Source organism: Heterodontus francisci, chromosome 5 (assembly GCF_036365525.1).
Source record: "Heterodontus francisci isolate sHetFra1 chromosome 5, sHetFra1.hap1, whole genome shotgun sequence".
In the NCBI taxonomy this organism is placed as follows: Eukaryota; Metazoa; Chordata; class Chondrichthyes; order Heterodontiformes; family Heterodontidae; genus Heterodontus; species Heterodontus francisci.
Window position 1 is genome coordinate 58,311,658 of NC_090375.1, and position 133,152 is coordinate 58,444,809.

The 133,152-nt window shown below is 44.9% G+C and overlaps 1 protein-coding gene across 1 annotated transcript; it reads right to left on the reverse strand.

The window, feature by feature from the left end:
* Positions 1–9,259: 9,259 nt before the first annotated feature.
* LOC137369863 (uncharacterized) lies at positions 9,260–98,228 on the reverse strand. The gene is made up of 9 exons (XM_068031501.1): positions 98,115–98,228; positions 48,109–57,138; positions 30,534–30,818; positions 21,239–21,324; positions 17,136–17,219; positions 15,649–15,795; positions 14,107–14,235; positions 11,536–11,658; positions 9,260–9,387 (listed from the first exon to the last, which is right to left on the reverse strand). The coding sequence occupies exons 1-9, from the start codon at positions 98,182–98,184 to the stop codon at positions 9,373–9,375; spliced, it is 9,969 nt and encodes a 3,322-aa protein (XP_067887602.1). The 5' UTR covers positions 98,185–98,228; the 3' UTR covers positions 9,260–9,372.
* Positions 98,229–133,152: the final 34,924 nt, after the last annotated feature.

A 133,152-nucleotide genomic window follows, 5' to 3' on the forward strand; every position in this document is an offset into this window, starting at 1 on the left:
TAATCTCTTCTCTCCTGCTGACAATGGAAATCTAACAGATTGCTTGGGTGACTGCACCTCCTCTCCCAAGATAAAGTCAGATGTGAAGTAACTTTTTAAATATGAGTTTTGTTCTTGTGCCTAATCCACTCAGCCTTGAAACCTACCAATTTAAAAAAAAAATTGTCCTAGGGATTTAGGTGACACTGGAAAGACTGCATTTATTGTCCATCCCTTGTCACTTGGAAAGCATTAAAAGTCAACAACTAGAGGTGACAGGTTCCCTACCCAAAAGGACATCAGTGAAGCACATGGGCTTTTAGGACAATCGGGCACTACCCACACCCACCCTACCCTGTGGAAGGATTGTCCAAAGATTCTTGAGACTTAAGTAAAGCTCGATATAACTTTATATCCTATATTATTTGTCCTTCACCAGTTAGGTAGGCTAGTTATTCAGGTTATGGTAACTGACAGGCAATGCAGATAGCTGAGAGCTCAATTCTCACCATGCTGGGTTTTGAATGTGAATTCAATCAATCCAGGGGAATAAAAATTACCATGGCCATTACTGGATTATTGTAAAAACTCGACTGGTTCACTAATATCCATCAGGGAAGGAATCCTGTTACTCCCTACCTCACCTGGCTGATATGTGACTCCAGTCCCAAACCATATGATGCTCTGTTAATTTCCTCTATTCAATTACAAAAATCAGTTCATCTTGTTTACGTGACAGTGAATGTGGGACTATGTCTACTGTTTGACATTAGACCTGAAAAGAACTTCATACAGACAACTACAACCAACTGCTACACAAATAGAAGATGAAGGACAGCCCAAGGTGTGACTGTGGAGAGGCTATCCAAATCATGGAGCATCCTGTGAAGCTAAGATCCTTCTCTGTTAGAATAACTCGTATCGCCAGAGGCCATACTATGGATGACCGACTTGGAGGTCAATGTTTAATGTTGCTTTTCAAGCTGCATACAAAAGATCTGTGTAAACAAATTGCTATGGATCACAGTTAGAAGGCACATCACCATCTTCTCAATTGACAATAAATGTATCCTTGCCAACTTTAATAAAAAAAAGTCTTCACATTTGCAAAGTCATCGCAGCTCAATAGCTCTCATGATACATTTGGTCACCTCTATCTGTATTTATCCTAATCCTTACTCTCCCTACATTGTACCTTGAGCTGCAGAGTCACATTGGTGTAGGAGTCCCTTGTGCCTCAGTCAAGTAGTAAAAGCATGAGAAAATTTTCAGGCTGTTTGAGGAGGAACAGGACAGTCGAACCTGATCCTTTTCTTCATCCACCATGCTCACATCACTTTTTCACCAGGATTCAGTGAATGGTGCTAAGGTGTTAAAATGCTCCTTTAACCTGAGGCCAACTGTAGCAGCCTACTGCCTGTCCCCCGCCTCCCCAGCTGACAACAGTTAATTCCATTAAAAGTGTTTTCCGGTAGGCTATTCTACATCTCCTCAATTCCATTGACTCCATGACCCCAAATCATGTTTGAGTTGTGATATTTCTATACAGATTTCCAGTACTCCTTGAACTAAATTGCTGGTTCGCTGCAGCCGACTCCCAGCTCCAACTGACCGTTAGAGAGAGTATATAGGCATGAGGGTTGGGGGGCGGGGGGGGGGCAGGATCAGGTAGTTTGAACAATCCCCTAAATTGGCAACAGTTGCTTGTGCATCATTAAATTGAGGCTGAGCTGCAAACTTCCATGGTGGCACTATCACAACTTGCATTAGCAACTGGTATGTCATCAGTAAACTTAGGTAAAAAGTAATCTGTATCTTTGTAAAAACACAACAAAAAGACTGCAAACTCTAATATATTCAAACCTTATGACTACAAATGGGTTGATATGAATTTCCGTGCCAATTAAAAGCTGTAAAAAAAACATGCTGCATAGGACCCCCTTTGGCCTATTGGGTAGGAACAGAAGAACGAGTAAGCCATTCAGCCCCTCCAAGCTGCTCCAGTACAGTTAAGGTACAAATCAGCCATGATCTAATTGAAGAAGCAGGCTTGAGGGGCTGAAAGGAAAATTAGGAACAGGTATACAGGCCAAAGAATTTAGAAAGGTGTAAGAGGTTTCCCTAAGTGTAGTTAAGATGGTTTTCATTGTTTCTTGGGAAGCATAAGAGTGTTTTCCTGTGTACTACAACTGCATAAATGAATGTTTATTTCTATCACTATCCAGAACAGTAAGTAAAAATAAGGCTTGTTGCATCAATGTACAACCACTGTCTCAAACAGCCATCATGTGAGGAAGAGAAAAAATGTCCTCTGAAATACTTTTTATTTAATCGTTCAAGAAATCTAATTATTTTCTCATTGCTTTGCCTTTAGTTATATAACTTTTGTAGTTGAGTTACAGAATATTCTAGATATAGCTAGCAAATCAATTGTTCTCAAATTCTCTGTATAAACAAAAGAAAGTGCAGCTGTTAGAATCACTTCCTTTTTTTCTCTCCTGCCACCATTTCAAAAACAATAATTTTTTTATTCATTCATGGGATGTGGGCGTCATTGACGAGGCCAGCATTTATTGCCCACCCCTAACTGACCTTGACGTGAGTGGCTTGCTATGCCATTTCAGAGGGCATTTAAGAGTCAATCACATTGCTGTGGATCTGGAGTCACCTATAGGCCAGACCAGGTAAGGAAGTCTCGCCCCCTCTGCACAATGCCCCCGCGGTGGCTGTGGGGAAGAGACAGTTGCCCACTTCCTCCTGGAATGTGTCTTTGCAAAGCAGGCGTGGAAAGAGATGCAGTGGTTTTTGTCGAGGTTCATCCCAAGTAGCTCTGTAACACAGGAGTCTGTGCTGTACGGGCTGTTCCCAGGGACGCACACCGAGACAAACATCAACTGCTGCTGGAGGACTATCAATTCGGTGAAAGACGCCCTTTGGTCTGCCCGAAACTTGCTGGTCTTCCAGCGCAAAGAATAGTCCACCACCGAATGTTGCAGACTGGCACATTCCAAGGTCCAGGACTACGTGCTGAGGGACGCACTAAAGCTTGGGGCAGCCACAGCAAAGGCTCAATGGGGAAAGACCACAGTATGAGGTCCCCCACACCAAGCTGAACTGAGGGGCTGGATTCATGGGAAACCCCTCGAATTGTATCGGGAAAATTTTGTGTGCTGTAAATGTAGAAATGTCTATGGCATGACAATGAAATGGAAGGGTTGTGAGGCAACTCATAATTGTATAGAAGGAAACTGATCACCTTTGCACTGTTTGTATTTTTTGACTGGATGCTGTTTTAAACTGTTTGGGAATGTAATTTTTACAGATTTTTATGAATAAAGTATATTTTGGAAATAAAAAAAAAGGTAAGGACAGCGTATTTCCTTCCCTGAAGGGCATTAGTGAACCAGGTGGGTTTTTACAACAATCGACAATGTTTTCATGGCCACCATTCTAACAGGACTGGACAGACGAGATTCAGGAAGGATGTTCCCGATGCTGGAGGAGTCCAGGACCAGGGGTCACAATCTAAGGATAAGTGGGAAGCCATTTAGCCGGCTGTTAGTGCATTTAAATAGCTTAAAAAAGGGAAAGTTTTTTTTTAAAAAACCTCAAGTGTTAAGGTGAGTAGTACTAAAGGGCGTTTTTTTAATTTATTTTTTAAATTAGTGTAATTTATTAAGGACTTTAGATTGTACTGGGCAGTGTTTGGAGTAGAACAAGGCCCCTAGTGTAATTCGTATTTTTTTTTAAAGGGAGTAACTAATTAATTTAAAAGTAATTCATGGCAGGAGAGCTCGCACCTCGTGATATGCTCCTCCTGCGCTATGTGGGAAATCAGGGATGCTTCCAGTGTCCCCGACAACCATGTATGCAGGAAGTGTATCCATCTGCAGCTACTGACTACCCACATTACGGAGCTAGAGCTGCGGGTGGATTCACTGTGGAGCATCCGCGATGCTGAGGACGTTGTGGATAGCACGCTTAGAGAGGTGGTCACACCACAGGTAATGGCAGCACAGGCAGAAAAGGGATGGGTGACCACCAGGAGTAGTAGGCGCAGGCAGGTAGTGCAGGAGTTCCCTGTGGCCATCCCCCCCCCCCCCCTCAAACAGATATACCACTTTGGATACTGTTGGGGTGGGGGGGCGGGGGGGGGGGGTAGCCTCGCAGGGGAAAGCAGCAACAGCCAGGTCCATGGCAACAAGGATGGCTCTGCTACACAGCAGGGGGAAAAAGAAGTGGAAGAGCTATAGTGATAGGGTATTCTATCATAAGGGGTACAGATAGGCATTTCTGTGGCAGCAAATGTGCCTCCAGGATGGTATGTTGCCTCCCTGGCACTAGGATCAAGGATGTCACGGAGTGGCTGCAGGACATTCTGAAGGGGGAGGATGAGCAGTCAGAAATCATGGTACACATTGGTACCAACGACATAGGTAGAAAATGGGATGAGGTCCTGCAACAAGAATTTAGGGAGCTAGGTAGCAGATTAAAAAGCAGGACCTCTAAGGTCGCAATCTCTGGATTACTCCCGGTGCCATGTGCTAGTGAGTTTAGAAATAGGAGGATAGAGCAGATGAATGTGTGGCTGAGGAGATGGTGCAGGAGGGAGGGTTTTAGTTTGCTGGATCACTGGGTCTGTTTCTGGCAAAGGTGGGACTTGTACAAGTTGGATGGGTTACACCTGAACCCGAGTGGGACAAGCATCCTTGCTGGGAGATTTGCTAGTGCTGTTGGGGGGGTTTTAAACTAATTTGGCAGGGGGATGGGTTTCCGAGTGGAGGTACAGTAGGGGGTAATATAGAACAGAAACTGAGTCTGTCTGGAAGGCAGAGCAAATATAGACCTGGTAAGGCACAAGTGAAAAATGCAAGGCTGGATTGCATCTATTTCAATGCAAGGAGTTTTACTGGTAAGGCAGATGAATTGGGGCATTGATTAGCACATGGGATTATGATATTATTGCTATCACAGAGACATGGTAGAGGGAGGGACTGGACTGGCAGCTCAATATTCCAGGGTATAGAAACTTCAGGCGCAACAGGGGAGGGTATAAAAGAGGAGGTGGCATTGCACTGTTGATCAATCAGTCAATTACTGCAATAAGGAGGGATGATATCTTCGAAGGTTCCTCAAATTAGGCCATTTGGGTAGAACTTAAAAACAAAAAGGGGGCAATCACTTGGCTGGGTGTGTACTACAGGCCTCCAAACAGTCAGGAAGAGATAGAGGAGCAGATATGTAGGCAAATCTCAGAGAGGTGTAAAAATAATAGGGTAATAATAGTAGGGGATTTCAATTTTCCCAATATTAACTGGGATAGTCCTAGTGCAAAAGGCTTAAAGGGGGCAGAATTCTTAACATGCATACAGGAAAGCTTTTTGAGCCAGTACGTAGAAAGTCCTACAAGAGAAGGGGCAGTACTGGACCTAATCCTAGGGAATGAAGCTGGACAAGTGGTAGAAGTGTCAGTGGGGGAGCATTTCGGGGATAGTGACCATAACTCTAAGATTTAAGGTCGTTATGGAAAAGGACAAAGATGGACCAGAAATAGAGGTACTGAATTGGGGGAAGGCCGATTTCAATATGATAAAACAGAATCTGGCCAAAGTGGACTGGGAGCAGCTACTTCTAGGAAAGTCTACATCACATCAGTGGAAGTCATTCAAAGAGGAAATTGTGAGAGTTCAGAGCCAAAATGTACCCGTTAAGGTGAAGGGTAGGACCACCAGGACCAGGGACCCCTGGATGTCAAGCGATATAGAGGACTGGATCAGGAAAAAAAAGAGGCTTTTGGCAGATCCCAAGCGCTGAAAACAGCGGAGGCCCTAGAGGAGTATAGAAAGTGTAGGGTGGCACTTAAAAAAGTAATTAGGAGAGCGAAGAGGGGAAATGAAAAAACACTGGCGGGCAAGATAAAGGAAAATCCTAAGGCGTTTTATAAGTATATTAAGGGCAAGAGGATAGATAACCAGGGAAAGAGTAGGGCCCATTAGGGACCAACGTGGCAATCTTTGTGTGGAGCTGGAGGACATAGGTGAGGTTTTAAATGATTATTTTTCATCGGTGTTCACTATGGAGAAGGACGATGTAGGTGTAGAGATCAGGGAGGAGGATTGTGATATTCTTGAACATATTAGCATTGAAAGGGTGCAAGTATTAGCTGTTTTAGCAGGCTTCAAAATGGATAAATCCTCAGGCCCAGATGAGATGCATCACAGGCTGTTATGTGAGGCAAGGGAGGAGATAGCAGGGGCTTTGACACAAATTTTTAAATCCTCTCTGGCCACAGGAGAGTTACCAGAGGACTGGAGGACAGCAAATGCAGTACCATTATTCAAGAAAGGGAGCAGGGATAAACCAGGTAATTACAGGCCGGTGAATCTAACATCAGTGGTTGGGAAACTATTGGAAAAAATTCTGAGGGACAGGATTAATCTCCACTTGGAGAGGCAGGAATTAATCAGGGATAGTCAATATGGCTTTGTCAGAGGGAGATCGTGTCTAACTAACTTGATTGAATTTTTTGAGTCGGTGACTAGATGTGTAGATGAGGGTAAAGCAGTTGATGTAGTATACATGGATTTCAGTAAGGCTTTTGATAAGGTGCCGCATGGGAGATTGGTTAAGAAGGTAAGAGCCCATGGAATCCAGGGCAATTTGGCAAATTGGATCCAAAATTGGCTTAGTGGCAGGAGGCAGAGGGTAATGGTCGAGCGCTGTTTTCGCAATTGGAAGCCTGTGACCAGTGGTGTACCAAAGGGATCATTGCTGGGGCCCTTGCTTTTTCTAGTGTACATTAATGATTTAGACGTTAATATAGGAGGTATGATCAGTAAGTTCGGAGATGACACAAAAATTGGTGGTGTTGTAAATAGTGAGTAGGAAAGCCTTAGATTACAGGACGATATAGATGGGCTGGTAAGATGGGCGGAGCAGTGGCAAATGGAATTTAATCCTGAGAAGTGTGAGGTGATGAATTTTGGGAGGACTAACAAGCAAGGGAATATACAATGGATGGTAGAACCCTAGGAAGTACAGAGGGTCAGAGGGACCTTGGTGCGCTTGTCCATAGATCACGGAAGGCAGCAGCTCTGGTAGATAAGGTGGTTGGGAAGGCAAATGGGATACTTGCCTTAATTAGCCGAGGCATAGAATATAAGAGCAGGGAGGTTATGATGGAGCTGTATAAAATGCTAGTTAGGCCACAGCTGGAGTATTGTGTACAGTTCTGGTCACCACACTATAGGATGTGATTGCACTGGAGAGGGTGCAGAGGAGATTCACCAGGATGTTGCCTGGGCTGGAGCATTTCAGCTATGAAGAGAGACTGAAAAGGCTAGGTTTGTTTTCCTTGGAGCAGAGAAGGCTGAGGGGGACATGATTGAGGTGTACAAGATTATGAGGGGGCATTGATAGGTTAGATAGGAAAAAACTTTTTCTCTTAGCAGAGGGGTCAAGAACCAGGAGGCATAGATTTAGGGTGAGGGACAGGAGGTTTAGATTGGATTTGAGGAAAAATTTCTTCACCCAGCGTATGGTTGGAATCTGGAACACACTGCCTGAACAGGTGGTAGAGGCAGGGATCCTCACAACATTTAAGAAGTATTTAGATGAGCACTTGAAACGCCATAGCATACAAGGCTATGGGCCAAGTGCAGGAATATGGGATTAGAATAGTTGGGTGCTGGATGGCCGGCACAGACACGATGGGCCGAAGGGCCTGTTTCTGTGCTGTAAAACTCTATTCGACTAGATTTTTTTAAATTCCAGATTTATTGATTGAATTCAAATTTCACCGGATTACTAGTCCAGTGACGTTACCACCTGGCCACCGCCACCATTAAATAATAGAATTTCCACATCAAACCTATCAAAATGCATTTTTCAAAATGTTTTCAAATTATTCTGAAAATCAAAGAACCTCACAAATAGTGTTGCACAATGAAGAATGGCATTTATTGACCTCTGTACTGAGTAAAACAAATGCAGTTTTTATAAATAATCATTGCTTTCAAATTCTCAATATAAACAAAAGCACAAGAATTGTGACTATCCCCATTGTGTTTTCGTGTCTTTTTCTCTATTGATCAAAGCTCATTGATGCAAAAACTAAGCATGTAATAGCTTAAAAATAAAACATAACCTGTTTTATTAAAAAAAAATTCTGCAACCTATTTGAAAATCATTTCTAAATACAATGTTAGGATCCCTGTTAGAGCATACCCGTGTCCAGTTATAGGCAGAGACTTAAAGGATTCCATGCTGGAAAATATTTCACACTGCACTTCTCAAGATGTGACAGGTTAACAGGTGAGCATCAATCAGGTGGGAGGGTTAGCACAAGGACAAGGTACAAAACAATCAGCAAGGCAACATCACCAAAATATTGCTGACCTGGAAATGGCAGGCTCCATCCTCTGCACCACCATTGCTGGTCAACATCACCAGGATGTGCTTTTTCTCTATAGGGAATGTTCCACCTCACCCAGGTGGCCATTACTCATGGATGAACCCTGATAAGTGAATGTCTGCAGGCGATTCCACCATGGCGACAGAAAGAGGAGGAGCCTCAGAGCCTAGCTCAAACCTGCTCTAACTCAACACAAAGCAGGGTTCAAATCTGAGACCCACCTATATCTATGGCTTAACAACTCCTAGATGATCTCACAGAGCCATTGGGGGCAGCAAGTTTTGTGAGATTATTTAACTACGAAGGGCATCACAACTGAGTCTAATTCTCACTTTGGAAAGACATGCAGTATCCCTTGCAGGTCCGAGAATGAAATGGACATGGAAGGAAAAAAAGGAACCAACTTGCATTTATATAGCACCTCTCATGATCTCAGAACGTCCCAAAGTGCTTTACAGACAAAGAATTATTTCTGAAGTGTAGTAACTGTTATAATGTTAGAAATGCAGGAGCCAAATTACTCAAGACAAGGTCCTACAAATAGCAATGAGGTAATGACATGATAACCTGTTTAAGTGATGTTGGCAGGTGGATAAATATTGAACAGGATACCGGGAAGAATTCTCCTACTCTTCTTCCAATAGTGCTGTGGAATCTTTACATTCACCTGTGAGGGCAGATGGTTTAACATCTCATCCAAAAGACAATACCTCCCTCACTATTGCACCGAAGTCTCAGCCAGGATTATGTGCTCAAGTCTCTGGAGTGGGGCTTGACTCTGTGACAACCCTCATCTCTCCCCCCTTGTCTTCCCCTTGTTCTTTCAAACAAATAACAAACACACTCTGGTTTAGTTTCCATAGGCTGAGTTTATTAGTGGTATAACAGATGCAAACTTGTATGATTTACAGTTTGATTATAGTTTATAATGTTGATAATATCCAGTGATTATATATGGAAATAGATCTTCTTTTTGCAGTTTACATTGTTAATTCCTAGAGGGAATAAAAAGAGAATATTCAAACAGCTGTACTCATGATAAAGCCTGAGGCCTAACTCACCTTTACTGGTGGCCCTTGGCTGATTGTCTAATCCATGTGACTCCAGGGGGTTGATTTTGACCCTACCCACCTGGCAGCAACTGGGCAGGTAGGCAGATAAAAATCAACCGAGTGTTTTACCAGTTGATGGCTGGCCTGGATCCCTTTCTGTTCAATTTTAACCTGCTCTTCTGAGCAGGTGGCACAGACACTCAGTGGGATCATTCATTAAATATACAGATTAGTTTTAACTCTGGCCACAGTGAGGAAGCAGCTGTAAATTTCCTGCTGGTTGTGGGCCTGTCAGAAGAGGCCATTTAAGGTAAAATTTCTTACTTTCCTTTGTGGGGACAGGAGGAGGAAGACGGTCCCCCACAATGAAAGTTTAGGCCTTCCCCCTGCCCCAGACTCATTCTCGTGCACCCCACTCCCCAACACTAGTCCTACTCCATGGGCTTCTACACTTACCTGAGAGCCAGTGAGGAGCCCTTAGCTGCCTGAATTTCCACAGTTTCTTCTTGCACACTACTCACCTGGTCAGACGGGAGGCAGCTGGCATTCCAGAAGATGGTTAACATGCCTCTCAAGTTACTGTTCATTGCCCACTCACACCTGTGGAATGATAGTCCCGGGATATGAGCAACACCAGCAAGGCTTCATCTATTGCCAGACCCTAGAAAACTGAGTGGCCTGAAAGGGCATTAAGAGTCAGCCAAGTAGTGTGGCACTGGAGTCACATGTAGGCCCAGACTGGATCACGTAGCAGCTTTCTTCCTAGGGACTATTAAGTAAATCAGTTGAGTTTCGAACAACAATCCAACAGCCTTCAGCTGCTGAGCATTTCCAGCATTTCCTGTTTTTATTTCAGTTTTCCAGAATCTGCAGTATTTTTCTTTTTGTTCAGGAGATGGAATGAAATAGCCCCAGACACATCTCGCTCAAGACCCTTGCCACCAGCAGAGAAAGGAGACTTTCAACTCATCAGGATGAGTCAAACTCAATTCAGGGTCTGGAAACGAAGGGTCAGGCAAGTTTCCAAACCCACTGTACCATCCAATCAAATATCACAGAGTCAGTGTTAGGACCATTGCTTTTCTTGATATACAGTAATAGACTTGGGTATGCAGGGCAGAATTTCAAAATTTGTGGATGGCACAAAACTTGGAAGTATTGTGAATGGTGAGGAGGACAGTGGTAAACTACAAGAAGATATAGACAGGCTGGCGGAATGGGTGGACACAGGGCAGGTGAAAGTTAATGCAGAAAAATGTGACGTGATTCATTTTGGTAGAAGGAACGAGGAGAAGCAATATAAATTAAAGGATACATTTCTAAAAGGGGTGCAGGAGCAGAGGGACCTGGGGGCATATGTGTGCAAATCATTAAAGGTGGCAGGGCAGGTTGATAAAGTGTACGGGATCCTGGGATTTATAAATTGAGGCCTAGAGTAGAAAAGCAAGGAAGTTATGTATAAAACACTGCTCAGCCTCAACTGGAGTATTGTGTCCAGTTCTGGGCATCACATTTCAGGAAGGATGTGAAGGCATTAGAGACAGTGCAGAAAAAAAATCACGAGCATGGTTCCAGGAATGAGGAACTTCAATTACGTGGATAGATTGGAAAAACTGGGGCTGTACTCCTTGGAGAAGAGAAGATTAAGAGGAGATTTGATAGAGGTGTTCAAAATGATAAGCAGTCTGGACAGAGTAGATAGGGAGAAACTGTTCCCATTGGCAGCAGGATCCAGAACCAGAGGACATCGATTTAAGGTGATTGGATAAAAAAACAGCTACTTTTATGAAGAAATTTTTTTTTATGCAGCAAGAGATTAGGATCTGGAATGCACGGCCTGAGAGTGTGGTGAAGGCAGATTCAATCGAGGCCTTCAAAAGAGAATTGAATAATTATATGAAGAGGGTGAGTGGGACTAGGCGAGTTGCTCTTGCAGAGAGCCGGCACGGACATGACGGGTCGAATAGCGTGTTTCTGTACTGTAACCATTCTATGATTCTATAAACGTGTTGAGTCATTTTTTTCTGAAGACAGAGTAAATACAGAGGCAAATATAAAACAGAAATGGCAGAAAGCTGCGGAGCATCTCACCATTATAGCGTTGACAATATCATTCTTGTTGTGCCTGAGTGCTCGCACAGCTTTTCCTCTTGAGACATTTGCTTGGGCCATCACCAGCTCTATGTCTCTCGCTTCGAGTCCCGTTTCATCCAGCTGAAAAATAACAACCGCAGAACCGTTAAATGAGACAGTCCTCGTTACTCTTAGAATCTTCCTTTCTTAAGGAAGGACAAACTAAACTTGGAGGGAGTGCAACAAAGGTTCCTGGGATGAGGGGATTGTCCTAAGGGGAGACATTGAGTAGACTGGGCCTATATTCCCTGAAATTTAGAAGAATGGGGGGGTGATCTTATTGAAGAATATAAAACTTTGAAGGGACTTGATACAATAAATACTGGGATTATGTTTCCTCTGGCTTGGGAACTAGGGGTCACAGTCTCAGAATAAGAGGTTGGCCATTTAAGACACAGATGAGGAGAAATCTTTTCACTAGAAGCGTTGTAGATATTGGAAATTTTCTACCCCAGAGAGCTGTGAATGCTCAGTCAATGAAGATTATTCAAGACGGATATTGATAGATTTTTGGATACTGGGGATAATACGGGAAGGCGGAGTCGAGGTAGATGAGCAGCCAGTATTATACTGAATGGCAGAATAAGCTCAAAGGGCCGAATGGCCTACACCTGCTTATGTTGTTCATAACAAGGACACTGTTCCATATTGTGCCATCATGCATTAAGCACTAATGGTTATCTCCCAATTAGCCTGTTGGCTCAATTTGTGTCCCTTGCTCAGTAAATGTACTCGGGGTGCATGCCATCCATACTGGGCCAGTGGAGGCCCCTGTCCCTCTCTCTCACCCTCAGCACTGGGAACTCAACCAGCCCTGGAGTTCATGCCAGACAATATCGAGGAAACAGTGGAAAACTGTTGAACACTATATGGAGAAATATGAACTTTCTTTTTAAAAATTAATTCACGGGATATGGGTACCACTGCAAGCTCCTTCTTAGTTGCCCTGAGCAGATGGTGGGTGGACCTTTGAAGCCTAAACTACACAAATTAGGTTAAGAGAACTAAGTTTTCATTCACTCAAATGGGCATAATGTAAATGTTTCATAGGGAGACGCAAAAATTTATAGAAATGGTAAAGGTTGTTCAGCCCAACTATCTCTTCTCAATTAATTTCCTACTCACCTTCGCCCTGAATTCTACAAACATAGCTAATTGCGTTGACCCTACTTATACTGTCCATTTCAAAGTCCTTCCCTAGGTAACTTATCCTACAACTGTATTGCCGCTTTGGGTGAAAAGGTTCCCCCCACCCTACCCATCATAACCCTCCCCCAAAAGACTTTCCTTCTTACTCCTAGCTTCCTCATTGTTAACTTGTGTCGCTTGGAATTTGAACCGGTCTCCATGGTGACTACGTTAGAGATTAAGGTCAAGAGATAATAAAGGAATCCATTCTGTACAAAACAAATATTAGTATCCATTTTATATTAGCTCTATTGTTAAAAAAGTAAAATTTAAATGCTGAAAGTGTAGATAACAGGCCATATTTGTAGAATGTCAAGATATCTGTAAGGCTGTAGCTGTCATCATATAATTTAGCCTTGGATACTGCTAATCTTGGGGATACATCTATAAGCTTATTCTTTACTGTACACATAAATAAATAAGGTAGTTATGTTATGTCTTGAGATTGTGCTGTGGAGCTTTTTTTTTTGGAGCCTTTGGTATGTTGAGCTATTAATACCTAACCTAAAAGCTAGAATGAAGGAGGTGATGGAAAGGCCTTTTGGCGGAGCTTAAGAAGCAAGACCATTGTAATGTGAGATAAGGAGGAGAAACTGTTACGCTCAATTGGTTGTAACATACATTCTTCTGCATCAAATCATCTCTTGTAATCTCAGTGTTGACTGTGAGTATGTTTGTTCATTTAACCCTTAATAAACCTGCAAGTGTTTGACACCAAGTTTCAAACTCAATACTTGACACTCAGACACAGAACTAAAGCCTCAGTCTATATTCTTGCAAGAATACATTCCCTTCAACCACTCTAACTGGATCCTTGTTTTTAGACCTCTTTCTAATCTTGAGATTGGCTGTTAGTTTATCTCTAAATTCCATTTTCTCCCAAGGAAACATGTCCCTATCATCATTAACCTTTCTTCTCACCTTCAATTCCTGACACCCGATACTCATCTCCATACTCTCTCAAGGGCACCTCATTAATTTGTGTTGCCACTTCTTTCAGTTTTGTGCTGACTTTTTTTTACCATTTGCATCTGTGGGTTTTCAAGTTCTTTTCAGAAAGGAAAGTAAAACATGAAGCCCACTGAATGGCCATCTGTTTGTTTTCTGCCTATTTCCAACATGGTCACCTTGTGTGTCCCAGATCCCAAACTGGATGTTGAGTAGTGCCACCTCTCAAAACTATCACTGGAGCCATTCCATCCCTTTCAGTACTGGGCATAGTCAGGAAAGCGCATAGGGAAGATCAGTATACTACAAAGGAAATGCAGGATCTGGGAGCAGTGAAGGGGTCCCCAATCTCCTCTTCCCCCTTGTTCCTGAAATGCTGCAAAGGTGCTTTACCTCCTCTTCTTCACTCTCCTCCTTAATGGTGAGCGTCGGAGTCGTTTCAGGGACCAGTGTGGCGTGTTCAATGGGAACTTTGAACTTCTCAGCTGCTGCCTTGTGAGCCTGCTGGGACAGATCTTCAATCTGGAATGAAGGAACAAAGACTGCATTTCTATGGTGCCCATTACAATTGCAGGACATTCCAAAGAACTTTACTTGTGAAATGTAGTCATTGTTGTTTTGTAGGAAACACAGAAACCAATGAAGACACAGCAAGATCCCACCAACAGCAATAAAATAAATAAACAGAAGATCTGTTTTTGGTGATGTTGGTTGAGAGATAAATGTTAGCCAGGACACGAGGAGAACTCCCCAACTGTTCATCCAACAGTGCTGTGGGATACTTTGTGCCTGCCTGAGATAGCAAATGAGTCTCATCGGAAAGACAACACCTCAGACAGTGCAGCATTCCCTCAGTACTGCACTGGAGTGTCAGCCTAGATTGTGGGCTCAAGTCTCCAGTGTGGGGTTTGAACCCATAACCTCTGACTCAGAAGCAAGAGTGCTACCAACTGAACTGTGACTGGCACCTCTGAGGGGGAGCACATAGGGGGCAGAGGTTCACAGGCTGCAGCTACCCTCCCAGCACCTCAAACAGACAGCTGAGGCTTGCGTGTGGGATAGGATGAAGTGGCAGAGATTTTCTGTGCTAGCAAACTCCAAGGATGAAGCTGGCGGAGCAAGCTTTGCACCATCTTCCCCCACTGCCATACCCATTCCCTACCCAGGATTCCCAATGGCAAGCCTCAGTCAATTCTCCCTTTACAACTCTGTGTCAGGTCCTCATCCCTCACCCTGTCATTCAATTGAGCCATTTTCAATAGTTTAGCCTCAGGTAAAGACAATGAGGGACAGGTTATGCTTCAGTTGTATGGAGCGTTGGTCAGAACCCATCTGGTATATTGTGTTCAGTTTTGGACACCACCTCAGGAAGAATATATTGATTTTTTTGAGGGAACGCAGTGCAAATTCACCAGAATTAAAGCAGGGCTAAAAGGGTTCAATGACAAGGGTAGGCTGCATAAACTTGGTTTGTATTCCTTTGAGCATAGACAGTTGAGGGGTTATCTGACCACGGTGTTTAAAATGTTTAAAGAATTTGATCGAATAAATATAGAGATGCTATTTCCTCTCCCAGAACTCAGATGCAAATCTTAAAATTACAGCTGGATCAGCAAACAACTTTTCAACAGGGTATTAGAAATCTGGAATAAAAACAAAAAATGCTGGAAAAACTCAGCAGGTCTGGCAGCATCTGTGGAGAGAAGCAAAGTTAATGTCTCGGGTCAGTGAACTTTCATCAGAATTTTCGTTAGATACAGGGTAAAGCTCCCTCTACACTGCTGCAGCAAGCCCGAAATTAAGACCCACCCCCCCTCGCCCCCCACAATAAATCCAGTCCTCATGTTCTATTTAATCTTTAACAAGCTAATGTTCAGTAATGCTCAACAAGGCCCAGTCATTTATTGGTTAATATAGTTACTAAAAGACACTCACCTTTGCTTCTCCAAAGACGATGTAGATGTCAGACACCGGACTCTTGAAAACATCCGGCTTCGTTATAACAAACAGGATGTTTTTAGATTTTCTGATTGTTATCCTCGTCACACCATGTACCTGGCGCAGCCCCAACTTGGACATAGCCTGGGATGGGGGGAGGGGGGGTGGGGGGGAAGAGAGAGACAGAAAGACAATGAGAGAGAGATAGTGAGAGAGTGTGTGAGAGAAAGAGAGTGAGGGGGAGAGATAAACAGACAGCAAGAGGAGGAGATTGTAAGTGATAGTGGGAGACAGAGAGAGGAAGGAGAGAGTGTTGGATTGAGTTAGATGGAGATGTGATCGAGGGGAAGAGGAAGAGAGAGAAAGAAAGAAATGGAGTGAAAGGGAAGTGAGGTGGAGGGAAAGATGTAGTGATAGAGACAAGGGGCATGGAGAAAAGGGGGATAGAACAGGACAAAAAGGTGAGAAAGAAGGTGAGATAGAGAAGGAGAGATCAAAAGGGAGGGAACAGATAGAAACAGAGAGATATATAAAAGGAGTGAGCAAGAGAATGAGAGAAAGAGAGAGAAACAGTTTGAGAAAAACAGGGAGACAGAGAGCGATAGACAGAAAGATGGGGAGAGATAGACAGTGAGGGAGACAGGATCAGAGACAGAAGAAAGTGAGAGGGAAAGACAGAGAGTGAGAATATTTGTTACTACTCATTTTAAAATCCATGTGGAAGAATACTGGCTGTTGAGTTTGTCAAAGGTTGGATAACCTTCTCTCCTGAGACGCGAGGGTTTATATTAGGTGTGGAAAATGAATGGGCGGGTTCAGCAGTCACTGAATGTGGAAACCAACACAAAACGTGGCTCTCCCATTGAATCACAGAGCTCCCTGAATCACTTTGTGTCTCCAGAATCATTTATTCCCAGGAATAAACAGTCTTATTGACTGTTACCCAGTACATTGGATTTGGTTGGGGACTCGGTTGGTGTCTGTTTATCGTGATGTGTGATGTTCTTGGTGTGAAGGCAGGGGTGTGTACTTGTTGAACCACTGTTCACAGTTTCATACAACTGAGTAGCTTGCTAGACTACTTCAGAGGGCTGTTAAGAATTAATCATGTTGGTGGGGCATGGGAGTCGTATATAGGCTAGATCGTCAGGGCAGCTTTCCTTCCTTAAAGAATATTAGTGAACCGGTTGAGTGTACGCAACAATCTGACATCTTCATGGCCACTTTAAATGATAGCAGCTTTTTAATTTCTATGAATTTAAACTGCCTTTGGGAGGTATGAGCTCACATTCTCTGGATTTTTGGTCCAGTAATATAACTACGATACGACCGTATCCACATTGTGTTATTGCATTATTTCTGTCTGTATTTTTGACAATGTGTGTATGCATGTGTCTTGTAGATACATGTGAGCGCACATCGGTGTATTTCTGTGTGTGTACATGTCTATGTGCTCACGAGTCTACGTGTAAATTATGACTCACCTTTCGTGCCTTCTTTTCACTCCGGCTCTGCTTAGCTTTGCTGACAGACTCATCACCAATCCCAACTGCTTGAGCCAACTGTGACTGCAGTGATTTATTTTTTTTTTAAAAAGAGAAACTTGTAGTTAATATACATAAACATCCGAGTGAATTGTTGACCTCATTAATGAGACAAAAAATATTGCAGAATGGAAAACAATGTACTGTCCAAGTGTCAAGCATCAAACATTGTGTCAGGTACTGCATGAGATAGATCCAGAGGAAAGCTCCCTCTACATTCTCCATCAAGCACTTCCTGTTCAGGTACAGCAGGATTAGATAGAGTAAAACTTCCTTTACACTGTCTAATAAAACATTCCCAGGTCAGGTACAGTACTGAAATAAAAACAACAAGTGCTGGAAATACCCAGCAGGTCTGGCAGCATCTGTGGTGAGAGAAGCAGAGTGAACGTTTTCAGGTCAGTGACTTTTCATCAGAACAGTTCTGATGAAGGGTCACTGCCCTGAAACGTTAACTTTGCTTCTCTCTCCACAGATGCTGCCAGACCTGCTGGGTATTTCCAGCACTTGTTGTTTTTATTTCAGATTTCCAGATTCTGCAGTACTTTGCTTTTATTACAGGAAAGTACTGATTAGATACAGAGTACAACTCCCTCTACCGTGACCAGTGTACACTCACAGTTCAGATACAACATCTTACATTTATATAGCATCTTTAATGTAGTAAAACATCCCATAATGTACAACCGGATAAAAATTGATACCAAACCAAAGGAGGAGACATTAGAACAGGTGACAAAAGCTTAGTCAAAGAGTTAGGTTCTGAGGATCGTCTTAAAGGAAGAGAGAAATGTGGGGAGGAAATTCCAGAGGTCCAGATGACTGAAGGCCCAGCCACCAATGGTGGGGTGGAGAGAGTGGAGGACACATAAGAGGTCAGAGTTGAAGAAATTCAGAATTCTAGGAGTACTGTAGGTCTTCAGGAGATTAGAGAGATTTTTGGGGGGGGGGGGGGAGGGAGGGGATGAAGCTATGGAGGGATTTGAATACAAGGATAGGAATTTTAAAAATTGGTTGGCTATGAGCCAATATAAGACGTGCATAGTGGTGATGGGTAAGCAGAACTTGATTCAGGTTAAGATACGAGCAGCACAGTTTTGGATGAGCTCAAGTATATAGAGGGTGGAAAATGGGAGGCTGACTGGGAGTGCATTGAAATAGATAACTCTGGAGGTGACTAAAGCATGGATGAGGAGTTCAGCAGCAGATTAGCTAAGGGAGAAGCAAAGATGGCGATATTACATATGTGGAAGTAAGTGGTCCTTGTGATGGAGAGGATATGGGGTCGGAAGTCCAGCTCAGGATTAAATACGACACCAAGGCTGCTAACAGTCTGACTCAGTCTAAGACAGTGACTAGGAAGGAAAGTTTAGCAGCTGGCGAGGGAACAGATTTTGTGACAGGGATCAAAGACAGTGGCTTCGATCTTTCCAATATTGAATTGGAAGAAATTGCGGCTCAGCCAATTGTATGTCAGACATAGAGGCAGTGGAGTGTTTGAGAGAGGTGATGGACTCTACTACTTAAGAAAGATGAAAGGGGGAAAACAGGGAATTATAGACCAGTTGCCGGGATATTGCTCGAGCCTATCATTAAGGATAGAGTGATGAACACCTTGAAAAATTTCAACTGATCAGGGACAGCCAGCATGGAATTGTAAAGGGTAGGTTATGCCTGACGAACCTAACTAAAGAGGTAACTAAAGTAGTGGACAGGTAATAACTATGGATGTTACTTATATGGACTTTCAGGAGGCATTTGATAAAGTCCCTCATAACAGACTGTTAGCTAAAGTTGGAGCTCATGGAATTGAGGGCAAATTATTGATCTGGTTAGGACATTGGTTGAGCATAAGGAGACACAGAGTAGGGATAATGGGCAAGTACTTTAACTGGCAGGATGTGACTAGTGGTGTCCTGCAAGGATCTGTGTTGAGGCCTCAACTAATCACTGTATTCATTAACAACTAAGATAATGAGATAAAAAGCAACATATCCAAATTTGCCAATGACACAAAAATAGGCGGCATTATAGATGTAAGCTTAAAATTACAAAGAGATATTGATAGAGTGAATGGGCAAAATTGTGATAAATGGATTTCAATGTAGGCAAATGTGAGGCCATTCACTTTGGTCCTAAAAGGATAGAACAGGATGCTTCTTAAATGGTGAAAAGCTAGAAACATTGGAGGTCCAAAAGACGTGGGGGTTCCAGGAACACAGATCATTAAAATCTCACGAACTTGTACAGAAAATAATAAAATAAAAAGGCTAATGGAATGCTGGCCTTTATATCTAGAGGACTTGAATATAAAAGTGCAGAAGTCAAGGAGAAACTGGTTCCACTGGCAGGAGGGTCAGTAATTAGATACAGATTTAAGACAATTGGCAAAGGAACCAGTGGGGAGATGAATAGAAATTTTTTTATGCAGCTAGGTATGATGATCTGGAATAGACTGCCTGAAAAGGTGGTGGAAGCAGATTCAATATTAACTTTCAAGGGGAACTGGAGTAGAAAAGGAAACATTTGCAGGAATACTGGGGTGGGGGGGGGGGGGGGGAAAGAGATAAAACAGGCGAGTGGGACTGATTGGGTAGCTCTTTCCAAGAGCTGGCAGAGACATGGTTGGCTGAATGGCCTCCTTCTGTGCTATATGATTGGATGAATGCTCTCCGCCATGTTAACCTGTCTCAAGATACAAAATCTCCATGTCAGGTTTGGAACAATGCAAACCAAATTAATATTTATAGCACTCAATGGAAAAGAGTCACAACTAGCATTAAAAAGTTCAATACAAGCCCTTAATTGGTGTTTAACATTGATTGCCAAAGAACACCAGAACATTAGTTCAAATAAAATTGTTTTTTCACAGGACAGAAAATTCAGAATACTGGGAGAAGTTTCTTTGTGTTCTCCATCTGCTTCAATTGCTAACTTCCATAACTATCTGTGGAAAATATGCTGTAAGACTGTCAATTTAGTGCAATTATAAATGAGTTCTGGACATTATGCACTGTAAGCCCACTGGCAACTAGGTTGCGACTTCTAAAATCTAGGGTCCTTACAGCCAGCAGAGTGAGGGGATCAATTTGGGTTGGATTTGAATTCAAATCTCAAAGGTCAAACGACTGTATCTGATCATATCAGACAGTGTTTCCTTTTCAAAATGTACAGCAGTAGATTGTCAAGCTTACCTCAAAGGAGGTTGGTGCACAAAATGGCTGCTCCCAGGATGCTTCTATGCAGCAGCTCTAATGGCTGAGGGATAAAACTTATCAGGAGTGGAACCCAGTCTATGAATCAACATCCTTGGGGTTATCATTGACCAGAAACTGAACTGGAGTAGCCATATAAATACCGCGATGACAAGAGCAGGTCAGAGGCTAGGAATCCTGCGGCGAGTAACTCATCTCCTGACTCCCCAAAGCCTGAGCACCATCTACAAGGCACAAGTCAGGAATGTGATGGAATACTCTCCACTTGCCTCGATGGGTGCAGCAACAACACTGAAGAAGCTCGACACTATCCAGGACAAAGCAGCCCGCTTGATTGGCACCCCATCCACAAACGTTCACTCCCTCCACCACCGACGCACAGTGGCAGCAGCGTGTACCATCTACAAGATGCACTGCAGCAATGCACCAAGGCTCTTTAGATAGCACCTTCCAAACCCGCGACCTCTACCAACTAGAAGGACAAGGGCAGCAAATACATGGGAACACCACCACCTGCAAGTTCCCCTTCAAGTCACACACCATCCTGACTTGGAACTAGAGTGCCGTTCCTTCACTGTCGCTGGGTCAAAATCCTGGTATCCCTTCCTAACAGCACTGTGGGTGTACCTACCCCACATGGACTGCAGCGGTTCAAGAAGGCAGCTCATCACCACCTTCTCAAGGGCAATTAGGGATGGGCAATAAATGCTGGCCTGGCCAGCGACGCCCACATCCTATAAATGAATTTTTTAAAATTCCAATCATGTTCTGGTGTAGAACCCTCATACTGTCGACAGCTTGGGCCATTCAGAAAAAACTTTCACAAACCTGTTCCTGTCCAGCTATCGGACTCGAGACCTCAGGCTCCTCGAGTTCAGGTACCGAATCATCGCTGTCTGATTCATTGCAAGATCCTGGTAACACAAAGCAGCAGCATCAGTGAGACAGAGTCACTTAGGCAAATAGAAAATATACTTGAAAAAAAGGCAACTTTAAATGAGAAGTACAATCCACTGACTTGCCCCAGAATAGGATATATTTTGACATTTATCAGTGCTTCATTCAATCTGCGTTGCAGTGTTCTGCAGCCAAGAGCTAATGGTTAGAGTAAGACAGGGAGTGACCATTTTCTTTAGCACTGCTCCTGCTGTGACATCATAAAAGGTCTTCTCCAGTGACATCAAAGCTTTTCTCTTTATCTGCCTGAATCCCATTTCCCAGCTCTTTTTCTGTACTCTAATATATTACTGCTTCATGTGTTTAATTGATTCCCTCTTCAATATCCAGACAAGATGCATCTAATTAGCTCTTGAACCAGGCATTTCTAGAGGGAGAAGGGAAAACAGGAACAGCAGTATACCATTCAACCCTTTGAGACCATTATACCATTCAAACAGATCGTACCTCAACTCTACTTACCCACCTTTGCTCCATATCTCCAGATACTCTGAACCAGCAAACATCTATCGATCTCAGTCTCGAGGGATATGGAGAGTGTCTTAAAAGGAGGAAAGGTAGGTAGGGAGGTAGAGAAGTTTAGGAATGGAATTCCAGTGCAAAGGGCCTTGGAGGCTGAAGACAGAGCCACCAATGGCAGAGCAATTAAAATCGGGGATGATCAAGAGGCCAGAATTAGAGGAGTGCAGATATCTCAGAGGGTTGTCGGGCTGGTGGAGATTACAGAGATAGGAAGGCGCAAGGCCCCGGAGGAATTTGAAAACAAGGAGAATTTTAAAAGTGAGGTGTTGTTTAACCAGGAGCCAATGTAGGTCAGGGGTAATGGGTGAACGGCTTCTGTTAGGACACAGGTAGCAGAGTTTTGGATCATCTCCAGTTTAAAGAGGGTAGAATATGGGAGGCCAGCCAGGAATGCATTGGAATAATCAAATCAAGAGATAACAAACACATGGATGAGGGTTTCAGCAACAGATGAGCTTAGGTAGGGGCAGAGTCAGGCGATATTACGGAGATAGAAATAGGCGGTCTTAGTGATGCTGCAGATATGTGGTCAGAAGCTCATCTCAGAGTCAATTATGACAGTGGTTCTCAAACTGGGATCTACGGATACCTTGGGATCCGTAGAGACTTTGCAAGGGAACCACAAATTAATCTCTCAGGAGAGAGATAAACACAAGGGGTAAAATGGGAAAGAATAAAGGCAAACCGCCCATTTTGTACAAATAAGCAGTAGTTAGTGTTAATCCTGCATGAATGGCAAATAAGGTGTTCATCCCTGAAGTTTCTGACTGCTTGGCCTTTTTCACAGTGATGTGCACCTCTGTTACCATGGTTTTCAGCAGTAAGTCTTGAATTTGCTTTCAGCAAGAGGGAGGGGAGGTGTGAGGCCAGGTACTTCTGTGATACTCGGGTGCATTCAATTTCGACTCATGTATTGAGCAAGTGCTATTATAACACTGCCTGGCCTGTTGAGTACAAAGAACAAAGAACAGTACAGCACAGGAACAGGCCATTCGGCCCTCCAAGCCTGCGCCGATCTTGATGCCTGCCTAAACTAAAACCTTCTGCACTTCCGGGGACCGTATCCCTCTATTCCCATCCTATTCATGTATTTGTCAAGATGCCTCTTAAACATCACTATCGTACCTGCTTCCACCACCTCCCCCGGCAGCAAGTTCCAGGCACTCACCACCCTCTGTGTAAAGAACTGGCCTCGCACATCCCCTCTAAACTTTGCCCCTCTCACCTTAAACCTATGTCCCCTAGTAACTGACTCTTTCACCCTGGGGAAAAAGCTTCTGTCGATCCACTCTGTCCATGCCGCTCATAACTTTGTAAACCTCTATCATGTCGCCCCTCCACTTCCATCGTTCCAATGAAAACAATCCGAGTTTATCCAACCTCTCCTCATAGCTAATGCCCTCCAGGCAAGGCAACATCCTGGTAAACCTCTTCTGTACCCTCTCCAAAGCCTTCACGTCCTTCTGGTAGTGTGGCAACCAGAATTGCATGCAATAGTCTAAGTGTGGCCTAACTAAAGTTCTGTACAGCTGCAGCATGACTTGCCAATTTTTATACTCTATGCCCCGACCGATGAAGGCAAGCATGCCGTATGCCTTCTTGACTACCTTATCCACCTGCGTTGCCACTTTCAGTGACCTGTGGACCTGTACGTCCAGATCTCTCTGCCTGTTAATAATCCGAAGGGTTCTGCCATTTACTGTATACTTCCCACCTGCATTAGACCTTCCAAAATGCATTACCTCACATTTGTCCAGATTAAACTCCATCTGCCATTTCTCCGCCCAAGTCTCCAACCGATCTATATCCTGCTGTATCCTCTGACAATCCTCATCACTACCCGCAACTCCACCAACCTTTGTGTCGTCCGCAAACTTACAAATCAGACTAGCTACATTTTCCGCCAAATCATTTATATATACTACAAAGAGCAAAGGTCCCAGCACTGATCCCTGCGGAACACCACTAGTCACAACCCTCCATTCAGAAAAGCACCCTTCCACTGATACCCTCTGTCTTCTATGACTGAGCCAGTTCTGTATCCATCTTGCCAGCTCACCTCTGATCCCGTGTGACTTCACCTTTTGTACCAGTCTGCCATGAGGGACCTTGTCAAAGGCTTTACTGAAGTCCATATAGATAACATCCACTGCCCTTCCTTCATCAATCATCTTTGTCACTTCCTCAAAAAACTCAATCAAATTAGTGAGACACGACCTCCCAGTCACAAAACCATGCTGCCTCTCGCTAATAAGTTTGTTTGTTTCCAAACAGGAGTAAATCCTGTCCCGAAGAATCCTCTCTAATAATTTCCCTACCACTGATCTGAGGCTCACCGGCCTCTAATTTCCTGGATTATCCTTGCTACCCTTCTTAAACAAAGGCACAACATTGGCTTTTCTCCAGTCCTCTGGGACCTCACCTGTAGCCAATGAGGATGCAAAGATTTCTGTCAAGGCCCCAGCAATTTCTTCCCTTGCCTCGCTCAGTATTCTGGGGTAGATCCCATCAGGCCCTGGGGACTTATCTACTTTAATGCTTTGCAAGACACCCAACACCTCCTCCTTTTTGATAATGAGATGACTGAGACTATCTACACTCCCTTCCCTAGACTCATCATCAACCAAGTCCTTCTCCTTGGTGAATACTGATGTAAAGTACTCATTTAGTACCTCGCCCATTTCCTCTGGCTCCACACATAGATTCCCTTCTCTGTCCTTGAGTGGGCCAACCCTTTCCCTAGTTACCCTCTTGCTCTTTATATATGTATAAAAAGCCTTGAGATTTTCCTTAATCCTGTTTGTCACTGACTTTTCATGACCCCTTTTAGCCCTCCTGACTCCTTGCTTAAGTTCCTTCCTACTATCTTTATATTCAAGGGATTCGTCTGTTCCCAGAGTTCCAGCCCTTACGAATGCTTCCTTTTTCTTTTTGACTAGGCTCACAATATCCCGTGTTATCCAAGGTTCCCAAAACTTGCCAAACTTATCCTTCTTCCTCACAGGAACGTGCTGGTCCTGGATCTAATCAACTGCCATTTGAAAGACTCCCACATGTCAGATGTTGATTTACCCTCAAACAGCCGCCCCCAATCTAAATTCTTCAATTCCTGCCTAATATTGTTATAATTAGCCTTCCCCCAATTTAGCACCTTCACCCGAGGACTACTCTTATCCTTATCCACAAGTACCTTAAAACTTATGGAATTATGGTCACTGTTCCCGAAATGCTCCCCTACTGAAACTTCGACCACCTGGCCGGGCTCATTCCCCAATAACAGGTCCAGTACGGCCCCATCCCTAGTTGGACTATCGACATATTGTTTCAAGAAGCCCTTCCGGATGCTCCTCACAAATTCTGCCCCAACCAAGCCCCTAGCACTAAGTGAGTCCCAGTCAATATCGGGGAAGTTAAAATCATCCACCACTACAACCCTGTTACCTTTACATCTTTCCAAAATCTGTCTACATATCTGCTCCTCTACCTCCCACTGGCTGTTGGGAGGCCTGTAGAAAACCCCCAACATCGTGACTGCACTCTTCCTATTCCTGAGCTCCACCCATATTGCCTCGCTGCACGACCCCTCCAAGGTGTCCTCCCGCAGTACAGCTGTGATATTCTCCTTCACAAGTAATGCAACTCCCCCACCCTTTTTACATCCCCCTCTATTCCGCCTGAAGCTTCTAAATCCTGGAACATTTAGCTGCCAATCCTGTCCTGCCCTCAACCAAGTCTCTGTAATAGCAACAACATCATAGTTCCAAGTACTAATCCAAGCTCTAAGTTCATCTGCCTTGCATGTTACACTTCTTGCATTGAAACAAATGCACTTCAGACCACCAGTCCCGCTGTGCTCCGCAACATCTCCCTACCTGCTCTTCCTCTTAGTCTTACTGGCCTTATTTACTAGTTCCCCCTCATTTATTTCACTTGCTGTCCTACTGCTCTGGTTCCCACCCCCCTGCCACACTAGTTTAAACCCTCTCGAGTGAAGCTAGCAAACCTTGCAGCCAGGATATTTGTGCCCCTCCAGTTTAGATGCAACCCGTCCTTCTTGTACAGGTCCCATCTGTCCCTGAAGAGATCCCAATGGTCCAGATATCTGAAACCCTGCTGTTCAGCCACGTGTTTAGCTGCACTATCTTCCTATTTCTAGCCTCATTGGCACGTGGCACAGGGAGAAATCCCGAGATTACAACCCTAGAGGTCCTGTCTTTTAACTTTCTACCTAACTCCCTAAACTCCCCCTGCAGGACCTCGTCACTCTTCCTGTCTATGTCATTGGTACCGATGTGTACCACAACCTCTGGCTGTTCACCCTCCCCCTTCAGAATGCCCCCTGTACATTCAGAGACATCCTTGACCCTGGCACCAGGAAGGCAACATACCATCCTGGAGTCTCTTTCACGTCCACAGAAGCGCCTAGCTGTGCCCCTGACTATAGAGTCGCCTATAACTGTTGCTCTTCTGCGCTTTGTCCCTCCCTGCTGAACAGTGCCAGCCATGGTGCCACTGCTCTGGCTGCTGCTGTTTTCCCGATAGGCCATCCCCCCCCAACAGTATCCAAAACAGTATACTTGTTAGAGATGGAGATAGCCACAGGGGATTCCTGCACTGACTGCCTGCCCCTTCTAGCGTTCATCGATCTATCTGCCTGCACTTTGGGTGTAACCACTTCTCTAAAACTCCTGTCTATGACGCTTTCCGCCACCTGCATGCTCCTAAGTGCATCCAGTTGCCGCTCCAACCGATCCATGTGGTCTGTGAGGAGCTGCAACTCGGTACGCTTCCTGCAGATGTAGTCGCCCGGATCGCTGGAAGCATCACGGACCTCGCACATCTCACAGGTGAAGCACTTTACCCCTCTAACTGACATTTCTAGCACTAATTAATAAATTAATTTGAAATAAAATACTTATTAAGTTAAATTCAGTATGTCCAGCATTTTCTGTTTATATTAATTTCTTACAGGTTTGATTCTCGTCATCGAGGAAAAGCTGTCAGTTTGACTTACTTAAATTTTCCACCATTTCAGAGATACAGCACTGAAACAGGCCCTTCGGCCACCGAGCCTGTGCCGACCATCAACCACCCATTTATACTAATCCTACACTAATCCCATATCCCTACCACATCCCCACCTGTCCCTATATTTCCCTACCACCTACCGATACTAGGGGCAATTTATAATGGCCAATTTACCGACCAACCTGCAAGTCTTTTGGCTGTGGGAGGAAACCGGAGTACCCGGAGGAAACCCACGCAGACACAGGGAGAACTTGCAAACTCCACACAGGCAGTACCCAGAATTGAACCCGGGCCACTGGAGCTGTGAGGCTGCAGTGCTAACCACTGCACCACCCCTGTTGCAACCGTGTTGCAATAATTCTTCGCACGATTAAATAACACTGAGAAACTGGACTGGGTTGACCCAGGCCTATAAAATATCACAGAGAATTTCATGTTCAAGTGAGTACTCGGTAATAGAATTGGAGGGAAGCTCATCTGTTTATTGGAAGTTTTTTTTTCAAATTAAAATAACCTACTTTGAGCCTGTTAAACATCTAAACATGGTGCGACTGTTTACTGATTTGGCCAGTCGCTGTTGGTATTGGATGTGATCTGTGAACTGATTGCCAGTTAATGGCATACACACCCAATCTTTAACCACATTAAAAGCAGTTCAATTGGCATTCACTAGAACGTTAATGGAGTTACACTTACTATTTATCTTTGGTTTGTCTGGTCTGTCTCATCATTGTCTACATCAGTGAACCAGTCTTCAAATTGCTACTCCAAATAAATAACTGTTTTCTCAAAAGCATTATTAAAGCACTCTATACATTTTACGTAGTACTTTCATATTATGAGTACAATATAGTATTATAATTTAGGTCCATGATTTCTAATCTATTTGAAAAGGGGTCTTTGAACCAAAAAAGTTTTAGAATCACTGAAATATGACACCAAGGTTGTGAACAGTCTGAATCAGTCTCAGAGAATTGCCAGGGAGAGAGATGGAGTCGGTGACTACAGAACTAGGGAGTTTGTGGTGGGGATGCTAGTTAGGCCACAGCTGGAGTACTTGTGCACAGTTCTGGCCACCACACTATAGGAAGGATGTGATTGCACTGGAGAGGGTGCAGAGGAGATTCACCAGCATGTTGCCTGGGCTGGAGCATTTCAGCTATGAAAAGAGACTGGATAGGCTAGGGCTGTTTTCCTTAGAGCACAGGAGGCTGAGGGAGGACCTGATTGAGGCATACAAAATTATGAGGGGCATAGATAGGGTAGAGAGGAAGAAACTTTTTCCCCTGGCAGAGAGGTCAATAACCAGAGGGCATAGATTTAAGGTAAGAGGCAGGAGGTTTAGACAGGATTTGAGGAAAAAAAATTTCACCCAGCGGGTGGTTGGAATCTGGAACACACTACCTGAAGGGAAGGTAGAGGCAGGAACCCTCACAACATTTAAGAAGTATTCAGATGAACACTTGAAATGCCATAGCATACAAGGCTACGGGCCAAGTGCTGGAAAATGGGATTAGAATAGATAGGTGCTTGACGGGTGGCACGGACACGATGGGCCTGTTTCTGTGCTGTATAATTCTATGACTCTATGACTGAAGGCAAATGGCTTTAGCCTTCCCAATAATTAAGTGGAGGAAATTGCTGCTCATCCAATACTGGATGTCGTGCAATCAGTCTGAGGCAGTGGAGGGGTCGAGAGAGCTGGTGGTGAGGAAGAGCTGGATGTTGTTCGCATACATGTGAAAACCAATGTTATGTTTTGGGATGACATCGTCAAGGGGCACCATGTCAGTAAGAAGTAGGAGGTGTCCAAGGATAGATCCTTGGGGGACACCAGAGGTAACGGTGCCAGAGCAGGCAGAGAAGTCAGTGCAGGTGATTAGCTGGCTACGATTAGATAGATAAAAATGGAACTAGGCAAATGCAGTTCCATCCAGCTAGATAATGGTGGAGAGGCATTGGAGGAGGATGGTGTAGTCAACCATGTCAAAGGCTGCAGACAGGTTGAGAAGCATGAGGAGAAATAGTTTACTTTTGTCAGTCACATAGAATGTTGCTTGTGACTTTGGTAAGAGCCAGTTCGGTACTGTGGCAGGGGCGGAAACCTGTTTGGAAGGATTCAAACATTGTGTTCCAGGGAAGATGGGTATGGACTTGGAAAGTGACAGTAGGTTCTTTGGAGAGGAAAGGGTGGTTGGAGATGGGGTGGTAGTTTACAGCTGAAGCAGGAGAACCACCCCCTCCCACCCCATGTGAATTCACCCACTATGTTTCTTTAGGAAGACTGCAAAATAAATCCAGACAAGGAATGCCATTTGGCCCATCTTAGCTCATCCTATCGAAGGACCTTTCCAAATATTGGGTCATTCTGTGTGAAGCTTGTCCTGACATCTGGTCCGAACTGTTTTAGTCTGTGCTCCTTTGTTCTAGTGCCCTTGAAGAGGTGCTCAAAGGTGCCTTTTAAGATTTTACAGAAAGCACCCTATCAGTCACCTCCTTTCAAGGCCAGATAGCCCAAACCTCTCCAGCCATCCCTAGTCACTCAAACCTTTGAAATCAGGGATCAGCCTGTGTCTTGGTGATGACTGGACGAAGTATTGCAGGTGCAATCTCACACAGATTTTAGCATAACATCCTCAATTGATCTAGCAATATACCTCCTCTGTTGACTGATGCTCCACAGTGGTTTTACCTGTTAAATGCTGAATCTAGTTTTGCCCCCAGCTCCCTCTCTCAATCACACCATTAGCTTATAAAGAAGCTTTCTGAATATAAAACTCTTGGGTTTGAGTGCCGAGAGCAACAGTAAACTATACACTAGATTCACAATATTGCACAGATCCCAGCTAACAATGACATGGGCTTTTTCGATACGTCTGAATTGGAAAGTAGCACACACCTGCTCCTCTCCCTACTGAGTTTCAAGGGCAGTTTCCATCGAGGGTGATTATGCCTGTCCTTGGTGTATGGCAATTAGATGTAGTTGAGAAATACACAGCCTCTGCTGTATTCCCATGTGCCAACGCTGGATGTCAGGCCTGGCCTCCAGAGTGCAAAGGTCGGTGAGGGGCAGGGGGAGACTAGGGGTCATCAAAAGAAAGAGAGGCCAGTTCAAATGCTCTCAGAGTACAGACCCTATCAGCAAACAGAATTTTACTTTTTAAAGGGATGGCAAAAAAAGGAATGCACAGCAGCTCACTTTCTTCCAGTAGGCCCAGAGACTTGTCCAAGTAAAACTCTACCCCTGGTTTGGTACAACTCTCCATTGCTTGCATTTAAGTGACTCTGGAGCTGGTTACTTGACCAAGGTCAGGACAGAAGGCACACTAGGACAGTCCCTGGCAAAAAACTTTTCTTAATCAGAAAGCCTAGGCCATTGACCCATTACATATTTCAGAAAGGAACCTCCTCATTTTGTACTACAGATCAATTTTAAAAAAGAATTCTTGGAATGTGGGCATCGCTGGCAAGAGTTATTGCCCATTCCTAGTTACCTTGAGGGGATGGTGATCTGCTAGGCACTTCAAAGTGCAGACAGAGTCAACCACGTTGGTGTGGGAGTGGAGTCACATATAGGCCAGGATGGCAGTTTTCTTCCCTCAAGGACACGAATTACCTTTGCTGACAGTGGTGATCTCATGCATCCTTTGTCTCACTGAGATCTGGGCATCCCTGGATTCCGATTTAACGTGGTCCTCCTGGGGAGAGCTCCTGCTCCTGGTGTCTCTAAGTGGGATCGGGAATGGCAGCTCATTCTCACTGGAGGAACTTGAATCTGACGGACTAAAAGCATGATGTATCCGGCGGTTGGGCTCGATGTCAGAGGTCCTGGCTTCAGCTCGGACAGAGTGCGGGTGGTCAACTCTTTGGCACTGCTCCAACTGTGCAGAGATCTGCCGGGCTACAAAAATAGGTCTTTTAAAGATTTTGCTACCAGAATATTTGTATTACGAGTTAGATTTATTTACTTTTTACTATTAAGAAACCAAGGTGAAGTGACACAGGCCTTAGGACAGGGCACCACAAAGACTGAAAAGAGGTTAGACATCAGCAAGTGGTGATGCCAAGCTTTGGTTTTAAAAGTCAAACCTATGAGCCACTTGTGGCTTCCAAACCCTGGGAATCCAGCCCTTGAAAGTTCAGGGTCCTAATTGTGCGTATATTTCTTCATCATTGGGTTCTCCTGTTTGAATTTTGTGAGCCCGAAGGTTTGAAAAGGGCTATTCTTAGAGCTGTGGATAATTCCTAGCTCTGAACACCAAGATCTGAATCAGAACTCGAGATCAATGCAATTAATGAGAACATGGGTTTAAAGGTCAGCCCACACTTGCCTTGGAGTTGGAAGGTCAGGAGTTCAAGTCCCACTCCAGAGAATTGAGCACATGATCTAGGCTGGCACTCCAGTGTCGTACTGAGGGAATGTTGCACTGTCAGAGGTATCATCTGCCCTAAAGATGGATGAGAAAATTCGATGACACTACTTTAAAGAGCAGGTGATTTCTCCATAGTGACCTGGTCAATATTCTTCCCTCACCCAAAACAGATGAACTGGTCATTTATCCCATGTTATTTGTGGGACGTTGTCATATGCAGATTGGCTGTCATGTTTTCCTACATTACAACAACGACTAGACTTCAAAAATACTTCATTGACTGTAAGCCACTTTGAGATGTCCTGAATGATGCTATATAAATGTAAAAGCAAAATATCGCAGATGCTGAAAATCTGAAACTAAAACAGAAAATGCTGGAAATACTCAGCAGATCAGGCAACATCTGTGGAGAGAAAAACAGTAAACGTTTGAGCTTAAATGACCTTTCATCAGAACTGGAAAAAGTTAGAGATGTAACAGGTTTTTAAAAATGTCAAGAGGCAGGGGAAGGGAAGAAATAAGCTAAAGGGAAGTTCTGTATTTGGATGGAAGGCAGAAGACATTAAATGACAAAAGGGATAATCATGTAAGGCAAAAGGAGGTGGCAATGGGACAAGTAAAGGAGAAAAAGATGGTGTAAATGGGAATTTGCAGCATCATTATCAACAACTGCTGCCTGAAAAAATGGGAGCAGTGGTTTGATCTGAAATTGTTGAACTCAATGTTGAGTCCTGAAGGCCGTAAAGTGCCTAAACAAAAGATGAGGCGCTGTTCCTCGAGCTTCCACTGAACGTCATTGAAAAAGCATGAGTCAGAGGACAGAGGTGTCAGAGTAAGACACACGATTAAAACAACAGGTGACTGAAAACTCAGAAGCTTGCTTGCAGACTGAATGAAAACATTCCGCAAAGCAATCAGCCAATATGAGTTTGGTCTGACCAGTGTAGAAGAGACCAAATATAAATGTAAGCTCTTCCTTTCATTCTCTTGGCCCCATATTATGTGCCTAAAAAGCCCACAGACAGAAAACCAGGGCCATCCTGTAGTATATTGTAGGAATAAGGGAAGGTTGAAAGAGGTGAGCAGTTCCACGTAGTGTTGAGGTTACAGGAAATAGTCATGTAAAATACGAGATGGTGTGATAAGTTTTGATTTCAACACAGTGAGAATGCAAGAAGGACTGCAGGATGGTGTGGGAACTGGGAAGAGAAAAAAAGTACAGAAATGCTGTATTGATAAAATAGCCAAAAAATGTTCAAGAGAATGAGAGGATATCATGACTTGAGATGAGAGGACACAGACGGCAATGCCTTTTCTCCCTTGAATGATGCACAGAGGTAATGGTTCTCATTTATTATGACAGATGGAAGAGAGACACTTGCACCATAAATCACCATATCAAACTCATGCCTGTGGAATTAAAATGCTGATATTGCCCTGAATATGCCTCTCAGTTCAATGTCATTTACCCGCTAAAGCAATCTACCCTCAGAAGCAGCTTCCCACATTCACAGGTTTCCTGTAATCTTTTGATATTGGACAAAGGCTAGGGTATTAAACTTTGGTGAGGAATGGATAACTGCAAGTGGCTTATTTAACTTACCCTGTGTGCAGAAATAAAGGTTACATTTGTAAAACTAAAAAACTTCAAGGAAGACTCATGATTGAATAGAATTCCCTCCCACCTTCAGTGGCATGGAATGGCAAATAAGTGGCCAACACTGTTCAACATAGATACTAGCTGGGTTTTTACAGCAGCTCAATCTGATACTGCCAATTTATACCCCACCAAAGTTGAAAGTTCTGCATTATGATTCTATATGTGAATTCATATACAATATTGGGGGAAATTTATGGTCTTTTTCCCCAACCATATCAATTTTATATGTTGTCTATTTCAACTTCTATATTCTCTGCTCTCATGTAGGTAACGACTCTTGCTGTCTATGACTGCCTGTAGACATACAGTGCCTCACTCAGAGTAGCCATTCCTCATCGGTGAGTCAGAACTGTGGGTTCAGGTAGAATTTGGAGAGTATCAGTGCCAAATCTTCTCTCCAGCTAATATCTGAGCTTTCACATACATCTTCCAGGAAGGATTAGTGGTGAGGAGCATGGACCTGGGCTAATGTCCTTCTCCTTAATCATAGAGGGTGCGGAGGCCAGTCGTGGTGCTCTGGTTGCTGACTTGGCTGAGATCTGCCAACTCAGTAGAAAGTTGGGAATTGAAACTGGGGTCTTCTCATCGGAAAGTTCAGTACTATGAACCTGGAATTAGACAAGAGGTGAACATGTCATAGAATGATTACAGCACAGAAGGAGGCCATTCGGCCGGTCGAGCCCATGCCTGCTCTCTGCAAGAGCAATTTAGCTGGTCCCAATCCCCCACCCTTTCTCCATAGCCCTGTAATTATTTTCCCTTCAGGTGCTTATCCAATTCCCTTTTGAAGGCCATGATTGAATCTGACTCCACCACACCGTCAGGCAGTGCATTCCAGACCCTAACCGCTCGCTGCGTAAAAAAGTTTTGCCTCACGTTGCCTTTGGGATTTTTTTGCCAATTACTTTAAATCTGTGTTCTCTGGTTTTAGACCCTTCTGCCAATAGGAACAGTTTCTCTTTATCTACCCTGTCTAGACTCACATGATTTTGAACACCTCTATCAAATCTCATCTCAACTATCTCTTATCAAAGGAGAACAACCCTAACCTCTCCAATCTATCCACATAACTGAATCCCTCATCCTTGGAATCATTCTCATGAATCTTTTCTGTACCTTTGTTAAAGCCTTCAATGAGGTTTCCATCTGGAAAGATTGCAAAAGAACAAATTCTTCATCAAGAAAGAGACTTTATTTTTCACAAAATAGCAACAGACCATCACACCCAGGAACCTTTTTGAATAATTTCAACCAGACCTCGTCATGGGCCAGTAGTTAAACTACTTAATATAACTACAAATTAACACAGTTATATTTCTAAACTTGGAACCCTAATTAGTAAAACAAAATACAATAAAGATGGCAGGGCAGCCATAGCATGTGGGAGCGTCTGCAGCTTGAGGAACTTCGGCTCAGAATTGGTGAGCTGGAGTCTGAGCCATGAACACTGTGATGGATCAGGGAGGGAGCAAGTTACCTGGACGCTTTGTTCCAGGTGGCAGTCACACCCCTTAGATTAGGTACTTCAAATTTGGTCTGTGGTGAGGGAGAGGAGGGTGTGACTATAAAAGTGAGGCAGCTATGGGGATCCAGAAGGAACCACTGGAGGAGCCTCAGCCCCTGCACTTGATCCAACAGGTTCGAGGGGGAAGAGTTCAAGTGAGGGGAGAGTTAGAAAGTTAATGAGAAAGGACAAGGCGATAGGGCAGGGTAGTGATATGGCTAACAGTAACCAGAATGTGACAGGAAGGGACAGAGCGTACAAACATAAGAATGTCTACTATCATTATACCATTGTTTAAAAAGGGTGCGAGGAATATATCAAATAATGATAGGCCAGTCAGTCTGACCTCAGTGGTGGGTAAATTATTAGAATCAATTCTGAGAGATAGGATAAACTGTCACTTAGAAAGCCAAGGATTAATCAGGAATAGTCAGCATGGATTTGTTAAGGGAAGATCATGTCTTACTAACTTGATTGAGCTTTTTGAGGAAGTAACAAGGAGGACTGATGAGGGTAGTGCAGTGAATGTGGTCTACATGGATTTTAGTAAGGCAGTTGACAAGGTCCCGCATGGGATACAGGGGAGTGTGGCAGGTTGGATCCAAAATTGGCTCAATGACAGGAAACAAAGGATAGTTTGATAGATGTTTTTGTGAATGGAAAGCAGTTTCCAGTGACGTTCCACAGGGCTCAGTGATGGGACCCTTGCTGTTTGTGGTATATATTAATGATTTGGACTTAAATTGGGAGGTATGATTGGGAAATTTGCTGATGACACAAACATTGGCCAGGTAGTTGATAAAGAGGAGGATAGCTCTAGACTCCAGAATGATATCAATGGTTTGGTTGAGTGGGCGGAAAAGTGGCAAATGGAATTCAAATCGGGAGAAGTGTGAGGTAATGCATTTTGGGAGGGCAAACAATGCAAGAGAATACACAATAAACGGGAAGATACTGAGAGGGGAAGAAGAAGTGAAAGACTTTGGAGCGCATGTCCACAGGTCCCTGAAGGTGGCAGGACAGGTAGATAACGTGATGAAGAAGGCATATGGAATGCTTTCCTTCATTGGCCGAGGTATAGAATACAAAAGCAGGGATGTAATGCTGGAACTATATAAAATGTTGGTTAGGCCACAGCTGGAGTATTGTGTACAGTTCTGGTCACCACATTACAGAAAGGACATAATTGCTCTGGAGAGAGTACAGAGGAGATTTACAAAAATGTTGCCAGGGCTTGAAAGTTGCAGCTATGAGGAAAGATTGGATAGGCTAGGGTTGTTTTTCTTGGAACAGAGGAGGCTGAGGGGTGACTTAATTGAGGTGTACAAAATTATGAGGGGCCTACCCCTAGTGGAGAGGTCAATTACCAAGGGGCACAGATTTAAGGTGATTGGTAGAAGGATTAGAGGGGACATGAGGAAAAACATTTTCACCCAGAGGATGGTGAGTGTCTGGAATTCACTTCCAGGAAAGGTGATGGAGGCAGAGACCCTCAACTCATTTAAAAGGTACCCGGACATGCACCTGAAGTGCTGTAACCTGCAAGGCTACGGACCAGGTGTTGGAAGGTGGGATTAGATTGGGCGGCTAGATTTTTCAGCTGGTGCAGACAGGATGGGCTGAATGGCCTCCTTCTGTGCCGTAATTTTCCTTTGGTTCTATGGAATGCACCAGCAAATAGTGTCAAACTAGGTAAAAATGGTAAAAAGACAACATTAAAAGAATTAAAGAATCTTAATCTGAATGCATGCAACATTTGTAATAAACTGGATGAATTGACAGCACAAATAGAAATAAAAGGGTATGAAATGATAGCCATTACAGAAACAAGAACTGAATAGTCAAGGGTATTTGATATTTTGGAAGGATAGGAACAAAGGAAAAGGAGGTGGGGAAGCTCTGTTAATAAAGAATGAGATCAGTACAGTAGTGAGACATGATCTTGGCTCGGAAGATCAAGATGTAGAATCAGTTTGGGTAGAGATAAGGAACAGCCAGGGAAAGTCGTAACTGGTGGATATAGTTTATAGGCCCCCTAACATTAGCCACGCTTTAGAACAGAGTACAAATCAAGAAATAACGGGGGCTTGTAAGAAAGGTATTGCAATAATTGTAGGCGATTTTAATCTTCGTATTGATTGGAGAAATCAAATTGATGAAGGTGGCCTTGAGGCTGGTTCATAGAGTGTATTCGGGACAGTTTCTTATAACAATACATTCTGGAACCAACTAGGGAACAGGTTATTTTAGACATGGCAATGTGTAATGAGACAGAATTAGTTAATGATCTCAGTAAAGGATCCTCCAGAAAAGAATAATCAAAATTTGATAGAATTTCACTTTCAGTTTGAGGGTGAGAAACTTGAGTCTGAAATGTGTGTCTTAAAATTAAATGAAGGTAATTACAAGGGTATGAAAACAGAGTTGGCTACAGTGGACTGGAAAAATAGGTAGCACAGTAGATAAGCTGTGACAGACATTTAAGGAGATAATTTATAACTCTCAACAAAGATATATTCCATTGAGAAAGAAAGACTCTACGAGAAGGATGAACCATCCATGGCTAACTAAGGAAGTTAAGGATGGTATCAAATTGAAAGAAAAGGCGTACAATGCTGTAAAGATTAGTGAGAGGCCAGAAGATTGGGAAAATTTTAGAAACCAGCAAAGGATGACTAAAAAAAGAGAAATTAGAATATGACAGTAAACAGCAAGAAATATAAAAACAATCAATAACAGTTAATATACAAGGAAGAGAGTAGCTAAAGTAAATTAAAAGCAAAATACTGCGGATGCTGGAAATCTGAAATAAAAACAAGAAATGCTGGAACCACTCAGCAGGCCTGGCAGCATCTGTGGAAAGAGAAGCAGAGTTAACGTTTCGGGTCAGTGACCCTTCATCGGAACTGCTAAAGTAAACGTTGGTTCCCTTAGAGGATGAGACTGGGGAACTAATAATGGGAAACAAGGAAACAGCAGATACATTGAACAAGTATTTTGTATTTGTCTTCACAGAAGATGATGCAAAAAAATCCAAGAATAGCAGAAAATAAAGAGGTAAAAAGGAGAGAGGAACATTAAAAAAAAATCACTGGAGAAAAAGAACGAAGAAACTAATGGGACTAAAAGCTGACAAGTCCCCTGGACCTGATGGCCCGCATCCTAGGGTCTTAAAAGTGACTAGTGAAGAGATAGTGGATGCATTGGTTGTAATCTTCCAAAATTCCTAAGATTCTGGAAAGGTGCCAGCAGATTGGAAGCAGGGAGACATGAGGCAGGAAGCTATAGGCCAGTTAGCCTAATATCTATCATTGGGAAAATACTAGAATCCATTATTAAGGAAGTGATAGCAGGACATTTAGAAAATCATAATTCAATCAAGCAGAGTCAACATGATTTTGTGAAATGGAAATTGTGTTTGACAAATTTGTCAGAGTTGTTTGAGGATGTAACAAGCAGGGTAGATAAAGGGGAACCAGTAGATGCAGCATATTTGGATGTCCAAAAGGCATTCGATAAGGTGCCACATAAAAGGTTACGGCACAAGTTAAGATCACATGGTGTTGGGGGTGATACATTAGCATGGATAAAGGATCGGCGAACTAAGAGGAAACAGAGAAACAGGATAAATGGGACAATTTCAGGTTGGCAAACTGTAACTAGTGGAGTGCAACAGGGATCAGTGCTGGGGCTTCAACCTTTTACAATCTATACTAATGACTTGGATGAAGGGAAAGAGTGACCGGGATTTTATCTTGACAACAGGGGTCTCGACCACTGGCAAAAGAGCCGACAAGAGCTGCACGTTGCCTCCTCTGGGGAAGGCCTGCCGGATTAAGTGTCAATTAGGCACTTAAGTGGGCCTTCCCCAGGATCAAGGACCCCGGTGGCAGAAGTTCTACCTGCTAAGAGCTGCTGGCCAATCAGAGGCCGGCAGTTCTTTAACTGAGCAGCACCACTGCACAGGGAATGGTGGTTGTTGGTAGAGCACTCACCCGAGGCCCTGGAACCAGTCCACAGGTAGCCATCACGCTCTGGATGTCACAATCTATATCACGCTTCAAAATCTCACATTGTTACAAATTAAAGATGAATTTGACAAACAACAACGATGAAAAACAACGATGACTTGCATTTGTCTTTGCAAAATGCAAACATCTTTTTTTTGAAAAAAAGAAACCCAAACATTGACCGGCAGCCTGAAATTTTTAATGAGTTGCAATTCCGCTCTGCTTGATCTCATTAGTTCTTAAGTAGCTACAATAACCTGGATTTGCCCATTAGAGAGTTCCAACAGTGGTACAGGCCAGGATAGCAACTAAACATTGCAATCATGTTCTAGATTGCAGACAATGCCACGACTGGTATATTTTAAATGCAGTAAAAGGAGATAGAGTTGAACTTGCATTTATATAGCACTTATCATCAAGTCTCTCAGATGCAAGAAATTCAAGCAGAAAATAATTTTGAAATGCAGTCAATATTATTATGCAAGCAAACACAGAAGCCATTATGCACATAGCAAGATCCCACAGACAGCAATGGTCATGATGTTGGTTGAAGGGAGAATATAGGCCCGAACATCTGAGCGCACTCTTGAATGGTGTCATATGATCTTTAAAATCCATCTGAACTAGAGCTGGATTTAAACTTTGCAACCCCTGGCAGCACGTGGGAATCCCTCAAGTTTCAGCAGCGTGTTTGTCAGTGGCTTTTTAACACAGCCAGTGTATTTGCATCGAACGTCCAGGTTTCCCAGCCAATTAGTGCAACAGGCATGAGGAGGAACCGCATGAGTCGATTTCAGCTGAAACATTTAAAAGGACCCTTCTAGGGGTCTTGAAGGATTGTCCACGTCTTTCAACAGCGTTAGAAACTGAACAACACTGCAAGGCAGAACCACGCTTCACTGATGCCTACCTAGAGTTGATGCTGCGGGCTGTAAGGGCCTGCAGGGAGAGTCTCTTCCCTGCCCACTGAAGGAAGAAGCCTGCTAAAGGGATGGTGTGGTTGGAAATTGCTGAGGAGGTCAGCAGTAGCAGTATGGTGCCACATTCCTGGATACAGTGCTGGAAGAGGGTTAATGACCTGATCAGGTCTGGAAAGGTGAGTGGCATGGCACATTCAAGTAGATCCTGATGTGTGTCTTACCCCAATCTCCTTCACTCTGCCTTCTAAACATATTCCTGCACATCAGTCCTCATACCAGCTTACCTTGCAGGTGCACCCATCCCTCTGTTGAGGTACCTCCTCACATCCCCATCTGACCATCCACCACTGACGCTCATGCTCATCTTAATGCAATGTCACAACTATCCCTCTCAGTGCCCCTGAACAAATGTTGCACATCTGTCGATCCAACACACTCCATTACACCCACTCGTAAGTCTTTTCTTTCCCTCCTAGCAGGGGAAGAAAGCACAAAACACCAGGAGAGGCAGAGAACCGGAGGTGGCCCTCCAGCATCAACATACTGACAGCTGCAGAGGAGGAGGTGCTGAACATAAGGGAAGTCTTGGCATGCCTGGCCATCAGAGATGGAGAGATGGGTGTCTCCCAGCCACCTGGTTAACAGAATTAAATATCACATACCCTCACAGGTGAGGTGAACGTGAGTGCTCTTGGCATCAAGAAGTTCTAGCAAAACAGGAATCAAGAAGAAAACTCTCTGCTGGTTGGAGTCATACCTAGCACAAGGGAAGATGGTTGTGGATATTGGAGACCAAACATCTCAGCCCCTGGACATCAATGCAGGAGTTCCTCAGGGTAGTGTCCTAGGCCCAACCATCTTTAGCTGTTTCATCAGTGACCTTCCCTCCATCATAAGGTCAGAAGTGGGAATGTCTGCTGATGTTTGTACAGATCTTGGTACCATACGCAACTCCTCAGATACTGAAGCAGTCTGTGCTGCATGTAGCAAGCTGGACAACGTTCTGGCTTGGGATGGCAAGTAATATTTATGCCATACAAGTGCCAGGCAATGACCATCTCCAACAAGAGAGAATCTAACCATCTCCTCTTGATGTTCAATGGCATTACCATTGCTGAATTCCCACCATCAGCATCCAGGAGTTACCATTGACCAGAATCTGAACTGAACCAGGCACATAAATGCTGTGGCTACAAGAGCAGATCAGAGGATGGGAACTCTGCAGTGAGTAACTCACCTCCTAACTCCCCAAAGCCTGTCCACCATCTACAAGGTTCAAGTCAGGAGTATGATGGAATACTCTCCACTTGCCTGGATGGGTGCAGCTCCAACACATTCATGAAGCCCAACACCATCCAGGACAAAGCAGCCCACTTGATTGTTTGTGAATGGGGTGCCATTCACCCCTTCCATCACCGATGCACAGTGGCAGCAGTGTGTACCATCTACAAGATGCACTGCAGCAATGCACCAAGGCTCCTTCGACAGCACCTTCCAAACCCGCGACCTCTACCAACTAGAAGGACAAGGGCAGCAGATGCATAGGAACAATACCATCTGCAAGTTTCCCTCCAAGCCACACACCATCCTGACTTGGAACAATATCACCGTTCCTTCACTGTCGCAGGATCAAAATCCTGGAACTCCCTCCCTAACATCACTGTGGGGTGTACCTACATCAGTGGTTCAAGAAGGAGGCTCATCATGTTCTCAAGGGCAGCTAGGGATGGGCAATAAATGCTGGTCTTGTCAGCAACACCCACATCCCATAAACGAATAATAAAAAATGCATATAACACTTACTCATATAGACTTGAGGTCGGTAGACAGTAAAATAAGATCATGTGCATTATGATGACTTAATACCTCTTACCTTGACAGTTTCAAATCAACTCTTTCATCTTCCACAAGCCCATCAAGCATTCCTCAGGAGGTGGTGCAAGAGGAGAACAAGGACGCCTCAGAGGAAGTCACTCACTCTGAGGATGCACCATTACAGGTCTCATGCAGACGGGTTCACCAGTTCAGATACACAAACCCCGGTGGGAGCGGATAGACAAGTAGTTGGGTTTTCACATGGTGTCTCACACATCACAAGTAAGCAGGAGCAGGTGATGGAGAGAGGGACTGCAGTGGAGAGTCCCCATTAGAGGGCTCAGGATTCAATGAAGAGGACAATCCTGGAACAGTTGCAGAAAATATCAACATTTCCAGCCGCACTGCGCATGATTGGAGAGAGACTGGAGGAGTCCATCTCCAACCTGAGTGCCATGACATCATAGGGCTTCGTGATGATGTCTACATCCATAGAAAGGGTGGCCAACTGATTGAGTATCAGACGTGGCAATCAAACAAGTGCATGCTGGCCCTCACCAGTGGATTGCACACTCAGATTGCCGCCTTAAACAGGTTACGTTTCTGCTTAATTTTTCTCTGATTAAAATTGCTCCCTTTTCCAGTATTGCCCATTTTGCTGCCTGGCAGGGGAGCTTCTCACTTGCGATCAATGGTAAAACAAGAGTTAAAGCTGAGCAATGGGTGTCTGTGACAGGAATACTTTGTTGGTTGGAGGACTGCTTGGTGTTGAGTGATGCAGTGGGGGGGGGGGGGGGGGGGGGGGGGGGTCAAGTGGGTTCAGGATTTGGCTGTCCGATGCATTCATTGCTGCAGTCTAACTCTCCCACAGACTAGTCAATCAAAACCCTGAATAGTCATACTCACAGAATCATACCTTACAATGTCCCAGACGCTGCCATCACCATCCCCGGTTATGTCCTGTCTCATGGCAGGACAGACCCAGCAGAGGTGGTGGCACAGTGGTATACAGTCAGGAGGGAGTTGCCCTAGGAGTCTCATGGCATCAAGTCAAACATGGGCAAGGAAACCTGCTGCTGATTACCACCTACCACCCTCCCTCAGCTGATGAATCAGTACTCCTCCATGTTGAACACCAATTGGAAGAAGCTGAGGGTAGCAAGGGCACAAAATGTACTCTGGGTGGGGGACTTCAATGTCCATCACCAACAGTGGCTCGGGAGCACCATTACTGACTGAGCTGGCAGAGTCCTAAAGGACATAGCTGCTCGACTGGGTCTGTAGCAGGTGGAGAGAAAAAAAACATATTTGACCTCCTCTTCAGCAATCCGCCTGTCACAGATGCATCTGTCCATGACAGTACTGGTAGGAGTGACCATCGCACAGTCCTTGTGGAGACGAAGTCCTGTCTTCACATTGAGGATACCGTCCATCGTGTTGTGTGGCACTACCACCATGCCAAATGGGACATCCATGAGGTGCTGTGGGCCATCAGCAGCAGCAGAATTGTACTCAACCACAATCTGTAACCTCATGGCCCAGCATATCCTTCACGCTACCATTATCATCAAGCCAGGAGACCAACCCTGGTTCAATGAAGAGTGCAGGAGGGCATGCCAGGAGCAGCACCAGGCATACTTCAAAATGAGGTATCAACCTGGTGAAGCAGCAACCCAGGGCTACTTGCGTGCCAAACTGCGTAAACAGCACGCGATAGACAGAGCGAAGCGATCCCATAACCAATGGATCAGATTTAAGCTCTGCAGTCCTGAAACATCCAGTCATGAATGGTGGTGAACAATTAAACAACTAACTGGAGGAGGTGGCTCCACAAATATCCCCATCCTCAATGATGGGGGAGCCCAGCAAATCAGTGCAGAAGATAAGGCTGAAACATCTGCAACAATCTTCATCCAGAAGTGCCGAGTGGATGCTTCATCTCGGCTTTCTCCTGAAGTCCCCAGCATTAGAGATGCCAGACTTCAGCCAATTCGATTCACTCCGCGTGATATCAAAAAACGACTGAAGGTACTGGATACTACAAAGGGTATGGGCCCTGACAACATTCCGGCAATAGCACCGAAATCTTGTGCTCCAGAGCTTGATGCGGCCCTTGCCAAGCTGTTCCAGTACAGCTACAACACTGCCATCTACCCGGCAATGTGGAAAATTGCCCAGGTATGTCCTGTACATAAAAAAGCAGGACAAGTCCAACCAGGCCAATTACCGCCCCAGTCTACTCTCGATCATCAGTAAAGTGATGGAAGGCACCGTCTAGCGGCACTTGCTTAGCAATAACCTGCTTAGTGATGCTCAGTTTGGGTTCCGCCAGGGCCACTCAGCTTCTGACCTGGTTACAGCCTTGGTTCAGGCATGGACGAGAAAGCTGAACTCCAGAATGATGAGAGAGTGACTGCCCTTGACATCAAGCATTTGACCGATTATGGCATCACGGAGCCCTAGCAAAATTGGAGTCAATGAGAATCGGGGCAAAACTCTCCGCTGGTTGGAGTCATACCGAGCAAAAAGGAAGATGGTTGTTGTTGTTGGAGGTCAATCATCTCAGCTCCAGGACATAACTGCAGGAGTTCCTCAGGGTAGTGTCCTAGGCCCAACCATCTTCAGCTGCTTCATCAATGACCTTCCTTCAATCATAAGTTCAGAAGTGGGGATGTTCGCTGATGATTGCACAATGTTCAGCACCATTCACAACTCCTCAGATACTGAAGCAGTCCGTGTAGAAATGCAGCAAGACCTGGACAACATACAGGCTTGGGCTGGTAAGTGGCAAGTAACATTCACGCCACACAAGTGCCAGGCAATGACTATCTCAAACAAGAAAGAATCTAACCATCACCCCTTGACATTCAATGGCATTACCATCGCTGAATCCCCCACTATCAACATCCTAGGGGTTAGCATTGACCATAAACTGAACTGGAGTAGCCGTATAAATACCGTGGTACAAGAGCAGGTCAGAGACTAGGAATCCTGAGGCAAGTAACTCGCCTCCTGACTCCCCAAAGCCTGTCCACCATCTACAAGGCACAAGTCAGGAGTGTGATGGAATACTCTCCACTTGCCTGGATGGGTGCAGCTCCAACAACACTCAAGAAGCTTGACACCATCCAGGACAAAGCAGCCCGCTTGATTGGCACCCCATTCACAAACATTCACTCCAATCACCACGGATGCAAAGTGGCAGCAGTGTGTACCATCTACAAGATGCACTGCAGAAACCCACCAAGGCTCTTCGAAAGGATGCAACCAACAGGTCAGCACTCCCTCAGGACTGCACTCGAAGTGTCAGGCTGGATTAAAGCAGCAGAGTGGAACCATGACTTTTTGATCCAGATTTGACTGCTCTCAACTTAGGCAAGGTAGTACTCGGATTCTCCACATTGAGGCTCGTCGAGGGATTTGAACTGTTGAAGGGATGCCCTATGGTTTATATGGTGAAACTCTGCCCTCTGGTGGGGCGATCAAGAATGAGTGTATATAAATTAGTCAGGAGGGAAATCCAGACTAAGGATAGTGGAAGTCTGTAATTCCCTCCCATGAAAAGGTGTACATACTGGATCAATTTTCAAGGCAGAGTTTAATAGATTTTTGTTGGGTAAGAGTATACAGGAATGTGGAGCTAAAGCAGGTAAATGGAGTTGAGATACAGATCAGTCATAATCTAACTGAATAGCAGAACTGACTCAAGGGAGTGAATGCCTATTCCTACTTCTATATCTGTACCCTTATCAATGTCCCTCACTTACCCCTTATTACAGTATTTTATACATATGAACTGATGGCTGGAGAGAAGGGGTGGGCAGCAGTCATTTTGTGCAATGCTCTGTGACACAATAAACAAACATTTAGTCACAAGTAGCACCTTTCACAACAGGAGAACTTCCCTAAGCTGTTTACTGCCAATGAAATACTTTTGAAGTGAAGTCATTATTCTAATGTAAATGGCGTTGAGATACAGATCAGTCATGATCTAATTGAATGACAGAACAGGCTCAAGGCGCTGAATCGCCTACGCCTGTTCCTATATCTAGGCCCTTACCAGTGTCTCTCACTCACCCTTTATTGCAGCATTTATACATGTAGGACATGTAGGGAAACATGGCAGCCAACTTGCACACAGAAAGCTCCCACAAACAGCAAGAAGAAAGTAAAATAGATCATCTCTTTTTCAGGTGTTGATTGAGGAATAAATATTGACCAGGACACTGGGAAAACCTCCCTGCTCTTCTTCAATTAATATTGACGGAACATTTACATCCACCTGAGGGGGAAACACGGGTCTCGGTTTAACATCTCATCCTAATGGTGACACCTCCAACGGTGCAGCACTCCTCAGTACTGCGCTGAAGTGCCAGCCTAGATTATGCACTCAAGTCTCCAGAGTGGGGCTTAACCCACAACCACCTGACTCAAATGCTGACACCTGAACTCATGAAACCCCATGACGTACTGCTTCCCTTTCAGGATGTGTTTGGAGGTGAATTTTATGATGTCACAGATAGATATGTCTTTAAAAGATGACTGCTTGTAGAGTGTCTTTCATCAGCAGATCTAAAGCAAAAACAAAATAACAAGTTTCTTTTTCTATCCATTCATGGAATGTGGGCATCACTGGCAAGGCCAGCATTTATTGCCCATCCCTAATTGCCCCCGAGCAGATGGTGGTGAGCTGCCTTTTTGAACCGCTGTGGTCTGTGTGGCGTAGGTACACCCACAGTGCTGTTAGGAAGGGAGTTCCAGGGTTTTGACCCAACGACAATGAAGTAACAGCAATATAGTTCCAAGTCAGGATGGGGTGTGACTTGGAAGGGAACTTGCAAGTGGTGGTGTTCCCATTCATCTGCTGCCCTTGTTCTTCGAGATGGTAGCGATCGTGGGTTTGGAAGGTCCCAATACTATGCCAGTAAGTGTACAGACATTTCCTTATTTAACATTTCAGATTGTGAGCAAGCATAGAGACAGATGCATCACTCAACGTGGTGCTGAGCCATAGTTTTGGTTCGATCCTCAGCCTGCGCTGAGCTAACTGATCTTAGCTAAGACAGCAGTAAATGCCATTAGAAATGGCACTGAACACCCTTAGATCATGGACATTGGGTAGAGGAATCAGCCAGAGATCCCTTATCTTCATCACTATCCTGTCATCCTTCTGCATGTAGGCGTCAGTTGAGAACAGAATTGATCTTGGCTGTGGTCCACTGCTCCCAAGGCCGAGTTGCCTGTCGACAATTACCAAATGGACGCACAAATGAAAAGTGGCTGCTAAATCGAACAAGTATGCAGCTGCCAAGACAACAAAAAGCGAGGCAGAGGCGAAACAGGAATATTGGAGAAAATATGGGACAATTCAATGGATTGACAGGTGAAAGTTATTTTTGGTAATATCAATTGATGAAGGGTTTCAGTCTCAGGACAGGTGTTCGGCTATTTATTGATTAGATAAAGAGAAATTTCTTCACTCAGAGGGTTGGGAATCTTTGGAATTCTCTATCCCATAGGGCTATGGATGTGTAGTCAAAGAGTATATTCAGACTGAGATTGATGGATTTTTGGGCACTGAGGGATATGGGGATAGGGTGGGAGAGTGGAATTGAGGTAAAAGCTCAGCAATGATCTTACTGAATGGCGTATTACCCCATTTTTCCCCCAAATAGATTAATACCTTAAATTAAAACAGCAGACAAACAACAGAAAACTGTTATACAATTAGTTAAATGTTCGCCCGTATAATATCGGTAACTTTCATCTCTACAATTTTTGTTTAAATGCATTCACCGGAATTTTCCTTGAGGAAGTAGGGCCACCACTCTGAGGCACAAACTCCATTTACACATACCCATCCCTGATTTCTACTGAAGTTATGGGTGCTGAATATACAAGGAAATTCCTGAAAGATCGCGCCCCCACCATCCCCCCCGAATGCCCTAACCAACATCCACCCCACCTCAAACCACCATTTGGAGTCTATGCTGTGAATCAAGTTGCAAGTTTGCTGCCATTTTCTCACTTGAAGGATAGTGGAAATCTGGAACTCTCTTACCAAAAGGCAGTAGATGATGGGTCAATTGAAATCTTGAAGGCTAAACTTGATCAATTTTTTTTTTTTGTGGTAAGGGCATCAAGGGATATGGAGCAAAGATGGATAAATGGAGTTGAGGTACAGGTCAGCCATGATCTGATTAAATGGCTTGAGAGCTGAATGGCCTATTTCTGATCCCATGATAGGAAAATTCAGCTGGTGTAGTTGTCATGGATATCAAATGTCTTACCTCTGAGGAAGCAAAAAGAGACCTGTCACAAGTCTGGTTCCATAATAAGCATACATTTGATGCATTTAATAACTAGGTGATAGAGGTTGTGGAAGAGTATATTAAAAGAAAGCATTTATACAACACCTTATCGCATCGTTCAGAAATGTCTCAAAGCACTTCATATAAAATTAATAATTTTCAAGTCATTTTATGGAAGCACACACAGCAGCCATTTTGCATGAACAAACATTAGGGAGATGAATTGTTTTGGTTGAGAGAGAAATGCAAACCAAAGACAACTACCTGCTCTTCTTCAAACAATGCCATGAAATATTTATCAACTTGATGAAGTAGCCAGGGTCCGAGTTGTCTTATCTGAAGGACAGCAGTTCTAGTAATACAGCTCTCTCTCAGTACCGCCAGCCTAGACAATGAACCCAAGTCCTAGAGTAGCACTTGAACCCACAACCTTCTTACATAAAGACAAGACTCAAGTGAACCAAACTAATACACTGAGATAAAAGAAAGAACCATTATGTGGGGGGAAGGAGGGGGGGAATAATCCCACATTGCCTATATATATTTAACCAATAAAAATCCAGATAAATTTATTCTCATTCTCACGTAAACTCATTACCTGTTGGTTTCTCATCCAAGTCCGCTGCTTCAGACAGCTTAAACTCTTCATGACTTTTATCTCCCACTGGTGGTCTTTCAGCTGTAGTAACATGCGTTGAGGTTTCTTGATCCTGATGCCCTAAAGTCAGTTTACATGATGGGGAGGATGACACAGCAGAAAAGCAGTTGTTAGCCAGTTCAGGACAGGTTGTGGAGGGAGCTTTATCTAGGGAGGGAACTTCTAAAACGGAATGGATGGGCGTAGGAGTAAAACCAAACTCTGTCATTGAAAATGCAGAAGAAATGTTACTCAATGCAGCATGAGGACATGGATCTGAAGGACTGCAAGATGCATCGAGCAATGTGTTGAATACTGGTGTCTCTGCCAGTGAATGACCAATGGTGGAGACGTGCTCAGAATGATGTGAATTGCCCAATCTTTTATCCTGAGTGTTCTCACCATGCACATCAAATGAAGCGCAGTGATAAAAGTCAACCTTTTCTTCTTCATCGCTACCCACTAGGCAAAGAGGTTTTTGGTCTTGAGGAGGGGTCTCCAATGATGCATGATTGTCTTTTTTGTTAGAATATAATTGTTCAGTATTCTGTGTGACCACAAAAGCATCAGGGACAGTCTGGTTAACATCCGGGCTGGAATGAGAGTCTATTTCTAAACCAGGAATAGCTTGGTTACATGGCCAACTCAATCCTTCAGACTCATGGTGTTGATATGAATCCGACATATGATTGTGTGAACTTTTGCTTACTTTTTCTTTTAAATCTTCAGGCACCTTCATTGACAACTCACCCTGTATCACCTTATATTTTAAAGCAACCTCATCAGCCTTACAGTCCTGTTGTACTATTTGACAGCCAGAAGGGATGGACGAAGCAATGCAAACTGGCTCTGATGAAAGGACTGAGTGGTCATGGATCTCAACACCTTCTGACTTAGAACCACCTGATATTGAATTATTGGATTCATCAGTGGAAAGGTCAAGGCCAGCTTCTGGTGTGAATTCTGAAACTTTAGACATTATCTCATAAATCTCCTCTACTTCTGAATTTGGTTTCACAGCTAAAACATGGTTCCTTTCATCGTCTAGGCTTTCCACTTCAAAGTCTGACGCATTTTGCGTTACAGAAGTAGCATGTTGTTGAGTGACATCAGTGATCACTGTGTGATGAGTAGTTTTGTGTTCAAATATCTCTGCAACATCATCAGTCGAGCTTCTAGAAGCCTTCAGACACTCACCGGTTAATCCTTGCGCAGACTCTGACAATGTCGAGGTAGGAGGGTTCAATCCTGTTGCAGAAACTGAGATTTCCAAATTACAATAAAAAGATTTTGACGCAGTTTCACAAATTTCCTGTCGATGATCACTCGCAATTAGAATTGGGTTTGGGAGTTCAGTTTGATCATTGCCGTTTCTTTCTTCCAAGTTTAAATCCTCCACTTGTCCAGCACTGTGCCCTGGTGATATTCCAGAGAGTTCTGTACGACAGGAGTCAATATTTGGTACAGAGTCAAGATGATTTAGTCGATCGGCATTATTGGCTTGTGAGATATTTGAAATCTTGTCTTGCCCGCCTTCCACTTCTGATGCTAGGCTTATGATTTTCAATCGACAAGCATCATCTCTCAGCTGCGTATCAGCGAGTTCCATTTTTCCACAATCATTTGTTGCAGCTGTCTCTGCAACTTCTAATGTACTAACATCACCTGCTGATGCAAGGCTGGAGGAAACTATTTGACCATCATTATCTCTTGGACTCTTATCCAAGTTCACTACTGTGTTCATATTGTTTCCCAGTGTTGAATCAGAGATATTTAATGGCCCACAGTCAGTAGCTTGTGAATCATTTATAGCATTGCCTGATGCACTACCTCCTAACATTGAGTTGAACATCTCAAGTTTATAAGCATTACCTCCAGATGAGCTGTTACAGAACTCTACTTCACCGGTTAAATTATGTGGTATGATATGTGACACATTTAATATACCTGTATCACTATTTTGTGAGACGTCTGTGAGTTCATCTTCATCTTCATCCTCATTATCAACAAGATCATCATTATCTTCTTCTGACGTAATGTCTATGATCTCCAAATTATAAGAAGCATAACCCAAGAGATCAGAGACTTCTGTTTGATCCCTACCATCTGGTACTGTGTCCATGATCTCTGATTTACAAGCATCATCTCCTGATAATGCACCCGAGAACTTGCTTTGATCCACATCTGTTACCTCACTAGAATCATGTTGCAATAGGCTACCAGACTTCTCCATCTGGGAACTATGATCCCCTGAAATCTCTGAAGTCCAAGTAGATTCATTTAGAAGGGTTTCTGAGTATTCAGCAGCATCACTGATCTGTGAATCATCTAACAGTTTATCTTGACATATCACTGTACTATTAGCCTCTGATTTACAAGCATCATTACCTGTTAGAATGTCACTGACCTTCACGTGACTAGCCTCCACTTTTGGCAGAGTATCCATATCTTCAAACTTGCTAGTGTCATCTTCTAGTAGGATGTCAGTGACCATCACTTGACTAACTTCCTCTACTGGCAGAGCATCCATATCTTCAAACTTGTCAGCATTATCTCCTGGCAGGATGTGGTAGATTTCCACTCGTTCATCAAAATCTACAGCCATGTCTACAATTGCTGCTTTGTAATCATTATCTTCTGGTAAAATGACTTCAACCGCACCATCACCCATTACTGTGCCAACAATTTCTAACTTGTCGATGTTTGAGAGTCCTTCCTGTTCACCAACATTCCCTTTTGTCATGTCAGTGGCCTCTGACTTATAAGCATTCTCATCTGGTAAAGTACCTGATATTTCTACTTGACTGCCATCATCTCCCAATATTGTTTTGGCAATCCCGAATTGGTCAGCATTATCTCCTGTTTGGCCGTCGGAGAGCTTCAATTGATCATCATAATTCCCTTGCAGTCTGTCTAAGGCCATGAATGTAGGAACTGTACACCCTGTGTTGATACCTGAAATGTCTAATTTGTCAGCCTCATCGCCTTCTGGAGCATCTTCCGCTGTTGTATTTATGACCTTTGATTGAAAAGAATCATCTTCTGTTACAACATTGGAGACTTTCACTTGTTCGCCCATATATACTACTGCCAAGTCTATGACAGTAGATTTACAAACATCATTTTCTGGTAAGCTGGTAGAAACTTCTGCTTGACTATTATCATTTCCTGTCACTTTGTCTGCACTTCCTAATTTAGCAGCATCATTCCCTGGTTGGATATTGGTTAGTTCCAACTGTCCACCAAAATCTTCAACCACCATATCTAGGATCTCTGTTTTAAAATCATGATCTTCTGGTAATGCATTAGACACCTCCAATTTCTTACTGTCATCTGTGAATATTGTGTCTACGGCCCTCGACTTAACAGCATAACTTTCGGATTTACTTCTAGAGAGCTCTAATTGATAACCATCATCTTTTGGCATCTGGTTTAATAATGTATCAGCAGTATTCCCTGGTAATTGTTCTAAAAGACCAAAGTGGTTGGTGTCCTTATTTGGCAAGCCATCTAAGGGCTCTGTATGATCATTACTCCCTTTCCGTATTGTATCTAAATCCTCTAACTTACCAACATCATCGTCTTGCACCATATCAGAGGATTCCACTTTCCCATCTGTATCTTCAATTAGTGTACTGGGTAGTCCAATCTGATTATCACCCTCTTCCAGTACAGCTTCGGAGTGTGTTAATGATTGAGTGCCAGCTTCCAAAATGGAGCCCAACAACTTTAATTGGCTAGTAGCATTTCCAGTCTGAGTGTCCGGAAGCTCCTTAGGATCAAAGCATTCTTGTGACAAGGAGACAGAGCACTGCACTTGATCATTTCTCGATAAAGAGTCTGAACTTAACTCAGGACCTGCGAAGTTAGATTGATCAATGCCAACTTTTGGTTCAGCATCAATACATTCTTGGCTGACAATGGTATAATCTATACTGTCTCGTGTTCCATCTTCAACCTGTTGACTTTCAAATTTTTGATTTGGTTTATCCAGTTCTGAGTAACGAGACGCAGTCCTGCTGACCATCTGCTGAGATGAACCTGAAGACCTGTCACTTATTATACCTTCCGATAAGGCCATGTCGTCTTGAGCACTCACTTGTACAGGAGGACTAGTTTCACCAATAAGATTATAAATCTCAAAGGCATTTGTAGATTCAGGACCTTTAACTGAGGGCATGTGTTCAGACAAGTCAGGTTCACTGCTCATGTCATAATCTTCTGTTTCCGATGATGATGAACCCCTCAATGATATGGGTTTTGGGTTACTTGTAAAGACCTCTGACTCTTCACATGTCAACACCTCCTTCATTGAGGTATCTGCCGGAACTATGTTCATCATCTCCTGTCCAATGTTGAGAAGCTCAGTATGTTGCTCCTCCAGATTATTTTCTTCAGAGTTTCTTTTTAGTGCTCCAACTGTTTGTTCAGTACTTGTTAAATCTGAAAGGTTATTGAGCCCGATACTTGTTTCGGACTGGTGTATACCAGGCAAGGAGTGAGATTCTTTGTTTGGCGCAATGTTTTCATCCAAGCTCTCAGGGCAGGTTCCATGATGAGGCAACGGCATATCCCTGAAACCTAATGCAATGACACTTTTACATCCCATAGCTGGTCTACTTTCAGGTAATGTTTCCAGGAACTCTTTAGCTTTTGGTGTGGAAGGAGAGTCACCCGGCTCGTGAGCAACATTGTCCGCAGAGGGAGCTAATTTGGAACAAGGAGACCATGATCTGAGACCTTCTCCATGAATGTCTATCATTTGTGATTCATAGAGAGAGGATGGCTCAGGGGTGTTTACATTGGCAGGATCTGACTGGAAAGGACTGATGCAGGGAGATTTTTCAGCGTCTTCAAGTATTGGGTTAACACAAGGATTGTCATTTTTCACACAGACTGACTCTAAATCCTCACTGATATTGTCACTGACGTTAGTGGAATCTGTAGCTTTCCCAACAGCATACTGACCAACATCACATGACTTTTGTGTGAAGACGGAGTTGTTGCTTTCAGAATTTGATTCACTTGAGCTCATATTTGGCACTTCAGCATCACTGGCCAGATCAACAGGCAAATTCAAGGGCATCTCAGAATTGGGGCCTTTGTTCTCGCCATCTTTGGACCGTGCGCTGACAAGTTGATGGTGGTAATCATCAAATTTATTCATACCTTCGGGTAAGTTAGAAGCCAATTCAAAGTCAAGTTCTTCTCTATTGAGGTTCTTGGTGGGATGTGTATTTTCCAAATGGGAAGTGAGATCTAAATTTGATTCTGTTGGTGAGAGTTGCTTTGTAATCCAAGATTTTGTCAGTGTCTCACCATAGCTCTCTGATTGGACCTGACAAATGGTGTGGAGAGGTTCCAGCTCTGGTGACTGCCTTTCACACAGTGCCAGTTCATGAGTCATTTCTTCAAAGGCTGACAATCCAGAAGACAGATCTTCACTGTCTGAATCAGTTGAACATGTCTCATTCTCTTCAACTTCCAACACCATCTCCGAAAAAATCTTTGGGCTGGTTTTTGTCGAATTAACCAATGTTTGCTGAGACTCATCTGGCACACTGGAGGATGGCAGTGAAATGCATTTATCTTCTGACAATACATCAGTTTGTAAGGTATATGTCTGTAATGGAGAAGCTGTAATGCACACTGAAGCTTGCTGCTGTGTGACTTCTGCAAGTAATTGTGTTTCACCTTTACAGTCAACAGCTGTGCACTCAGGTTCGTTCCTCCAATTCTTCTGTGTTTCCATTCCAGCACTAGGTGGCTCTTCTTCATTGTCAACAGAGGTGGATTTCCCTGTCTGGAATGACGCCATGTTACATGAGGTCATACTTGTGGCACAGTAGGCCTCATGTGCTCCAGAGTCTGATGAGGAGGTTGAAGAAGACATCTCCATCTCACTGTCACTCCCTGAATCTATGGATTCACCGTTTGGTCCTTCAATCTGTACGTCAGTAACTCCCGATAACAGGATGTAATGTTCCGCAGCGATTCTTTCATCCTCCCCCTCAAGAGACGCAGACGCAGAAGAATCTGAAGTGGTATCCTGGAATGCAAAGGATTCATCAACTCCTGCAGTGATAGAGGTCTCGGACATTGAATAAAGGAATGATACAGAACTGTCTTCATCTTCATCTCCAATATCACAGTTACCATCATCAGCATGATTGCCGTCATTAACCTCACTATCATCACCATCGCATTCAGCGTTTTCCTCTTCTGTTGTGGTTGGGGGCACTGTGGGCAATGAAGTAACTTCAATAGAGTCTGCCTCAAAAATAATGCTGCCTCTAAATGACAACAATGCTGCAGGCACCATTCTCTCATTACCAAGACCCATACCAACAACTTCGTCGGGAGATTGGAGCAACATTGCCGTCTCCATTTCAGGACTGCTAGTTATGTCTGAACAGCCAACTTGTATGGAACTGTACATCCCACTGGATGGTTGACCACTTGGAAAGCAAACTGCAGAAACTAGTGGCACAGATCTTTCAAGCTCACCTTCAGCTACAAAGGAACTATCATAATCAGGACTGATAAGAGCATTGGAAATCTCCTTGCATGATTCATCCAACAGTAGGTCGAGCTGACAGGAGATTGAAGTTTCAAGTTTCGTATTAGGTTCCTTCTCGGTCTTTATTTCCATGCCACTTTCTTCATTGAAAGCATCAGCATAATCTTCAGCAAGCTCCTCAGAAGAAGCAAGAGGAGCATAAGTAGTGCAATCGTCACAATGTTTGCTATAGGAATATTGGTCCTTGACTGTCTCAGCAGTGAGCAACAAGTTATCTATTGCGCACAGGCTATCGCCTGTGTCAATTGTCCCATGATTGGTACTTGCGCCTCCCTTTAATAGATATTTGAATTCTGAAGTCAGGCTACTATTTTTTGCTTCATAATAAGTAATATTGTCACATGATCCCATTGGCATTGTGCTTTCTTCCTCAATATGATCTTGTACAGGTTCAGCCTCATGCTGCCCAGTACTTTCATCAACCTCTGTGCTTACTTTGGGCATATCTAACTGTATTGGAGCATCTTCATTACTGGGCATAATAACTATTTCTCTTGGGTCTCCTTTGGCATTTCCATAATTTGATTCACCACCATTAGACCACCTGTACTCTCTACTAAATTTTGACTCTGAATTGTCATCCTCCTGAGGAATAGATATTGGCTGGAAGGTGAGTGCATCTTCGTGTTTTCCATCTGAAGTGATTGTACAGCACTTATCATCTGTTGTAGCATTTTGTGTCATTGTTTGTGAGCTCCTAATGTCACAGTCTGTCATGTACGATTGTTGATTCATAACACTTCCCTCAACTAACCCTGGTCCTAAACTGAAAATTTCCTGATCTTTAAGATTTATATATTCCTGTCCATCTTCATCATCCTCTTCGCTGGTTTCAAGATTTTCACTATCAAATGCTAAAGCAGCAAGGTCATCCTGTGTTTCAGTAAGGCACCTTTCAGTTGACTCTTCCATAGAGGTCCAAGTTTCCTCATCAATTATGCCATAAGGAGCATCAGCAAGAGATAGCACTGGTTCGGACTGCTCTTCACTGAGCTCCTCTGCAAATGCAGATAATGATTCTACGTAACAAGCAGACACTTCCATTGTTTCAACCTCTGCCAGTAAGTTTGGGGAGCACGACGGGGAAGTATTCGGGGTGCCCGATGTCCAGCTGCCTCCTTCTGCAGTTCTGTAAGATCCTGAGGGCGAGGTCGGTGCAGAATAGATGCCCTCACTGCCCTCATTCTCCAGGGCTTCAATGGGCTCCTCATGTAAGTTGGTTTTCGAATAAGAAAAATATTTTTGGGCAACGCAAGATGTCTTTACTGGACTTGATGGTGCTGTGAAGAAAAGATCTGGATCAGTACTGCACATGTGGTCCACAGCACTGGGATATACAAGCAATTCTTTGGTGGGTTCTGAATAACACAAAGGCATATCAGTGTGTCCAATGGTTGTAACCTGATCCTGAGTTTGTGATGGTTCAGTCTTTGCGTTTTCAGCCCTTGTCAGTAAGTGGAGAGGATCAATAACTGCAGGCAGATCGGGCCCTGTGGCTGAAATGGCTTGAAGTTCTAATGTTAATGAAGGTTCAATACTGCTGCTCATGACATTGGGAGGGAGGCCGGCTGAGCAGAGTGTTTCTACAAGAGGGATTGGTTTTTCATTGCCTGTTTTAAGTGAATCTACGTCCATTACTGCACGGGCAGTCTCCTTCTCAATGAAGGGCAACTGAACTGATGTATCTGTTTCTGAGTCGGACAAATCCTGATCTCCCTCCTTCTCCAAACCGGTCATTTCTGTCTCCTTGTCTACTTTGGTATCTATCAGTTGCATGTCCCCATCAGGCTCCTCTCTGGATATTGTGTCTGTCTCTGAAATACTGCTCACCTCCGACTCTTCCAATGACAGGCCTACGCTGGCCTCCGGGCTAGCTTGCGTTGCATCTATGACAGGGTCAACAGTGCCTGGTGGACCATCTGGTAAGTGTCTGCTTTTTTCTAGAGCTTCCACTTTGGATATCCCTGAGCCAATGTCTGCACTGATGAGTTGTGTGTCATCAACAGTGCTTAGTGCAAACATGTCTGCCCTTTCTCGTTCCACATCCAGTTTGTGCTGGGCTACTTGGCTTTCATTTTCTGAAAGACTTTCCTTGATGTAAGACGCTGCTGAAGATGACTCAGGGTACGAGTTATCTGTGTCCATGTCACAACTCGCTCCTTCAGGCTGAGGTCGGGTGCCCTTGTCAGCTGGACCCTTCTCACCAAGGTTTTCAGAAACATCCCTGCTGCAATCCAATGCCGGGCCGGCAGTCGGGAGATTGCTCTGCTCGATCCCTGTAAACCACGTTGAGCCGTCAGTAAGCTGCATCAGGTATGAGGATTCAGCTGTTGGGGAGGCCTGGGGTGAAGCTGGGTCTTTAGGGGTGAGCATGCTGTGAGAAGAGCCACAGGAAACATCAGGGGAAATGTCTGCAGAATTAACAAAAGGAAACAAAAAAGAGAAAGCAGATGGATTGCAAATAGCCAAAACATATAAAATGGAAAAAGGGAAAAAAGGTGGAGAGCAAAATAGTAAAGAATTAGTATTTTCATTAATTTCATAGAAGTTTACATTACAGAAGTTCATTCAGCCCATTGTGCCTGCGCCAGCCCTTTGAAAGAGCTATCCAATTAACTCCATTCCCCTGCTCTTGCCACGTAGCCCTGATTTTTTTTTTTCCTTTCCAAGTTTATATCCAATTCCCTTTTGAAAGTTGCTATTGAATCTGCTTCCACCACCCTTTCAAGTAATGCACCCTTAAACTTGGTTTTGAGACTCATCTCTCAGCCTTGGTACAATGCATCAACAAATGATTGAGCAGTTTCAAAAAAAAAGAAAACCAGTCATTTCCTGCGGTTTCATCTGACCTTCCAATAATCTGCCTCTTCCCAAGGTGGGGGGGGTGGGGTGGAGGGGGGGGTGAGGGAGTCATGGAGTCATAGAGTCATAGAGTCATTTACGGCACAGAAGGAGGCCATTTGACCCACCGAGTCCACGCTGGCTCTCCACAGAGCTATGCAGTCAGTCCCACTCCCCTGCTTGATCCCCATAACCCTGCACGTTTATTTCCTTCAAGTGCCCATCCTCTTTCCTTTTGAAATCATTGATTGTCTCCGCTTCCATCACCCTTGTGGGCAGCAAGTTCCAGGTCATCACCACCTGCTGCATTAAAAAAAGTTCTTCCTCACATTCCCCCTGCATCTCTTGCCCAAAACCTTCAATCGGTGTCCTCTAACCCTTGTACCATTAGTTAATGGGAACAGCTTTTCATTATCTAACTTATCTAAGCCTCTCATTATCTTGTGCACTTCTATTAAATCTCCCTCAATCTCCTTTGTTCGAAGAACAATGCCAGCTTTTCTGGCCTAACCTTGTGATTAAAATCCTGCATCCTGGAACCAACCATTCTGGTAAATCTCCTTTGCACTCTCTCAAGGACCTTCGCATCCTTCCTAAATTGTGACCAGAACTGGACGGAATACTCCAGCTGGGGCCTAACCAGAGCTTTATAAAGGTTCAGCATAACTTCCTTGCTTTTGTACTCAATACCTCTATTTATGAAGCCGAAGATCCCATAGACTCTGCTAACCACTCTCAATATGTCCTGCCACCTTCAAAGATCGATGCACCCCCAGGTTCCTTTGTTCCTGCACACTCTTTAGAACTGTGCCATTAAATATATATTGACTCTCCTTATTCCTTCTGCCAAAATGCATCACCTCACACTTGTCTGTATTAAATTCCATCTGCCACTTGTCTGCCCATTCTGCTAGCCTATGTCCTGTCGCAGGTGGCTCATATCATCCTCACTGTTTGCCACACCTCCAAGTTTGGTGTCATTGGCAAATTTTGAGATTCTACTCTATATTCCAAAGATTCAAGTCAATGGAGAAAATCTTCCAACAGCAACAATAATTATCCTCTAAATTTCCTCAGGATGTGAAAAATTAGACCAATTCACACCAGGGAATAGTTCAACAATGGCCTTAAAGGGACAAGCCAGATTAGTAACTAAGCAGATAACCAGTGAGCTATGCCATGGGAGACCAGACAATTTCCCATTAAAAAAACTTTAATGGTTAGAATCATACAGCAGAGGGTGGCCATGCAGCCCATTGTGTCTGTGCCAGCTCTTTGAAAGAGCTATCAAATTAGTTCTATGTTAGCCCTACAGTCAGTCAGACACTAATGGATCTTAGGTATCACCTTGGGTGAACTACAGAGCAGCTGGTTTATATTTTAAGTGCGACTCCTGCAGTTAATTAGAATCTATTTTCTGTTGTTGGGGGTGCTTCTCAGCAAAGTGCACTTTTTTTTTAAATGAGACACAAAGATTTGCATGTGTGACACCTAAGTTTGAAAGCTACGTCTCAAGATTTCTTTATGTATACCAGTAAATTACCTATAGTCCTGACAGGAAGGCACTGTAAGAATCGGGGCAATATACCATGTTACAGACAATGGATTGTTCTGCTGCTAAAGTATAGGTGCAGTCCCTTTAAAGATACAAAATCTTCTTGTTAAGTAAACTCTGTGAGAGTTTTTGCAAAAGTCAACTACTATTCATAATTCTAACTGTTCTGTGGGAAGATGAATTAAGAACCAGTAAGTAGTGTGGTTCCAACATTTTCTGTGCCTGGAGAGAATGAAGGGAAAGTTAGAAGAATCTTTTCTCGGACAGATTGTTAGAAATTGGAATGCTATTGAGGCAGAGACTGCAACATCATTTGAAAGGGAATGGGATAATTATTTGGATAGGAAAAATGTGAGAAGGATTTGGAGATAGGGCAGGATAATGGATTGGAGTTGAAGAGCTCACACTGGCACAAGGCAAGGTGGGTCTGTACTGTATTTTTTTAATTCTAGGCTTCAAAATAAATGTGGCTTATACATGAGTTAACATATTTCATCAAACAGGTTACTATTATAAATACAGACACTATCAACCTAAGGAACATAGGAATTGCTGAATAAAAAAAGACCAAGATCCATCTCGTTTGGCTTCTACCATACTGGTCGTCACATGGTACAATGATAATAGAGTTGTTGACTAATCATAGCAATCAATCTCTGAACAATTAGTCTACAATGGACCCAGACATAATGCGAGGAAAATCCCAGTGGTGGAGAATATTCAGAACCATAGGTCCAAAGTTATGTGTTCCACCCAAGTTACCAAACATTACTTTGAGAGCAATCTATCTAATTTGTGTTTGACTGAATCAATCTTGTTCCCCCGTCTCCCGAGGGAGATTGTTCCATAGATTGGCCACTCGCTCACTGAAGTATTTTTTTTCCATAGTTTTGAATTTACCCATCTTCAATTGCAGGTCATGTCCTCTGGTTTTACTGTTCTGGATAAGGTGAAATAACTGATCACGGTCTACATTATACAGAAACAAGCAGTGAAACTCCGTTGAAAGTATCGCTGGCATTCCCTGTCGCTCACCACACACTTTGGTACACAATCCCACCCTCTCCCTCCCCCTCATCATATTTTATGATTGATGCACACCCACTACCCTTCCCCCTCCTGCAACAAGGACAGATGGTTGGTTAATCATAGGGGATGCGTAGGGGAGTTAGGGAATGTTATCTATTTACACTCTCGGATAATGCAGCCTTGCCAATTTTGTTCAGCAATCTGGTTTTAGAAAGGGCCACTGCAGTGGTTTGGCGGCTATGAGGAAAGGGTGGGGAGGGCTCCAGATGGTGCAGTCATAATAGACAGGCTACAGGGTATAAGCAGATGGTATCGCCCCTGCTGTCTTCCCCTGCGATAGTTTAACGATTCAAACAATGCAGCAACGTATTCATCGGCTGACAAAGAGCCATTTAGAAATCTGCAAACGTCTCCAAGTATTGAAATAACTGCAAACTAGCATTTTGTTGGGAAAAAACAAATGGGTAATGATAAACCAGTGAGAGGCTGTTTTCTTTCACAATAATAAACACTTGTGGGTTTTTTTTTAAAAACACTTTTTGTCCCCAGCTAATTTTCTCCCTTTGCTCTCATGATGTGAGCTGCACTGGCACAGTTATGTTTATTACTCATCCCTTGTTATAATGGGGGGACTTTTTCAGCACAGAGGTTGCTTTAACACAGAGTGGTTTGTTCACTTCAGCTGTCATGTCAGAGGGCAGCAAGAGCCAACTAAATAGTGCGGGACTGGAGTAACGTATAGGCCCAGAATGGGTAGGGATAGCAGTCCCCTTGGCTGAAAGAAATTAGTGACCTAGATGTGTTTTTATGACAATCTAGCATGGTTATTTTTCTGGTGCCAACTAATAAATTACCAGATTTATTGAATTTACAGCACAGAAACAGGCCATTTAGTCCAACTGATCTATGTCAGTATTTATACTCCTTTCAAGATGTCTCCCACTGTAATTGCCTCTATCCAACCCTGCCCCTGTAACCCCTCAATTCCTTTCCCTTCATGTATCCATAAAGCTTCCCCTTAAATGCATCAATTATACCTGTTCAACTTCTCCTTGTGGCACCAAGTTCCACATTCTCCCTACACTCTGTGTAAAGAATTTCGCCTAATCTCTATTGGATTTGATATCTTATATTTTAAAGCCCCTTCTTCTGACTCACCCAAAAGTGGAAACAGTTTCTCCATGTCCAATTCTGATTCTAACATGGTGAGAATTGAACTCACAACCTCCCTACTGCCATTCCAGTTCGAAAACAGTAGGCTACTGTATCCATAATCCTCTATTCCTACACTCACAGACTTACTCTGGGATACAATTCCACAGGTTCCACAAACCTATTGTGGCTGTCTAAGTGGGACTTGTGTGTGAGACTATGGAGGGAGTCTGCAATTGTCACTACAGAATCTATCTGCAATCATCACAGCCACATTCTGATCTTGATCTGACATTAAAATATGCACATGCACACTTACCTGCAGTGGCCTTTATATACTATTCAGGGGCATGAATCATGGCTGATATTTTGATATTTCTTCCCCCTCTCAAGCTCAGCGCTATTGAGATTATTTATTGTTTGAACCAATCTTGCCTCTGAGTGCAGAAACTTGAGCACATAAACCAGGCTGACAATTCAGTGCAGTACTGAAAGAGTGCCGCATTATCAGAGGTGCTGCCTTTTGAATCTTTTAACAGCCAATTAAGATGACTGTGTCATCAATTGAAATTAATTTAGCAAAAGTGCCCACTTTTTAAAGGGGCACAAGCAATAAATTCCAAATTATAATAAAAATAAAGGAAACTTCAAATCATAGGAGGGAATTTTATGCTCTCTCACAGTGGGTTTGGAGGTGGGGAGAGCATAAAATTGGGTGAGATCCGCCAAAATTAAGTCCAGGGCAGGAAGGCCTGTGAAATGTGAAAGGGCCCCTGCCTTTGCTAAGAACCCTTACACTCCCCTCCACCACGACCCCCACCTAGTGAGACCCATTCCGCCCTGTCCTATCTGTGGCCTGGGTTCAGCAACGCTCCTAGGGCTTGGGTGGTGCTCCACCGGCAGCAAGCATCGCCTCTGTGGTGGCGCTACTCAGTGGAAGAGTTGCAGGCCTCTGATTGGCCGGCAGCTCTCAGAGGGCAGGATTTCTGTCACTGGGGTCCTTGATCCCGTGGAAGGCCTGCCGCTGTCTACTTAAGTGCCGAATTGGCACTAGATTCCACGGGCCTGCCACAGAACAGGCGACGCGGGGTCTCGACATCATTTTTTCCGAACATCGAGTCTCCCGTTGCCAGCGTAAAATCCCAGCCACAGAATGGTTACAGCACAGGAGGCAGCCATTTGGTTCCTCGTTTCTGTGCCGGCTCTCTGCAAGAGCAACTAAGTTAGTCCCACTCCTCCACCCTTTCTCTGCAGCCCTGCAAATTCTTTTCTCTTCAATTAATTATCCAATTGCCTTATGAAATCCATAATTGTATCTGCCTCCACAATATCATCAGGCAGTGCATTCCAGATCCTAAACACATGCTTCTTAAAAAAAATGTTTTTGTCACGTCATTATTAGTTCTTCTGCTATTCTCCCTAAATCAGTGTCCTCTGATTCTCAATCCTTCCACCAATGGGAACAGTTTCTCTCTATCTACTCTGTTCCGACACCTCATGATTTTGAACGCCTTTATCAAATCTCCTCTCAACCTTCTCTAAGGAGAACAGCCCCAGTTTCTCTAATCTATCCACATAACTGAAGTCACTCAACCCTGGAATTCTCATAAATCTTTTCTGCACCCTCTCTAATTCCTTAACATCCTTCGTAGTGTGGTCCTTAATACTCGAGTTGAAGCCAAACCACCGTTTTATAAAGGTTAACTAAAGCTTCCTTGCTTTTGTATCCTATGCATCTATTTATAAAGCCCAGGGTAGCATATGTCTCCTTAACCACTTTCTCAACCTGCCCTGCCACCTTCAATGCTATGTGTTACATATACTCCCAGTTAACTCTGCTCCTGCACCCCTTTCAAAATTGTATCCGAACATATGAATTAGGAGCAGGAGTAGGCCTTTATTTTGTATGGCAAACTTAGCAAATCATATTTTCTTTATCCACTATTTCTGACATGGACATGATGGGACAAATGGCCTCCTCCTGTGACATAAACCTTTCTACGTTTCACCATGCAGTCCAGTTCCTTCAGTGCCCACCCGTCACAAAAGGTCTCACATGTACCAGTAGCAGCCCATGTGCTCCTTTTCCAGGGTCATGCAGGCAAGGGCAAAGCTGTGGAAGAGATGCAGGCAGTTGCAGCAAACAACATGTTGGCACTCTGATTAGGAAAATAATTCCTTCTTTGGAATACTTTGATTACCATCCACCCCAATCCACTCTGTTTTCAGATTTGCATGCCCTAAAAATCCAGTAGGTTGTCTTTTTCTAAATTCATAAATCTATATAAGTTCCCAAGGCCATGGTGAAGGACCCAGACAGACTGTTAGAGACCACCCAAAGGTGAAGGTACTAGACCCATGGCGAGGGGTGTCATTCAATGGTGAAGGGGCCAAACCCACAGTTAACACCACCTCAGGTTGAAGGGCTTGGGCCCTCGGCAGAGGACACCATCCCTGGGTGAAAACAGTAAGGTAAAGCGAGAAATAGAGTGAAGAGAATCATAAGTTCAACTATCCCTTGATGATACTAACTAGCTGCAGGTACCAGTCTCTCTGCTTCAGCACTTAGTCTATGGAAGGAGACAGCAGCAATCGATAAAACCAGCAATTTTTTTTCATTGTAAAACAAAGATTGTGAGATGATCTAACACTGGTGTGAGAGCAGGAATCTGCCTAACAACCCAATCGAAGAGCTGGTTTTAAAATTGCCCACAAGAGCACTGACAGCTCGATTATGTGATGCAGCGTGTGTTTGTGCCCCCATCTCATTAAAAAGCATTTGGCCACCTCTCAGGGATTTAATTAGTTCTCCATGCTCTTACCCAAAGAACATTCTGGAACATTCACAATAACAACAAAAGCTCCCTGATCAAGCCATAATGGCTTCAGACGTTTTCACTTGCCTGCATTTCCATGGGAACAAACAAAAGCCTGGAGCGGAATGAAGACCAGTGGCAGTCCCACTGAATTGGGATCGGTGATACTGTGAGGCAGAGGCTTTTGGCGCAGTTGTCGGACTGCACTGCAACACTGCCCTGCGACACTTCCAGTCGATGCAACATTCAGTCAGGGCACAGTTCAGAATGACAACATGTAAACGAAACCTTTAAAATATTTCTGCTATTGATTACTAACCAGTGATTTGTTCTTTTTTACTTGATGTGTACAGTACACGTACAGGAGCTCATAGTTAGATGCGCATGAGTCATATATTACAAGGCAGGAGTGAATCGTTCCCTTTCACCTCTTGTGTACTATACATGTGCAGGAGCTGAAACTGAGACATACATGGGTCATACGGTACCAGACGGGAGTCAATCGTTCCATTTTACCCACAGTGTGCTGTACACATACAGGAGCTGACACTGAGGCACACAGAAGGGGAGTCACTTTGCTTTTCTTCAGTGTGTAATCAACGCTTTGCATCTACAAAGCCTCAGAGCTGAAATAGAACCCCTTTTATTGATTAAGTGAAGAGCATTAAGCTTCCCTGCTGCACTCAGACATGAAAAGCTTTTAACCCAATTATTGGCTCGGCAACTATACTATTCCTGTCCACGATTACTGAAAGCACAGAAAACCACTTGAGGCAAAAGACAGATTCTCTCAATGGCAGGCAGATTTTTTTTCATAGAATCTTACAGCAAAGGAGGAAAAGAAAGAAAGTCTTTCCTGTCCGCAGAACATCCTCGTTTAAGAATAAGAGGTCTTCCTTTTAAGACGGAGATGAGGAGAATTTGTTTCTCTCAGAGGGTCATTAGTCTGCTGAATTCACTTCCCCAGAAAGCAGTGGAGGCTAGGTCACTGAAATTGTTCAAAGCTGACAGATAGATTTTTGATTGAAAAGGAAGTCAAGGGAAGTAGAGTTGAGACCACAACCAGATTGGCCATGGTCTTATCGAATGGCGGAGCAGGCTGGAAGGGCTGAGTGGTCTACTCCTGCTCCTCCTAAGTCCTATGTCCCTATGCTTTATAGCCAATGAAGTACTTTTTGAAGTGTAGGAAAAGCAGCAGCCGATTTGCACACAACAAGCTCCCACAAACAAAGAACTGATAATGACCAGATAATCAGTTTTAGTGATGCTGATTTAGTGATTAATATTGGCCAGGACACAGGGATAATTCCTCAGTTCTTCTTCAATATAGTACCATGGGAGCTTCTATGCCCACCTGAGAGAGCAGATGAAACCTCAGTTTAATGTCTCATCCGAAAGATATTACCTGTGACAGTGCAGTTCCATCAGACCTGGATTGGAGTGTCAGCCTAGATTTTTGTGCTCAAGTCTCTGGAATAGGACTTAAACCAACAAGCAAGAGGGCTACCAACTGAGCTGTGGCTCACACCATTCAGTCCATTATGCTGATGCCAGCTCTTTGAAAGCTATTCAATTAGTCCCACTCCCTTGCTCTTTTCCCAGAGCCCTACAAATTTCTTCTTTTCAAGTGGGCATCCAATTCACTTTTGAAAGTTACAATTGAATTGGCTTCCACCCTCCTTTCAGGCAGTGCATTCCAGAACATAACAATTCGCAGTTTTAAAAAATTCTCAATTATCCACAATATAAATGTCATGTTCTCTGGGTACTGGCCCTCCTGTCAGTGGAAATAGTTTCTTCTTATTTACTCTATCAAAACCCTTGATAATTCTGAATACCTCCATTTTATCTCCTCAGCTTTAAGGAGAAAAATCCCAGCTTCTCTAATCCCTCATTCCTGGAATCTCCCCAGCACCCCATCCAAGGCCTTAGCATGCTTACTCTTTCACTTTAAAGGTAAAATTCTGCTAGTGTCCTTCTTGCTTCTCCTGAAGGTGCCAGCCGCTTGCTCTGGGATCACAGGTGCAACCAGTTCTTTGGTACCTCACCCTCTTCACATGTGGCCCCAAGGAGTGAGCATCAGTGAATGAACACCATCACCAGGACCTCTTTAAGAGTCAGAGCTTCACCATCAGGACCCCCTTAAAAGAAGGAGTCTCATCCCCTCTTTCTGCAAAGAGTTGTTATATTGTGGAATTTTTCCAGGGTTAGTGATTGAGGCACATGAACATACATACGAACATATGAATCAGGAGGAGTAGGCCACTCGGCCCCTCGTGCCTGCTCCCCCATTCAATAAGCTTATGGCTGTAACCAGGGATTGTAACCCCAATTCCAGATTCTCGCCTACCCCCGATAACCTTTTACTCCCTTGCTTCAAGAATTAATTCAAGAATTTATCTACCTCTGCCTTAAAAATATTTAAAGACTCTGCTTCCACTGCCTTTTGAGGAAGAGAGTTCCAAAGACTCACGACCCTCTGAGAGAAAAAGTTTCTCCTCATCTCTGTCTTAAATGGGCGACCCCTTACATTACATAGTGACCCCTAGTTCTTGATTCTTCCACAAGGAGAAACATCCTTTCCACATACACCCTGTCAAGACCCCTCAGGATCTTGTATGTTTCAATCAAGTTGCCTCTTATGCTTCTAAACTCCAGCAGATACAAGCCTAGCCTGTCCCACAATGTCAACATGATTCAAAAAAGGGGAGGACCGGGTACTAAATATCCCTGGATACAAGATGTTCAGGAAGGATAAGGAAGGAAAGAAAGGGGCGAAAAGGTGCAGTGGTAGTATTGATTAATGCGAATCTTACAGTGTTGGAGAGAGATGATGTCCTGGAACAGGCAAAGACACCATCTATTTGGTTAGAGTTAAGAAATAATAGAAGTGAATTCTATAGGCCACCAATCAGTGGGAACATTTGCTGGGAAAGACAGAGAGGTGCAAAAACTATAAAGGGAGACTTTAATTATCCTAATATAACCTGGGACAACAATAGTGTATAGGGCAGAGAGAAAGAAAAGTTTCTGAAGTGTGTTCAGGAGAATTTTCTATCATACATTTCTGACCCAAAGAGGAAGGAGGCATTGCTGGACCTGGTTCTGGGGAATGAGGTGGATCAAGTGTCAGTAGGGGAACATTTAGGGGACAGTGATCATAGTATCATAGGTTTAGATTAGCTATGGAAAAGGACAAGGAGCAATCTAGAGGAAAAATACTTAATTGGAGGAGGGCCAAATTCAGTGGGGTGAGAACAGACCTGTCCCAGGTAAATAGGAATGAAAGGTTGGAAGGCAAAACTGTAACAGAACAATAGGCTGCTTTAAAGAGGAGATGGTTTGGGTGCAGTCAAGGTACATCCCTATGAAGGGGAAAGATAGAGCTCCCTGCATGACGGGAGAGATAGAGAGTAAGATGAAGCAGAAGAAGGGTGCGCATGTGAGATGTCAGGTTGATAAATATAAGTGAGAACCAGGCTGACTATAGAAAGTTCAAAAGGGGAGAAAAATTAAATAACAGAGGCAAAGAAAGAAAGAGTATGAGAAGTGACTGGCAGCTAACAAAGGTGAATTCAAAAGTCTTCTTTAGGCATATAAATAATAAAAAAGAGTAATAAGAGTAGAGGTGGGGCTGATTAGGGACAAAAAAAGGGATCTACACATGAAGGCCGAGGGCATGGCTGAGGTACTAAATGACTACTTTGCATCTGTCTTTACCAAGGAAGACGATGTTTCCAAAGTCATAGTGAAGGAAGAAGTAATTGAGATACTGGATGGGCTAAAAAAATTGATAAAGAGGTATTAGAAAGGCCGGCTGCACTTAAACTTGGTAAATCACCAGGACCGGATGGGATGCATCCAAGGATGCTGAAGGAAGTAGGGGCAAAAATTGCGATGGTACGGACGATTATCTTCCAATCCTACTTAGATATGAAGGTGGAGCTTGAAGAATGGAGAATTGCAAATGTTAAACTCTTATTCAAAAAAGGGTGTAAGGATAAATCAAGCAGCTATATTCCAATCAGTTTAACAGTACGTTTAACCTCAGTGGTGGGAAAACTTTTAGAAACGATAATCTGGGACAATATTAATGGTCACTTGGACAAGTGGAAATTAATTTAGGAAAACCAGCATGGATATGTTAATGGCAAATTGTGCTTAACTAACTTAATTAAGGTTTTTCATGAGGTAATCGAGAGGGTTGATGAGGGTAAAGCAGTTTATGTGGTGTGCATGGACTTCCAAAAGTACCACATAACAGCAGTTGAAGCCTATGGAATAAAAGGCTGGATACGAAGTTGACTGAGTGACAGGAAAGATAGTAGTGGTAAATGGTTCTTTTTCAGACTGGAGGAAGGTGTTCCCCTGGATGAGTACTGGGACTGCTTTTCTTGATACAGATTAATGGCTTAGACTTGGGATAACAGGATACAATTTCAAAATTTGCAGATGACGCAAAACTTGAAAGTATTGTGAATTGTGAGGATAGTGATAGAATTCAAGAGAACATAGGCTGGTGGAATGGGCAAACACGTGGCAGATGAAATTTAATGCAGAGAAATGTGAAGTGATACATTTTGGTAGGAAGAACGAAGAGAGGCAATACAAACTAAAGGGTACAATTGTAAAGGGGATGCAGGAACAGAAAGACCCCGGGGTATGTGTGCACAAATCATTGAATGTAGCAGGGCAGGTTGAGAAAGTGGTTAGAAAGGCATATGGGATCCTGGGCTTTATAAACAGAGACATAAGAGTACAAAAGCAAAGAAGTTATGCTGAACATTTCTAAAGCAGTGGTTCAGCCTTAACTGGTGTATTGAGTCCAATACTGGGCATGAACTTTAGGAAGGATGTGAAGGCTTTAGAGAAGGTGCAAAAAATGATTTAAAAGAATAGTTCCAGGGATGGGGGACTTCAGTTACAACAATAGACTGGCAGAGCAGCAGTTGTTCTCCTGAGAGAAGAAAAGGTTGAGAAGAGATTTGATAGAGATGGTCAAAATCATGAGGGGCCTGGACAGAGTAGATCGAGAGAAACTGTTCCCTTCAACAAAGGAGTAGGGAAGCAGAGGGCACAGATTTAAGGTGATTGGCAAAAGAACCAAAGGTGACGTGAGGAAACATTTTTTTTTTTAAACATCGAGTGGTTATGATCTGGAATGGTGGAGGCAGATCCACTTGTGGCTTTCAAAAGAGAATTGGATAGGCTCCTGAAGCGAAAACATATGTAGGATTACAGGGAAAGAGCAGGGTAGCAAGACTAGCTGAATTGCTCTTGCAGAGAGCCGGCAAAGACCCGAGGAGCTGAATGGCCTCCTTCTGTGCTGTAACCATTCTATGAATATTCAAGATTAGTTTGGATAGGTGGATGAGTGAAAAGCAAGTGATAGGAACAAGGTAGGGAACAATGTGATTAGAACTACTTGCTCATGTGGAGGGTAAATGCTGATGTAGGCTGGTTGGGCCAAATGCCTTGTTTCCGTGTTATAATTTAAATGTATTTGTATATGGTTTTACTGATGGTACTTAGGGTAGGCGGTGACGTAGTGGTATTATCACTGGACTAGGAACCCAGAAACCTCAGGGTATTCTCTGGGGGCATGGGTTCGAATCCCACCACAGCAGAAGGTGGAATTTGAATTTAATTAATAAAAATCTGGAATTAAAAGCTAGTCTAATGATGGCCATGAAACCACTGTCGACTGTTGTAAAAACCCATCTGGTTCACTAATGTCCTTTAGGGAAGGAAATCTGCTGTCCTTACCTGGTCTGGCCTACATGTGACTCCAGACCCACAGCAATGTGGTTAACTCTTACATGTCCTCTGAAATAGCCTAGCAAGCCACTCAGTTGTACCTAACCGCTACGAAGTCAATAAAAAGGAATGAAACCGGACGGACCACCCGGCATCGACCTAGGCACCGGAAACGACAACGGCAAACCCAGCCCTGTCGACCCTGCAAAGTCCTCCTTACTAACATCTGGGAGCTTGTGCCAAAGTTGGGAGAGCTGTCCCACAGACTAGTCAAGTAACAGCCTGACATAGTCATACTCACTGAATCATACCTTACAGACAATGTCCCAGACACTGCAATCACTATCCCTGGGTATGTCCTGCCCCACCGGCAGGACAGACCCAGCAGAGGTGATGGCACAGTGGTATACAGTAGGGAGGGAGTTGCCCTGGGAGCCCTCAACATCGTCTCTGGACCCCATGGCATCAGGTCAAACATGGGCAAGGTAACCTCCTACTGATTACCAGCTACCGCCCTCCCTCAGCTGATGACTCAGTACTCCACCATGTTGAACAGCACTTGGAGGAAGCAGAGGGTGGCAAGGGCACAAAATGTACTCTGGGTGGGGGACTTCACTCCCTGGGTCTCCTAACTTTCCAAAGAAAGTCTCAGACAGACAGACCTGGTCATTTGCCTGCAATGCTAATTCAGTCTCCTCTAGGGGAGCTGGTCTGATCATGGCCTGATCCACTACATATTCAAGGAAACTGCAGGGGAACGTCTCCTGTCACGGCCCTGTCTTTCTGACCTCCTGTGGTCTTTCTTTCACTACTGGGGGAGCTACCACCTTCACCCCCACCAGATCATTACCCAGGAGGTCAACCTCATCCACAGTCACCGGTCCTGAAACTAGGTCGCACTCCAGGTGCACCTGGTGTACAGGTACAGACATACACTGCCCTCCAATACTATTCAGGTGCTCACTGCACTCTCTGGGGGAAAGGTCAGGCCTTTTCCCAGTAAAAGGTGGTCCCTGTTAACCCTACTGGTTTTCCCTTTAGTTTCCAGCAGTCAGCTCTTAAATACACTGCTTTATTACAATGGAAGCACACAAGTCTCCGGGTCTCACTCTTACTGCTCATAGGACCTTCCTTTTTGGCTGGAGGGGGGCCCCCTGTGTCTCCTGCTTTCCTTTCTCTTCCAAGACTGCCTGGGCGGAGATCAGCTTCCCGCCCTTTGTCCTTTTCGGATTTGTGGGGGTGATTAGGAAAGGTTTTCCCCTGGGAAACCACTTATAAATTAAAGCAAACTCATCGGCCAGAACGGCCGCTTGCTGGGCATTCTGAACCCGCTGCTCCTCTATATAAAAGCAAAATACTGCGGATGCTGGAAATCTGAAACAAAAACAACAAATGCTGGATTCACTCAGCAGGTCTGGCAGCATCTGTGGAAAGAGAAGCAGAGTTAACGTTTCGGGTCAGTGACCCTTCTTCGGAGCTCCTCTGCATGGGTCTTTATTGAGAGTGGGAGAGTGTTTTTAAATTCCTCTAACAGAATTATTTCTCTGAGAGTCTCATAGCTGAGCTGTACTTTAAGCGTCCTCAGCCACTGGTCAAAAGCCAGCTGCTTACTTCTTTCAAACTCCAGATAAGTTTGATTAGCTTGCTTTGTTGAGGGTTCTAAGCTTTTGGCGATAGGCTTCTGGTACTAATTCATATGCCCCGAGGAGAGCACTTTTTGTCAGTTCATAATTTGATGAACTCTCATCTGGCAACAGGAAATAAACCTCATGGGGCTTTTTCAGTTAGTTTGCTTTGTAGTAAAAGAGGCCAGGTCTCAGCTGGCCATTTTAGCTGCCTTGCCAATTTCTCAAAGGACACAAAAAATTCTGCTACATCCTCCTATTGAATATTTGAATTAGTTGAGCTAGTTTTAATAATTCTCTACCCAGCCCTGAATAGTACTCCTCCAAATCGGCTATGATTTCACTGGGGTTACTCTGTCGCCCCCTAGTTAACTCAAGCCGCTTCAGCTCTCTTTCTTCACATTCCTTCCGGAATATTCTTTCTCTCTCCCTCTCCTGCCTTTCATTTTCTTCACATTCCTTCTGGAAGGCTCTCTCTTTCTTTCTCTCTCTCTCTTTCTCCTCTAATTCAAGTTTCCTCTGTTCCAATTGTGTCTTTGTTAGCAGTACCCTGTCGGGATCTACTTCTAACCCTGTCTCTGCTTCTTCAAATTCAAAGGAAAAATGGTTGGCCACTAGTCTTAGGAATTCAGGCTTCCTTGCCTTGCCACATACAGTGAACCCACACTGCTCAGCCATTTTCCTCAACTCCTCCATAGACAGTGCTTTTAACTTATCCCAAGTTACTTCACCCTGGCTTGGGGAGCTACTAGCTTCAGTTGCAGACATGTTAGTATTCAAGCACACACAACCACAAGAAAACCTGTATTGAAATCTTGCTCTTTTTTGATTAGGAACAATTTGGCTTCCCACTTCGTATTTCTGTTGTTTGTCCGTAGGTCAATTCCGGACGCTAGCACCCAAATTTCTGTTATGACCAGCAGAGAAAGGGGTCTCGGGTTCCCCTTCAGCCTTCACCTGGTCTTATTGTAACAGGGTTTAATTTTAAAGACACCATATTATTAGCTCCCCCTTAGTGAATCCTTGTTCACCACTTTCCAATTATAAGGCAAAGAAACCAGCACAAACAGATTGTCTTAGGTTTAAAGAAGATTGAGATTTATTAAACTTGAACTTAAACTCTAATTCGGTTGATGCCTATGGATATACAATGCACCCACGCTAGCATCCATATGCGATACACACATGCAAATAGAAACAGAAAATAGCAGAAGAAAAAAAATAAAGTGAAAAGTCTGAGGCAATATCTGAAGAGTTGCTGTTACAGTTCTTCGAGCTCACTGTAGAGTCCTTGATTGTCAGTAGTTCTTGCTTTTCGTTGGGGCCATGTATTCTTCTTAAACCTTGTTCGCTATAGGAGACTTTTCTCTCTTGGGGTTCATGTGTCTTCAGTGGATTCAGAGGCTTGTGAGAAAGAGATGGGAGCGACAGGAGAGATCTTCTCAGTCCAGGAGCAAACAGACACTCTCAGTTCAAACTGTACAATTCAGAAAAAACCCAGGTTGCCAAGCAGGTTAGCCATGTCTGACTAACTAGTCTGATCACGTCTTGGATTGTATCACCTTAGCAGTCTCTGGAATGCTCCTCTTGCACACAATACCTGGTGATCAAGGTCCATTGTGGGTTGAATGTGTCAGGGAATGGTCCTTTGTCCTTCCAATCACCATCTGTTAATATGCAAATGTCTTTTCCAGCCACGGCTGATCTGTTTAACAAGTTCTTTCTTCACTCCAGTAACAGTTTAAAATCAATGTTCATGACAAAATTAATGTGCCTCATTCTTGGCAGTTGGGGGCCTAGCATGATATTATTGGAAGAGTTTTTTATTGGCAATTTCATAGTTAACTCCTCGTCATCTTATTTATAAATAAACTACAAAACAATTATCTGCTAACTGTTTCTGTCATTCTTTCTGCTGCCACTTAGCAACAAGCACCCATGGCATTGCCTCAAAGCCATCCTAAGTAAGCAGTTTGATCATTGTTCTATTAGAGATCCTGTCTAATCATCTTACTCCACAGTCTACGGACTCTTCAACTGATGACGGTGCTTCTGATATGACCTCCTTTTTCCTCAAGCGAGGATTTCCCCCCACTGTGGTTGACAGGGCCCTCAACCGTGTCCGACCCATTCCCCGCACCTCTACCCTCACCCCTTCCCCTCCCTCCCAGAACCGTGACAGGGTTCCCCTTGTCCTCACTTTTCATCCCACCAGCCTCCATATCCAAAGGATCATCCTCCGCCATTTTCGCCACCTCCAGCGTGATGCCACTACCAGTCGCATCTTCCCCTCCCTTCCCCTGTCAGCATTCCAAAGGGATCGTTCCCTCCGCGACACCCTGGTCCACTCCTCCATTACCCCCACCACCTCGTCCCCGTCCCAGGGCACCTTCCCTTGCAATCGCAGGAGGTGTAATACCTGCCCATTTACCTCCTCTCTCCTCACTATCCCAGGCCCCAAACACTCCTTTCAGGTGAAGCAGCGATTTACTTGTACTTCTTTCAATGTAGTATACTGTATTCGCTGCTCACAGTGTGGTCTCCTCTACATTGGGGAGACCAAGCGCAGACTGGGTGACCGCTTTGCGGAACATCTCCGCTCAGTCCGCAAGCAGGACCCTGAGCTTCCGGTTGCTTGCCATTTCAACACTCCCCCCTGCTCTCATGCTCACATCTCTGTCCTGGGATTGCTGCAGTGTTCCAGTGAACATCAACGCAAGCTCGAGGAACAGCATCTCATCTACCGATTAGGCACACTACAGCCTGCCGGACTGAACATTGAGTTCAATAATTTCAGAGCATGACAGCCCCCCACTTTACTTTCATTTTTAGTCATTTTTAGTTATTTTTTCTTCCTTTTTTTTGCATTCCTTTTTACATTTTTTGCATTTATTTCATTTCATCTTAGTTTGTTCAGTTTGCTTACCCACTGTTTTTTTCAGGTTGTTTTTCTTCAGGTTTGCACTTGCTGATGTTCTATATTCAGTATATTCACACCTAATCTGTACTAATGCTTTGTCTTTGAAAACACCATTAACATATTGTTTGCCTTTGCTCCGTGACCTTTTGGTCAGCTATGTGGCCTGGTCCAATCTGCACCTTCTCCTTTGTTATCTCTTGCCCAACCCCCACCTCACTTGTTTATAATCTGTGACTTTTCTAATATTTGTCAGTTCCGAAGAAGGGTCACTGACCCGAAACGTTAACTCTGCTTCTCTTTCCACAGATGCTGCCAGACCTGCTGAGTGAATCCAGCATTTCTTGTTTTTGTTTCAGATTTCCAGCATCCGCAGTATTTTGCTTTTATTTTAGTGTTTAATTCACTGCCACTTCTCTTCCAGGAATGCCTACCTTGAAGAAGTTCTGCTCTTCTCTCCGACGGGATTTTCGTTTGTCTCTTTTACCTTGTTCACCTTCATTGCTTTCTATTTCCCTCCTGGTGTTTGATAAGGTATCTACCAAAACTCGTTTTCACAGCCACATCTCCTTCCTCAGTGACTGTCTCCGGCTCCGACTGATTCCACGTGGATTCCAACTGCAGTTTCACCCATCATGCTTTGAAACCACCCAGGATCACAGGTATCTCCGAGAAATACAACGTTCCTCGGACTGCTACTCTCGCCGCATCCTGAGATCCACACTCAGTGCTATGCGCCGCCATATGCACACACTGGACCTCTCTCTCCAGCAGCACCGTCTCACCTTATCTCAAATCTGTTCTACTCCGCAGTTTCATCTCATCTTACGTCTCATCCGACGCATTAACAAAAAACTTTTTTTCTTCCTTTCAGGTGTTAAGGAACGCAAGCTCCAGCAGCTGATGGGGACTAATGCCCCTCCAGATCCTCCTTCCGCTTCACTTCCCTCTGACCCCACCCCTTCTGATCTGACCCCTTGCCGTGTATTCACTATACCCTCTGACCTCCCCCTCTCTGATGCTGAGCGTTCTGTACTCAGCAAAGGACTCAGTTTTATCCCCTTACGCCCCCACCTCAATGAATTTCGCGCTCGGCATGACGTTGAGCTCTTCTTCCGTCGCCTCCGCCTCCGGGCTCACTTCTTTGACCAGGAGTCCTCCCCCCGACCAGCAGACCCATTCACCCGCCTCCAGCATTCTCCCTCTACCTGGACCCCTCACCCTGGCCTCTTACCCGCTCTTGATCTCTTCATTGAAAACTGTCGGCGAGACATTGGTCGTCTCAATTTCTCTGCCCCCCTCACTCACTCTAACCTGTCCCCCTCTGAACTTGAGGCACTCCGTTCTCTCAGGTCTAACCCCGACATGGTCATCAAACCTGCAGACAAGGGTGGTGCTGTTGTTGTATGGCGTACCGACCTCTACGTTGCAGAAGCTCAACGCCAACTCACAGACACCTCTTCCTACCTCCCTCTGGACCATGACCCCACCACCGAACATCAAGCCACCGTCCAAAGGACTGTCACTGACCTCATCTCCTCTGGAAATCTTCCCTCTACAGCTTCCAACCTCATAGTCCCGCAACCCCGGACAGCCCGCTTCTATCTCCTTCCCAAAATCCACAAACGGGACTGTCCCGGCAGACCCATTGGGTCACCCTGCTCCTGCCCAACTGAACTTATTTCTTCCTATCTAGACTCTATCTTTTCTCCGCTGGTCCAGTCTCTTCCCACCTACATCCGTGACTCTTCTGACGCCCTACGTCATTTTGACAATTTCCAGTTTCCTGGTCCCAACCGCCTCCTCTTCACTATGGACGTCCAATCGCTCTACACCTCCATCCCCCACCAGGATGGTTTGCGGGCTCTCCGCTTCTTCCTGGAACAGAGGCCCAACCAGTCCCCATCCACCACCACCCTCCTCCGCCTGGCTGAACTTGTTCTCACATTGAACAACTTCTCCTTCAACTCCACGCACTTCCTTCAAGTAAAAAGTGTTGCTATGGGTACCCGCATGGGTCCTAGTTATGCCTGCCTTTTTGTGGGATATGTCGAGCATTCTTTGTTCCAGTCCTACTCAGGCCCCCTCCCCCAACTCTTTTTCCGGTACATTGATGACTGTATCCGTGCCGTTTCCTGCTCCCGCCCCGAACTCGAAAACTTTATCAACTTTGCTTCCAATTTCCACCCTTCTCTCACCTTTACATGGTCCATCTCTGACACTTCCCTTCCCTTCCTCGACTTCTCTGTCTCCATCTCTGGGGATAGGTTGTCTACCAATATCCATTATAAGCCCACTGACTCCCACAGCTACCTCGACTACACTTCTTCACACCCTACCTCCTGTAAGGACTCCATTCCATTCTCCCAGTTTCTCCGTCTCCGACGCATCTGCTCTGATGATGCTACCTTCCATGACGGTGCTTCTGATATGACCTCCTTTTTCCTCAACCGAGGATTTCCCCCCACTGTGGTTGACAGGGCCCTCAACCGTGTCCGACCCATTCCCCGCACCTCTACCCTCACCCCTTCCCCTCCCTCCCAGAACCGTGACAGGGTTCCCCTTGTCCTCACTTTTCATCCCACCAGCCTCCATATCCAAAGGATCATCCTCCGCCATTTTCGCCACCTCCAGCGTGATGCCACTACCAGTCGCATCTTCCCCTCCCTTCCCCTGTCAGCATTCCAAAGGGATCGTTCCCTCCGCGACACCCTGGTCCACTCCTCCATTACCCCCACCACCTCGTCCCCGTCCCAGGGCACCTTCCCTTGCAATCGCAGGAGGTGTAATACCTGCCCATTTACCTCCTCTCTCCTCACTATCCCAGGCCCCAAACACTCCTTTCAGGTGAAGCAGCGATTTACTTGTACTTCTTTCAATGTAGTATACTGTATTCGCTGCTCACAGTGTGGTCTCCTCTACATTGGGGAGACCAAGCGCAGACTGGGTGACCGCTTTGCGGAACATCTCCGCTCAGTCCGCAAGCAGGACCCTGAGCTTCCGGTTGCTTGCCATTTCAACACTCCCCCCTGCTCTCATGCTCACATCTCTGTCCTGGGATTGCTGCAGTGTTCCAGTGAACATCAACGCAAGCTCGAGGAACAGCATCTCATCTACCGATTAGGCACACTACAGCCTGCCGGACTGAACATTGAGTTCAATAATTTCAGAGCATGACAGCCCCCCACTTTACTTTCATTTTTAGTCATTTTTAGTTATTTTTTCTTCCTTTTTTTTGCATTCCTTTTTACATTTTTTGCATTTATTTCATTTCATCTTAGTTTGTTCAGTTTGCTTACCCACTGTTTTTTTCAGGTTGTTTTTCTTCAGGTTTGCACTTGCTGATGTTCTATATTCAGTATATTCACACCTAATCTGTACTAATGCTTTGTCTTTCAAAACACCATTAACATATTGTTTGCCTTTGCTCCGTGACCTTTTGGTCAGCTATGTGGCCTGGTCCAATCTGCACCTTCTCCTTTGTTATCTCTTGCCCAACCCCCACCTCACTTGTTTATAATCTGTGACTTTTCTAATATTTGTCAGTTCCGAAGAAGGGTCACTGACCTGAAACGTTAACTCTGCTTCTCTTTCCACAGATGCTGCCAGACCTGCTGAGTGAATCCAGCATTTCTTGTTTTTGCCACAGTCTAAATGGATTGTCTCTGTTTGGGGAGTTAGTACTTTGTAAGCTGAAAGTGACCTATACCAATAATACCACATAACAAAGGAAAAAAACTAAAATTCTCCGAGGCCAAAGAGATTAAAATTCCAAAATGTTACAGATCCTTTTGATATCCCAGAGTTCTCAAAAACCAGGCTCACTGAATTAAAACCTGATCTGCAGGGTTAGTGGTGCTAAGCTTAGATTATAGAAACCTGAAGAGTGCAAGACGAATGACAATCAGTAACGATCTATACATTTTGCACATGTATGTAATATCCTGCATATCCAGTAGCAGCTAGGACCCTGGATATGCCAAGTCAAGGAAGACTATCAATTAGTGGAGGAGATAAGGTTCAATACTCAGAAGATCTCCCTGCCGATGGAATGAGTCTAGACATTATCTGTTGACACTAAACTGTGCACACAGGAGGGCCCTGGGTTCTATTCCTGGTCTGTGCTGAGTTAGCTGATATCAGCCAAGGCAGTGGCTGCAGTCTGACATTTGGCCTCAGCACCTCCAGGCAGTGGAGGAAACAAAAATCAGCCAGGATTCTTCCTCCTCCCGCTTACTATCCAGTCATCGCTGCTGGAGGTCACTGAATTATAGAATATTCCAGCACAGAAACAGGGCATTCAGCTCATCAACTCTGAGTCAGTGTTTTTACTTCCATCTCCTGTTCACTTCCCATACTTTCATTACACTGTGGTACAGGAAGCCAATGGAGATCAATTAAAGGCAAGGGAGGCAGAAAGTTAGTCGGGATGGGAATTTTGGATAAGTTGACGTTTGTGTAGGGAGCTCAGGATTCTGATCAGAGTTGAGGAGCAAAGAGACCTTAGTGTACAGATACAAAGGTGGCAGTGTCAATGATATGAGTATTGAATTGGTGGGAGGCAAATTAGATCATTTTAATCTTCTCCTTGTTCAATAGTAGGAACTTGTAGTGCATACACAATTTGATGTCTGACAGAACTGAGGTAGGTGTTCATGGAGTGGAAGGTGGTGGTGGAGAGGTAGAGCACGTTGTCATGATCTTATATGAACAAATTGCCCCAATGCCTAAGGGTGATGTTGCCAAAGGTCAACGTGTAAAGAAAACGAGAATGCCAAGCATGTGATCTTGGGGTAGTCCAGTGTGTTGTGGCACCACCTTAACAGGCAGTAAGTGAAGGTCAGTGGAAGATGTGATGTCATGTCACACATGACCAGAGAGTTGTGGGTGTAGCCCGACAGAGTAAGGTGTGTGTAGATGTGCTCATATAGTTGCTGTGTATATATGTTCCAGTTAAGTTGTAGTAAAAACCCATGTATTCTTTGGCTATTACTTGTAGTCCTATGAATCTTAGAACAGTTCAAATACCAAAGGAACTAGTAATATTACAGTGTGTACCATCTACAATATGCACTGCAACAACTCACCAAGGCTCCTTAGACAGCACCTTCCAAACCCACGACCTCTACCACCTAGAAGGACAAGGGCAGAAGATGCATGGGAACACCACCACCTGCAAGTTCCCCTCTAAGCCACACACCATCCTGACTTGGAACTATATCGCTGTTCCTTCACTGTCACTGGGTCAAAATCCTGGAACTCCCTTCCCAACAGCACTGTTGGTGTACCTACACCCCAAGGACGGCAGCGGTTCAAGAAGGCAGCTCACCACCACCTTCTCAAGGGCAATTAGGGATGGGCAATAAATGCTGGCCTAGCCAGTGACGCCCATATCCCCACAAATAGGCCGAATATACGAACAATGACAGGCAGAGAAAGACCCTCTGGTCCATCTAGCCTGATCCACACAAATGCAACGTCTTGTGAATCACAAAATATACACTACCACCACCCCCACCCCCGCCCAAAAGCCATGTGTTCTTCTGGGAGAAGCAAAGAACCCAAGATGGAATATTGAATGAAGCCAAAAGTCAAGGAAAGCGAGAGCCACCATGCTCAATGCCATTGATGTTCCTGGCCAGGGAAGCCTCAGTACTGTGGGTGGGCCTAAAAGTAGTCCAAAAATAAATTCAACCAGGGAATTGTGTAAGAGGTGATTACAGAGCAAGGTGGCCAATAATTCATTCAGGGGCCGCAATAAGGAAAAGTGGAAGACAAAGAATGGCCACTTCAATGAGGTACAGGAGGCTGGTGTCTGCCCACAGAATTGTGCAGCAACAACAGTCAGTACTTCCAAGAGAAGAGGGCTATCGTAGCCTAGTGGTTGTGCTGCTAGACCAGCAACTGAGACATTGAGAGTTCAAATCCCACCATAGCAAGTTTGAAAATAAATTCAATAAATCTGGTAATTGGTGGGCTGGCACCAATCTGTGAAATCTGCCAGATTACTGTTCAAAATCTCACCGCTTCACGAATGTCCTTCAGAGAAAAGAAGCTACCAGCCCTACCTGGTCTGGGCTTGCGTGTGACCCCAATCTTACACTATGTGACTAGCTCTAAATGGCCTCAAGCTAGCTAGGGTGGGCAATGAGTATATCCTTGACAATGTTGCCCAGACTTCAAGAGGAAAAAGAAAATTCTATCATCACATGTGAGACCTTGAAAAGGTCAGAGGCCTGGCAAAAGCTGGCACCAACTGGAAACCTTTGCTAAGCACTGTCTGAATCATGTTTCCTGTCACATAATGTATTACCACTTGATTTAAAATGAATCACATTAATAAGCTTTTTGGATCCAATTACCTAAAATAGAGATGTTCTTACTGTTCTTATTTGGTGGTTGAAGCAAGATGGACATTTGTTCTCTGCTCACTCTCCACCACTCACACCTTACCCCTCCCCTCACTTTCTGGTTGCTCCTTGTAATTAGCTGGTAGAGTGCAGTTGTACTGTTCGTAGCAACATAGTTAGAGTTGCAAAGATTGGCATTATACTGCCGCAGCGTCCTCTCCAATTGTATTTTTTTTTTAAAGATTCTGCGGCTGGATGTGGTGTACTTGGATTTCAGTAAGGCCTTTAATACAGTTTCTCTGGAAAGGGCTAAACTGAAAATAAAGACTACAGAAATCAGTGAAAATATTTTACAATGGATATGAAATTAGTTGACTGATAGAACCTGGAGGGTGTTGGTACAGAAATTGTCATCGGCCTGGGAGATTGTTTCAGGGTGGTCCCACTGGCGTCTACTTTGGGACCTCATTTACTTAATATCTTCGCAAGTGATCTGGAGCAAGGAATCACAAGCACAATGGCTAAATTTGCAGATGATATAAAGCTAACAATGGTGGCTGACACCAAAACTGAATAGGAGAAGCTACAAGAGGATTTGAATATATTTAGGAATTGGGCAGACAGGTGGCAGATGAAATTGAAAAGTACAGAAATGCAAAGTGCTTCATCTGGGGATAATTATCCATGAAGGGACTATTACTTAAATGAAAAGAAAATAATGTGCATGGAAAATGAAAGAAATCCAAGCTCCTTGATGGACAATAAATTGAAATTATCACAGTGATGCTTGGTGGCAGTGAGTAAAGCAATTCAGATATAGGGATGTATTAAATGGTCAATATTGAGCCAAAATAATGAGGTAATCTTGCCACGGTATAAATCATTGGTGTGATCACATTTACAATACTGTGTACAGTTCTGGTCACCTCAGTACAGAAGCAAATATTGCAGTTATACAGAGAGAGCAACCAGAATGATTGAAAAGATCGAGGGATCGGATTATGAGGAGCAATTATGCAAATAGGGCATGTTCTCAACTGGAAAAGACAGCCATGGTTGGTGATATGATCGCTGTTTTTAGAATTCTACAGGCAGTAACTAATGTAGAGCACATCAAGATATTTCACCTTGTCCAGAACAGTAGCACCAAAGGACATGCTGAAGGGGGTAAATTCAAAATTAATCCATGGAAACAATGGCCTCAATATTAACCACAACCACCCACCTCTCCCCACCAACCCGTCCTGTAGCCTGAAGATGGTCGGGGTGGAGGGCTAATGACAAATACGAGAAATGCATCCCCATCACACACTACAGCGGTTTTTCTGCAGTGGATATCAGGGCAACCAAGTGCTCCGCCGTGGAAGGTAGGGCATTTTTAAATCAGGTTCCCACAGTGTAACTGGGAACCCATCTTGAAATTCACTGCTGCTACTCAAGATGTTCCAGGGGTCAAGAAACCCGGGAGTTAAACAGAGGTGGGAACTGCCAGCTACACAAAGTGAGTCCGTGCCTTTTTGCACTTTTCTGAGCCAGGAGGTGCAGAAGAGCTCCAGAAAAGTTGAAGAAGAATAAACTGGATAGACCACCTGGCATGGACATGGCACCGGAAACGACAAAGGCACGCCCTGCCCAGTCAATCCTGTAAAGTCCTCCTCACTGTCTTCTGGGGACCTGTGTCAAAATTGGGAGAGCTGTCCCATAGACTAGTCAAGCAACAGCCTGACATAGTCACCAAATCAAACCTTACAGTCAATGTCCCAGACTCCTCCATCACCATCCCTGGGTATGTTTTGTTCCACTAGCAGGAGAGATCCACCAGAGGTGGTGGCACAATGGTATAAAGTCAGGAGGGAGTGGCCCTGGGAGTCCTCAACAATGACTCTGGACCCAATGATTCCCATGACATCAGGGTCAAAGAAAACTTTCAGTTGATTACCATCTACTGCCATCCCTCAGTTGATAGGTCAGTGCTCCTCCATGTTGAACACCACTTGGAAGAAGCATTGAGGGTAGGAAGGGTGCAGAATTTACTCTGGGTGGGGAACCTCAACATCACCAAGACTGACTTGGTAGCACCACTACTGACGGAGCTGGCCGAGTCCTGAAGGACATTTCTGCCAGACTAGGTATGCAGCAGGTAGTGAGAGAACCTAGAGGGAAAATCTTGCTTGACCTTATCCTCACCAACTTTCCTGGTGCAGATACAGCTGTCCATGACAATATTGGTAGAAGTGACCATCGCACAATCCTTGTGGAGAAAAAGTCCCATTTTCACAGAGGATGCTCTCCATTGTGTTGTGTGGCACTACCACCATGCTAAATGGAATAGACTCAGAACAGATCTAGCAGCTCAAAACTGGGCATCCATGAGGCGCTGTGGGCCATCAGCAGCAGCAGACTTGTATTCAACCACAATGTAAACTCATGGCCTGGCATCTCCCTCATTCTATCATTACCATCAAGGCAGAGGAACAACCCTGCTTCAATGAAGAGCACAGGAAAGCATGCCAGGAGCAACACTAGGCATACCTAAAAATGAGGTACCAACCTGGTGAAGCTACAACACAGGACTAAATGCATGCTAAACAGCAGAAACAGTATACTATAGATAGCTAAGCAATCCCACGTCCAACAGATCAGATCAAAACTCTGCAGTCCTATCATATCCAATCGTGATTGTTGGTGGACAATTAAACAACTAACCGGAGGAGGAGGCTCCACAAACATCCCCATCCTCAATGATGGGAGATCCCAGCAGGTCAGTATAAAAGACAAGGCTGAAGCATTTCCAACCATCTTCAGTCTAAAGTGCTAAGTAGATGATCCAACTCAGCCTCTTCCCGAGATTCCCAGCATCGCAGATGCCTGTTTTCGGCCAATACGATTCACTTCACTTGATGTCAAGAAGTGGATGAATATACTGGATATGGGCCCTGACAATATCCCAGCTGTAGTATTGAAGACTTGTGTTCCAGGACTAGCCAAGCTGGTCCAGTACAGCTACAATACTGGCATTTACCAAACAATGTGGAAAATTGCCTAGCTATGTCCTGTCCACAAAAAAAACAGGACCAATCCAATCCGGCCAATTACTGCCCCATCAGTCTACTCTCAACCATCAGCAAAGTGGCAGGAAGTGTCGTTGACTGTGCTACTGAATTGCACTTACTCAGCAATAACATGCTCACCAATACTCAGTTTGTGTTCCACCTCAGTAAAGCCTTGGTCCAAACAAGGACAAAAGAGCTGAATTCCAAAGCTGAACATAAATAGGAGCAGGAGAAGACCATACGGCCCTTCGATCCTGCTCCGCTATTCAATATAATCATGGAGCCTCAACTCCACTTTCTCACTCACACCCCATATCCCTTGATTCCCTGAGAGACCAAAAATCTGTCTATCCCAGCCTTAAATATACTCAACGATGGAGTATCCGCAAACCTCTGGGGTACAGAATTCCAAAGAATAGTCTGAGTGAAGAAATTCATCTTCATTTCAGCCTTAAATAATCAACCCTTTATCTTGAGGCTGTGCTCCTGTGTTCTAGATTCCCCAGCCAGAGGAAACAGACTCTCAGTATGTATCCTGTCAATTCCTTTCAGTTTCAATGAGATCACTTCTCATTCTTCTAAACTCCAGAGTATAGGCCTCTCATCATAGGATAGCCCTCTCATCCCAGGATCCAATCCAATGAACCTTTGCTGTACTGCCTCCAATGCAAGAATATCCATCCATAGAATGACTGCCCTTGACATTGAGGCAGCATTTGACTAGCAAAATTGAAGTCAATGGCATTCCACTGGTTGGGATCATACCTGGCACGAAGGAAGATGGTTGCAGTTGTTGGAAGTCAATCATCTCAGTCCCGGGACATTTTTGCAGGAGTTCCTCAGGGTAGTGTCCGAGACCCAACCACCTTCAGCTGCTTCATCAATGACCTTCCCTCCATCATAAGGTCAGAAATGGGCTTTGCGCTGATGATTGTACAGTGTTCAGTACCATTCGCAACCCCTCAGATACCAAAACAGTCCGTGCATGCAGCAAGACCTGGACAATATTCAGGCTTAGGCTGATAGGTGGCAAGTAACATTCACATGACACAAGTGCCAGGCAATGACCACCTCCAAAAGAGAGAGATTCTGACCACCTTCCCTTGACATTCAATGGCATTACCTTCACTGAATCCCCCACCATCAACATCCTGGGGGATGCCATTGACCAGAAACTTAACTGAACCAGCCATATAAATACTGTGGCTACAAGAGCAGGTCAGAAGATGGGGATTCTGCATTGCAGTAACTCACCTCCTGACTTCCCAATGCCACCATCCACAAGACACAAGTCAGGAATGTGATGGAATACTCAACACTTGCATGGATGGGTTCAGCTCCAACAACACTCAAGAAGCTCGACACCATCCAGGACAAAGCAGCCCGCTTGATCGGCACCCCATCCACCACCTTAAACATTCACTCCTTCCACGACTGGCGCACAGTGGCAGCAGTATGTACCATATATAAGATGCACTGCAGCAACTCACGAAGGCTCCTTCGACAGCACCTTCCAAACCTGCGACCTCTACTACCTCGAAGGACAAGGGCAGCAGGTGCATGGGAACACCACCACCTGCAAGTTCTCCTCCAAGCCACACAACATCCTGACTTGGGAACTATATCGCCGTTCATTCACTGTCACTGGATCAAAATCCTGGAAATCCATCCCTAACAGCACTGTTGGCAAACCTACATCACATGAATTGCAGCAGTTCAAAAAGGTGGCTCACCACCACAGTCTCAACGGCAATTAGGGATGAACAATAAATGCTGGCCTAGTCAGTGACGCTAACATCCCATAAACAAGTAAGAAAAAAATCACGGCTTCTTCCTGCCCTTCCAAATTGCTGGGCCTGTCTGACTTCCTGCTGATATTCCCTCCTGGTCATGAGCCAGACTATCCATTGGGCCAACTACCAGCGGGGTGGTGGTGGGGGGGGGGGGGGGGCGCAGGGAGACTGGGGGAAGTGGAGATAAAAACTGTTAGAGATCATGCCATTAAATTCGGCAGGATCTCCATATTCCCAACCTTACCAGGTTCTTTGAGGGTTTTCAGCCTCCCCAACACCTTCTTGCAAATATCGAGGTCAATATTTCAGTGACCGATTGGCAATCTACGGAACAGTCTCCCTAGGGAGATAGTGGATGCAGATAGTACTGATCCATTCAAATGCAAATTAGATAGTATAAGAGTAATTTGAGACATGACAAATGGTAAGGGAGGATTACGTGATCAGCTAGCTGACTTTGGACCTATTGTTCCCAAAGCTCTCCACCATGGGGTTTTCTTTACATCATGTCTGGATCTGTTGGAGAGCAACTGATAAAGATTGAATGCTATGATTAATCAACGACTCCATTATCATGTATCATGTAACTACCAGGATGGACACTGGTTGTTTACGACATTGTGATATCATCATGGCATGATGCAACATCTTCACCAGAAGGTTTTCTGTGCAATAAACCCCTGGGAAACTAGCGTTATACTGCAGCCTGCAAGTATACTTCAGATTCACTTCTTATACCCTAACTCTAAAGTTATACCGCACTATTTGAAGAGAAGGGCATCTTCCTGGGGTGCTGGTCAACGCTCCTCCCTAAAAACTGCACCACTGCAGACAGACCTAACTAATCATTCATCCCATTTTTTGTTTTGCGGTGTGCAGATTAACTACTTGTGTTTGCCTACAAACCAAGAGTAAAGCAATGGATGAACTGATAGTGTGGCAAAGCATTCTAAAAATGCAGTCTTCCTTCCCAAAATGACAATATTAGAACATTTCTTCAGCTTGATATGGATAAAGTACTTTGGAAAAGGCTTGGAGGTTAGAGGGTTATTAATGGACTCAACTGATCCATGGGACATGTGGGCCAGGATTTTATCCAGGCAACAGGGGTCTCGATGTCAGCAAAAGTGCCGCCGAGAGCCCCGTGTCACCCCTTCTGTGGGAGGTCTGCCGAATCGAGTGCCAATTAGGCACTTAACTGGACGGAGATGGGCCTTCCACGTGATCAAGGACACCTGTGATGGAAGTCCCGCCCCCTGAGCTGCTGGCCAATCAGAGGCCAACAGCTCTTTAACTGAACAGGGTCACCACGGGGCTGATGGCTGCTGCCAGTGGAGCACCTACCCGAGGACCAGGAGCAGCACTGGACCCAGGCCACAGGTAGGTCAGGGCAGGAGGGGTCTCGCAGGGTTGCGGGGGAGTGGGTCTAGGTGGTTCGGCAGCAAAGGCAGGAGGGTGGCTCTCAGCAAGTCCCCCTTCCTGATGCAGTGTCCTTCATTCGGGCACTAAATGTCTTTTAACGAGGGACTCCCCACGGGAGACGGCAAGCAGCCCGCACGGTTTTTCCTGCTGTGCTTCCCATGCGGCGACAGGCCCATCCGCTGCTCAGCTAATTGCGGTGGCGGTGGGATAAGGCCCTTAATTGGGCATTAATTGCCCACTTAAAGGCTTCAATTGGAGCTGGGGCAGGAAGGGCATTCACAGGCCTTCCCACCCTGGACTTAATTTCTGCAAAGGCAGGAACATGGCGGGTGCTCCCACCCCACCACCATCCCGCCCGATTATATGCACGTCCTGCCTCCAAACCCACCGGGGGGTGGCGGGGGGGGGGTGAGTGGTGGAAGCATAAAACTCCCCCCACTGTAGTTTCTGTGCAACTGGTCCAGGAAGATGAGGTCTGTGATGAGTGGCAAGCCAGGGCTAAATAGCAGAGAAGAGAAGGTGGTGATCAGAGAGTGTTCAACCAGAACATGCCTCAGGAGATGAAGTTGATAAAGTAGGAACTATGGTGGGGCCTTAATCTTCTATCCTTCAAACACTTTGGCATTTTCGCAGAGTGAGAATCCCATGATGTTTTACAGGGGTAGCCACAGTGTCTCAAGCAGGAAGAAGAACAAAGAACTGTACAGCACAGGAACAGGCCATTCGGCCCTCCAAGCCTGCGTTGCTCATGATGCCTGTCTAAACTAAAACCTTCTGCACTTCCGGGGTCCGTATCCCTCTATTCCCATCCTATTCATGTATTTGTCAAGATGCCTCTTAAACGCCGCTATCGTACCTGCTTTCACCACCTCCCCCGGCAGCAAGTTCCAGCCACTCACCACCCTCTGTGTAAAGAACTTGCCTCGCACATCCCCTCTAAACTTTGCCCCTCACACCTTAAACCTACGTCCCCCTAGTAACTGACTCTTCCACCCTGGGAAAAAGCTTCTGACTATTCACTCTGTCCATCCTGCTCAAAACTTTGTAAACCTCTATCATGTCGCCCCTCCACCTCCGTCGTTCAGTGAAAACAATCCGAGTTTATCCAACGTCTCCTCATAGCTAATACCCTCCAGACCAGGCAACATCCTGGTAAATCTCCTTTGTAGCCTCTCCAAAGCCTCTACATCTTTCTGGTAGTGTGGCGACCAGAATTGTACACTATATTCCAAGTGGGGCCTAACTAAGGTTCTGCACAGCTGCAACATGACTTGCCAATTTTTATACTCTATGCCCCGACCGATGAAGGCAAGCATGCCGTATGCCTTCTTGACTACCTTATCCATCTGCGTTGCCACTTTCAGTGATCTGTGGACCTGTACGCCCAGATCTCTCTGCCTGTCAATACTCCTAAGGGTCCTGCCATTTACTGTACACTTCCCACCTGCATTAGACCTTCCAAAATGCATTACCTCACATTTGTCCGGATTAAACTCCATCTGCCATTTCTCTGCCCAAGTCTCCAACCGATCTATATCCTGCCGTATCCTGACAATCCTCATCACTGTCCGCAACTCCACCAACCTATGTGTCGTCCACAAACTTACTAATCAGACCAGCTACATTTTCCTCCAAATCATTTATATATACTACAAACAGCAAAGGTCCCAGCACTGATCCCTGCGGAACACCACTAGTCACAGCTCTCCATTCGGAAAGCACCCTTCCACTGCTACCCTCTGTCTTCTATGACCAAGCCAGTTCTGTATCCATCTTGCCAGCTCACCTCTGATCCTGTGTGACTTCACCTTTTGTATCAGTCTGCCATGAGGGACCTTGTCAAAGGCTTTACTGAAGTCTATGTAGACAACATCCACTGCCCTTCCTTCATCAATCATCTTCGTCACTTCCTCAAAAAACTCAATCAAGTTAGTGAGACACGACCTCCCCTTCACAAAACCATGCTGCCTCTCGCTAATAAGACCATTTCTTTCCAAATGGGAGTAAATCCTGTCCCGAAGAATCCTCTCCAATAATTTCCCTCCCACTGGCGTATGGCTCCCTGGCCTGTAATTTCCTGGATTATCCTTGCTACCCTTCTTAAACAAAGGAACAACATTGGCTATTCTCCAGTCCTCTGGGACCTCACCTGTTGCCAATGAGGATACAAATATTTCTGTCAGGGCCCCAGCAATTTCCTCCCTTGCCTCCCTCAGTATTCTGGGGTAGATCCCATCAGGAAGGAAAGTGTTACAGAACAGGAAGACTAGTAGTTGAGTTTAGAACCAAGTTCCAGGTTACATAGAATGCAGTTCCGTGAAATAGTGAGGACAGCATAGGAGAATCTAAGCCTGAGGTAACTAAGGCTTTAAGCAGCCATGCAGGTGAGATAGAGATATAGATGGACAACGTGGGAAAAACAATGCACAAAGGTACTGTTTAAAGAGAAAGTTCAGGTGAGAAATGCCAACACTGCTTTATAATATGTTGTGTGCGAATAACCACTGATCCCCACTCATCCAAGGAGTGTATTCCACTCCTGACATGCCTATCCTCTTTTACTCTACTGTCAGATACTGACTATCCTCTATGTAATTTATTCCAGGCACTATCTCCTTTTTAACTCACTACAGATACCCATAACTATGAGCCCTCAGCATTATTAACGAAGGATGAAGGAATAGAGAGTTGCTTAGCCAAATGTAAATGTGACACTAAATTAGGAAGGACAGTAAGTTGTGCAGATGGGAACAGGAAACTGCAAAGGGACATTGGTAGATTAAGTGAGTGCAGAAACTTTGGCAGATGGAGTTCAATGTGGCAAAGTATCAAGTCATCTACTTAAAGATAAATTAAAGTTTATCTAAATAATGAGAAACTAGAAACTATGGAGGAGCAAAGAAATTCAGAAGTCCAGGGACATAAATCATTTAAAGCTAGTAGCCAGCTACAAAAAGTGATTAAAAATATTAATGGGAATCTTGGTCTCAAGGGAGCTGGAATATAATGGGAGAACATGAGTAATCCTCTGTGTAACTCAGTCCAAACACCCACTATCCCCTGTCTAACTCACTCATAACACCCACTCTTCAATTAACTCAGGCCAAGGACCCTCTATCCTTTGTGTAACTCCTCCAGATACCCACTATCCTGTTAAACTCAATCCAAACATGTGCAATTCATTAACTTATTGCTTGTCAGTTATAGCTTAGTTGGTAGCACTCGTGCCTCAGAATTACAAAGTTCTGGGTGCAATTCCCACCCCAAGACTTCAACGGTAGCACCACTACTGACTGAGTCCAAAAGGACATATCTGCTAGACTGGGTATGCGGCAGGTGGTGAGGGAACCAACAAGAGGGGAAAACATACTTGACCTCGTCCTCACCAATCTACCTGCCGCAGATGCATCTGTCCATGACAGTATTGGTTGGAGTGACCACCGCACAGTCCTTGCGGAGATGAAGTCCCGCCTTCACATTGAGGATACCCTCCATTGTGTTGTGTGGCACTACCACCGTGCTAAATGGGATAGATTTTGAACAGATATAGCAATGCAAAACTGGGCATCCATGCTCAACCACAATCTGTAACCTCATGGCCCGGCATATCCCCCACTCTACCATTACCAACAAGCCAGGAGACCAACCCTGGTTCAATGAAGAGTGTAAGAGGGCATGCCAGGAGCAGCACCAGGCATACCTCAAAATGAGGTGTCAACCTGCTGAAGCTACAACACAGGACAATCTGCGTGCCAAACTGCATAAGCAGCATGCGATAGACAGAGCTAAGCGATTCCATAACCAACGCATCAGATCTAAGCTCTGCAGTCCTGCCACATCCAGCCGTAAATGGTGGTGGACAATTAAACAACTAACTGGAGGAGGTGGCTCCACAAATATCCCCATCCTCAATGATGGGGGAGCCCAGCAAATCAGTGCAAAAGATAAGGCTGAAGCATTTGCAACAATCTTCAGCCAGAAGTGCCGAGTTGATGATCCATCTCAGCCTCCTCCTGAAGTCCCCAGCATTACAGATGCCAGACTTCAGCCAATTCGATTCACTCCGCGTGATATCAAGAAACGACTGAAGGCACTGGATACTGCAAAAGGTATGGGCCCTGACAATATTCTGGCAATAGTACTGAAGACCTGTGCTCCAGAACTTGCCACACCCCTAGCCAAGCTACAACACTGGCATCTACCCGGCAATGTGGAAAATTGCCCAGGTACGTCCTGTGCACAAAAAGCAGGACAAGTCCAACCCGGCCAATTACCACCCCATCAGCCTACATTCAATCATCAGTAAAGTGATGGAAGGTGTCATCAACAGTGCCATCAAGCGGCACTTGCTTAGCAATAACCTGCTCAGTGATGCTCAGTTTGGGTTCTGTCAGGGCCACTCAGCTCCTGACCTCATTACAGCTTTGGTTCAAACATGGACAAAAGAGCTGAACTCAAGAGGTCAGGTGAGAGTGACTGCCCTTGACATCAAGGCAGCATTTGACCGAGTATGGCATCAAGGAGCCCTCACAAAACTGAGGTCAATGGGAATGGGGGGAAAGCCCTCCACTGGCTGGAGTCATACCTAGCACGAAGGAAGATGGTTGAGGTTGTTGGAGGTCAATCATCTGAGCTCCAGGACATAACTGCAGGAGTTCCTCAGGGTAGTGTCCTAGGCCCAACCATCTTCAGCTGCTTCATCAATGACCTTCCTTCAATCATAAGGTCAGAAGTGGGGATGTTTGCTCATGATTGCACAATGTTCAGCACCATTCGTGACTCCTCAGATACTGAAGCAGTCCGTGTAGAAATGCAGCAAGACCTGGACAATATACAGGCTTGGGCTCATAAGTGGCAAGTAACATTTGCGCCACACAAGTGCCAGGCAATGACCATCTCCAACAAGAGAGAATCTAACCATCTCCCCTTGACATTCAATGGCATTACCATCGCTGAATCCCCCACTATCAACATCCTAGGGGTTACCATTGACCAGAAATTGAACTGGAGTAGCCATATAAATACCGTGGCTACAAGAGCAGGTCAGAGGCTAGGAATCCTGAGGCGAGAAACTCACCTCCTGACTCCTCAAAGCCTGTCCACCATCTACAAGGCACAAGTCAGGAGTGTGATGGAATACTCTCCACTTGCCTGGATGGGTGCAGCTCCAACAATACTCGAGAAGCTCGACACCATCCAGGACAAAGCAGCTGCTTGACTGGCACCCCATCTACAAACATTCACTCCCTCCACTACCGACGCACAGTGGCAGCAGTGTGTCCATCTACAAGAAGCACTGCAGCAATGCACCAAGGCTCCTTAGACAGCACCTTCCAAACCCACGACCTCTGCCAACTAGAAGGACAAGGGCAGCAAATACATGGGAACATTGCCATCAGCAAGTACCCCTCCAAGTCACACACCATCCTGACTTGGAACTATATCGCCGTTCCTTCACTGTCGCTGGGTCAAAATCCTGGAACTCCCTTCCTAACAGCACTGTGGGTGTACCTACCCCAAATGGAATGCAGCGGTTCAAGAAGGCAGCTCACCACCACCTTCTCAAGGGTAGTTAGGGATGGGCAATAAATGCTGGCCTGGCCAGCGTCGCCCACATCCCATGCATGATTTTTTTAAAAACTCACCCTGGACACCGATTATGCAGTAAAAATCCAGCCCCAATCAGCACCCAAATTTCACCCTTTCAATATGTTGCAGGTTTCACATGTCATCCTCTATGTTATTCACAACCAGGGCCAGGTTAGGGTTAGGAATTTTGATGTCAGCGGGATGCTAGGTGTATAGGCCATATGGCCCAAAGACTGGCAGATCGTATGAAACAACATGTCCCTTCCACTAAAATAAAAGCAAAATACTGCGGATGCTGGAAATCTGAAACAAAAACAAGAAATGCTGGAATCACTCAGCAGGTCTGGCAGCATCTGTGGAAAGAAAAGCAGAGTTAAAGTTTCGGGTCAGTGACCCTTCTTCGGAACTGACAAATATTAGAAAAGTCACAGATTATAAACAAGTGAGGTGGGGGCGGGGCAAGAGATAACAAAGGAGAAGGTGCAGATTGGACCAGGCCACATAGCTGACGAAAAGGTCACGGAGAACAGGCAAACAATATGTTAATGGTGTGTTGAAAGACAAAGCATTAGTACAGATTAGGTGTGAATACACTGAATATTGAACAGCAGCAAGTGCAAACCTGAAGAAAAACAATCTGAAAAAAACAGTGGGTAAGCAAACTGAACAAACTAAGATGAAATGAAATAAATGCAAAAAAAGATTGTAAAAAATGTAAAAAAGAATGTAAAAAAAAGGAAGAAAAAATAACTAAAAATGAAAGTAAAATGGGGGGCTGTCATGCTCTGAAATTATTGAACTCAATGTTCAGTCCAGCAGGCTGTAGTGTGCCTAATCGGTAGATGAGATGCTGTTCCTCGAGCTTGCGTTGATGTTCACTGGAACACTGCAGCAATCCCAGGACAGAGATGTGAGCATGAGAGCAGGGGGGAGTGTTGAAATGGCAAGCAACCGAAAGCTCAGGGTCCTGCTTGCGGACTGAGCGGAGATGTTCCGCAAAGCGGTCACCCAGTCTGCGCTTGGTCTCCCCAATGTAGAGGAGACCACACTGTGAGCAGCGAATACAGTATACTACATTGAAAGAAGTACAAGTAAATCGCTGCTTCACCTTCATCAGAAAGGAGTGTTTGGGGCCTGGGATAGTGAGGAGAGAGGAGGTAAATGGGCAGGTATTACACCTCCTGCGATTGCAGGGGAAGGTGCCCTGGGACGGGGATGAAGTGGTGGGGGTCATGGAGGAGTGAACCAAGGTGTCGCAGAGGGAACGATCCCTTCGGAATGCTGACAGGGGAAGGGAGGGAAGATGCGACTGGTAGTGGCATCACGCTGGAGGTGGCGAAAATGGCGGAGGATGATCCTTTGGATATGGAGGCTGGTGGGATGAAAAGTGAGGACAAGGGGAACCCTGTCACGGTTCTGGGAGGGAGGGGAAGGGGTGAGGGTAGAGGTGCGGGGAATGGGTCGGACACGGTTGAGGGCCCTGTCAACCACAGTGGGGGGAAATCCTCGATTGAGGAAAAAGGAGGTCATATCAGAAGCACCGTCATGGAAGGTAGCATCATCAGAGCAGATGCGTCGGAGACGGAGAAACTGGGAGAATGGAATGGAGTCCTTACAGGAGGTAGGGTGTGAAGAAGTGTAGTCGAGGTAGCTGTGGGAGTCAGTGGGCTTATAATGGATATTGGTAGACAACCTATCCCCAGAGATGGAGGCAGAGAAGTCGAGGAAGGGAAGGGAAGTGTCAGAGATGGACCATGTAAAGGTGAGAGAAGGGTGGAAATTGGAAGCAAAGTTGATAAAGTTTTCTAGTTCGGGGCGGGAGCAGGAAACGGCACGGATACAGTCATCAATGTACCGGAAAAAGAGTTGGGGGAGGGGGCCTGAGTAGGACTGGAACAAAGAATGCTCGACATATCCCACAAAAAGACAGGCATAACTAGGACCCATGCGGGTACCCATAGCGACACCTTTTACTTGAAGGAAGTGCATGGAGTTGAAGGAGAAGTTGTTCAATGTGAGAACAAGTTCAGCCAGGCGGAGGAGGGTGGTGGTGGATGGGGACTGGTTGGGCCTCTGTTCCAGGAAGAAGCGGAGAGCCCTCAAACCATCCTGGTGGGGGATGGCGGTGTAGAGCGATTGGACGTCCATAGAGAAGAGGAGGCAGTTGGGACCAGGAAATTGGAAATTGTCAAAATGACGTAGGGCGTCAGAAGAGTCACGGATGTAGGTGGGAAGAGACTGGACCAGCGGAGAAAAGATAGAGTCTAGATAGGAAGAAATAAGTTCAGTGGGGCAGGAGCAGGCTGACACAATGGGTCTGCTGGGACAGTCCCGTTTGTGGATTTTGGGAAGGAGGTCGAAGCGGGCTCTCCGGGGCTGTCCCTTCCACTGTTCACAACGGGCAAGGTACAGGCAGTACCCAACCAGTCCGTGCTTGCAAAACTCAAAACATAGTGTCCAACATTAGATGTGGTTCCGCAATTGGACGTTTGCTAAATAATCCGCAGTGTGCTAAGAATTATGCTGACAACCAATTTAAGACCGTCAGTAGGGCTCACAGTGCGGCACTTTTGCGCATACTGGAAGCTACATATATGAATACACATTGCCCTGTTCTTTGGAGACAGAAAGAACATGTACACACATTGCACCTGTTTCAGCTGAACAAAATAAATAACAGCTGGTTCATTCCTCAGGGCAATGCCTTGACCAATCAGAATCAAGCTGCCTGGTTTAAATTTCAAACAAAGTTGGCAGTTAACTGTCAGTCACCATAAACTGATACATTCTCATGGCAACTCCTCTACCAGAGTTCACTTGCCAACCAACCAATCTCTTCTTATGCAGTACAAGTTGTTGTTTTCCCTTACATTGGTTATTCTTGCGTATTGTCCTGATGAGTGCAAGACGAAAAGTTTCACCAACATGTCTCTATTTTCAGCAATTCTCACATTCTATGATTCTGTAATTCTCAGATAAATTGCACTGGAGAGTGTGCAGATGAGATTTACAAGGATGTTGCCAGGACTGGAAATTTTTAGCGATGAGGAATGATTGTATAGGGGCCTAAATAGAGTGAATAAGCAGGACAATTTCCTTTAGCAGAGAGATCAACAACCAGGGAGCATAAATTTAAAGTAATTGTTAGCAGGATTAGAGGAAAGTTGCGAAGAAATTTTTCCCCCAGAGAGTGGTGTGAGTCTGCAATTCACCAGCTATTTTTGTGCCGGCAGGGACACAATGGGCTGAATGGCCTCCTTCTGTGCTATAATTTTCTATGATTCTATGAGAACAGCCACAGAAATGTTTTTTGTTGCTCTGATAAAAGGGCAATTAACCTGTTTTGGGTTTTTTGGTGATCTTGGTTGAGTAGTGAATGTTTGAGTCGCGTGACACCTGAACAGGTTGATGGTGTGATGTTCACAGGACCAGATTGAGGTTTAGCCGAGTTTAGTATATGATATGAGAAAGAGACTGCAGGCTGTTGAGCATAACGGAGTCTTCTTTATTCTGTTTTACTTTCATTTTCCCTTTGGTAGCATGTGTGCTCTGCAGAAGCCTCAAGTGTACACAATTCACATAGCAATCTCAAAACACTACAGACGGTGATGTGGCTTAACGTTTTGTTTGAAACCTGGCACCACTGACAGTGTAGCACTCCCTCAGTACTGTGCTGGAATGTCAGCTTAGTTTATACCCACATCCTCTGACCAAATGAGCCGAGCTGACATTTCATTCAGTTGTCTTTTATCTAATCTATAAAGCAGATTTTGCTTTTCTGATGCCTATAGAAATAACTTGCATTTAGATGGCATCTTTCATGATGTCCCCAATCACATTACAGCCAATGAAGCCCTTTTTAAATATGCAGCCACTGTTGCAATGTAGGAAAACTGGCAGTCAATTTGTGCACAGCAAGGTTCAACAAATAGTAATGAGATAAAAGGCCACATAATCTGATGGATCAGAGAAAAATGTTAGTCAGGACATCAGAAGAACTCCTCTGCTCTCCTGCGAAATGTGCTACAGGATATTTTATGACCACCTGAGAGGTCAGATGGAGCCTCAGTTTCAGGCAAAGGATGGCACCTCCAGCAACGTAACACTCCCTCAGTACTGCACTGAAGCATCGACCTAGATTGTGTGCTCAAGGCTCGGGAGCTTGAATCTGGAGTATTGCGTACAGTTTTGGTCTCCTTTCCTAAGGAAGGATATACTTGCAATAGAGGGAGTGCAATGAAGGTTCACCAGACTGATCTGTGGGATGCTGGGATTGTCCTATGAGGAGAGATTGAGAAGACGGGGCCTGTATTCTCCAGAGTTTAGAAGGAGGAGAGGTGATCGCATTGAAGCATATAAAATTCTTACAGGGCTCGACAGGGTAGATGCAGGAAAGATGTTTCCCCTGGCTGGGGGGATCTAGAAGCAGGGGACACTGTCTCAGAATAAGAGGTAGGCCATTTAGGACTGAGATGAGGAAGAATTTCTTCACTCAGAAAGTGGTGAATCTTTGGGATTCTCAACTCCAGAGGGCTGTGGAGGCTCAGTCATTGCGTATGTTCAAGCCAGAGATCGATAGATTTCTAGATATTAAAGATATCAAGGGACTTGGGGATAGTGCGGGAAAATGGAGTTGAGGTAGAAGATCAGCCATGATCTAATTAAATGGCAGAGCAGGCTTGAGGGGCTGAATGGCCTAATCCTGTTCCTATTTCCTATGAATCCACAACCTTCTGGCCCTGAGGCAAAAGAGCTACACTGAGCCATGGCTGAAAAGACACACTAAAAGACATCTGCCAAATGTTTCTCAGTCGGGAGCGGGGTTCAGTATTTATTATTTAATTTGATGCATTTCAATAACAGCCCTGTGTGTTTGAAAGGATTTATGATCAGCCTCACTGTGTTTTCACATCAATTTCTCCAGGACTCCTGTCAGCTGGGGAAAAACAGCGTTATCATTTTACTTAAGGTCCAGAGACAGTAATCGGCCTTAGCTTCCATTAGGCTTCAGTACAATACACTGTGGTTTAAAATAAGGCATCCTTGAGTGCAGTTACTAAGCTTAACAGCTGCGTTATATAACCTGACACCACCTATCAGCCTTAATCTTTAAATCAGAACCCACAGATTGGAACAGTGCTACGTGTAATCATGGACGCAAGCAGAGATTTAACTATAATTATAAAAATAGATATTAAGTCTATAGGTGGTAAGGCCCTGCTCTCTGCAGTGATATAGCTGCTAATGTTGCTTTAAATGGTGCATTTAGAACTGAAAAGCAGGTTTCGGAGAATCATGATATTTTTCTGATTGGCCCCTCCCCGATAATAAAATCTCCGTCGCACATTGTGCCATAATTCAAAACAAAATTGAATTTCTACATTAAAATGAGAAAGTGCTACATTAGATTGGTAAACAGCAATCCTCTGGGGAAAAAAATATAATATAAATGAATACAGATTAAATCCTTCCTCCAACCCGGACTCACCTGGGCTTCTCTGCTCAGGTTGAAACTCCTGGTGTAGACTCGCTGCGTCTTTTGCTGCATCCCCAGGCATTGTCGAGCTCGATCTCAGGATTAATGCTGTGGATTCATTTAGGCGAAGGAGCCAGCTTGTGTTGTTTGGTATCCCTACACCTGATCCTCACCAATGCAACCGAGTTGGGGGAGGGGTCGGGGAGTGAAAGAGCAAACGTGTGTGGTGTGCTTGCTGCGTGTGTTTGTGTGCGTTGCCTGCAAACTGGGAGTATGCTGCACCACTATCCCTTCTGACAGTGCACTCTACTGTACTTAGCTGTGTCATGCTAGATGATGTCAGCTGAATTCAGGAGAAAATCAGGGTGTGTACCAGGCACTGCAGAATGAGAGAGAGAGAAAGGCGGGGAAACAGAGAGAGAACTCTCGTCTCTAATCAATACTGCAGAACATAAACCCACTTTTTCAGCACCTGTGCCCTATTGCATCACCCAGTCCTCTTTTATTCCCATCTAGAGATAAACCATATTTTGTTCTGATTTTTGCAAGCCCATCGCAGTCTTTGTTGGATGTTAATGCTTCACCCTTCATTTAATATTCATTTAGATTCAAGCAGTGTCTTCTTAATACATCAGCAGGGGTGTCGCCAACAATAATCATCAAGGCACAAAGACCATCCGTGGGACAGCTGGGAAGGTGGGGGAGGAGAGACAGCGTAGTTTGGCAGGGGGAGGGGGGCTTTCTCTTTTTAAAGTGAATCAATATATAATTAATCCTGCTCAGATAATAACTGAAAGAGATGATTCAACTGGAAAGGAAGCTACGAACACCGAAAAACATAAATAAATCTTTTTTTAAATGCTGGAAATACACAGCAAGCCTGCCAGCAACTGGAAAGAGGCAAGCTGCATTAATGCCTGTCTCACGCTTGAAAAATTCATCAGCCTTTTCACAGTCTGTACATTCTTTGCACATGTTTAAAATTAGAAACCAATAGGCAGAATTCCTAGAACAGTGAGTGGAAGACACTTGGACAATACACAAAGGGCAGGGCCTTAGCTTGGCCAGAGGGGTTGTAACTTTTCATGTGTGAACAGGAGGCAGGGGGTTACTTCTGTTCCATTCAAATGCTCATTATAAAATGTTATCAACAACAACAATAACTTGCACTTATATAGTGCCTTTAACCTAGCAAAACATCCCAAGGCACTTTACAGGAGCAGTATTAAACAAAATCTGATATCAGTCAAAGCAGGGAAGTTCTCTCCAGCTTCCAGGCCAATATTTATCCCTCAGCCAATGCCTCTGAAACAGCTTCTCTGGTCATGGATCTCATTGCTGTTTGTGGGAACTGACTGTGTGTGAAGTGGTGCTTCCCCATGTTACAGCAGTGACTTCACTTCAAAATGACATCATTGGCTGTGAGGTCATGAAAGGCACTAAATAAATGCAAGTTCTTTCTCATGAATTCAGAAAAACAAAATGGAATCTGGTGGTTACTACCTCCATTATCCCCATCACCCCCCACCCCCACTCCCACCCCACCCCAACCCCCACCGCCACTCCCACCGCCACTCCCACCACCATCTACCTTACCTCATATTCAAATCCTTTGAATCTTTTTCCCCCATTTTTCTCTTCTCCCTGGGTTATGGTTGATTAGCACTGGCATCTGCCCAATAAATTGCCTATTCCTTTTATGATGAGAGTCGGTGGAATTTGCAACCCCAGGGGAGTTTGCAGCCGAGCCAGAATCTATGAGTGTGTATTTCTTATGGGGATCATTGGATGGAAACCCTGCCTGATTTTTCTGCCCCGGGATCTTCCTTTTTTAAAATTCATTTTTGGGATGTCAATGTCACTGACAAGGCCGGTATTTATTGTCCATGCCTAGTTGTCCTTGAGAAGGTTGTGGTTTTCTCCTTGAATCACCATTATCCATGTGGGGAAGGTACTCTGACAAAACCATTTCATGAGGTTGTTGTAGGGTCTTTGACTTCTTCATCCTTTTGTTTCCGCCTTTAGCTCTGATTCCCAAATGCACAGTAATTGGTCATTCTCGCATCAGCTCTCCTGTAAGTTCTGCCAAGTCAGGCACCATTTACTACATCCTGCCACGCGTTGAATGATGTTCTAGAAAATGAGCTATTGAGGATGAGGTGAGGAAAGCATAAGGAGCATGTCGTTGTATGGTCTGAGGATGACATCTCCAAACCCTCGGGAGAAAATCTCCCGATCTAATCTCAAAACTTACATCATTGTTGAATTGAGAAACCAAGGTGAAGGTCCATGTGCAGAAACAGAGTAGGAGAGGACACAGAGTAACTCAGGAACTGTGAAAAAGTGAATGCAGGTGAGGAAGGCATAGAAATGCAAGGAGTTCTAATATTTAAAAGCCAGTGAATTAATGAGCTATGTGCAATCCGTTCAACCTAGTGAGGCTGTAAACTATATTGATTTAATTTTTAGAAGAGTTCCTTTTGTTTAATTTTAATTATTCTTAGAATTTTTATACTTATCAAGCTCAGGGATCTCCATTGGTGAGGAATGGAACATTCACCCAAGGTAAAGTATGGGTTAGGGAGAGAGTAAAGCTCCCTCTACACTCTGCTATCATTTAGGGCGGCACAATGGCGCAGTGGTTAGCACCGCAGCCTCACAGCTCCAGTGACCTGGGTTTGATTCTGGGCACTGCCGGTGCGGAGTTTGCAAGTTCTTCCTGTGACCATGTGGGTTTTTGCCGGGTGCTCCGGTTTCCTCCCACCGCCAAAGACTTGCAGGTGATAGGTAAATTGGCCATTGTAAATTGCTCCGAGTGTAGGTAGGTGGTAGGGAATATGGGACTACTGTAGGGTTAGTATAAATGGGTGGTTGTTGGTCGGCACAGACTCGGTGGGCCAAAGGGTCTGTTTCAGCGCTGTATCTCTAAATAATAAAATAAATATTCCCATTGAAGGTAAAGCACAGGTTAGATACAGAGTAAACTCCCTCTGCACTGCTCCAACAATGGAAGGAATGGAGCCTTCTCCCTTCAACCTCCATTGAATTCAGTTTTGCTCGGGCTCACTGGTGCTACACTAAGTCAAAAGCTATGATTGATGGCAATGGCAGAAATTCCCACCTCTCCTCCAGGGTTTACAACTTTCTGTTTCTGGATCAAGGTTATGATGAGCTCTGCAGTCAAGTGGTCCTGGCAGAACTCAAACTGAGCATTGGTGACTAGATTATTGGTGAGTACAAAGAACAAAGAACAGTATAGCACAGGAACAGGCCATTCGGCCCTCCAAGCCTGCGCCAACCTTGATGCCTATCTAAACTAAAACCTTCTGCACTTCCGGGGTCCGTATCCCTCTATTCCCATCCTATTCATGTATTTGTCAAGATGCCTCTTAAACGCCGCTATCGTACCTGCTTCCACCACCTCCCCCGGCAGCAAGTTCCAGGCACTCACCACCCTCTGTGTAAAAAACTTGCCTCGCGCATCCCCTCTAAACTTTGCCCCTCGCACCTTAAATCTATGTCCCCTAGTAACTGACTTTTCCACCCTGGGAAAAAGCTTCTGACTATCCACTCTGTCCATGCCACTTATAACTTTGTAAACCTCTATCATGTCGCCCCTCCACTTCCATCGTTCCAGTGAAAACAATCCGAGTTTATCCAACCTCTCTTCATAGCTAATACCCTCCAGACCAGGCAACATCCTGCTAAACCTCTTCTGCAGGTGTTGCTTGATGGCATTACTGGTGACTCAATCCATCAGTGATTGAGGTTGCATATCCCATTGACACTCATCGGGATTGGGAGGAGGCTGACCTGGTTAGGTCTTCAGCTACTTGAGCAATAACCTTTGGAAGTGACGTTAAACCAAGGCCTCGTCTGCCCTGTCAGGTGGATGTAAGAAACCATGACCAACATTACTAATGAAAGGTCACTGATCTGAAAAGTTAACAAAGAACAAAGAACAGTACAGCACAGGAACAGGCCATTTGGCCCTCCAAGCCTGCGCCGATCTTGATGCCTGCCTAAACTAAAACTTCTGCACTTCCGGGGTCCATATCCCTCTATTCCCATCCTATTCATGTATTTGTTAAGATGCCTCTTAAACGTCGCTATCGTACCTGCTTCCACCACCTCCCCCGGCAGCAAGTTCCAGGTACTCACCACCCTCTGTATAAAGAACTTGCCTCGCACATCCCCTCTAAACTTTGCCCCTCTCACCTTAAAGCTATGTCCCCTAGTAACTGACTTTTCCACCCTGGGAAAAAGCTTCTGACTATCCACTCTGTCCATGCCACTCATAACTTTGTAAACCTCGATCATGTCGCCCCTCCACCTCCATCGTTCCAGTGAAAACAATCCGAGTTTATCCAACCTCTCCTCATAGCTAATGCCCTCCAGACCAGGCAACATCCTGCTAAACCTCTTCTGTACCCTCTCCAAAGCCTCCATGTCCTTCTGGTAGTGTGGCGACCAGAATTGCATGCAACATTCTAAGTGTGGACTTGCCAATTTTTATACTCTATGCCCCGACCGGTGAAGGCAAGCATGCCGTATGCCTTCTTGACTACCTTATCCACCTGCGTTGCCACTTTCAGTGACCTGTGGACCTGTACGCCCAGATCTCTCTGCCTGTCAATACTCCTAAGGGTTCTGCCATTTACTGTATACCCCCCACCTGCATTAGATCTTCCAAAATGCATTACCTCACATTTGTCCAGATTAAACTCCATCCGCCCAAGTCTCCAACTGATCTATATCCTGCTGTATCCTCTGGCAATCCTCATCATTATCCGCAACTCGACCAACCTTTGTGTCGTCCACAAACTTACTAATCAGACCAGCTACATTTTCCTCCAAATCATTTATATATACTACAAACAGCAAAGGTCCCAGCACTGATCCCTGCGGAACACCACTAGTCACATTCCTCCATTCAGAAAAACACCCATCCACTGATACCCTCTGTCTTCTATGACCGAGCCAGTTCTGTATCCATCTTGCCAGCTCACCTCTGGTCCCGTGTGACTTCACCTTTTGTACCAGTCTGCCATGCCGTACCTTGTCAAAGGCTTTACTAAAGTCCATATAGATAACATCCACTGCCCTTCCTTCATCAATCATCTTCGTCACTTCCTCAAAAAACTCGATCAAGTTAGTGAGACACGACCTCCCCTTCACAAAACCATGCTGTCTCTCGCTAATAAGTTTGTTTGTTTCCAAATGGGAGTAAATCCTGTCCCGAATAATCCTCTCTAATAGTTTCCCGACCACTGACGTAAGGCTCATCGGCCTATAATTTCCTGGATTATCCTTGCCACCCTTCTTAAACAAAGGCACAACATTGGCTATTCTCCAGTCCTCTGGGACCTCACCTGTAGCCAATGAGGATGCAAAGATTTCTGTCAAGGGCCAGCAATTTCTTCCCTTACTTCCCTCAGTATTCCAGGGTAGATCCCATCAGGCCCTGGGGACTTATCTACCTTAATGCTTTGCAAGACACCCAACACCTCCTCCTTTTTGATAATGAGATGACTGAGACTATCTACACTCCCTTCCCTCGGATCATCATCCACCAAGTCCTTCTCTTTGGTGAATACTGATGCAAAGTACTCATTTAGCACCTCGCCCATTTCCTCTGGCTCCACACATAGATTCCCATCTCTGTCCTTGAGTGGGCCAACCCTTTCCCTAGTTACCCTCTTGCTCTTTATATATGTATAAAAAGCCTTGGGATTTTCCTTAATCCTGTTTGTCACTGATTTTTCATGACCCCTTTTAGCCCTCCTAACTCCTTGCTTAAGTTCCTTCCTACTGTCTTTATATTCCTCAAGTGCTTCATCTGTTCCTAGCCTTCCAGCCCTTACAAATGCCTCCTTTTTCTTTTTGACGAGGCTCACAATAACCCGTGTTATCCAAGCTTCCCGAAACTTGCCAAACTTGTCTTTCTTCCTCACAGGAACACGCTGGTCCTGGATTCTAATCAGCTGATGTTTGAAAGATTCCCACGTCAGATGTTGATTTACCCTCAAACAGCCGCACCCAATCTAAATTCTTCAGTTCCTGCCTAATATTGTTATAATTAGCCTTCCCCCAATTTAGCGCCTTCACCCGAGGACTACTCTTATCCTTATCCACAAGTACCTTTAAAACTTATGGAATTATGGTCACTGCTCCCGAAATGCTCCCCTACTGAAACTTCGACCACCTGGCCGGGGTCATTCCCCAATACCAGGTCCAGAATGGCCCCATCCCTAGTTGGACTATCTACATACTGTTTCAAGAAGCCCTCCTGGATGCTCCTCACAAATTCTGCCCCATCCAAGCCCCTAGCACTAAATGAGGCCCAGTCAATATTGGGGAAGTTAAAATCACCCACCACTACAACCCTGTTACCTTTACATCTTTCCAAAATCTGTCTACATATCTGCTCCTCTACCTCCTGCTGGCTATTGGGAGGCCTGTAGTAAACCCCCAACATCGTGACTGCACCCTTCCTATTCCTGAGCTCCACCCATATTGCCTCGCTGCATGACTCCTCTGAGGTGTCCTCCCGCAGTACAGCTGTGATATTCTCCTTAACCAGTAATGCAACTCCCCCACCCCTTTTACATCCCCCTCTATCCCGCCTGAAGCTTCTAAAGCCTGGAACATTTAGCTGCCAATCCTGCCCTTCCCTCAACCAAGTCTCTGTAATAACAACAACATCATATTTCCAAGTACCAATCCAAGGTTGGTTATACTTCTCACATTGAAACAAATGCACTTCAGACCACCAGTCCCGCTGTGCTCAGCAACATCTCCCTGCCTGCTCTTCCTCTTGGTCCTACTGGCCTTATTTACTATGTCCTCCTCATTTATTTCACTAGCTGTCCTACTGCAATGGTTCCCACCCCCCTGCCACACTAGTTTAAACCCTCCTGAGTGACGCTAGCAAACCTTGCAGCCAGAATATTAGTGCCCCTCCAGTTTAGATGCAACCCGTCCTTCTTTTACAGGTCCCATCTGTCCCTGAAGAGAGCCCAATGGTCCAGATATCTGAAACCCTCCCTTCTACACCAGCTGCTCAGCCACGTGTTTAGCTGCACTATCTTCCTATTCCGAGCCTCACTGGCACGTGGCACAGGGAGTAATCCAGAGATAACAAGAGGTCCTGTTTTTCAACTTACTACCTAACTCCCTAAGCTCCCCTCAGTGAACTTCTGATCTTATGATTGAAGGAAGGTCATTGATGAAGCAGCTGAAGACGGTTGGGCCTAGGACACTACCCTGAGGAACTCCTGCAGTGATGTCCTGGAGCTCAGATGATTGACCTCCAACAACCGGAGCAATCTTCCTTTGCGCTAGGTATGACTCCAACCAGTGGAGAGTTTTCCCCAATTCCCATTGACTCCAGTTTTGCTCGGGCTCCTTGATGCCATACTCGGTCAAATGCTGCCTTGATATCAAGGGCAGTCACTCTCACCTCACCTCTTGAATTCAGCTCTTTTGTCCATGCTGAGCCATGAAACTATCATTGATTGTCATAAAAACCCTACTGGTTCACTAATGTCCTTTTGGGAAGGGAATCTGCCATCCGTACCTGGTCTGGCCTACATGTGACTGCAGACCCACAGCAATCTGGTTGACTCTTAAATGCCCTTTGAAATGGCCTAGCAAGCCATTCAGTTGTCAAGGGCAATTAGGGATGGGCAACAAATGCTGGCCACTTAAGGGTCTCCACTGGCCTCTGGGTGGGAAGGCTGACTTCGGCCTTTCCCACCACCGACATAATTGCAGGGCAATGGGAAGGCGACAGGTCCTCTGCCTCACGCCTTCCATTACTATTCTATGGGACCCCGCCTCCCAGCCCATCCCCCAGGGGCCCATTAAATTTCACCCAAGGACTGTGCAGTGGTCACTCCTACCAATACTGTCACAAACAGATGCATCTACGACAGGTGAGGACAAAGTCAAGTAGGTTTTTCCTTTGTGATGATTCTTTCACCACCTGCTCCAAGTCCAGTCTGGCAGATAAGCCCTTCAGGGTTCGGCCAGTTCAGTCAGTAATGGTGCTACCGCATCACTCTTAGTACTGGACATTAAAGTTCCCCCACCCAAAGTACATTTCGTGCCCTCAGTGCTTCTTATGTGGTGTTCAACATGGTGGAGCACTGAATCATCAATTGAGGGAGGGTGATAGCTTTGCTCATGTTTGACACGATGCTATGAGAATTCATGGGGTCTGGAGTCACTGTGAGGACCCCTAGGGCAACTGCCTGCCAAATGCATACCACTGTGCCATCACCACTGGTGGGTCTTGTCCTGCTGGTGAGACAGGACATATCTAGGGATGGTGATGGAGGAGTTTGGGACATTGGCTGAAAGGTATAATTTCATGAGTATGACTATGTCAGGTTGTTCTTCGACTAGTCTGTGGGACAGCTCTCCCAATTTTAGCACATGCCCCCAGATGTTTGTGAGGAAGGATTTGCATGGACAGACTAGACTCGGTGTGCCTTTATGCTCAGAGAAGGCTTTAAACTAAATAGTGGGGGGGGAGTGGCAGGGAGGGTTCAGGTGAGGGGTAATTTAGAAAGTTAAATGAAAGGACAAGGCAATAGTGCAGGGTAGCAACATGGGTAAAGATAACCAAAGTGTGACAGCAAGGGATGGAGCATACAAACATAAGAGTGCACCCAGCAAATAGGGTCAGAGTAGGGAAAAATGGTAAAAAGAAAAAATTAAAGGGTCTTTATCTGAATGCAAGCAACATTCATAACAAGATAGATGAATTGATGGCACAAATAGAAATAAATGCGTATGATCTGAGAGCCATCGCAGAGACGTAGTTGCAAGGTGACCAAGGCTCGGAATTGAATATTTAAGGGTATTTGATATTTTGAAAAGATAGAAAGGAAGAGGCGGTGAGGTAGTTAATAAAGGATGAGATCAGTACTGTAGTGAGAAATGATTTTAGCTCAGAAGATCAAGATATAGATGGATGGAGATAAGAAAAAGCAAGGGTAAGAAGTCACAGGTGGGAGTAGTTTATAGGCCCACTAATAGTGGCTACACTGTTGGACAGAGTTAAATCAAGAAATAAGGGAGCTTGTAAGAAAGTTACTGCAATGATCTTGGGTGATTTTAATCTTCGCTTAGATTGGACAAATCAAATTGGCAAAGGTGGCCTTGAGGATGAGTTCATAAAGTGTATTTGGGATAATTTCGTGGAACAATATGTTGTGAAACCAGGCAGAGAATAGACTATTTTAGCCCTGCTAATGTGTAATGAGACAGGATTAATTAATTAATGATCTCCATAGTAAAGGATTCTCTCGGCAAGAGCGATCATAACATTCAGAATTTCACATTCAGTTTGAAGGTCAGAAACATGGCTCTGAAACTAGTGTCTTAAACTTAAATAAAGTCAGGATAAATGGGTCATTTTCAGGTTTGCAAACCATAATTAGTGGGGTGCCACAGGTATCAACTACTTACAATCTATATTAATGACTTGCATGAAGGGACAGAGAGTATTGAAGCCAAATTTGCCGATGATAGAAAGATAGGTGGGACAGCAAGTTGTGAGGAGGACACAAAGAGCCTGCAAAGGAATATAGATAGATTAAAATGAGTGGGCAAAAATTTGGCAGATGTCATATAATGTAGGAAAATTGAGGTTATCCACTTTGGTAGGAAGAATAGAAAAGCCGAATATTATTTAAATGGAGAGAGACTACAAAATGTTAGCATGTAAGTGCAACAAGTAATTAGGAAGGCAAATGGAATGTTGGCCCATATTACAAGGGGGATTGAGTATAAAAGTAGGGAAGTCTTGTTACAACTGTACGGGGTGTTGATGGGACTACATTTAGAATATTGCGTACAGTTTTGGTCTCCTTATTTAAGGAGGGATATACACGTATTGGAAGCAGTTCAGAGAAGGTTCACTAGGTTGATTCCTGGGATGAAGGGCTTGTCTCAGGAGGAAAGGTTGAGCAGTTTGGGCCTATAATCATTGGAGTTTAAATGAATAGAAACAAAGAACAAAGAACAAAGAAAATTACAGCACAGGAACAGGCCCTTCGGCCCTCCAAGCCTGCGCCGATCCAGATCCTCTATCTAAACATGTCGCCTATTTTCTAAGGGTCTGTATCTCTTTACTTCCTGCCCATTCATGTATCTGTCTAGATACATCTTAAAAGACGCTATCGTGCCCGCATCTATCACCTCCACTGGCAACGCATTCCAGGCGCCCACCACCCTCTGCGTAAAGAACTTTCCACGCATATCCCCCCCTAAACTTTTCCCCTCTCACTTTGAACTCGTGACCCCTAGTAATTGAATCCCCCACTCTGGGAAAAAGCTTCTTGCTATCCACCCTGTCTATACCTCTCATGATTTTGTACACCTCAATCAGGTCCCCCCTCAACCTCCGTCTTTCTAATGAAAATAATCCTAATCTACTCAACCTCTCTTCATAGCTAGCGCCCTCCATACCAGGCAACATCCTGGTGAACCTCCTCTGCACCCTCTCCAAAGCATCTACATCATTTTGGTAATGTGGCGACCAGAACTGCACGCAGTATTCCAAATGTGGCCAAACCAAAGTCTTATACAACTGTAACATGACCTGCCAACTCTGGTACTCAATACCCCGTCCGATGAAGGAAAGCATGCCGTATGCCTTCTTGACCACTCTATTGACCTGCGTTGCCACCTTCAGGGAACAATGGACCTGAACACCCAAATCTCTCTGTACATCAATTTTCCCCAGGACTTTTCCATTTACTGTATAGTTCACTCTTGAATTGGATCTTCCAAAATGCATCACCTCGCATTTCCCCTGATTGAACTCCATCTGCCATTTCTCTGCCCAACTCTCCAATCTATCTATATTCTGCTGTATTCTCTGACAGTCCCCTTCACTATCTGCTACTCCACCAATCTTAGTGTCGTCTGCAAACTTGCTAATCAGACCACCTATACTTTCCTCCAAATCATTTATGTATATCACAAACAACAGTGGTCCCAGCACGGATCCCTGTGGAACACCACTGGTCACACGTCTCCATTTTGAGAAACTCCCTTCCACTGCTACTCTCTGTCTCCTGTTGCCCAGCCAGTTCTTTATCCATCTAGCTAGTACACCCTGGACCCCATGTGACTTCACTTTCTCCATCAGCCTACCATGGGGAACCTTATCAAACGCCTTACTGAACTCCATGTATATGACATCTACAGCCCTTCCCTCATCAATCAACTTTGTCACTTCCTCAAAGAATTCTATTAAGTTGGTAAGACATGACCTTCCCTGCACAAAACCATGTTGCCTATCACTGATAAGCCCATTTTCTTCCAAATGGGAATAGATCCTATCCCTCAGTAACTTCTCCAGCAGCTTCCCTACCACTGACGTCAGGCTCACCGGTCTATAATTACCTGGATTTTCCCTGCTATCATTCTTAAACAAGGGGACACATTAGCAATTCTCCAGTCCTCTGGGACCTCACCCGTGCTTAAGGATGCTGCAAAGATATGTAAAGGCCCCAGCTATTTCCTCTCTCGCTTCCCTCAGTAACCTGGGATAGATCCCATCCGGACCTGGGGACTTGTCCACCTTAATGCCTTTTAGAATACCCAACACTTCCTCCCTCCTTATGCTGACTTGACCTAGAGTAATCAAACATCTGTCCCTAACCTCAACATCCGTCATGTCCCTCTCCTCGGTGAATACCGATGCAAAGTACTCGTTTAGAATCTCACCCATTTTTTCTGACTCCACGCAAAACTTTCCTCCTTTGTCCTTGAGTGGGCAAATCCTTTCTCTAGTTACCCTCTTGCCCCTTATATATGAATAAAAGGCTTTGGGATTTTCCTTAACCCTGTTTGCTAAAGATATTTCATGACCCCTTTTAGCCCTCTTAATTCCTCGTTTCAGATTGGTCCTACATTCCCGATATTCTTCCAAAGCTTCGTCTTTCTTCAGCCTCCTAGACCTTATGTATGCTTCCTTTTACCTCTTAGCTAGTCTCACAATTTCACCTGTCATCCATGGTTTCCTAATCTTGCCATTTCTATCCCTCATTTTCACAGGAACATGTCTCTCCTGCACGCTAATCAACCTCTCTTTAAAAGCCTCCCACATATCAAATGTGGATTTACCTTCAAACAGCTGCTCCCAATCTACATTCCCCAACTCCTGCCGAATTTTGGTATAGTTGGCCTTCCCCCAATTTAACACTCTTCCTTTAGGACCACTCTTGTCTTTGTCCATGAGTATTCTAAAACTTACGGAATTTTGATCACTATTCCCAAAGTAGTCCCCTACTGAAACTTCAACCACCTGGCCGGGCTCATTCCCCAACACCAGGTCCAGTATGGCCCCTTCCCGAGTTGGACTATTTACATACTGCTCTAGAAAACCCTCCTGGATGCTCCGTACAAATTCTGCTCCATCTAGACCTCTAACACTAAGTGAATCCCAGTCAATGTTGGGAAAATTAAAATCTCCTATCACCACCACCCTGTTGCTCCTACATCTTTCCATAATCTGTTGACATATTTGTACCTCTATCTCACGCTCGCTGTTGGGAGGCCTGTAGTACAGCCCCAACATTGTTACCGCACCCTTCCTATTTCTGAGTTCTGCCCATATTGCCTCACTGCTCGAGTCCTCCATAGTGCCCTCCTTCAGCACAGCTGTGATATCCTCTTTGACCAGTAATGCAACTCCTCCACCCCTTTTACCTCCCTCTCTATCCCGCCTGAAGCATCGATATGCTGGGATATTTAGTTGCCAATCATGCCCTTCCCTCAACCAAGTCTCAATAATAGCAATAACATCATACTCCCAGGTACTAATCCAAGCCCTAAGTTCATCTGCCTTACCTACTACACTTCTTGCATTAAAACAAATGCACCTCAGACCACCAGTCCCTTTGCGTTCATCATCTGCTCCCTGTCTACTCTTTCCCTTAGTCACGCTGACTTCATTATCTAGTTCCTTACAGGCTTTAGTTACTACCTCCTTACTGTCCACTGACCTCCTCATTTGATTCCCATCCCCCTGCCACATTAGTTTAAACCCGCCCCAACAGCGTTAGCAAAAGCACCCCCAAGGACATTGGTTCCAGTCCGGCCCAGGTGTAGACCGTCCAATTTGTAATAGTCCCACCTCCCCCAGAACCGGTCCCAATGTCCCAAAAATCTGAACCCCTCCCTCCTGCACCATCTCTCAAGCCACGCATTCATCCTGACTATTCTTTCATTTCTACTCTGACTATCACGTGGCACTGGTAGCAATCCTGAGATTACTACCTCTGAGGTCCTACTTTTTAACTTGGCTCCTAACTCCCTAAATTCTTCTTGTAGGACCTCATCCCGTTTTTTACCTATATCATTGGTGCCTCTGTGCTGAACGACAACTGGCTGTTCACCCTCCCCCTTCAGAATGTTCTGCAGCCGATCTGAGACATCCCTGACCCGTGCACCTGGGAGGCAACATACCATTCGGGAGTCTCGTTTTTGACCACAGAACCGCCTATCTACTCCCCTTACAATCGAATCACCCATGACTACAGACCTTCCACTCTTTTTCCCGCCCTTCCGAACAGCAGAGCCAGCCACGGTGCCATGAACCTGGCTACTGCTGAAACATATGAGATTCTGAGGGGGCTTGACAGGGTAGATGCTGAGGGGATGTTTCCCCTCGTGGGGGAATTTAGAACTAGGTGGGACACAGTTTCAGAATAAGGGGTCTCCCATTTAAGACAGAGAAAGAATTTCTCCTCTCAGAGAGTTATTAATCGTTGGAATTCTCTATCCCAGAGAGTGGTGGAGGCTGAGTCATTGAATATATTCAAGGCTGAGTTGGACAGATTTTTAATTTACAAGGCAGTCAAGGGTTATGGGAGCAGGCAGGAAAGTGGAGTTGAGAGCATGATCTTATTTAATGACAGAGCAGGCTCAAGGGGCCAAATGGCCTACTCATGCTCCTGTTTCTTATGTTGATGCCAGGTGGTCTGTCCAGCAATTTTTCTTTTAGAATTTTTCATAGTGGTTTGATACAGTTGAGTGGCTTGCTCAGGAGATTAGTGAAGGGCATAAGTAAATTTGAAGGATTTTTTCAACAATCCATGCTTAGCATTACTGATGCTGTTTTTTTTATTCCAGATTTATTTAATTAACTGAACTTAATTCTGCACCTGCCATGGTGGGATTTGAACTCATGTTTCTGGATCATTAGTCAGGGTCTCTGGATTACTACACTAGCAACATAACCACTATGCTGCTATGCTCATCTTGCTAGGGAGCCTCCTTAGTCTCGTTAAGGAATGGACAAAGGACATGAGGTCAGATATAGCAGTGCCAGTTGCTGTTAGATGTTAGGAATAGGAGGGCGAGGTGGGGTTCTTCCACTCCCCCCCCCCAACTGGACATCTCATCTCCTCCATCACCACAACCTCAATCTTTGTGCTCTCTCCCTTGGCCCCCGAGCCATCCTGCAACTTGCTGCGATGTGTCAGCACCCACACCTTCAGTTGAAGTGAGAAGCCCGCACAGACTGCTTCATGTGAAAATTGTGTCAAATCAGCATTTCAGTGCTAAAGCTGCAGTTATCTGGTTTAGCACCTCCTGGCTCCTTATGGTCACCAGCAATTAGGACCAAAATTGTCTGCTAAATCCAGGCCTACAAACAGGCTACTTTTATTAGCATTGCACCTATTGAGTGCCTGTTTTCACCTTTTTGCCAAAAAATATGATTACATAGTATATAAGGCACAGATACAGGCCATTCGGCCCAACCAGTCCATGCCAGCATTTATGTTCCACTTGAACCTCTCTTCAGCTTTCCTCATCTAAATCTATCATTGTAACCCTCTAGTCCCTTCTCCCCATGTACAGAAGTTTGGAAGAGACAAACATTTCTCTTGGTTTGAGTTTGCTGTGTATCAATCCACGGTGAAAAGAGTTTACAAAAGTCATTACTGTCAGTCCAGGATAGAAATTCACAACATTCTCTCCTCTTGCTTCCTGACCCAGGATGGCTGTGCATGCGCCCTGTTGCACATTGCCCCCTATACGGCCATTAACCCTGGTCTGTCACCAGGAGAATCCCCACAGCTGCCGCCCCGCTCGGTGCAAACACGGGACCCGTTGCTCCTTATTCAAGGTTTCAGGCCTTCACTGGGTGTTTATGAAGCCTCCATGACCACCCGCCAGATTCATTCCTCCCCACCCACCGGCTCCATTGCTTTTCTGCACTGGGTAGAGGGTGGCATAGTGGTAATATCTCTGGACTTGTAATCCAGAGCCGAGGCTAATGCTCTGGGGACATGGGTTTGAATCGCACCATGGCAGATGATGAAATTTGAATTTAATTAATAAATCTGGAATTAAAAGCTGGTCTAATGGTGACAATGAAACCATTGTCAATTGTTGTAAAAACCCATCTGGTTCACTAATGTCCTCACCTGGTCTGGCCTACATGTGACTCCAGACCCACAGCAATGTGGGTGACTCTTGAAATGCCTTCTGAAATGGCCTGGCAAGACACTCAGTTGAAGGGCAATGAGGGATAGACAATAAATGCTGGTCTAGCCAGCGACGCCCACATCCCATGAATGCAAAAAAAACTTAGTGGTTTCTCACCTACTGTGGATCTGACATGATCGCCTCTGTCCAGCTCCAGCACCCACACTCAAAATAATCTGCAGGGAGTCTTGCTGCAATTATACAGGGCTTAGGTGAGGTCACATCTGGAGTCTTTGTCTTTCAACACACCATTAACATATTGTTTGCCTTTGCTCCGTGACCTTTTGGTCAGCTATGTGGCCTGGTCCAATCTACACCTTCTCCTTTGTCATCTCTTGCCCCACCCCCACCTCACTTGCTTATAATCTGTGACTTTTCTAATATTTGTCAGTTCCGAAGATGGGTCACTGACCCGAAACGTTAACTCTGCTTCTCTTTCCACAGATGCTGCCAGACCTGCTGAGTGATTCCAGCATTTCTTGTTTTTATTTCAGATTTCCAGCATCCGCAGTATTTTGCTTTTATTTTAGTGTTTAATTCACTGCCACTTCTCTTCCAGGAATGCCTACCTAGAAGAAGTTCTGCTCTTCTCTTCGACGGGATTTTCGTTTGTCTCTTTTACCTTGTTCACCTTCATTGCTTTCTATTTCCCTCCTGGTGTTTGATAAGGTATCTACCAAAACTCGTTTTCACAGCCACATCTCCTTCCTCAGTGACTGTCTCCAGCTCCGACTTATTCCACGTGGATTCCAACTGCAGTTTCACCCATCATGCTTTGAAACCACCCAGGATCACAGGTATCTCCGAGAAATACAACGTTCCTCGGACTGCTACTCTCGCCGCATCCTGAGATCCACACTCAGTGCGATGCGCCGCCACATGCACACACTGGACCTCTCTCTCCAGCAGCACCGTCTCACCTTATCTCAAATCTGTTCTACTCCGCAGTTTCATCTCATCTTACGTCTCATCCGACGCTTTAACAAAAAACTTTTTTTCTTCCTTTCAGGTGGTAAGGAACGCAAGCTCCAGCAGCTGATGGGGACTAATGCCCCTCCAGATCCTACTTCCGCTTCACTTCCCTCTGACCCCACCCCTTCTGATCTGACCCCTTGCCGTGTATTCACTATACCCTCTGACCTCCCCCTCTCTGATGCTGAGCATTCTGCACTCAGCAAAGGTCTCAGTTTTATCCCCTTACGCCCCCACCTCAATGAATTTCGCGCTCGGCATGACGTTGAGCTCTTCTTCCGTCGCCTCCGCCTCCGGGCTCACTTCTTCGACCAGGAGTCCTCCCCCCGACCAGCAGACTACCCGCCTCCAGCATTCTCCCTCTACCTGGACCCCTCACCCTGGCCTCTTACCCGCTCTTGATCTCTTCATTGAAAACTGTCGGCGAGACATTGGTCGTCTCAATTTCTCTGCCCCCCTCACTCACTCTAACCTGTCCCCCTCTGAACTTGAGGCACTCCGTTCTCTCAGGTCTAACCCCGACATGGTCATCAAACCTGCAGACAAGGGTGGTGCTGTTGTTGTATGGCGTACTGACCTCTACCTTGCAGAAGCTCAACGCCAACTCACAGACACCTCTTCCTACCTCCCTCTGGACCATGACCCCACCACCGAACATCAAGCCACCATCCAAAGGACTGTCACTGACCTCATCTCCTCTGGAGATCTTCCCTCTACAGCTTCCAACCTCATAGTCCCACAACCCTGGACAGCCCGCTTCTACCTCCTTCCCAAAATTCACAAACGGGACTGTCCCGGCAGACCCATTGTGTCAGCCTGCTCCTGTCCCACTGAACTTATTTCTTCCTATCTAGACTCTATCTTTTCTCCGCTGGTCCAGTCTCTTCCCACCTACATCCGTGACTCTTCTGACGCCCTACGTCATTTTGACAATTTCCAATTTCCTGGTCCCAACCGCCTCCTCTTCTCTATGGACGTCCAATCGCTCTACACCTCCATCCCCCACCAGGATGGTTTGAGGGCTCTCCGCTTCTTCCTGGAACAGAGGCCCAACCAGTCCCCATCCACCACCACCCTCCTCTGCCTGGCTGAACTTGTTCTCACATTGAACAACTTCTCCTTCAACTCCACGCACTTCCTTCAAGTAAAAGGTGTCGCTATGGGTCCCCGCATGGGTCCGAGTTATGCCTGTCTTTTTGTGGGATATGTCGAGCATTCTTTGTTCCAGTCCTACTCAGGCCCCCTCCCCCAACTCTTTTTCCGGTACATTGATGACTGTATCGGTGCCGTTTCCTGCTCCCGCCCCGAACTAGAAAACATTATCAACTTTGCTTCCAATTTCCACCCTTCTCTCACCTTTACATGGTCCATCTCTGACACTTCCCTTCTCTTCCTCGACTTCTCTGTCTCCATCTCTGGGGATAGGTTGTCTACCAATATCCATTATAAGCCCACCGACTCCCACAGCTACCTCAACTACACTTCTTCACACCCTACCTCCTGTAAGGACTCCATTCCATTCTCCCAGTTTCTCCGTCTCCGACGCATCTGCTCTGATGATGCTGCCTTCCATGACGGTGCTTCTGATATGACCTCCTTTTTCCTCAACCGAGGATTTCCCCCCACTGTGGTTGACAGGGCCCTCAACCGTGTCCGACCCATTCCCCGCACCTCTACCCTCACCCCTTCCCCTCCCTCCCAGAACCGTGACAGGGTTCCCCTTGTCCTCACTTTTCATCCCACCAGCCTCCATATCCAAAGGATCATCCTCCGCCATTTCAGCCGCCTCCAGCGTGATGCCACTACCAGTCGCATCTTCCCCTCCCTTCCCCTGTCAGCATTCCGAAGGGATCGTTCCCTCCGCGACACCCTGGTTCACTCCTCCATTACCCCCACCACCTCGTCCCCGTCCCAGTGCACCTTCCCCTGCAATCGCAGGAGGTGTAATACCTGCCCATTTACCTCCTCTCTCCTCACTATCCCAGGCCCCAAACACTCCTTTCTGATGAAGGTGAAGCAGCGATTTACTTGTACTTCTTTCAATGTAGTATACTGTATTCGCTGCTCACAGTGTGGTCTCCTCTACATTGGGGAGACCAAGCGCAGACTGGGTGACCGCTTTGCGGAACATCTCCGCTCAGTCCGCAAGCAGGACCCTGAGCTTCCGGTTGCTTGCCATTTCAACACTCCCCCCTGCTCTCATGCTCACATCTCTGTCCTGGGATTGCTGCAGTGTTCCAGTGAACATCAACGCAAGCTCGAGAAACAGCATCTCATCTACCGATTAGGCACACTACAGCCTGCCGGACTGAACATTGAGTTCAATAATTTCAGAGCATGACAGCCCCTCATTTTACTTTCATTTTTAGTTATTTTTTCTTCCTTTTTTTTTACATTCTTTTTTACATTTTTTACAATCTTTTTTTGCATTTATTTCATTTCATCTTAGTTTGTTCAGTTTGCTTACCCACTGTTTTTTTCAGGTTTGCACTTGCTGCTGTTCAATATTCAGTGTATTTACACCTAATCTGTACTAATGCTTTGTCTTTCAACACACCATTAACATATTGTTTGCCTTTGCTCCGTGACCTTTTGGTCAGCTATGTGGCCTGGTCCAATCTACACCTTCTCTTTTGTAATCTCTTGCCCCACCCCCACCTCACTTGCTTATAATCTGTGACTTTTCTTATATTTGTCAGTTCCGAAGAAGGGTCACTGACCCGAAACTTTAACTCTGCTTCTCTTTCCACAGATGCTGCCAGACCTGCTGAGTGATTCCAGCATTTCTTGTTTTTATTTCACATCTGGAGTACTGTGTACAGTTTTGGTCTCCTTGCCGAAGGAAGGATATACTTGCCTTAGGGGGGTGTAACAAAGCTTTGCTGGACTGATTCTTGGGATGAGAGGGTTGTCCTGTGAGGAGAGATTGAGTCGAATGGGTCTATGTTCTCTGGGGTTTAGAAGAATGAAAGATGATCTCATTAAAATGTTTGAAATTCTTAGAGAGTTTGACATTCTGGGGGTTACCATTGACCAGAAACTGAACTGGAGCAGCCTCATAAATACTGTGGCTACAACAGCAGGTCAGAGATGGGGAATTCTGTGGTAAGTAACCCCACCTCCTGACTCCCCAAAGCCTGTCCACCATCTACAAAGCACAAGTCAAGAGTGTGATGGAATAATCTCCACTTGCCCAGATGAGTGCGGCTCCAACAACGCTCAGGAAGCTCAACATCATCCAGGACAAAGCAGCCCACTTGATTGGCACCCCATCCACAACCTTAAACATTCACTCATTTTACCACCGACACAGAGTGGCAGCAGTGTGTACCATGGACAAGATGCACTGCAGCAACTTGCCAACGCTACTGAGACAGCACTTTCCACCTCGAAGAACGAAAACAGCAGATGTATGGGAACACCACCACCTGCAAGTTCCCTTCCAAGTCACACACCATCCTGACTTGGAAATATGTTGCCGTTCCTTCACTGTCACTGCTCTTGACATCAGGGCAGCATTTGACCGAGTATAGCATCAAGGAGCCCTAGCAAAACTGGAGTCTATGGGAATCAGGGGGAAACCCTCCGCTGGTTGGAGTCATACCTAGCGCAAAGGAAGATGGCTGTGGTTGTTGGAGGTCAATCATCTGAGCTCCAGGACATCACTGCAGGAGTTCCTCAGGGTAGTATCCCAGGCCCAGCCATCTTCAGCTGCTTCATCAATGACCTTCCTTCAATCATAGGGTCAGAAGTGTTCGCTGATGATTGCACAATGTTCAGCACCATTCATGACTCCTCAGATACTGAAGCAGTCTGTGTAGAAATGCAGCAAGACCTGGACAATATCCAGGCTTGGGCTGATAAGTGGCATTTGCGCCACACAAGTGCCAGACCATCTCCAACAAGAGAGAATCTAACCATCTCCCCTTGTCATTCAATGGCATTACCATCGCTGAATCCCCACTATCAACATCCTAGGGGTTACCATTGACCAGAAACTGAATTGGAGTAGCCATATAAATACCATGGCTACAAGAGCAGATCAGAGGCTAGGAATCCTGAGGCGAGTAACTCACCTCCTGACTCCCCAAAGCCTGTCCACCATCTACAAGGCACAAGTCAGGAATGTGATGGAATACTGTCTACTTGCCTGGATGGGTGCAGCTCCAACAACACTCAAGAAGCTCGACACCATCCAGAACAAAGCATCCCGCTTGATTGGCACACCATCCACAAACATTCACTCCCTCCACCACTGACACACAGTGGCAGCAGTGTGTACCATCTACAAGATGCACTGCAGCAATGCACCAAGGCTCCTTAGACAGCACCTTCCAAACCCACGACCTCTACCACCTCGAAGGACAAGGGCAGCAGGTGCATGGGAACATCACCACCTGCAAGTTCCCCTCCAAGTCACACACCATCCTGACTTGGAACTATATCACCGTTCCTTCACTGTCGCTGGGTCAAAATCCTGGAACTCCCTTCCTAACAGCACCATGGGTGTACCTACCTCACATGGACTGCAGTGATTCAAAAAGGCAGCTCACCACCACCTTCTCAAGGGCAATTAAGGATGGTCAATAAATGCTGGCATAGCCAGTGACACCCACATCCCATGAATGAATAAAAAAAACAGGAAGGAAGGAGGGGAATGGCAATTGTGGTCAAAGAAACTATTACAGCTGTGAGGAGGGATGGTATAGAACAAAAAACATAACATACATAGAACATAGAACAGGACAGCACAGTACAGGCCCTTCAGCCCACGATGTTGTGCCGAACCTTTAACCTACTCTAAGATCAAACTAACTACCTACCCTTCATTCTACTATCATCCATGTACCTATCCAAGAGTCGCTTAAATGCCCCTAATGTATCTGCTTCTACTACCACCGCTGGCAGCGCATTCCACGCACCCACCACTCTCTGTGTAAAGAACCTACCTCTGACATCTCCCCGAAACCTTCCTCCAATCACCTTAAAATTATGCCCCCTGGTGATAGCCCTTTCCACCCTGGGAAAAAGTCTCTGGCTACCCACTCTATCTATGCCTCTCATCATCTTGTACCCCTCTATCAAGTCACCTCTCATCCTTCTTCGCTCCAATGAGAAAAGCCCTGGCTCCCTCAATCTTTCTTCGTAGGACATGCCCTCCAGTCCAGGCAGCATCCTGGTACATCTCCTCTGCACCCTCTCTAAAGCTTCCACATCCTTCCTATAATGAGGCGACCAGAACTGAACACAATATTCCAAGTGTGGTCGAACTAGGGCCTTATAGAGCTGCAGCATAACCTCGCGGCTCTTAAACTCAATCCCCCTGTTAATGAAAGCCAACACACCATACGCCTTCTTAACAACCCTATCAACTTGGGTGGCAACTTTCAGCGATCTATGGACATGGACCCCAAGATCCCTCTGTTCCTCCACACTACCAAGAATCCTGTCTTTAAGCCTGTATTCCGCATTCAAATTCGACCTTCCAAAATGAATCACTTCACACTTTTCCAGGTTGAACTCCATCTGCCACTTCTCAGCCCAGCTCTGCATCCTGTCAATGTCCCATTGCGACCTACAACAGCCTTCCACACTATCCACAACTCCAGCAACCTTTGTGTCATCGGCAAACTTGCTAACCCAGCCTCCCACTTCCTCATCCAAGTCATTTATAAAAATCACAAAGAGCAGAGGTCCCAGAACAGATCCTTGTGGAACACCACTGATCACCGAGCTCCATGCTTCAATGGTATGTTGGAATGTTCATCAAATGAGGCCATATGGATTGAGCAAAGGAGCAAAAAAAGGGCAATCCCACTGCTGGGAATGTACTATAGACCCCCAACAGTCAGAGGGAGATAGAAGGGCAGATATGTAAGCAAATCTGTGAGAAGTGCAAGAACAATAGGGTAGTAATAGTAGGGGATTTTAAATACCCCACTGGAAACAGCTACTTGAAGGTAAATCAGTGACAGAGCAGTGGGAGGCATTCAAAGAGGAGATTCAAGGGGTTCAGGGTGAAGAGGTTCTCACAAAGAAAAAGGGTGAGACGGCCAAATCTAGAGTCTCATGGATATCAAGGAGCCTACAGAATAAGACAAAGCAGAAAAGGAAAGCTTATGTCTGACACCCAGAACTCAATACTACAGAAAGCTGAGAGGAGTATAGAAAGTGGAGGGGTGAAATCAGAAAGGAAATTAGAAAAGCAAAGAGTGGGCATGAAAGAATATTGGCAAGCAAAATCACGTGATCCCAAAGATGTTTTATCAATACGTTAAGAGTAAGAGGATAACAAAGGAGAGTGTAGGACCCATAAAAGACCAAAAAGGTAACTTATGTGTAGGGGCAGAAGATATTGGTATGATTCTTAATGAATATTTTGCTTTTGTCTTCACAAAAGAGGGGGACGATGCAGATATTGTAGTTAAGGAGGAGGAGTGTGAAGTATTGGATGTGATAAACATAGGGAGACAGGAAGTATTAATGGGATTAGCATCCTTGAAAGCTGATAAATCACCAGGGCCAGATGAAATGTACCCTAGGCTGTTAAAAGAAGCAAGAGAGGAAATAGCAGAAGGCCTGACCATCATTTTCGAGTCCTCAGCGACAGAAAGGACGTTTGAGGACTCGTCTACTGAGGTAGTATGGGCCGAGGTTAGAAACAGGAGAGGTGAGGTCACCCTGTTGGGAGTCTTTTATAGACCTCCAAATAGTTCCAGAGATGTAGAGGAAAGGATAGCGAAGATGATTCTCGACAGGGGCGAGAGTAACAGGGTAGTTGTTATGGGGGACTTTAACTTTCCAAATATCGACTGGAAATACTATAGTTCGAGTACTTTAGATGGGTCAGTTTTTGTCCAGTGTGTGCAGGAGGGTTTTCTGACACAGTATGTAGACAGGCCAACCAGGGGCGATGCCACATTGGATTTGGTACTGGGTAATGAACCCAGCCAGGTGTTAGATTTAGATGCAGGTGAGCACTTTGGTGATAGTGATCACAATTCAGTTAGGTTTACCTTAGCGATGGGCAGGGACAGGTATATACCGCAGGGCAAAAATTATAGCTGGGGGAAAGGAAATTATGATGCGAATAGGCAAGATTTAAAATGCGTAGGATGGGGAAGGAAACTGCAGGGGATGGGAACAATCGAAATGTGGAGCTTATTCAAGGAGCAGCTACTGCGTGTCCTTGATAAGTATGTACCTGTGAGGCAGGGAGGAAGTTGTCGAGCGAGGGAGCCGTGGTTTACTAAAGAAGTTGAAGCGCTTGTCAAGAGGAAGAAGAAGGCTTATGTTAGGATGAGACGTGAAGGCTCAGTTAGGGCGCTTGAGAGTTACAAGCTAGCCAGGAAGGATCTAAAGGGAGAGCTAAGAAGAGCAAGGAGAGGACACGAGAAGTCATTGGCGGATAGGATCAGGGAAAACCCGAAGGCTTTCTATAGGTATATCAGGAATAAAAGAATGACTAGAGTTAGATTAGGGCCAATCAAGGATAGTAGTGGGAAGTTGTGTGTGGAATCAGAGGAGATAGGGGAAGTGTTAAATGAATATTTTGCGTCAGTATTTACAGTAGAGAAAGAAAATGTTGTCGAGGAGAATACTGAGATTCAGGCTACTAGGCTAGATGGGATTGAGGTTCACAAGGAGGAGGTGTTATCAATTTTGGAAAGTGTGAAAATAGATAAATCCCCTGGGCCAGATGGGATTTATCCTAGGATTCTCTGGGAAGCCAGGGAGGAGATTGCAGAGCCTTTGTCCTTGATCTTTATGTCGTCATTGTCGACAGGAATAGTGCCGGAAGACTGGAGGATAGCAAATGTTGTCCCCTTGTTCAAGAAGGGGAGTAGAGACAGCCCTGGTAGTTATAGACCTGTGAGCCTTACTTCGGTTGTGGGTAAAATGTTGGAAAAGGTTATAAGAGACAGGATTTATAATCATCTTGAAAAGAATAAGTTCATTAGCGATAGTCAGCACGGTTTTGTGACGGGTAGGTCGTGCCTCACAAACCTTATTGAGTTTTTCGAGAAGGTGACCAAACAGGTGGATGAGGGTAAAGCAGTGGATGTGGTGTATATGGATTTCAGTAAGGCGTTTGATAAGGTTCCCCATGGTAGGCTATTGCAGAAAATACGGAAGTATGGGGTTGAAGGTGATTTAGAGCTTTGGATCAGAAATTGGCTAGCTGAAAGAAGAAGGTGGTGGTTGATGGCAAATGTTCATCCTGGAGTTTAGTTACTAGTGGTGTACCGCAAGGATCTGTTTTGGGGCCACTGCTGTTTGTCATTTTTATAAATGACCTGGAAGAGGGTGTAGAAGGGTGGGTTAGTAAATTTGCGGATGACACTAAGGTCGGTGGAGTTGTGGATAGTGCCGAAGGATGTTGTAGGGTACAGAGGGACATAGATAGGCTGCAGAGCTGGGCTGAGAGATGGCAAATGGAGTTTAATGCGGAAAAGTGCGAGGTGATTCACTTTGGAAGGAGTAACAGGAATGCAGAGTACTGGGCTAATGGGAAGATTCTTGGTAGTGTAGATGAACAGAGAGATCTTGGTGTCCAGGTACATAAATCCCTGAAGGTTGCTACCCAGGTTATTAGGGCTGTTAAGAAGGCATATGGTGTGTTAGCTTTTATTAGTAGGGGGATCGAGTTTCGGAGCCACGAACGAGGTCATGCTGCAGCTGTACAAAACTCTGATGAGACCGCACCTGGAGTATTGCGTGCAGTTCTGGTCACCGCATTATAGGAAGGATGTGGAAGCTATGGAAAGGGTGCAGAGGAGATTTACTAGGATGTTGCCTGGTATGGAGGGAAGGTCTTACGAGGAAAGGCTGAGGGACTTGAGGTTGTTTTCGTTGGAGAGAAGGAGGAGGAGAGGTGACTTAATAGAGACATATAAGATAATCAGAGGGTTAGATAGGGTGGATAGTGAGAGTCTTTTTCCTCGGATGGTGATGGCAAACACGAGGGGACATAGCTTTAAGTTGAGGGGTGATAGATATAGGACAGATATCAGAGGTAGTTTCTTTACTCAGAGAGTAGTAGGGGCGTGGAACGCCCTGCCTGCAACAGTAGTAGACTCGCCAACTTTAAGGGCATTTAAGTGGTCATTGGATAGACATATGGATGAAAATGGAATAGTGTAGGTCAGATGGTTTCACAGGTCGGCGCAACATCGAGGGCCGAAGGGCCTGTACTGCGCTGTAATGTTCTAATTCTAATTCTAATTCTAAAAGGTGTGGAGGATTGGAGAACTACTAACTTTGTACCTCTGTTTAAAAAGGGAACGAAGGATAGATCAAATAATTACAGGCCAGTCAGTCTAACCTCAGTAGTGGGAAAATTATTGGAATCTATTCTGAGAGACACAATAAATTGTCACTTAGAAAGGCACAGGTTAATCAAGGGTAGTCAGCATGGATTTGTTAAGGGAAGATCTTGTTTGACCAATTTGATCGAATTTTTTGAAGAAGTAACAAGGAAGATAGGTGAGGGTAGTGCAAGGGTCTACATGGATTTTAGCAAGGCTTTTGACAAGGTCCCACATGGCAGACTGGTTAAAAAAATAAAATCCCATGGGATTCAGGGAAATGCAGCAAGGTGGATACAAAATTGACTCAGTGGCAGGAAACAAAGGGTAATTGTTGACTGCTGTTTCCAGTGGCGTTCCGCAGGGCTCAGTACTGGGTCCCCTGCTTTTTGTCTTATATATTAATGATTTGGACATAAATGTAGGGGGCATGATCAAGAAATTTGCAGACAACACAAAGATTGGCCGTGTGGTAGATAGCGAGGAGGATAGCAGTAGGCTGCAGAAAGATATTGATGGTCTGGTCAGATGAGCAGAAAAGTGGCAAATGGAATTCAACCTGGAGAAGTGTGAGGTGATGCATTTGGGGAGGTCAAACAAGGCAAAGGAATGCACGATTAATGGGAAAATACTGAGAAGTGTAGAGGAAGTGAGGGACCTTGGAGTGAATGTCCACAGATCCCTGAAGGTAGCAGGACAGGTCTATAAGGTGGTTAAAAAGGCATATGGAATCCTTTCCTTTATTAGCCGAGGTATAAAATATAACAGCAGGGAGGTTATGCTGGAACTGTATAACTCATTGGTTAGGCCACAACTTGAGTACTGTGTGCTGTTCTGGTCACCTCATTATAGAAAGGATGTAATTGCAGTAAAGAGGGTACAGAGGGGATTTACGAGGATGTTGCCAGGACTGGAAAAATGCAGCTATGAGGAAAGATTGGATAGGCTGAGGTTTATCTCATTGGAACAGAGAAGGCCGAGGGAAGATCTGATTGAAATGTACAAAATTTTGAGGGGCCTGGATAGAGTGAAGGTGAAGGGTTTATTCACCTTAGCGGTGAGGTCAGTGACGAGGGGGCATAAATTTAAAGTGATTGGTAGAAAAATTAGAGGGGAGATGAGGAAAAACCTTTTCACCCAGCGAGTGGTGGGATCTGGAACTCACTTCTTGAAAGGGTAGTTGAGGCAGAGACCCCCAACTCATTCAAAAGGAGTCTGGATATGCACCTCAAGTGCTGTAATCTGCAGGGCTATGGCCCAAATGCTGGAAGGTGGGATTAGAAAAGCTGGATCATTTTTCGGCCAGCACAGACACGATGGGCTAAGTGACCTCTTTTTGTGCCTTACACTTTCTATGATTCTATGATTCTAACTCCCTCCCTAACAGCACTGTGGGTGTATCCACACCAGATGGACTGCAGCGGTTCAAGGAGGCAGCTTACCACCACCTTCTCAAGGGCAATTAGAGATGGGAAAGAAATGCTGGCTTTGTCAGCAACACCCACATCCCATAAAAAAATGTTAAAAATGTTGATGCTGCAAGGTCGTTTCTCCTGGCTGGAGCACCTCGAACTAGGGTTCATAGGCTCAGGATAAAGGGTCGGTCATTTACAACTGAGATAAGAAGTTTCTTTACTCAGAGAGTTGTAAATCATTGGAATTTTCTACCTCAAAGGGCTGTTGATGTTCAAAACTGAAATTGATAATAAGGGAATCAAGGGATATGGAGATAATGTGGGAAAGTGGTGTTGAGGTAGATGATCAGCCATGATCTTATTGAATGGTGGAGCAGGCTCGAGGGTCCGTTTGACCTACTCCTATTTCTTATGTTCTTTTGTCAGAAGTGTGATGGAATACTCACCACTCAACTGGATGGGTGCAGCACAACAGTCAGGAAGCGCAAGACCATCTAGGACAGAGCCATTTGCTTGATCAGTGACCTGTTACCAGGCTCAGTATCCACCCTCCCAACCACTGATGCACTTTGGCAGCAGTGTGTATCATCGACTGGATGCACTGCAGCGACTTACCAAGTTTACCTCTACAGCACGGTCCTCCCTGTCACCTCTAACACAGAGAAGGACAAATGCAGAAATGCCACTTAATATCATCACTTCCAGATTCCCTTCCAAATAACTCAACATCCTGTCTTGAAAATACATTGCCATCCCTTCATTGTCGCTGGGTTAATTTCTTGGAACTCCTTATCGAACAGCATTGCAGAAGCACCTTCAACACAGGGATTGCATGGTTTAAGAATGAGGCCCACGACCATCTTTGCAGAGAAACGAGAGAAGGGTAATAAATACTGGCCTTACCAGTAATGCCTGCATCCTGGGAACAGGACCTGAGCTGGATTTTAACAAGCGCATGGCATGGGGGTGATAGTGTGTGGGAAACCCAGAAGTGTAGTACATCTGTTAGTGGCTTTTTAACTGAACCACTTCATTATCATTTTACTTTCAGGTTTTGTGTCCAATTAGTATCGGCAGACATCAAGATGATGCACATGACATAAATTCAACTTCAGTATTTAAAGGGACAATCTAAACATCCAAGTTGAAGGCATGGAGAGCCACAGACCTCTTGGTATGGAGTTGGATGGGCAACGGTCGCAGCCCACTTCAGTTACACCTCCCTGGATGTATGGTTGGGGTTTTAAGAGCCTGGAAGGAAATAATCTTCCCTAGTGACGGGAGGAAAAAGCCTGATACAAAGAAGGTGTAGTTAGAAATTGCCCAGGAGGTCAGTAGTAGTAGTTTGGCACCACACTCCTGGAATCAATATAGAAAGTGGTTTAATGACCTAAGCAGGCAGGAAAGGTGAGTAGTGCCACACTTAGCTGTACTGTGATGTGCATATCAACTTAACTCCCTCACTCTGCCTACCCATCGCTCCTCATACCAACTTACCTTGCAGGTGCATCCATCGCTGTCTGCCTATGCACTTTCTCACATTCTCACCTGTTATCTACCACTGACAACCACACTCATCCTTATGCAATATTATGCCTATCCCTCATACTTACCCCCAACAAATGCACTCCATCCATCGGGTGAATACATACCATTACTCTCACGCATAGTTCTCTTCTTTCCCTCCTTGCAGAAGAGAGCAGAGAATACCAGGGAGAGGCAGGAAATTAGAGGTAGCTCCCTAACCAGCTCTTCATTGACATCTGCAGAGGAGGCAGCACTGGAGATAAGCCGAGTCTCAGCTTGTCTGGCCATGAGACATGGGGTCCTCCCAGCTACCATGACAGGCGAATTAAACATCCCCATGGCATACAACACTCAGAGAAACATCGGAACATAGGAAATAGGAGCAGGTGTAGGCCATTTGGCCCCTCAAACCTGCTCCGCCATTCAACTAGATCATGGTTGATCATCCACCTCAATGCCATTTTCCCACACTATCCCCATATCCCTTGATATCTTCAATATCTAGAAATCTTTTGATCTCTGTTTTGAATATGCTCAATGACTGTGCCTCCACAGCTGTCTGGGGTAGAGAATTCCAAAGATTCAGCACCCTCAATGTGAAGCAATTCCTCCCCATCTCAGTCCTAAATGGCCTACCTCTTATTCTGAGACCATGTCTGCAATAATCATGGGTGATTTTAATATGCATATAGACTGAATTAATCAAATTGGCAAGGGTAGCCTCGAGAAAGAGCTCATTGAAGGTATTAGAGATTGTTTTTTGGAGTAATATGTTGTGGAACCAACCAGGGAGCAGGCTATTCTAGATTTGGTATTGTGTAATGAAGTGGGATTAATTCATGATCTCATAGTTAAGGATCCTCTGGGGACGAGTGATCATAGCATGCTAGAATTTCAAATTCAGTTTGAGGGCGAGAAACTGGACTCCCACACTAGCGTTCTGGAGTTAAACAAAGATAATTACATAGGCATGAGGACAGATTTGGCCCTGGTGGACTGGGCAAGAAGACTAAAAGGTAGGACAGTTGATGAGCAGTGGCAGATGTTTAAGGAGATATTCAATTCCTCCCAACTAAAATATATTCCAGAGAGAAAGGAAGATTCTAAGAGGGGGAAAAATATCCATAGTTAAGCAAGGAAGTTAAGGATAACATAAAGACAAAAACTAAGGCATACCATATTGCAAAGGCCAGTGGTAGGCTGGAAGATTGGGAAACTTTTTAAGATCAACAAAGGGTGATTAAAAAAGTAATAAAAAGAGCAAAGGTAAATTATGAAAGAAAACTAGTGCAAAGTATAAAACGGATAGAAAAAGCTTCTATAAGTACATAAAAGGTAAGAGAGTAGCTAAAGTGAATGTTGGCCCTTTGGAGGATGAGACTGGGGAGTTAATAGAGGGGAACACAGAAATGGCGGAGACACTAAATCAGTATTTTGCCTCAGTTTTCATGGTGGAGGACACTAGTACCATCCCAATAGTAACAGGAAATGCAGAGGTTATAGAAAGAGAGGAACTTAGAAAAATCATCACTAGGAAAAAAATACTGAGCAAACTATTGGGATTGAAGGCAGACAAGTCCCCAAGGCCTGATGGCCTACATCCTGGGGTCTTAAAGGAAGTGGCAGCAGAGATAGCAGATCCATTGGTTATAATATTCCAGAATTTCCTGGATGCGGGAAAGGTTCCAGTGGATTGGAAAAAAGCTAATATAATGCCCTTATTCAAAAAGGGAGGGAAGCAGAAAGTAGGAAACCACAGACCAGTTAGTTTAACATCTGTCATTGGGAAATTGTTAGAATCCATTATGAAGGAAGTAATAACAGGACATTTAGAAAGTCAAAACGCAATCCATCAGAGTCAGTATGGTTTTATGAAGGGTAAATTGTGTTTGACTAATTTGCTAGAGTTCTTCAAAGCTGTAACAAGCAAAGTGGACAATGGGGATCTGGTATATATAGTTTATCTGGACTTCCAGAAGGCATTTGATAAGGTGCCACACCAAAGGTTAATACACAAGGTAAGGTTATCCACTTTGGTCGGAAGAATAGAAAGGCAAATTATTATCTAAATGAAGAGAAACTTCAGAATGCTTTGGTGCAGAGGGATCTGGGTGTCCTCGTGAATGAATCACAGGTACAGCAGGTAATAAGAAAGGCAAATGGAATTTTGGCATTTCCTGAAGGAATAGAATATAAAAGTAGGGAAGTGTTGCTGCAACTGTACAAAGCATTAGTGAGACCACACCTGGAGTATTGCGTACAGTTTTGGTCCCTTTTCTTGAGGAGGGATGTAGTTGCATTGGAGGCAGTTCAGAGGAGGTTCACTAGATTGATTCCAGGGATGAGGGGTTTGTCTTATGAAGAGAGATTTAGCAGTTTAGGCCTTTACTCTCTAGAGTTTAGAAGAATGAGAGGAGATCTAATTGAAGTATATAAGATGATTGACAAAGTAGATGTAGAGAGGATGTTTCCTCTTGTGGGGTAATCTAGAATGAGAGGTCATAGTTTTAGGATAAGGGTAGCAGACTTAAAACAGAGACAAGGAGAAATTACTTCTCTCAAAGGGTCGTGAGTTTGTGGAATTCACTACCCCAGAGTGCGGTGGATGCTGGGACATTGAGTAAATGTAAGGAGAAGATAGACAGATTTTTAATTAGTAAAGGATTAAAGGGTTATGGAGAATGGGCAGGAAAGTGGAGTTGAGGCCAAGATGAGATCAGCCATGATCATATTGAATGGCGGAGCAGGCTCGAGGGGCTGAATTGCCTACTCCTGCTCCTAGTTCTTATGACCTTATGTGTCTCCTGGTTCTGGACACCCCCCAGCCAGGGGTAACATCCTTCCTGCAGCCATCCTGTTGAGCCCTGTAAGAATTTTTTATGCTTCAATGAGATCACCTAAACTCTAGAGAATACAGGTCCCGTCTCCTCAATCTCTCCTCATAGGACAATCCTGCTATCCCAGGGAGCAGTCTGGTGAACCTTCGTTGCACTCCCTCTATGGCAAGAATATCCTTCCTTAGGTAAAGAGACCAAAACTGTACACAATACTCCCGGTGCAGTCTCACCAAGGCTCTATACAATTTCAGCAAGACTTCTTTACTCCTGTACTCAAATGCTCTTGCAATAAAGGCCAACATGCTAATTGCTTACTACACCTGCATGTTAGCTTTCAGTGATTTACGAGCAAGGACACCCTGGTTCCATTGGACATCAACACTTCCCAAACTTTTAAGAAACATTTCTGTTTTTCCTACCGAAGTGGATAACTTCACACTTATCCACATTATATTCCATCTGCCATGTTCTTGCCCGCTCACTCAGCCTGTCCAAATCTCCTTGAAGCTGCTTTGCGTCTTCCTCGCAACTCACATTCCCACCTAGTTTTGTGTCACAGCAAATTTGGAAATATTACATTTGGTCCCCACATCTAATTCATTGATATAGACTGTGAACAGCTGGAGCCCAAGCACTGATCCTTGCGGTACCCCACTAGTCACAGTCTGCCAATCTGAGAATGACCTGATAATTCCTACTCTCTGTTTTCTGTACATTAACCAATGCCAGTATATTAACCCAATTCCCATGTGCTTTAATTTTGTTTACTAACCTCCTGTGTGGGGCCTTATCGAAAGCCTTCTGAAAATCCAAATACACCACATCCACTGGTTCCCCTTTATCTATTCTGCTAGTTACATCCTCAAAGGTTTGCGAAGCATGGATTTTCCTTTCATAAATCCATGTTGACTCTGCCCAATCCTACCATTATTTTTTAAGCGTCCGGTTACCACATCCAGCCATTACTCAGCCATGTCAAATTGCTGTCAATAGCCATTGCAATATGATCATGTGCATAATGATAAGTTCAAGCATCCTTGCCTTCACAGTACTCATTCGTGTCTTTTATTTCCCACAGAGCCTTCAGGTGTACTGCAGGAGGTGGTCCAGGTTGCTCAGGATGATGACTCCTCAGAGGAATTCACTCCCTTTGAGGGTGCACTATCCCAGGATTTATGCAGTTCATGCACTAGCTCAGATACTCACACTTCTCTGGGAGAACTGAGAGGGATAGTTGGATTTTCACTTGGTGACTCACACTTCACAAGTGAGTAAGAACAGATGACCGTCAGGAACAGCAGTGGAGTCCACAGCATTCTCCAAGCTCTGCTCAGCTGGATGTAGATGTTGCATCTCGGGGGGGTGGGGGAGTCCTTCAATGAACAGGATACTTCTTGAGCTGCAGCTGGGAATGTGTAATCTACTGGCAGGCGTTCCAGCCGCAGTGTACATAATTGCAGAGAAATTGGAGGAGATTGAGTGGCATCCTGTCACATACATTTGAGATAACATCTTTGTTCATGGATTAGCCAACTGCATGGAGAATCAAATTTGGCAATCACAAGAGTGCATGCAGGCATTCACCAATGGCTTGCACACTATGAATGTCACCTTCAATAGGATGAATGATATCTTAACCTTGGCCTTTCATTGCTCCACAAGGATCAGTCCTAGGGCCTCAATTATTTACAATCTATATTAATGACTTGGAGGAGGGGGCAGAGTGTAATATATCCAAATTTGCTGACAATACAAAAGTAGGTGGGAGGGCATGTTGTGATGAGGACATAAGGAATCTGCAAGGGGATATAGATAAGTTGAGTGAGTGGGCAAAAACGTGGCAGATGGAGTTTCATGTAGGAAAGTGTGAGGTTTAGCACTTTGGTAGGAAGAATCAAAAGGCAGACTATTATTTAAATGGAGAGATACTCCAAAAGAGTGCAGGAGAGTTTCCTGGATCATACGTTCCAGGAGGTGGTCACCCCACAGGCAATAAGAGTTCAGGATAGTAGGTGGGTGGCCATCCAGAAGAGTAGAAAGAGGCAGAGAGTGCAGGAATCTTTGGGGTGTATGCCACTCTTAAACTGGTACTCAGCTTTGGAGACTGCTGAGAGTGACGACACCTTGAAGGTGTGCAGTCCAGACCATGGCACCAATGGGCATGGGACTGCACAGGAGGGAGCAGCAAAGTGCAGAAATGCAATTGTTATAGGTGATTCCATAGTCAGGGGACAGACAGACATTTCAGTAACCGTTATTGTGAGTTCCGCATGATGTTTCCTCCCTGGTGCCAGGGTAAAGGACATCCTGGATATTCTGCAGGGGGAAGGGAGTGAGCCAGAAGTTGTGGTAGAAGTTGGTACGAATGACATAGCAAAGGCAGGTATTGAGGTCCTACGGTCAAATTTTCAGGAGCTATGGAGGAGGTTAAAGAGTAGGACCTCAAGGGTAGTAATCTCTGGAATACGCCCAGTGCCATGTGCAAGAGAGAATAGAAATAGGAAGATAAAGAGGATCAATGCATCACTTGAAGCGTGGTGCAGGAGTGAAGGTTTCAGATTCTTGGGGCATTAGGACCAGTTCTGGTGCAGGAGGCAACTATTCAAAAGGGATGGGTTGCACCTCAACAGGACTGGGACCAATGTCCTCACAGAGAGGTTCACTAGTGTGGTGGGGACAGTTCAAACTAAATTGGCAGGGGAATGGGCATCAGCATATAGAAGTAGAAAAGAGGAATAAGGAGCATAAGGTGAGAGTGTTAGACAGTACTAGAGAAGGGAGTAGTTCCATATTAGATGGGAGCGGACTGGAAAGGTCTATGAGGAATGCAAAGATAGAGTTACAATGCATGTATGCAAGCGCACAAAGTGTGGTGAATAAGGTTAGTGAGCTACAAGCACAAATAGCTGTGCGGGAATATGATGTAGTGGCAATAATGGAAATGGACATGGGTGCTTAATATACAAGGATATAAAGTATTCAGAAAAGATAGAGAAGGAAAAAAGGAAGGTGGGGTGGCCGTATTGATGAAGGAAGACATTGCAGCATTGGAGTCCTTGAAGGGGCAAGGACAGAATCTATTTGGTTAGAGTTGAGAAGCAAAAAGGGCATGATCACGCTACTGGAGGTATTCTATAGGCCTCCAAACAGTGAAAGACAGAGCTGCAGGGAAATCAGAGATGTGCAAAAACTATAGTGATGATATTGGGGGACTTTACCTATATATCAACTGGGATAATTCTAGAGTAAAGGGCAAGGAGGGGGAGGAATTTCTGAAATGTGTTCAGGAGAACTTCCTCAATCAGTTTGTTCTCAGCCCAACTAGAAAGGAGGCATTGCTGTATCTGGTGCTGGGAAATGAGGTGGGCCAAGTGTCTGTCGGGGAGTACTTGGGTAAGAGTGGCCATCATATCATAAGGTTTAGACTCATAATGCAGAGAAGCAAGGAACAAAATAAGGTAGAACGTCTAAATTG

Bases quoted from the DNA above. Each gene is read 5' to 3' on its own strand.
- LOC137369863 (XM_068031501.1), bottom strand. From the start codon at position 98,184: ATGCCTGGGGATGCAGCAAAAGACGCAGCGAGTCTACACCAGGAGTTT. The intron at 17,220-21,238 runs GTTTGTGAAAGT...AAATCACTGCAG, and splicing joins CGATAGCTGGACAGGAACAG to TCACAGTTGGCTCAAGCAGT. The intron at 14,236-15,648 runs GTGAGTGTCTTT...CCTTCATTCCAG, and splicing joins TCGTCTTTGGAGAAGCAAAG to ATTGAAGATCTGTCCCAGCA.